Source organism: Rhipicephalus microplus, chromosome 5 (assembly GCF_043290135.1).
Source record: "Rhipicephalus microplus isolate Deutch F79 chromosome 5, USDA_Rmic, whole genome shotgun sequence".
In the NCBI taxonomy this organism is placed as follows: Eukaryota; Metazoa; Arthropoda; class Arachnida; order Ixodida; family Ixodidae; genus Rhipicephalus; species Rhipicephalus microplus.
In genome coordinates this window covers 68,777,915-68,922,093 of record NC_134704.1, presented here as the reverse complement: position 1 = coordinate 68,922,093, position 144,179 = coordinate 68,777,915, and the positions used below count along the sequence as shown (strand labels likewise).

Sequence of the window (144,179 nt, the reverse complement as noted above, 5' to 3'; positions counted from 1 at the left end):
GCTCGATCGATTATTCTAATTGTTGCAAAATACTTCAAAATTAAGCTGACCACAAGTAATAGTTAAGAATAGGTTAGGTAAAAGTCTCATAGCAGCCATCATCTCTCACTATCTGTTCTGCTAAATACGGATTAAGGCGAAAGCGTTACATGCTTCGCCAAACGCAATAATAGCTCGAGCCCGTCAGTGGCAAGTCAACAAAAGTGAGGCGAAAAAATTATAGTGTGACGGAGTCACCAAATGAGGTCATGCCATGATAGACTACGTCACTACTTTAAGGACATGGATCGTCAAAACTAGCGGGTGTTGCTATGACAGCATCATGACGCCGCATGACGTGACGTAATGTGATGATTTCATCACATGAAGTATTCGCTTCGTCAAAAGTGGGCCGATCACGGAGGTTGTCGAAAACCGGGTAAGGCACATGAAGCTGCCAATGTCTCTGATCTGGAAGCCGGTACATTACACACTTTAGGTGCAGAAAGCTTCCGGAAGGGGGTGGAGAGGATGAGTTCATGAAATGAGAAGAAAAAGAAGATGGCCTGTCTCTTAGAGTTTATATAGTTTCTTAAAGATAACTAGAGGGGATTCTGGAGCTGCCATCGTTAAGCGACCATCAGGATTATGGGTAGTGCACAGATTTGCCGAGTCGCCGTGCTTGCGGGGCTTGAACGCAACTGTGGCTTCGTTTATTGGTGTGTGTTTGTTTTGTTTCGAATAAGAGAACAAACCACCTCGCACTAAGTGACCCGATTCGAATTCATCATCATCATCATCAGCCTGATGAAGAACACTGCAGGACAAAGGCCCCTCCTATCTTTGGTTCTGTGCTTGCTGCTGCCACTTTACACCCGCAAAGTTCCTAAACCCATCTGCCCACATAGCTTTCTGTCTCCTCCTCACCTTCTCTGGGAATTCAGTCGGGTATCCTTATGACCAGCGGTTACCCTGCCTACGCAGTACGCGCCCGGCCCATGTCCCTTTCTTCTTTTTCATTTAGGCTATGATATCCTCAACCCGGGTTTGTTCCCCGACCCACTCTGCTCTCTTCTCGTCTCTTGAGGATCACCTATTATTTTCCTTTTCATCACTCGCTCGTCGTCCTCAACTTGAGCTGTACCCTCATTGTAAGCCTCCAGGTTTCTGCTCCGTAGGTAAGTACCGGCAAGATGCAGCTGTTATATTACTTCCTCTAAAGGATAGTGGCAATCTACCAATCATGATTTGAGAACGCTTGCCGAATGTACACCACCCGGTTCTCATTCTTATAGTTACTTCAGCCTCGTCGTTCGATTCTATGGTTACTACCTGTCCTTGGTAGATATACTCTTTTACAAACTCAAGTGCATTCGAAGTGGTGTTCTCATCCGAGATTGTTGTATATTACTTTCGTTTTCTGCAGATTCATTTTGAGACCCGCCTATCTGCTCTCCTTGTCTAATTCGGTAGTCATGATTTGTAATTCATTCTCTGAGTTACCCAGCCACGCAATGTCATCGGCGATGCGCAGGTTACTGAAGTACTCTTCATTATCTGTTGTACCCAACTCTTGCCATTCTAGGTGATTTGAATTGGTGAGCGTAAAAGTGAAAAGTAGTGAAGTGCAACTGCTGAATAACTGCCAATTGTCGTTTCGTGACAAAGCAACTTCAAGCCACAGGAAGCCATCCGGAGCCTCAAGTACGAAGATCACACAAATCCGTGTACTACCCATCATTCTCATGTTCGCTGAAGCACCGTGCGTTGCAGCTCCCATAGACGTATAGTCACAAGCGCCAGAGTACACTCTAGTGCATTTATAGGACATTCTATGTTCTATTCATCTTAGGCGAATACATGAGGGATGATGTCAGTTCCAAAACTCCTAGAAGTTACCTCTTTGTTTACTTACACAATCTGTTGTAGTTAAACACCCACAGAATGTGTAACTACAACTACAGATAAGGTTTTACTGCCGACAATTCATCTATGATCATTCGAGTGTACTTACTTGATCAGATTGCTAAGACAGGAATGCACATCAGCACTGACGTAGTACACATATGAGCTGAATTCTCCAATCTACTCAGATGAAGAGCGTCTTCCGTTTTCTGAAGTATTTAAGTTACAATGAACGACTGCACTTACATTCGTTTGATTTGCATTCCGTATTGCCTTATCACCTCGTGGTACTTGAAATACACGGCATATAAATGTTTGTCACTGAAACTCGGGCAGTACTCCTGGCCCAGGGACCACTACTTTTCCTCCAAAGTTAGTAGCAAGAATTATGAAATTGTATATTCTACGTCGGGCGTGCTTTGCATATGCGAGACCCCTTATTCACAGGAGCATCTTACGCTAATGGTACTTTTATGAGATAAAATACTTGAGGTAATCTAATTTTTGGCGTGCCATTACAGAAGGCAGCCGGTCAATTGCAAGAAACATTTACGAATGAATGAGCTCTGTGCACTCGGGACCAGATGACCTTAGGTTACCTATCAGAGTTTAACCTTAAGTATAAGGTATTTAGTACAGCACATGTGCAGAAGGAAATCCGGGGTCTGAAGAGGCTATAGTATTTTTGGTTTGACTAAAATATTCACCTCATGGTATTACGTTATCTTTTTTAACGTGATGACCATGTACTCTCCACTGAATTCCTGATGTCGCGTGTCGCTTTCATGCATTTTGTATGCGCGACATAAATCACGGAGTTCTGTTATAATCTCCTTTTTTGAATGCTCGTCGTTGCATATGCTTGTATTGTTCAGCTCATATTTAAGGTGTGTGCATGGGGAAGGAGGGTGGCAGGAGGGGCGAGAGAGGAGCTGCAAAGTCAGCCCCACACATTGACTTAACAAGTAGAGGGGGGACGAGCCTTCCCTCCCTTCCCCTGAAAAGTTACCTTGCGCATGCCTGTATGCTCATATTTTATTGGTGCTTTCTACTAGGTGAAACGTCCTTTATGCATTTTTTTAATGCGGCTGCGATACACCCAAGGTGCTTGTTTCTTTTATGGCCACCACGTTGTCAAGCTATGGAAAGATAGCTTCTACCGCGGGGTCCTCGAATGTCATGATTTTTATGGCAAATATTAACTGGATTGAGTGAACCCGCTGTTACACTCACAGCACTTTGAAACGGCGGCTCCATCAAACTCCTGGCTGTAGAAATGACCACGGTGGCGTTCTTTAATGCGGTCGAAGAGCCATCAGGTTTTGTATCACCAGCGGCCGGTTGCTCAGAGGTCCCGTGGGCCGTCTCAGTCAGCGCGGATGAACTCTGCCAGTCACTTCCCGTAGTATCTTCGTCTTCTGGAGTGCCATAGTCATCTCCCGTCGGAATCTCGGGCAACGCCGAGCCTAGTAATTCCTTGGGCATCAGGCCTTCGTGTGCGCACCAACAAACCAAAATCACCGTATACATGTGCAGATAGAGGCACGTAAAGTCGGCGTAAACAGTGTAGAGGTCGTTAGGTTGAAAAAAAAACATTTGATAATTGCTGTGATTTGCGATTTTATTTGATTCAACTGCACAGCACATGTTATTAGTGCGTTTTACAACAGGCGTAAAAATGTAAATTAAGAGCTTTTTGCAGTATTAGCAGGAAGATTACGTTTCTGCTTTTTCTTGTCTGGTAGTTTGTAAACTTATGACGCGGAGTGTATATGTACAATCTTCAGGCAAAAGGCCATTATTGCGACCAATGTGTGGTAAAGTGAAAGGCTTGAACAAGCGAAAAAAAAACAGGCATTAGGTACAATCCTACTAATCAGCAATGGCCACGGTTTAGTGCAAATCAGAAGTTCAAGCTTCTCATTTGTCCCAGGTAGCGAGGTATACTCGAGTGAAATCTGGCATTGCTGTTAACAAAATTTGGAAGTTTTTTCAAGGCTCAATATAAGTATACTACATGTCTTGAACAAAATACAGCTGCCCATTAATGCGGACCGGGAATGGGAGGACGGGCCCCTGGTTAAGAACACTGGGGAAGGGGTGCGATCACATGAGTTTTGTATGAATTGTTACTTCTGCTGTATTATTGCTTATGCACTAGTACCCTAGCTTGTTACTCGAGTCCTAATACATATACATTGAGAGGAAAGTTTACTGAGTATTTGTAACAAAGGCACAAGTGGCCATGGCTATCGTTTTTTTTTAAAGCAAAGAAAATTTCAAGTACTCTGTACAGACCTATTTAACAGCCTATGGCTCATGGTACAGAATTATTTGACAGCTATTAGACAGTAACATGGTATTCGTGGTAGCGGAAAGAGTACATGTCGATGCTTTGATGGACATGGGTGCGACATTTTCTGTTAATCTTGCTGATATGTTTCCACCTTTAGTGTGAACGTCTGAAGAAAATAATGACTCCTGGATATGGACCCACGCGATACAGTTGCTGCCCAAGGGAACACCATTCGCTCTTACGCGTTTTCTATTGTCTGTGTTTTTATAACTGTATCCGCAATCACGTCCAGTTTGCTCTCATGTCTCGCTGTTTTCACCAAGTAATCTTACGCGGCTATTTGTTGTGGACAACACGTCGTCCACCTCACTGTCACAGACTGTACTCCGTTTCACAAGCTGTCAGCAGAGTTGAAGAAGGTAGGGGTGCTCTCATCCAATCATGTCAGAGCGCACTTCATAAGTGTGTTCGGACGCGCATGTCACGTTTGACATTTTGAGAGCTGACTCCATCTGTGTGGAAGTAGACGTACTATAATATTTATCTTTTGACTTTCATAGAAGATGGCACTTGGTTTCTTTTTCATGTTTTGCTTATTTTCGGACGGAACGAGCAATGAAACTGGCCTGAGCACTTCTATCTATTGTTATCGTCACCATTTCCTATAATTTCTTGTCACATTCTAGTTTTTTTTGCTCATGCAACGTTCATAAGAATATTTACTTCAGTCACTCAATCAATTAGCGAACGAATGATTGAAGCAATCAATATGAAGCTTTATTTTCACTTCTGAGCGGTTACTTGCGTGATTCCCTGCCATAGCGGAGTATCAACGTCTTGAACCTTAAACTTGTTGTTTGACGCTTCTGTGAAGCGCCCTTCACGTCGCTTCATACAAGCTATATGAGGTTCATGTGGCAGTGGCAAGGAGGTAAGTACACAATGAGGTGACTAACAGCCCCAATGATGCAGTCCACACGGTATCAGTCCCCGCTTGCATGTACATTGTCAACAAGCTTCATGAGATCCGCCTTCACCATGTCACTGCTCTACGCAACACCCATTTTAGGAAGCGAGGGCTTTATGTCCTTTTCGAGGCTACTCATACACGGCACTTTTTTCTGCTTCACAGAATGATATGGCACGTTATCCGTGACTATAACACTGCCAGAGAGTTGTAGTGGAAGCAGCTGCTGGGCAATTATGGCACAGGCGTTTCGAAGATCAATCGACAAACTAGATCGACGGGCTTCGTGCAGAGACTAGTGCCGTCTATCCACACGCGACTACACGTACAACCGGCGCTGACACACGTTTAGTCAGTTAAAAAAATTGTCCCCGTATCTGCATGTTACACCGCAAATGTCGTCGAAAGACAATAGGTCCTGCGTCTGGAGAGAGTGAACAAAACGTTTATTTGATGTTCTGCGAAAGAAAATCGGTGAATGGTATTCTGGAGGCACTGCGTTAGAGTGTCTCGAGCGCTCAGCGGAGGCGAACGAGTCCATCAAGTCACGTCACATGTGAGACATGAGCGCTACCTGGCAGTTATCCTGGAAAACGGGGCACGCGCCGGGCGCGCCCGTCTCTGAGATGATAAGGTGTAAAACGCAAGGCGACGGGTAGGTGCCACCACCGTGTCGTCTTAGCAAAGTGTTGGAAACACTTGCCGTTTCGTGCAAGCGTTGCATGGCCAGCGCAGCGTTGTAAAAGCTCCGATCAATATATTACTGATGTATGCCTTTTTTAGTAAAAAATGCACATACATAATTTTGACGTGTTGTTATGGTGCCTCAGATATGCACAATAGCCCCGCCGCGGTGGTCTAGTGGCTAAGGTACTCGGCTGCTGACCCGCAGGGCGCGGGTTCGAATCCCGGCTGCGGCGGCTGCATTTCCGATGGAGGCGGAAATGTTGTAGGCCCGTGTGCTCAGATTTGGGTGCACGTTAAAGAACCCCAGGTGGTCTAAATTTCCGGAGCCCTCCACTACGGCGTCTCTCATAATCATATAGTGGTTTTGGGACGTTAAACCGCACATATCAATCAATCAAATCAGATATGCACAATAATTGATTTTTAATTGACAATAGCATAAGTATGAACGCTGAACCTTCAGCAATATTGGTGGGCGCTGCGGATGGGGTCGGCCGTTTGGAGTTTCGTTGGGTCTCTTTGGTGCCGTTTAGGGTACCGATAAGAGTGGAACCACGTTAAGAGTGGGTACCGCGGAGCTGAACCACGAGATTGAAATAACTAGAAGAATGAGAATGGGGTGGAGCACAATTGGCAAGCACTCTCAAATTTTGACAGGTAGATTGCCACTATCCCTCAAGAGGAAGGTATAAAACAGCTGTATCTTGCCGGTACTTATCTACGGAGCAGAAACCTGGAGACTTACAAAAAGGGTTCAGCTTACATTGAGGACGACGCAGCGAGCAATGGAAAGAAATTGGTAGGTGTAACCTTAACCTGGTAAGAGAGCAGAGTGGATTAGGGAACAAACGGGGGTTGAGGATATCATAGTTGAAATCACGAAGAGGAAATGGACATGGGCCGACATGTAGCGCTTAGACAGGATAACCGCTGGTAATTAAGGGTAACTAACTGGATTCCCAGAGAAGGCAAGCGGGTTAGGAGGAGACAGAAGGTTAGGAGGGCAGATGAGATTAACAAGTTTGCGGGTATAAATTGGCAGCAACAAGCACAGGACCGGGTTAACTGGCGGAACATGGGAGAGGCTTTTGTCCTGCAGTTGACGTAGTCAGGCTGATGATGATGATGATGATGATGATGATGCTAAGTGGAAAGGAATCTGAGTAATGCGCTCAATGCAACTTCTGGAGCCCTAGAAGGATTGTATTCGGGACGGCTATATGCTCTCCCCTAGTAGAGTACCTAGTACTCCAAATCGTTACCAACTTTTGCTAAACAAACAACGAATGTACAGATAGACAGACCAACATTTTTGCGTCAAAGGTCCGTCTTTCCAGAGTCACCACCGGGGCGGGACTATGAACTGTGCGCGTCGCTTCTACGAGAAGGGCGTTCCGACAGCATTTTTTGTTCTTGAAGCCAAGCATTTTCAGCATCTTCTGCAACTCAGTCATAGAGACGTAGCGTTTTGTCTTCTTTGAAACGCTGCGCCACTTTGCTGACAGTTAGAATTCGGCCTTTCTAAAAAAAAAAAACATGCACAACTCTTCGCGAGACGATGAGGTCAAAAAGGTCCAGCTTTTTCGTCTCATCACGGCCTTTCTCAACACAACGCTTCTTCGGTGGTAGGAGGACTTTGCTTGCTTCCTCCATCTGTGTTTTCCCCTTATACATCGTTCGCGCGCTAACCTGGATCAGTTTTGTGGTTCTCTTTGACAAATGCGTGCACGCTTGATTTGATTGATTGATTGATTGATTGGTTGGTTGATTGATTGATTGATATGCTGGGTTTAACGTCTCACAACCACCGCATGATTACTATAGACGCCGTAGTGAAGGGCTCCGAATATTTCAACCACCTCGGGTTGCTTAACGTGCGCCCAAGTCTGAGCACACGGGCCTACAGCATTTTCACCTTCATCGCAAATGCAGCATCCCCAACCGGGATTCGATCCCGCGACCTGCGGGTCAACAGCGTAGTACCTGAGCCGCTAGACCACCGCGGCGGGGCATGCACACTTGCAATGTCCCCGCACTCGATAAGAAGCTCTTCAAGAATGTTTAAAGCTATCGGTTTCGCCAGCTTCTGAAAACCACGCACATTCGAAGGATCGCACATTGGTTGCACAGCTTGAGAGGCATCTTGCACAGACGCAACCAACTCGGGCGACACTATGTTTCTGTAACGTGGCGCACCGTTGCCTGACAACAAGCTTCCGCGGAGATGCGTTGATGCAGGCTGTCTCTTTCATTTCAGAGATTATTGAAACACTCTGCACGCTTTAAAAACGCTAATTCTAACCATTTTTTCTGTTTTTCTGAGTTTACTTTGCTAAATAGAACAGGATTGCTAAAATATTTAGAGGACTATTTGCTGCGCCCCTACAGTCCTGATTGTACACCCCTGAGTGTACCTTTGGCAGCACAGCCAACAGCTTGTGGAACGTAGTATACGTGCTCGACGACGACACAAGCCACTTCGCCTGGTCGCTGTTGAAGAAACCGAAATTCCCACAATATCCAGGTTCCCCGCAACATCCCTGTGCAAGTTGCATGGCCGCGCAAGTTGTTTAGGAAAAGGTTCGACGTCTTACAGTATTCCGCAAGGTGAGAGCGGTAAGCTCTCCGCGGAATTGAGAATGGGAAGTTTTATTGTACACTGAACTTGTATGTAGACTCACAAACGAAATATCGAAAACAAGTAATGACAGTGTATACATCTTACAAATGAGCACCAAAATCTAATTGATCACTGGCTATCCAAGTGTTACAAGTCAAAGGAAAATAAAAATGAATCAAGTTAATCACATTTTACAGAATAACACGTATGTATGCGCACTAGAGTGGGCGCATGGCTAGTACGGAACAATTGGAAAGTTCAGCTGTCCCTCTCTTGCTCTGTAACAATGTGCATGCCATCGTCGAAGGAAAGCCTCTTCACCGTGCGTTTCCAGCTGCTGATCGAGGTAACTACACACAGTGAGCCGTATTATGTGGAGTGCGAGGAAGTGATTTTAAATGAAAAGAACAGAAAAGTGAGCCCCGTAACTGTCTCTCAGGGGGAGGACACCTCAAGAGTAGCTCACGAGGGGTGGGGGTAAAGGAGGGGTTCAAAGGATAAGATTAAAAGGCAAAGAGATAAAGAGGAAGGAGAAAGAGAGGCGCGGGGACAGGGAACGACGGAAGTAAGGAGAACATAGGAAAGATCGTTCCGGTCACAGGAGTCCGAGGACGGGGCACCACTCGGCGAGAGCTCTTGTCGGCGTCAGGAGATGGCGTAGGGCGAGCCCAGTCGGCCAGAGCTGCGCTGTCGTCGGAGATCGCGGGGCACAACCATTCGGCACGAAATCAAGCGAGCCTGGAGTGCGGGATATGCGCCTCTATGAGGCTTGTGCCACACTTCCGCTAAATAGCGTCGCCACCACAGCACTGTAAAGGCCAGTCTTGCAAACAGCCCACGTTCTGTTTCTATGCGTGCTGTGCGAAAGCCAACGAGGCGTCGTACCATGTGCCATACACCTTTCGCCACCGAGCATTGAAACATAGCATGTTGGGCCGTTGCTCTTTTGCCGCAGTTTGGACAGCGGTCATTTGGAACGACTCCCCAATGTTATAACCGGTCACGCGCAAGCAATGCTGCTCTCCATATTCTCAAGTAGTCTAACTCGCGTATCTGGATGGGTACACAATTTCAATGGCATCATTTCCACTTTTTCGTGCCGGATGCTTTTTGTTCCTCTTTGTTCAGTGTGCTACTTGTCACCATTTCGCTTATTTCTTGTGATGAAGCATGATCCAGACTGCATGAACCTATTGATTTCACTGTACGTTTTAAGCCACTGGCAGCTCTGTAAAACTTAAGCGGGATATCTGCTCGTGGTCTGATGTACGGATTTGCCGTGAAAGTCTCTTTTAGTGTACTGCTCTCGTATACATCACGAGCCTCTACCCACGGTAATTTCCGTCATCGAAGAGCTTCTGTGTTGCTTTTGCAGCCAGCGCTCTCGTGAACGTTGATATGGCTGGGAGACCCAGGCCTACACGGCTTGTGGGAAGCTGTAAAAGTTTCCTTTGAACCTTTGCTAGTTTCCCGCCGCAGAGGAAAGTTCCCGCAATGGAGGCGAGGCATCCTATTACATGGCGAGGTATAAGGGCTATGTGTGCTATGCAAAACCCAAAAGCGCATGCCTGTGTGTCTTGACGACTGTTGCTTTTGCCGTTAGTGACAGGTTAAAATTGGTGGCCACTAATATGGCTTCGGTGGATCTCCTAAACACGTCATCCCAGGTCCTTTTTGAGACATCTACTTCTTCAAAGTAAACGCCTAACACCTTAACAGCTTGAACAATATTCGACGTGTTCTTGCGTATATTTGTTTTGTTTAGACACTTTCGATTATTTAAGATTGATGATGTAGCCGCACACTGCAGACATGAATTCGCGATGCTGGTGTTAACGGAAACTTCGAACGGCCCGCCAATACATTTTCAAAGATCCTGCGATCAATGCGGCGTATAGACGACACTATTTAAGCAGAAACGAAGAACCTTTATTTCTAGTGTTGCCAGGACATACATTTGCAGACAGGAGACCCTTTAGCTTCGAGCAGCAGTGAGCTGACGCATATCTGCTAGAAATATAAATGGCACGCGTGCTGCGGTTCTATATAGCTACTCCTGCAATGGCGGATGCGTTTACTTATACACAGCTTGAAATAAGTGCCCCATTTGACGTTTTTTTAGAAAAAAAAACACAGCGATGAAACGAACTGCAGTTGTGACTCATTATAACACATAACCATACAGTAAATTGTCGTTCATAGCGAAATAATAATGAACATTGCTTGGTCGCACGTCATTTCGGTGACATTTGTCGTTTCTAGAAAAAAAAAACCCAGAACGCGACAACCACTTCGATATCGACTCACACGAAGACGTATTTGGTTTGCTCGAGATAAACCTGAAGGTACCATAAAAAGCAAAATATAGATGCTGAAACACAATTCACAAGCTAGACTGCATGGTTGTGAATATTCGCGTGAATAGAAGTTCTTTTCACTCGAATAATAAATGTGCAGGATGTTTGGCGATGCATGCCGCGCATACACGCGCTGGATGGTGGCGCAACAGTATGAATTAAAATTTTAAATGTCGCAAGGAAGCAAGTAATTATTACTTCGTTTGTAATGTGCTTGAAGCATAGCATATTGAGCTTTTGCATATAAATTTTTCGCGAGCAAGATCGACGATCTTTCGATTCGATTTGAATTTCTATTGCTGCAGTGAATATCGAATATCAGTCACGAAGCCACGGTCTCGCTGCCACTTCGTTCTGGTGCGGCTAACTTAAATCAAATAAATTACAACTCACCAGCGGATGCACCGCTTCCCCGGTGGTTTTTATCGATGCCCACACCAGCCAGGTCAGAGTGGTCAACGGGGTTTCTCTTCACCACGACAGTGGTGACTGCTGAGGCTACCAGCATCGTGGCAAGGAGCGCGATCGCGATCAGCAGCCAAGTACCGATCCAGTTCTTCCGAGGGTTGTCGTTGCTGGAGCGTAGCAAGGCGTCCGTGGAAGTGGCCACGTCACGCAGCGCACACTGTAGCTCGCCAGTTGTCGATTTCGGAAGTCCAGCGGGTTTACTTTCACGCGGTGGAATGAGTGCGGGCCTGCGATTGAGGGCGCCGCGTTCATGCGACTATCTAAAATTGGCCGCAAGGGCCTCCACTGCGATCGTTTTGACGTCACAAATAGGGTAGTAGTCGTAGAATACGACAGCTTTGCTTTCGCGACATCACTTGCATCGTTCCCATGGCTGCACCGGTTCTTAGTTGCAATTTTACGTTGCAAATTAGACAAGATAGCGTCACCGGGGGCACCGATTCGTAGTTTGCTTGCCCGTATTGTGAGGTCTTACCACTTCTTTAGGCACTGAACTTCAAAACAAAGAGACGCACGCATGGTGTTCGCAGCAAAAGCGCAGGAAATGCGCTGTTCTAGCAGACAGCACAAACCGGCGCAACCTATGAGTGACGTCATCACGCAGGTGGCGCCACGGTATGCCTCCGAGGCGGAGAGTTGCGACGAAGCATGCCCCCTGATGGAGAACCCTGCGCACGCCATAGCTTTACCCCTCAAGACACACACACATTGCCCGTGTTTATGGTTATCAGTGACAGTTCTTAAACATTTTTTTTTTGTCCGCATACTTAGCATCCGCAGATGACTGGCGCAGATGAGAATAAAATAGGAACGGTTGGTAGGTGTTGCGGCGCTTAGCTGGTGCAACAGGTCTTAACCAATCCGTAATACGCTTCGTCTCCGTCAATCGTAGTGCCGCCGCCACGGTTGCGCAGCGATGGTTGCGATTTGGCGAGATAGGCAGTTCTTAGAAGGCGCGTTGCGAATATGATTTCCCGTAGCTGTCTTGATATATAATGCGTCGCTTAATCATTGCTGCATAGATGCACCATGACCATATACTTAGATGTAGGAACTCATTAAAGCACACCAGAGGGTTAAAATTTCTGGATACCTACTCTGCAGTGTCACAATTACTGACCATATGATGGTTTTTGTATGCATGGCAGGTACAATTACTACTTTATGGTGCGAAATAATTGATGCTGCTGCGTGTTAAATACTTGCATAACTTAATGAAAGACATTTCAAGACCTTTTAAAAAGTCATGCATACAATACGTCAGGACAAAACAAACGAATACAAAGGACTCCTTTTCCTCAAAATGCAGACGAATAAGTTATCTCGCACCCTCTCACTGGCCTTCCCGATCATCAGACGTCACACCAAGGGATCTTTGGTGTTGATAAATAGTCAGTAAGGGGAATAAATGTTTACGTTTTACGTTCAAAAACCCCAATAATATTGCGAGGGATGCCATTTGACCAACTGGTGGTCTTTAACGTGCTCCTAAATCCAAGTAGATTTGGTACATTTTTGTCTGGCACATTTTTGCAACATCTAAATCCAACCACCAAAGCCGGGTCTCGATTCTGCAGATTGCGTGTCAGCAGTGAAGGCCCCCGTCCACTATACGGCGGGTGTGAAAAATAGTGAAGTAGGATAACAAGAAAGTGTCGAACATCACTGGCCCGGAGGATCTGTTAGAAGACGTGACGTCATCAATACAGTGTGGAACGTGTGTACGGACCAGGGGCGAAAATCCCTATAGCAAGACCCTTTCGTCCCTCATAGCCGTCGTAGTGTGTAAGAAGTATAACATTTCGACCTTCAAGGTGGTGCCGGTGAGAGATTTATTCTGTGCGTTGTTGAACAATAAAAGATGATGCTCAATGTGCATGCCAATGGCTGCTAAGGGGGTATAACAAACAGGAGCATTCAGCTTTTAGTTATCGCGCATGCTGCGATCCCCATTAGCAGCTATTGACTTGTACATTGAGCACTATCTGACAAGAAAGGGTTGCTACGTTATACTCGCTGGGTGTAACCTCCTTAGTTTTAGAAAGGTTTAGCGAGCGCTGAGCCGCAGTGCCACGAATACAATGAACTAGTATATACTATGAACTCGAGGTGGTTAAAGGTGTGAAGTAGATACGAAGCGCAAGCTGTAAGAAAGTAAAAGCCGAATTCGCCTGTCTCTCATTTCCCATTAGCGGCCATTAGAATCTACATTGAGCACTTTCTGACAAGAAAATGTTGCTACGTTATACACGCTGGGCGTAACCTTTTTGGTTTTAGAAAGGTTCAGCGAGCGTTGGGACACAGTGTCATGAATACAGTGAACTAGTATATACCATGAACTCGAGGTGGTTAAAGGTGGGAAGTAGACTTGAAGCGCAAGCCGTAAGAAAGTGTGCGTGTGCCACCTCTCTTTTAGTCCTTGGAATGTCCGCTGGATGGCATGCTTCTATATGGAGAATATATGATGAAAAGATGCGAGATGTTGGTACTTGGAGTGTTGAATAGATGGACGAACGGACACACAGACAGATGCATGGATGGACGCATGAACGGATGCAGGGACGGATGCACGAACAGACGGACGCATGGACGAACGGAAGCAAAAACGAAAGGACGGACGAATGCTTCGCCCCACTCTCCATCATTCACTCCGTGGATACGCTGCCATTTCTTTCTTTCCTTGCATAATGCTACTGGCTGCACAAAAGTAGCGGTAAGAGAAATATATTTTTACAAAAGAAGGCCATGAGAGGCGCTGGCCACTGCACACAAAAGAGCAAGAAAAGCGTGAGAGCATGGCAGCACGTTCAAGGCTCACGTTCAAGGCATTGTGCCAAATATGATAGGGGGCGTATGTACCAACACACATGCAAAATGTGTGTTGGTACATACGCCCCCTATTTTCTGTATTGGCGAATTTCATTTCCCCGATCACGACAACAATTAAGAATATCTGTGAATTGAATAGAATAACGTAACTCTGAAGTAACCAAGTATAACCAACATTATGACCTCCACGTACAGAATGGCATCGCTCTCCCAGAAGCTGCTATCGCTGCCGCTGTATGTACTGGTGCAGCTGGTGGTGCTAGTGCAACTGTCGGTTGTGCTGCTGAAGTAGCTGTCCGTGCTGCAGCCGATCGGCGATATGGGACTGCGTCCCGCCAACAGGAGGTCCGGGTCCGGGAAAGCGGCAGGCGATTTGGCAGTCCCCCACGTTTTTTCGACCTGTGGCATATAGAGGTAGAGCCAATGCTTACACTTTGTATTTTCTATGTACGCACGGCCCGTCTATCCATTATATCCAAGTTCAGCTTCTGTCTCACATAAGCCCCGCCTCTGTTATACGACCCTCATGGCACACCGAGTGTCGCGAACGAGTGTCTAAATCGATTACCCTCCCTATTGGAAAAATTGCCATGGTGGATACTGGAAAACATGGTGGGCGTAGTGGAAATAATAGTGGGCATGGTGGAAATAATAGTGGGCATGGTGGAAATTATGATGGCTATGGTGGGACGTAGTGGAAAATATGCTGGTTATGCCGGGACATACTGGGTGGTATGGTGTACAGATGATGGGTAAAGTGGAAATGATGGTGGAAAGCAGAGGCTAGATAGTGGGCAATAATGGGACACTCTGCCCACCATTGCGATAATGCTGGGAAGCCCTAAGCATATGGTGGGTGGTGCTTATTATGGTGGGCTACATGGTGTACCAAGCTGAGAAACTCTTCCCACCATTGCGATAATGCTGGGACGCACTAAGCAGATGATGGGTACTGCTTGTTATGGTGGGCCACATGGTGTACCAAGCTGAGAAGCTCTGCCCACCATCGCGATAATGCTGGGAAGCAGTAAGCAGATGATGGGTGGGCTTATAATGGCGGGCAAATTATATAGTGTACCAAGCTGGGATCTGTACACTACATGTTCTACCATCATGATTTCCACCAAAGGTTAGGCCTACTGACCGAGCCCGTACAATTGTGTTATCCGTGCTTCCGGGTTTCAGAATACACGATTACGACGATTAAGTATGACAATACAGCGCAGCCATATGGCATCAATTAACCTAAATGAAGCATTTTTCATTGTGTATGGTGTTCGCTCAAGAAGCAACAAACATCGATGTGACGTGATTAAAGCACTCCCAGAGAACGTAATTGTCTTCTCACCGACAGCCGCCGGTCGCACTCGCCGGCACTTCTCTAGCTTTTGTACGAGAACTCAGACGTGGCAATTCGTGTGCTTGGTGAACCATTATGATAGCGTAATGTTTCCGGTACACTGCATTCGCTTTGGCCAAGCCGTTATGTAGTTGTTGCTTTAGCGAAAGAGCTACAGCATTGCGCTGGCGCGACCGCCCTCTACATTGCGCGAAAAGCATCCTAATACTCAATCAAATAAATTAGACAGGCGTATCTATGAAATGAGCCTAGAAGCGTCATAAAGCGTGAACAGATGTCGCCCTTTAGAACGAGCGCGAAACGGATATTAAACTTGGCAGACCCCGCCGGTAAACTGTTGCTGCTCCCCGGTCCACTTGGTTTTTTTTCCCTTGAAGTTGTGAATTGTAAAAAAAATAGCACTAGTGCCAATAACATAGTGGCAATCGTTACAGGCCGCAGTTGCTTGTGTTTAATAAATGTGCAATTTTTAGTAGCAGGTGTAGATCTTGTCTATGTTGTGTACACGACAAACATAACTTAAGTTGAACCTTAAGTTTGTATGCTAACTAAATATTTAAAACGCAATCACTGTCATGTTGGTGTGGCGCAGTGGTTAGCGTCTTCGAATGGAAATCCGCAGGTTGCACGTTCCATCCTCCGTGGCGCCTTGTTTTTTTTTTTACGGGATGGGTGTTTTTTCATACCGTTTTTATAGAGTTCTTTTTTATTTTTTGTGGCAGCTCGTCACGGTGATTCTGACGTCATTTCGCGCTCAAGTCTTGCCGGCACTGCAGCACCCACCATACCCACCATGCGCCATGGTGGGTGTTTCCCACCATTCACCCACTACATTAATCCACTATAATGGTGGGTGGTGGTTTCCACCATGCCCACCATTCGTTTTTTTCCGATAGGGCTGCATGCGGATTTGTCCGCTGTCAATCAAACGACACGTATCCCCCGATCTACATTCTCTGATGTATCGCGTTATTTTTTTCAGGCGATTGTAGCCTGGATGATGATCATGAATCATCCATTGTAGAATCAACACTTTCAGCATCTTGTTATTGCCACCATTGTCGGGGCGAGATAAAAACAGCGCGGCGCACTGTTCGTGTTTCATTCCATCCCGCTTGAACATCATCTGTCTGTTTCACGAGTCTCGACATCTAAGGTTCCTAACGAAATATTATTGTCTGCCATTCCAGCTTCAGCATGAGACCACCTTGCAAAGCGTACCATGTTTATGATGGAGCATATATTACACGTTTGATTAGTTTTATGTGAATAGTAACGTTTTCGCCATTACAAGAATTGAAATAAAATTACTGCACCAGTGCAAGTCGTGAAGAGATAAGGAATCTTTGTACAGGTGCGCGACATTCCAAAAGCCACTAACAACCCATTTCCTTACCCATATATACCTTGGTCTTGCCCATGGGTCATACAAGTAGCGCCTCAATCTTTTAAAACAACAGATTTACCTCATTACTGATTGCACAACTACACTCAAAGGCTGCGAACAATATTTTTAGAACTACTGATTTTCTTTTAAGTATTTCCTTAAGATCTATCCGCTCTTCATTTATTTTAACTGACTTCAACCACTCATACCTCCTTGTGGCACGGGTGTCCCTCTCTGTTTTATTTTCATTTTTGTTTTGGTGGACAAGTCTAGCCAAGCAGTCGCTGAAGCTAACTTCTCGGAAAGTTAGCTTGTTGCGTCCCTCCTTTAAAAAAGACGGAAGAACCTATCGAAACAGTGGCTGCTAGCGACACGCCCTTTTGAAAGAGTTTTCATCCCTTTAGAGACTGCCGTCTTCATCACAACTCGGCGTGAGCCGCTTTATTCAGAACTCGCTGGTATTGCTTTTAGAAAGGTAGCTGTAAATATAGCTGTAGTAGCATTAAGAAATAATAATAAGCAAAGGTAAAGTTTCTTGAATAGATTAGTTGTGTCTTAACTATATTGCGACGCCGTACCTTAAAAACCTTTATTAGACCTGGAAGACGTGGCAAAATCAGTCACATTCGAGGCACAGAAGAAACTGAAGAGGTGTTTCCACAAACGATCAAGACCGCCATGCGATGATGGTTATGGGCCCGTAATGAGGAAAAGCCTTACAAATGCCTACAATATTTACAGTTATACAACGGTAAAGAAGAATGGCATGCCTTGGCACATGCACGCGTACATACGCGCGCGCAAGCCTGCATGCACACACGCACACACACACACAGACACGCAAGAACATATAGCCAGAAATTAGAAGTCTTCATATTACTTACTATACAATTGTTAACAGCACAAGACCCTTTTATGACATATTGCGGTCACTCGGTGTGGTAGCCGTACCGTGCGAGCGACACCTGGTATCACCTGCGGTGTCGTCTTGGGTTGGCGGTCGTCATTGGTAAGACGTTTCTCCCACGCTGGTTTCTCCGGAGTTGGCGCCACAGGCGGCAATTTAGGTGGTGCCAGCGGCTGTGCTTCTCGCCGCTGTCCCTCGAACTTGCCCGCTGCTCGCCGCTCAGCCAATGGCTCGTCGCGTCTGCCACTTGTTGATGCCTTTTCCGGTGAAGCGGAGCGCTGGCGGGACGTGACGATGTACGTGAGTTGTCCTAGGGATACATCTTGCTTGGGACCCGCAGTGGCCGCAGCTGGGACAAAGCCGGCGCTCCTAGTGTCATCTGTCGTGTACGTGGTGCCCACAGTCGTGCTGTACGAGTAAGCGCCGTCAGTATGCGTGATCGTGGTGGACGTCGTGTACTCCGAGTCCGAGTGACTCGTGTTAATGAGACCACGCTGTTCCATTCGGTACGGGTAAGAAACGGTGATGTGAGGCACGTACCCACTTCAGCAAATTTGTTGGCCCGTTGGTTGGTTACTACAAGAATGCCATAGACCCCCACCGGGCATCGGCCACAAATCGTGTGCCAGTGAAATTTGTGAAAAAGAAGAAAATGCTAAAATGATCATTCTTATGCAAGTGATCGAATTGATAGTAGTGTTTCTGTTTCACTGACTGAATGCTAATAAAAATAAGAGGGAGTACAATTCAGAGAATAAATGAACATAAGTGAAAGAAACAAATATGAAAAATCATATTAAACTCATAGTTATGATATTAGCATAGCAGTCTGTTAATTTGCATCGTTCGTTTATATACGACATTAATAATGCGACAAACAAACGGTCGCAGCATATCCACGAGGTGAATGATGACAAGTGGGCCGAAGCGGACGCACGAACGGATGGATGGATGAACGCATGGATGGACGCACAGACGAACGCTCACAGGGATGAACGGACGCACGGATGGACGCACGGAAGCATAGACGGACTGACAGACGCTTTGCCCCACTCATCATCGTTCAGTCCGTGGATATGCTGTGACACCGTTTTTATTGACATGCATTGCAATGAAACTGGCTACTACGACGACATGGAACATACCACCCACGGCGTGAGGAGCTTCGCCCCTAAAGAGCTCACATATCTCCCCGTAAAGGGAACCCTAAGTAGTATGACAAACAGCCGTGGGTCGACTCCAAGGGACACTCAAGGCAACTAATAAAGGGACACTCCAGTCAACGGTTTACGTTAGAGTGAAAGCTCAATGTATGATGACGTCTAAAAAGACAATATTATCAACAACAGTGCCCTACTTACCGAAAAATAAGGTAAATGGACAAGAATACATGCGCTGCAATAGAATGTTCTCAAAATGATCCCGATGACGTCAGACAAACTGCCTACAATTATTCACTAGTAATTGATCTAGTTGCACTAAACAAAGAACCTTCCTTGCATTAAGAAACGCGGTAAAAGGCTGCTTGTTCGTTTCTGTTTGATTCGTGGAAAAAAGAACCACCGGTCGTTACTATGGGAAATTGCTCGAGTGGTTCAAAATTCAATTTCAGCGTAGTTAAACTGGACAGGTCATGCCATCTAGCACGGTCTAGTTTAACCAATCACGTCTAGTTTTGGAATACCATGGCTAAAAATTCTAGCAGGTCCACCCACTCAAGCTTTTCCCGCGGGTCCACCCAAGCATTTCCCAAGCGCGCGGGCACCGTACAGCTTCAATAAATAGGTGAACAAGCACACGCACCCCTTGCAATGTGTGGACAGGTGTCTATCTCTGTATCAAGCAAATTTTTTCCCCTTAAACTATCATTGATAAATCGGCCTATTTGGCTTACGTATCTTCTGCCATAAGTCAGTGTAAACTGTACACGTTTTTTGCGCATGGCACGAAACTATTTTGGTGCTTTTTCTGGCACACTTCCAAATTTTTGTGGTTGGGTCGGCGAACTTACACTCGCAGCCTAAAGTTTATCGGGTGCTGAAATAATCGGCTTTATAACCCACTACTTTCTTCAGCCCGTGCGAGATCTTGTATATATACAGAATCGCTGCCACCTTCACCTTTTTCCTGGTTGTGATGGCAGTTTCACCATTCGGGGACGAGCTTTCGTAAGAACATTGCTCGAAACGGAGACGAGCACCTGCGTTGAGTATCCTGCCAAGCCCAGCTGTGCTGCTCGTTTTTGCTGGCTGGTTGCCATTGTATGAACTTTAAGAGATTTCCGACGGCAGCATTAAAAAATACCAGAATGTCCGCAGCATCAAGGAGCATAAGAATAAACATATTTTATTGAGCAAAGATGAAGTGACATAAAATTCAAATATTCGTTGGCTCAGTAGCGTCTGTTCTCCGGCTATACGGCACACCATATGAAACTATTTACCATAAGTTTATAAGGAACTGAAAAGCATCAGTGCAGCATCTGAAGAGATCAGCTAGTTACAAAGCATAAGGAAGAGGTCGAGTTCTGTAAGTAGCGACGAAGCGCTAGAACACGCAAAGATTTAACTTAGGCAGCTCCACGAATCACGTCAAATACTGATTTGGTGAAGCCGTCAGTACAAGTCAGTACGCATAAGAACTAACACGCATTTATATTACTGTGGGAGCTTTTGCTTATCAAGCAATTGTTGGTACAGATTAATGATTTCTAATTTTAGGGTATCTTCTTCTTCCATCCACTCGCTGAGTAAATCCGACACTATGTTGCACTGCACTTCCTTGTCGAATTTGTTCTGAGTGCACTGTAACTCCCCGTTACAGCAGTTGGACACTGAACACGGACTTTCAAACGGTAGATGAAAGACCTCTTCGCCGACTCTCTCCACACTACCCTTCTCGAAAATTACATAGTCAGCTGATAACAGGCCTTTGCAGGGAGAACCACAGGGGGAGCTGTTGGTTGCCTCAGTGTCACCGTGGCCGCAGTCAGTGGACGATAGCATAATCGTATCGCCAACGTTAGGCACTTGTAAGCCAGTAATGCCTCCCACAGTCTCAACGGCAGTGTCGCCTTCACGCTGTAGTCTATCGGCGCCTTCAGCGTCAAGTGGCAGTGATAGTCCCGATGCCAGTGTAACGCCGTCGTCAGCGTTGTCACTGGTTGGGGTGAAGCTTTCAAAAGCAACTGCCTTTTCAATGACGCCGGTTGCTGCGTCGTTCTCTGGGTACTCGGACACCGCATCCATCTGATCTGCCGCGCCGTCGTCAGCGTTGTCACTGGTTGGGGTGAAGCGTTCAAAAGCAACTGCCTTTTCAATGACGCCGGATCCTGTGTCGTTCTCTGGGTACTCGGACACCGCATCCATCTGATCTGCCGCGCCGTCGTCAGCGTTGTCGCTGGTTGGGGTGAAGCTTTCAAAAGCAACTGCCTTTTCAATGACGCCGGTTGCTGCGTCGTTCTCTGGGTACTCGGACACCGCATCAATCTGATCTTCCACGCCAACACTGACTACGCCATCCATAGGCTTGCTCGTGGGCACAGCATCGATAGCGCCATCGAATGCATCTTGTAAGTTTTCCAACAAAGAGTGCATTTCATTCGGACTCCTCTCAGGCATTCCATCAATGCAGCGTGCATCCGTAGCCTGCTCCTCATCGTGTTCTTTTGTGTGAGAAGCGTCCGACCATGACGTCTGCGGCTGCAGCGCATCCACGACCTCTTGCAGCTTTCCTTGTTCATGCTCAGATCGGTTGTCGCATTCGCTTCTGCCACCAGCATCGTCAATTGTGCCCGCGGCTGACAACGACGGATATTTTTGCAATAGCATGTAGTCCAGCAAGCCAGACACCTCATCCAGTGTGGCCACTTCGCAAATAACCTTTTTAAAAAAGTTCTAGATTTCCTTCGCTTGCACAGATCGATTACACGAGGACTGCAATCTACGAGCTAGCCAATTCCACAGCGACCACTGGCTACAGTCGTCACGCCGCGTGCCGCCAGCCGCCTCGTTTTCTCGTATCAGGAACGCCCATTTGGCTACGTACCGATCGTAGAGTGACCTTAGGACGACCCGATCTTTGTGGGGCCAGGACGAGAAGAAGAAGTTTTCAACACAGCCACGAAAAGCCTTGCATCGGGAGCGTCGTGGCCGGGAGCATTCCATGCTGGCCACGTTCTTGTGCTGCCTGGGACCTGCGCAACTGCCTGCAGTCCGGCGCCCTCGCGAGTGCTGGTCGCAATTGGAAAACGTGTCGGCGCTAGCGACGGATCGTCGCGCCGACGGCAACGTTGCTGTTGCGGGGCCGGTACTGAGGTGAAGTCTAGCCGGACAGTCCAGCAGTGTCGACCAGCGGCGGTGTCGTGGTGCAAGGACATTTTGATCGTGCGATATCATTTTTTTTTGTTAAATCTTGTGTAGCTAATTATTGATTTCGGGATATGGTTTGATTTAAGGTTGGGGGAATGTGGGGTGCTGACACCCCCCCTCCCCTGTAAAGTTGTCTGCGCCGCGTGGCGCACGTGTCTCGCCCCAGGTCGTTATTTCGGTGGTGACCACCACCGGGCGACAGATGGCGTTGTGTTCGCTTTGCATACCACTGTTGGTAGAGTGGTAGCGCCGGCGGTGGCCCCTGGCGGAAGGCAGGCCTTGGCGGTGGGCGAGCGTTGAGCGAGCCTCTTCTGCGGGTGGGGGCTGCCGCGAACGGTTGTCTGTAGCGTGGGTCCCCGGTGCTCGGCAACGCGGGCTTCGCGCCGGGGTCCCACGTGGAAAGTCGGGCGTTGGCGACGCCGCCTTGGGTATGTGCTAGTGTGTTGGGTGTGTTAGTGTGTCTTAATCATGTTATTGTGTGTTTAGTGTGTCACTGCGTTATGTTGTTTGTATGGCAGCGTGTTAATTGAAATTGGTGTATCATTCGGCGGACGATATCGTCGTCTAAATTAGTTAATAAATGTATGTATGTTGTGTGCTTTGTACCGACCGCGTCTGCTGTGTCCGTTCACTCCAAGAGCGTGGTGATGCGCACGTTCTCCTCGCGAAGACCCCACAAGAGGCAGCAGGAAAATTCAGATTTTGTTATGACCCGTGGTCAAATTTTGTTGCTGACAGCAAGCGTGGTGAAGATCAGTTATACAGTGAAACTTCAGTCCATAGTAGTATGCACTACCAGGCATCTCACACTTGGAAAATGAGAGAGATGAAGCTGTCTCTGCAAAACATTATTCATGCAAAATTTCTGCCGCTCGCAATTCAATGGAGGACACCAGATCCCTATATCAACGTCTCAAAGAGCAGAGCTGTGTGTGTTTCTGGAGAGAGATGAGTTTTGCACCATTTTGGACAGACCACCAAAGAGATGTGACTTGTCATGACTGAAAGTTGAGCGATGCTTTCTCAACAACAAAAGTGCAGCTAAATCACATTACACGCTTCATCAGAGCATTGTAGAAATGTCTGTGACTCGGAAGGACCTATCTTAAGAGAAATTACCTCATTTGGTTCAGTTTCAGAAATACCAGGCCACTGTGGACTAAAGGATTCAGTCCCCCGCTGCTTACCATGCTCCTAACGGTGTCAAAAACACTACTGGACATCGTAAAAAAACTACAATGCAGTTCCAGAAATTGAGCACAACGGTAGCATCGTGTAAGATCCGTCGTCTGAGCCAGCGTATACCACTTGCAAGAAGCGAGGATATAGGGTGATATGACAGTCACTCACATGGCTGAACGATCAGTGTTCTGCGACCTTTTCATTAAAGGGGCTTTCCAGCCCTTTTGCAGCATGGTCAGAAAACATGGATGATCGGTAGTCAAGGCTAGTGAGAATGTAAGCCAAACGTTGTACTGCAGCACGTCGCCTGGAATTCACAAATATATCTCAGGCAGCCAGAAATAGCTTTCTTTCCTCTTGACAAATGATGTCACAAACCGAAACATCTACATCATAAAACCAAAGTCAACAAGCACTGACTAATTCACACATTAAGCTGCATAGTTAATGCGGCCACCACCGGATGTCACGAGATCTCTCACGTGCACTTGCAGTATCATTTAAAGTAAGCGGTGTGTCCAAAGAAAAAAAAAGAAATTAACTCAGGTGCATCAAGTGCGCTTTGCCATCACCCTGAGTAACTTTCAGCACACCCAGTGATATCAAAGGCTTAAATCCTGCGACAAATTCCTGTTACTCTGCTCATGCATGCCGAATGGTAAACATACTTGTGGCAGTCAATTTATGAGCCTATAAAGTCCTTCAGTGAAACCACGTGATGATTAATAATAAAATTGTTGCAGGGCCCCTTCAGCCTTTTTGCAACTGGCTTTTCCATTAAAGGGACACTGAAGAGCAAAACGCTTTTTCACCTATTAGTAAAGTACAATTTCACAATCCTCCCAACACCACTTTTGCCACAACATAACCCTTGGTAATCGGGAAAGTGGGCAAAAAGAAACTGTTGGTGGAGACGACACCTTGAGATTATAGCACAAAACGCTTTGACATCATCAAGTTTTGAAGGCTTTTTTGGGGTCTTACGTAGCTTCTAATCGATAAAATCAAAGTAAATTGAAATATGTTGTTGCCATAGACTTAACATACGAAGTCTCAGAAAATTTCATCGAGCTGATGTCGCGGAAATACAAAAAAATGCATAGTGGAATTTCTCACGTCATGTGCGAAGATTACGGCACAAAATTTAAATTGAACTTTGATTTTTTCTGCTAATAATGAATTTATGACAGTGAAATTTATGATATTGGAGTTCTCAAAGTGCAGTTTATCAATCTGAAACAACCCACTGCTTCTCCTTCGTGTTCCTTTACATGAGCACGCTGTGACGCTTCTAAATCGTCATAGTGACCATGCCCTGTCCTATATGCTCGCAACTGTAACAAGCTAACATGCTGAAGATGGTTGCACCATCATATTGCCACGTTCCTTTCTCAAGCTTTGTTATAGCCCCGTTACACTACGTTCACTGCAAACTGCGCCTAAGATGTTCGAGAAGCTTCGAAAATGTGACGATCTTCGCCGAAGAAGTGACCTAACTCTTCCGGCATGCCGACCCCGATATGCCTGAAGACAAAGAAATTCGCTTCTTCATTTGAGGAGTAAAGCCGGAGCTTTTCGCGGGTCTGATGCGGAACCCACTGTCCACTGTCGAGGCGTTCATCTCTGAAGCGACAACGATTGAAAATCCGATGGAGATGTGCACCCGACAATTCAATCGCCGCTCTACGCCAGAGTACGCAGAAATGCAAGCAGTCTGCTTCGAAGGCATACATGAAGCTATCCGAATGATCGTTCGGTAGGAGCAGCACAAGCTGTTACCCTCAGCGCAGCCTCAGCGAGTGGACTCGATCGCCGACATTGTCCGCGAAGAAGTTCGGCAATCGCTTGAAATGCACGAAGCTCCGCAGCCTCAGCCACAAGCGATGAGCTACGCCGCTGCGACCAGACACTACGTTCCCCCTTCACGCCCACGTCAAAAGGTCGCACCGTCGCAGTTTCACCACCAGCCACCCCCGCTGCCGACGCCATACCATCCATCCACGGGTCAGCGCAACACTCTTAGGAAAACGGACGTATGGCCTGCTCCCGAACACCGACCTCTCTGCCACCACTGCAGAGAAGCTGGTTATACCTTCTTCCGCTGCCAGTACCGTCAGATGGGACTGAGTGGTTTCGCCGTAGATGCGCCACGTCCACAGAGGGGGGGGGGGGGGGGGAACCCCACTCAACCCTGAGTTACCTCCCCACATTTCTCCTTATTTTCTATCTCTCTCTCTCCCTTAGGGTAAATGGGATCTGCCGAGTTTTTTAATGTTTCGTGAAGCTGTTATATGTAACGTTTAATGAAGCCGTCCACAAAAGCCACAACCACACGGACATAAAATGACGCTAGCACAAGCACCGGTCCTCTCCTGTTGCAATCCCGCCCTTGTGTTTGCGCTATTTTCAGAGCGTGACTATGTCTGGTGCGCTGTTTCATCAAATATTGCTCACCAACTCGCCCACAGTACGTATTAAATATATTGAACGTGCCTTGCCAGACAGACACCTTCTGTATTCTTCGCTGTAACCTAAATGTATACTTCCAGTAAGCACGCTCCGCCACACTCCGCCCAACCCCAACACGAACGGTACTTCCTTCTGCGCAGTATAAATTTTATTGCGATAGCAATTATATGGACAGTCTCGGCTGGTTTTGGCCACCGCCGCCACCGTGATTCAGGTATATGTAAATGTTTGTATACATATACGTCGTATACATATACGGCGAAAGACGCGTTAGCCTGCTTTTTCTACGGAGCATACAACGCCTTTCCGACCGGAGTCGTGTGCGCACGCGCTTATGTCGTGAGTTAACATGGGGGTGGGGAGCCATGCCGCGCTATGACGGCAATGATCAGCGCGCTTCTTGTGCCGTCACAGCAAGCGGGAGCTTCTAATGGCTGCGCTCGCACCACGAAAAAACAGTGCCTGAAATGTACAGCCGTGTTCTTACCAGCGTTTCGTAGTGTAACGCGAAATCGGATGCTCGTCTTGCTTCGTAAAACATTCGAATATGTTGCTATCGCATTCATTGTTCCTACTTCTTGGCAAAACTTAGCTTTTAATAGTACGCACATCTATGTGCCCCAACATTGGTCGAGTAATGTTTGGGTCTAAGATGAATACCCATTCGCACGACGTGGACTCCCAATTTCTAACACTGAGACACCAGCTACCCGCAAAGCAGCACACGTATACTCGGGCTTCGCATTATAAAACGTATTCTATTAATAGTCTAATTGAAATAAAATTGACGCCATTCCGCAAGCGTCAACTCAGACTACGTACAAAAATACGCATGAAAACTGAGCTGTAGTATTGGGTCCTCGGTGTCTCCCGTCCGTAGATCCCGCAACCGCCATTAGGGCCGCGCGTTCGGCTTCTTGCAAGTCAACTCGCAGGCCGTCTTCGTGGAAAATCGATTTGGCCCGGTCAGGCACCGGTGCGATTGCAGCACGCGCCGCGTCAACCGGTAGCAGCGCGCGTCGCCATGCGCCGTCAAAGATGGCGCCATCACAGCGAAGAACGGGAACTTGAGCTGCGCGCTGCCGCATGGAGCACTCCGCGGTGCGGTGCAGGCAGGGTATCGCGGATTGGTGCAGTGGGCTGTGCAGCGGCGGGCCGTGGGGAATACGGCGCTGCCATTGGCAGGACATCCGCCCCAGGGGAACTTCCACTCCTGGCAGGCCCGGCCATCGAACCACCACCAGCTGGTGCGGACGTCCTTACTGTGACAGAACGTTGAAGTGAATGAAAGAAGTGCCATAGAGAAGGCTCGTTTGTTTGAGACACTCATAATGAAGAGCAGCCCAGTTACGGAAGGTATAGGGGACGTTAGTTGTACTACTTTTTTTACTTCACTGTTGTAATTGTGAGATATGTGGCAAACTTGTGGAGCTCACTCAGACTCATAAAATGTATTTCACGCTTATAAGCGCGAACCGTAGTTTGAGCGAGCCCTATAGGGTTCGCTAAGACTATGGTTCAATCTGATTGAGCGCATGAATGAGTGGACTTATAAGTGAGTTCGCCTACCCATGTGCGATATTAAGAGTGTGCAAAAAGATACCTAGCTGCCGGCGGGACCAAACCTGCAAACTTGGGCTAATGCACCCGATGCTCTACCAATTGAGCTACGGTCGCGGTGTTCCTCTTGTCCTGTTTCTGAAGGTTGGTGGCGTCAAGACGTCTTCTCGTCCGCTATAATTTCTTCACAGATGTATGGCTATATCAACAGTACACTTAAAACAGTCCAACTAACACGCCCTATACGTTCCTTGGCTTCATTATCGGCTGGTTTTCACTAAATACTGTAGTTATTAGTTTCGTATTCATAATGAAACAATGTGAAGCGTGCAGCCACGGGCACAAAAGAAAATCGTAAATGACGAATGATCTGTGTTGTCTGCTTTTTTCTTCAGCACCCCAGCCTGCATGGCTGAACACGGCACGTTTTGCGAGTTGGGACGTTAACATATTTGGCTGAACTACAGACGTGTCTTCCGATTCTTTGCACTGCAAAGATATAGATGAATGAAAAGATGTGCAGTCGATCGAGAGGCCTGCATTAATACGTCAGTAGCTTTATGGGCACTTCATAAGTGTCATCGCCGTTGTCGTTGTCGTTATGTTCTGCATATACATAAAATCCAAACCGATAAACCGCCCCACGTCTTATGGTCTATGTGCGAGCACTGCTGGAGACCACGGTTTTTGAAGAAAACAACTAGACGGCATTTATACTCTGTGGCCGTGATGTACGCGGAAATCAATGGAGAACCAGTGCACGAATATTAGATACATTCCTTCCTGTATCGATTTACTGTGAGCAATGTTTATATGTTATTGTTTACGGTATACAGCAAGCGCAGTATCCACGAATTGAAGCACGACTATTCAGGGCTAAGCGAATGCGTACTTTTGTTACCGCGGTCCTCTGGTATGGTCATATTGGGGTAATTCTGCCTCGAACGCATAGATCAAAGCAAACGTTATCTTCAGAGACCAGATTCGTCGTGACATCACGCGGTTATCTCGAAAAATTGTGCATACCACTTCTTATATTAAAATTGGGTTTCTCGATTGAATATGATGGGAGCACTAAACATCTGTTGATTGGGAGGCATTGTGAAATAAAGTACTCGAGGGAAAGTGTACAAAGTTGATCAAGTCTGAGTGGCTTGGTTCTCAGCTCTCGTTTCCATGTTTTTGCACGCCTTACGTTTGCCGTGTAAAGTAGTTTAAAAAAAGATGTTTCCCAAGGAAACAATCTCAACACTAACAGCACTGGCACAAGCGTGCGTCAAACAATTTTAATGTCAGGTGTCATCGTTGGTTCAGCCTCCCACGTCGGTATCGACACCGTATTCCTTGTTCACAGCTGCAACCTGCAAACTACAATGTTGGTGAAATATAGCCCGATTCTCGGTTTCTATATCTCTGGAGCGATTAAATTTTCAGGAATGTGCAGGGTGGTGATCGGTCGTGATCGGTGGCCTAGGGTAACCTCAGAAAGCACATAAAGGTTAGGTATACCTCCTGCACCCGAGTAGTAAGGTCTTTCCGATGCAGGCCTCCCGCGGCGGCTGTGTGAGAACGCAGTTGGTCTCGCACTCGCGCCACGAGGCGAACCGGTTGATGCCGCGGTTGCAGAGTTGCGCCGGGTGGTCGTCGCTGGTCGCCAGGCAGGTGTTGATGGAAGCGCGGTAGACGAACTCGTTACGAGGCTGCTGGCAGTAGGTGTAGAGGGCGACACCGCATTCCGGCCTCACCTGCAGTAAAGCGCACATGACCCCCTGACATCTGAAGGCACGTGCGTTACGCAGTGGCTTTCCAAGCCAGTAGGTATACTTGTCAATGACTGGTATGGTACTATAGTGGGGAAAATATTGTTTAACTACAGCAGTTGCACGCGAGAGCCAGGATATGTCAACTCGCGTTTGACGAGTGCCTCTACATTGCATGGACAAAAAAGATGATGATGCCGCATTGCGAGGTTTCACGCCACATCACAGAGTTCGAAATTTTTATTCATTGATGACATATGTGTGTCGTATTATCGAAACTTTCAGTAAACTACCAATGATATACGAAATGCGTATCTTCATTAAATTAAACATTTTCAAAGCATACTTTTAATATGGTTGATTCTAAAAAAAATAGGAATGCAAGTGCGGTATTGGGAGACTGTAAAAGCAATACCAGCGCGCAGCCAGATGCTGCATTCTAAAGGCAGTCTCAACTAATAGAGCCAAGAAAATAGGCGCAAACAAAAGCTACATAAGACAAACTTTTACTATCAACTATCAAACGATCCACACAAATATAAACGAAGCCATGTACATACGCAACATTTCAATGTTTTTGCACAAGTACCACCAAGGAAGCCATAATCACGTAGGTCAAATAGTGACCTGCAAGAAACTACATACCCGAAATCGGATGTCTCAAACAGATCTCCGCTAGTAAGCCAGTGACGAACTTAGTCCTCCAAGGACTGGAACATTGAAGAACATTGTAGCAGGGGGAAGAGGGGCTGTTTCGATCAAATTTTTGCTAAAACTGCCACTTGAAGCCAGGCCTTTTTCATATCTCATGCACCTGTCAATTCTTAAAATTTGAAGTGAAGATGCATGCGTAAAACATATTGATATGGACATTCAGAATGTCTGAAATGACACCGATTCAGAAACATAATTTTTGTTTCACAGATATATATTTAAAAATAGTGACCTTACGGCGTGTCTCACAAAAAAAACGCTTGGGGATAGTTACGTCGGCGTAAAGTACTTCCTATCAGATAAAAAAAAAAATCATGGATGAAGAGTGTCATGTGCGGGCCGTGGGCAGCCAGCCGAGGGTCGACGGCTGCGGCTTTGAGACACCTGTTTAAATAATACACGCTTATCGCAGCCTTGCAGATAGATAAGAGGCGCAATTGTAAAGAATGACTGAAATCCGGAACGAGATGTGCAACTTCGCGTATGTCTAGTGTTCTTCCAGTAAGAGGCACATCGGCATGTAACATCACTGTGAACAACCGAATACGTATGCTTATCCTCTTAGTTTTGGTGCGAAATAATATTAATGAAAAACTTTCTCTACGACCCATGTTTGCTTTTTTACCTCCAAAGAAGGGCCATGATTAAATAACTCTATCAGAGCAATTTCGTGGATAGTTTATCATAACCATCCTTGTTTCCCTTGGACGTGAATACGAGGACAAAAAATTATTTTGGATATGATAGGGGGTAAGAAAGCCACTTAAAGAACATCATGCCTGCCAGCAACCTACTTGGGGTTATTGATTGACCCTTATGAATGGGGCATGAAATCTAGCTTCCTTTAAAGATCACCCAAAGTTTGAAAGAAGGATCAAAGAAAAGGAACACGTCTGAGAAGGTGTGCTCCTTCCCGATTCGCTCCCTACATTACGTTTCGTGAGGCACGTTCAGTCACTGCAAAAGTGAACGTCGTAGAAACGCCACTGCCGATCGAAAGGCGACCTACTTGAAGTCATGAGAGGATGGCTTTCAAGTTATCAGACACTTTCACAATCTTGTAATGGCAGACACTTCATGATTTCGAACACTTTTACAATATTGGGAGAGGCAAATATTTATGCGGGAGAGGAGGGGGGTGAAGAAAGGCTCTTTTAACAAACGCGGTCCATACCTGAGCACAAAACCCCTAAAGCACTGAAACCCTTCTTTGTCTGAAAGTACGTGCTTGTGAGCGAGCGTCACTGACACACACAAGCATGCACACGCAAGTAACCAATTCATCCTACGTCGGTCGGCAATGTGCCCCGTAGAGCTAAGCGCTATCATCTCAGCACTCCATCTGCACTTACAGATCTTCTGGACGTCAACTCCATTGGATTCCTGGAAGTCCCATAACCACCGCTCACGTTGCCGTAAGCGATAGCCGACTGTTCAGCGGCCGAATCCCCGTCAGAAGTGTCGTTCGCGGAGGGCGGCCTTCTCCAGGCGTCTTGCGCGACCTCCTCGTCGGCTTTCACCACGAGCCCGTCCGGTGGTGGCGACCGTGGAATCGAAGCTTCAGGCACCATCGGTTCGGTGTGTGACAATCCTGAAGCGAGAAACGACGTCAGCGGTAATTGAGTACGTAAATTAGGGTAACATCAATCACGCAGCCATGAAGTGCTCGGTAAAAAGCACAGCTGGTGCAATGAACGATTGTACAAATTTAAAATTGTAAAAATGGCGATGGTGGCAGTAACGTCGAAAGTTGCACGTTTCTGAGCAGCGTTTAATGACTATAGTCCCATGTTTTCCCAAACCTACAGAGAAACGATATCAGCATTATGCATTGAATACGACTTGTCTGTGCAATGCCTGCGTAAAGTAAGAATGAAATGTTCACTAGTAAAATGCGAACGTGACATCGTTGTAGTTATCGCATACCAAGCTGAAGGATATTTATGACGTTGGCTGCCACGGCAACCACATATTGGCTTTCGCGATATTGAGGTATTTTTTTTTTGTTAAGCCGTTGCTTTTGCAAACGGGAAGAGCGACCACCGTGCAAAGCTCAGTGACGAGTAAATATGTGGCTGTGAAACATTTGTATAATACTAATAACAAACTGAAACATTGCTTCAGAAAACGATGATTCATGATATTGAGAGAAACTGCAGTGAATGGCTCCGGAAAATTCGACCATCCAGTGTCACTTTACCGTTTACGAACGTCCCACAGTACACGGGCACATTTCCCATCCACCAAGATGCGACTGTCGTGGTGGGGATCGAATCGGCGGCTTTCGTAGAGCACCGCTCTACGTCGTTGTCAAAGTATTTTTAGTGGAGGTGATTACTTGAAAAACTTCGTTTGACGAAAAGCAGTGCCAAGACGGTGATTCGTTCGAAAGGTGTGCCAGTTGTCCCTGGCACGAGGCTACAGTGAAATCTGTACGGATCTCTCAGAAGTAATGCTTCCATTTTAAGGAAACGTATACGTCCCAATCTATTATTTCTCCTTAACTGTAACGTTTTCTCTAAGAGTTACACAAGGTTGCATCACAGTGATTTCTCTTTATCAACCTGTTCGACCATCGACTGCTTCTGCAGAACCAACTTGATGCAAATCTGAGTCGTTTGGACGGGGACAAACGCAAAACTCCAGCCGGCCACAATTTAACACTTCACATGGTGCACTTGTGCCCAGAAACGGAAATAACCCTCATAGCGCAACGATAGCTACGACAGCAGTAGTCGGACCTCGCAAGTCTGATCGTGGTTGAAGGACATACGCCATATTCCGTGCCCAACACCAAAGTTATCACAGGTTCTGCACTAAACAAGCTCAATTTTAACCTTGAGTGCGCAATCTTATCAGAACTATAGGTTCCCTTACCTTCCGGCTTTGCCTGTGCCGAGTGGAAACACGTGTAACAGTGTGTGGGTGAAGCTGGGTCACATGGAATCAAGGAAACAAGGGCGCTGCAATATTCAGGGGCTTTTGCTGTCTTTAGCAAGATTTGAAAACACTGGCTAAAACACTGGGTTGAAAACACTGTATGACGATGTAACCGAATGCATATTGCTTACTATATTCTGGTGTAAGTCTCTAATTTTTGTATTCTACTTAATTACATAATTAGACATGATTAATTACCTCGCTTTTGAAGCCACGAAAAAAAGCTAGCCAAAACTTCTGTCGATATTAAGTGTTCGTCATTGTTTAAACGTTCAATTAGGCAGTTTCATATACGTTGATCGCGCTTTTTTGCTTATTACAGATGCCTGTGACATGCCCACTTAGATGCCTATGCGTGTCATGATTTCAGTGCCTATGTTCAGCGTACAACAATACACTCCCCTCACGACGGCTCGTGACAGCGATAAGCAGAAGCATCAGTTATCGCTCGCGTTGCCACTACCAGAACTTGCGTCACAGCACCGCCACCACAATCGTCACCGCCCTGCAGAAGTCTGAAGACCCGGTCAATAGGTTACCAGTAAATGAGCGAGGGATTGTGGGATGCACCGTCTTCCGGTTCGAGAAGAGTAGACGACTTTAAACCGCTTCGCCGCAAGCCTCAGATTGTTCGGCATTCGCGCACGTGGTCGCCCGTTTATCTAAGTCCTGGTTAACCATGGTCGGTTGTTCAGCCGTTGGCTGCTCCAACTCGAGCGTGGAAGGCAAACGCAAGTATCATTTCCCATGTAATGAAGACACAAAAACGATATGGGCCGCAGCTGTGAAGAGAGCCTTTGAGTTTGGAACTTTGAAGTCAGAGTGGGCGAAAACCATTTTATCACGGATACGTGTATATCTCACATTGAAAAAAAGTTTACGCATGAATTTGCTGCGAATATAATATTGCGAAATAAATTGTCGCACTGGAGCGCCTAGCAAAGATATTGTGGGAACGAGCGGGCGAAATCTACCTGCCATACGAGATTAGCGCCGGCCAGTGCACCCACATATATGACAAAAAACGCGAAAGCTTCACGCAAGAGTAAGTTTACACGAAGTGCTGGATTAGTTCATTTGAGTTTATCTCAGTCAAACTGTGCGCCAGGATGGCACCCAAAGGATGAGGCGCGTTAAACAAGCGCAGGGTTTCGATTATTCGGCGCCGTCTATGTCTTACTGTATTGTTTATGTGCCACCGTGCCGTGCGGCTTGACCGAGATCAGCGTTCGAGTAAGCATCTGGCTTCGACTAAGAAATGCATCTTATAGCGCACTGAAAGCTAGAAAAAAAATATCTCTACACGCTCAATAAGTGTTGCGCGTCATGCCGATTGACTGACAATGTCAGCCGAAACAGCGATCCCGAAATGAACTCTTAGCACACTGCTCCAGCCATCCCTCATCCCCTGAGATCTTAAAAATGAAGACTTATTATCTGCAGTAAGGTATCATACAATAAAAACTGCTTTGTGTATCGACTGATCTGCTAGCCAAACTGACAGTACCCCCGAGCAGCCTAAAAGCATTGCAGATCATTTTAGTGCGATAAAAAAGTTTTCTGACCGTTAAAGAGTTTCATAGCTTGTCATCATCACAGTCAATGTTTGCAAAAAAAAAAAAACAAGTTCTAAAGCACTGACATTGCACGGCGAGGTGCTTTTTTCAACGGAGCAGTACAAAAATGCGCACGTGCCGCTGCTGACCCGTGTGGTGCGTCGAACTGGAAGCCGTCGTATCCCACAGTTCAATGCGATTGCCCATTTTACCGGTCACCTATTACTGTAGTCTTTTTCGCACGGAACGTTTGGAAGTGCTGCCATACGGCACGCAAGTAGGCATATCATGTGCCCCCCCCCCCTTTTTTTTTCATATTTATGAGCATCTATAGTAGGTCCATCTAGAACACTAATAATAGATCCAAAGTTAGTTGTGCAATCGGATGTTATGCAAAGATATCTTAAACTTTCTCATAGAACAGGCACAGGTTAGTTGCTTCAAAAGTTAGGTAATCCAACATGCCACAATTCAGAACACAAACGATACCATGACGCACTCCATACAATAGCAAGCAACATGTATTTGGTCGCCTCGTCTTAAAGTGCGTCAGCATATTTTTCAACCCTGGTAGGTGTGGCCCCGTGTGTAGCCTCGACTTACCGGCAATGCGGTCGGGTAGGTGTCGCTGCTCGGCGGTTACTGTGATCGAGTGCCAGTTCATAATGGCGATGGTGGTGGCTACCGCGGAGGACACAAGCAGCGCGGACAGCAGCGCTGCGCCGACCATCAAAGGCAGCCGGCCTCCCATCCAGTCGCCCCAGTTCTCGTCGTCGCTGCGCGGCACTGCGTCTGTCGTGGTGGCCACGTCCCGTCGAGTGCACTCGGCCGCACGAGCCTTCGGCTTCGGGACTGCGATGGCCTTGCTGGTGTTGGCCGCCGCACGAGGAGGCCTTTGGTCAGGTATGCAAATCTCATGGGACATATGCGTTTCAGAACATCAATTAGTAGTAACAAGCAAGAAAGCCTTAGAAAGTATAGGGGACGGTATATTAATTGATGTATGTTTGATGAAGGTAAATCGGTAAAAAATGTGGCGGTAAAATAGTTTCGCACTTGCAGTCACGCATGGCTCTACTAGTGACGTTCCCTATCACTCCCACGTTTAAAATGCGCGTGCATACATAATTAAGTGGACGGAAGAATTACAGGTGCCACAGCTTAACTGGTAAGAGCATCGGGTGCATCATCCGAAAATTGCGTGTTTGGTCTCTGCCAGCGACCGGCTAATTTTCCATTCAATTCATCTTCGGCAGAGATATAACACCCCCTATACTTTCTGCGGCTTTCTAGTCTGTTAGTTCTCAAAATGTTGCGCTAGGCAAAAACAAAAAAACAAAAACACTGAGCCCTTGAAAACGCCCCTTTCGTTGACTTGTGTGCGTTTCGGATACAGATGGAAGTGTACAACCAACCATTATTTTAAACCTGAACGCACGAGCGTTGACCACCCATTAGATAAGTGGCGTTTAATACGTAGTATCATACTCGATTTCATGCTATATTATGACTCGCGTGTGGGTGCTTTAAAGCCACACAGCCTCTCACATAATTTATGTCACAACTGATTGTCGTAGCTAACCAGACCTCAGCTTGGCAGCGTGGTTAGGGCTGTCGTGTTCTTGATATCAATCAATGCAATGTCATGACCTTTGTTTGCCAAGATATTGTCGTACTTTATTTGTAGTGTGCATATTAACAGCAAGCTTCACGTGGCATAAACGCGATTAACCTTCAAAACGTACTGTCTCGGTCTTGGGGCATACCAGACTGAATCTTGATTACTAGATGTACATTAAACCACTAGTTTATGAGTACTTGCAGTAAGTGCCCTCAACGACTTCAGAATAGACAGTTACATCAGCGTGTTTCATGTTGACCTAGAAATTTCTTTTCTTCGAGTATCTTGTACCATTTCGAGAAATCCATCCTTCACTCTCCCTCCATCTCCTCTACGAACAGAGCTTTCACTCGATATTACCTACGACTTCAAACACACACAAACCCATAAGCATCGCACTCTAAAAAGGAAAGCTGAGAATATCTTGTGAAGTCCCTATTCGTGCTACCTATGTGCTGAATCGCCCAACTAAAATTATTTTTTCCTGTTAAGTACAAACGGCCAAAGTCAGTTGGCTGAGCGACCGACGCGTAAATAAGCAAAAACCAAACGTACAGTACAGGAGTGCCGTCAATGTTCCACCAGCTGCTGGCAGTCGAGCTACAACTGGTGCTGGTTGTAGTGGCAGAACTGTAGGCTTCGCTGGTCGAGTAACAGGTCTGCATAAACGGAGAGTGCCCACAGGAAAACCACGGCCCGGACGGGACGGGGATAAACGGGTACGCCGGCGACGACACGCCAGTCCACTGCGTTGTGTTTGCGGTACGCTGCACGCGAGTAAAATGGGATGCTTTACGTCTCCGTTACTATTCGTGAATCTCAGTAAAATATGGATCAGTCAAGTTCTATATATCTGGACTTCAGGCTGTGTCAACGTGCTGCTGCTATGGACAGCGCAACGTCGGCGTATGTACGAAAGGACACAAGACGAGTGCCGACTCCAAAAAATTGGAATCCAACGCCCTTTTACTCTGACATGTGCTACCCTTAATTGATGCAACTCTTTCAACCATCCCCCGTACCATATCTCTATATCACAACTATTTCGCCAAGACCTTCACACATGTGAGATTCATTCTCGTCTTCCCTATCATTCACTATTCAAGGGTGGCACTCTCGATGGTTACGTGGGTAAAGAAACTCTGAGACGTTGAAAGAGCGCTGCAAGAAACAGCATGGGAGTAGAATCGGTGCCTTGTTCTTGCAAAATAACGTTAACCATTTCGGTTCTCCCACTATGAACTGGCCTTTTAATATCACACATTACTGTCACAGGAAACTCTGACTCTGTATAATAGCTTGGATATTCTATTAGTGGTATCGGGTATAACACACAGTGCGCGTCTTAGTGTGTAGATTAGTCAAAAGATGTTGATGTCATGGCACAAGTCATGCATGTATCCAATCACGTGCGCACGCATATCCGCTGTGTGGTGTTAATAAACAGCTGCTTGGCGGGCTCAGTCGTCATTGCACTTCCGCGGGCTTCGGACTCAAGTCCTATATACTCCTCGTGTCGCGGGCGTGTGTCAGGCCATCGTGTGCTTCCCATTGGACACCACCTGACGACACAACAGATGCTTTACGGATTAATCGCGGACTCTAAATTACACGATGGGTATACTTGAACGCCACAAAAACTGTCGTCATTAACAAAGGCGTGCGTACGACAGGGGTGGGGCGCAGAGTGGGTGGCCGCCCCCCTAACTCAACTAAGGGGGAACGCATGAAGTCAGACCCACACACTGACAAATACGAAAGGGGGCGCGAAGTAAGCCATAACAGGAAGGAAGGCGCTGCAGCGAACCTCCCCCCCCCCCCCCTGCAAAAAACCCTGCGCACGCCCACGGTTATTAGGCCTAACTGCAGTTATCGTTAAGACTAACTACATGTGCCCTTGCTTACGCTTCTTCCCACGTTCGCGATTACGGTAGCCATCCGCGGAGATGTCGGAGCCCTGTGACCGCGCAGGAGTCGACGCTGCTCGGCATCCGGTCGGGCAGATGAGCCTGCGTTTTGGCCCGGAGGCGCTGCATGACGACGTGGCGCCGCCAGCTGCGCCTCGGACATCCACTTACGGCGCTTTGACGCCGCGGGTCGCCGGTAGCTTGCTTCACGAGACAATGCCTTATCCTGGCCGGAAGCCGTCGGACCGGACTCGACGGAGTACGTGAGCTGCCCTTGAGAGACGCGTGGTGCGGCTACATTGGCAGCTGGGACAAGCCTAGTGGTCGGGTTGTAGTATGCCGTGAAGGTAGTTTCGCTGGCCGCGCTGTTGAAGACGCCGCCCTGGCGCGTCGTAATGTACGTGGGGTTCATGGGCACCCGGTGTTGCATGGTCGTAAGCTCGGGCGATTCTCGCAGCGCTCGTTTGGCGTCAAGCGCGAGCTCAGAACGAATGCACGAGCGCACGTGGTCCCTATGACAGCGAAGATGATGACAGTCACAATTCATTGATTAAAGTAATTCAACAACCTGAAGAGAATAGGCAGAGAAACATCGTGAAATCTAGCTTGAAGGCAATTCAAACGAGCCTGAAGATACCTGTGAGAGTTTTCACATGCGTGCGCCGTGCCAAATTTCGGGAACATTAAAATCAGACTTACGGTATTCACAGCTATAGCAGTGGCGGAATACCCAGACCTCTCCTTTAGTAAGTGTTGCTTGCTACTGGCTGACCGCCATGGTTGGATGTATGAATAGAAAAAAATATGATCTCTAGAAAAGCTCACTAGCACGCTGTGGGCCCCTCCGGCTGATAAATTATTCGCTTCATTATCTATACCTGAGTTTTCCTATTTATGTATCCTTGCTGTTCTGATGTTTTCTATATTTCATTTTTTTTCATCTTTCCATATACGGGAGCCCCGCCGCGGTGGTCTAGTGGCTAAGGTACTCGGCTGCTGACCCGCAGGTCGCGGGTTCGATTCCCGGCTGTGGCGGCTGCATTTCCGATGGAGGCGGAAATGTTGTAGGCCCGTGTGCTCAGATTTGGGCGCACGTTAAAGAACCCCAGGCGGTCAAAATTTCCGGAGCCCTCCACTACGGCGTCTCTCATAATCATATGGTGGTTTTGGGACGTTAAACCCCACAAATCAATCAATCTTTCCATATACGGGAGGCATACGTTTAACATCCTCCTCTACTCCACCATGTCTGGCGTCGCTATTGGCATAAATTTTTTTCAGTGTAATTCTAGAAAAGGTTTTTTTAATCAAGTGCGAGAGAACTAGAGGTACTCAAGACTGAATTAGGTGATATCGTAAAATAACACAGCAAAAAAAAAAAAATGATGGACAAAACAGACAAACGTATTCGTCTGTCGCTTTTTGCGCCGTTATTTTGTGGTCATGAATAACCAACCAGTCCGATTCAGCGCCATTGCTGATAATGGTAGATGTGTGCGAGCTTCATAATTTAGAAAGAATTAACTGTACACCTGTCCGAATAGGGGTATACGATATATAGCTAAACGAAAACTAGCGAACCGAAAACGCAATACCCTCGGAAGCGAGTTTCTCATTTCTTTGAACTATTGTGCTTTCTAAAAACCTTGGTATTTTTATACCATCTTTCTGAAGCCAACAATCGAGAGCATATTGTATATAGTCCAATAACGTTTTACGTCAATCAATCAATCGCATCTATATTAGACGTACTACCTGCAAATATGTAAGGACTCGTGAAGAAAATGTCTGTTCTACGGTCGATTCTGTTCTCGCAGTAACCGCTCAGTACGTTGAGGGAGAATTTTTCAGCAACAAATGTGGAAGAATTTTCTGTGATTTTAATGTAATTGCCGGATTTTACGTGCCAGAACTGCGATGCCCTTATTAACCTACTCAGGCGTAGTATCCACCCCAGATACATGGCGTAGTTAGGAATTAATTTGCGCCACCTTGGATTCTTTTACGGGGCCTCAATCTGCATATAAGTACAAGCTTCTCTTTCGTTTCACCTCATAATTAATAAGGAAATCGTGCCCTATGATCGAACCCGCACCCTAGAGCTTAGCAACGCACCGACTTCCCTGCCGAGTTATCATGGCACCTTCTGGAAGCTTCCACATGGCAGGAACGGCAACCGTTAATTCGGCCTAATATACCCGCGCAAATTCAGAAAAGCAATCGACTGAGATCGTCAAGGAAATCTAACGCGCGCCTTAGTCTGTGGATAATTATGTTTTGCAAGAAATCTGGATCCCGACTGCATTACTCTATTCAATAACCAAAGGTACAGAAGGCCCTATTTTCGTGTCTGCAAAATTAGACAACTGCACATGGCTTTTTCAATGCGAAAACATTTCTTAGTCGGGCTAGGTCAGGCATCCGTCGGGATCCACCCACTGCCCTCTCCCATAGCAACAGCTGCGGGCGCGTGCGCTTATCCTCACCCCTAGCAACCGGAGCATGTGGTGTGAGAGAGTGTAGGAGAGGTTAGGTGCAATGCTTTGCCGCTGCTTCTCTCGTCCTTCACTGCCCTGCCGTGGTGGTCTTGTGGCTAAGGTACTGGGCTACTGACTCGCAGGTCGCTGGATCGAATCCCGGCTGCGGCGGCTGCATTTCCGATGCAGGCGGAAATGTTGTAGGCCCGCGTGCTCAGATTTTGGCGCAAGTTAAAGAACCCCAGGTAGTAGAACTTTCCGGAGCCCTCCACTACGGCGTGTCTCATAATCATATGGTGGTTTCGGGACGTTAAACCCCACTTATTAATCAATCTCGCCCTTTACTCTCTCTCCTCCCTGCGCCCCACATTTCCATACGCTAACGCCTTACTCTAGACCTTTGGCTCGCTGGGCGCTTCTCAAGAACATCCGGAAATGTGTGCTCGAGACACCGCTTTGAAGCGCCAACGCCGAGCCGTGAACGCTGTTTGTTTTGTTCACCTCATAGTATTTTTTTACAGTGCGCCCAAGCTACTAGAGCTGGAAAGGCATACCGCGTTTCTCGCGACAGGAAAACGCCACGTGCGGCGAGCGGTCGGTGTAAGAAAAAAAACATTATTATTCGAACCCTGGGCTCTCATATGTGAAACGCCGTTACAGGCGCTACGCAATGGATTCGCATTTCCTCGAGATTCCCTTCGGGAGGTGGGGGCATTTTAGATGCGGAGCATCTTATACTCGCGCCTTGTAGTGCGCCGTCCGCACCGCTTCTCGAACATTCGACAGCTGACGCGCGCGCATGCGCCGTCGCGCCGTCGCCCACTCTTCCACCATCTGTGAGTCCATTCCTCCTCTACACACCGCCCGCGCTTCACTCCTCCACCATCTGTGCACCCTTCCTCCTCTACACACCGCGTTCGACATCTACAATTCTCCTGATTCTCCAGTGGACGCGCATGTGGCGTCGCGCTTCGAGAACATTCAACAGCTGACAGTGCATGCGCCGCCGTGCTGTATATATACTCAAGGTCGGCGCTCGCTCGCTCAGTTGCCACTCGTCGGTTGGTTTGTACGGCGCGTCGTCGTCCAAGGTCGCGGTGAAATGAATTCCAACGAATCCACAAACACAATGATCGACGTCCCTTCGACCAGCGCCGCCCTTTCGCATACGTGTGTACGTGTTCACTCATTTAACACCCCCTCCTACAACCACGTTAACCAATTTAGCCATCGACCCAAGTAAGTCGCAATTTAACACCCCATTTCACAACCACGTTAACCAATTTAGCCATCGACCCAAGTAAGTCGCACTTTAACACCCCGTTAACCAATTATATGGTCCGCATCCTCCTCAGTGTTCCCCCGAGGGAAGCTGCGGGCAATTTTTTTTTCTTGTTCTTTTTCTGAAGGTCTATAAATATCACTTTGGACCTACTTTATTTCAAGTACATAAAAACTGAATGTGTAGATTGGAAGTAAAAATTGAAGTGCGCGCGATGATAAAACAAAGTCGATGTTTACTGTTTAGCCGTTAAAATTTAATTAGTAGTCCCCGTCCGTTTCGGAGGAGTTCTGCTCGCTTAATAATAAAAAAAGAGGGGGGGGATGACATCAGTTTGAGCCGTTGATGATTGTAACTGTTGGAAACGCAAGTATGTAATGTGTTTACTGATTGTCCTGTCCGGACGGCTTTCTGCTCTCCCATAGTAGAGTACCAAACACTCTAAACCGCTACACAATTTTTCTAAGCACAATATTTCATCACCTTGCACTTCCATAGTAGAGTACATCGTAATCTAAATTGTCGAACATTTGTTCTCATCAAACTATATGGTGGAAACGTGGCGTAATTGATAATATGACTATTATATGATTCTTAAAGAGAAAAGAAGAGAAAAGTGAGTCCCGTGACTGTGTAAAATGCCTTTCCCGTCAATGTGAGGTGACCCTCACAAGCTTCCGCTGTAGAGTTCCTCTGTTAAATTTTTATCTCAACAAATTAGGATTTTCATTAACTAACCTATGTGTACTTTGCAATGAACCGGAAACAACACATCATTTTCTTCTCACCTGCCGCCGCTTCGCCTCACTGCGCCGAATAATTGCCAGTCAATACATCCACCCTATTATCGTTTGGAGCCAGTCAGTTGGGTGTGGGCCGCAGTGCTATTCTGTAAGCGCTACATAAATTCATTCAGGCAACCGGAAGGATACGCTGCTAGTGGTACTGCCAGATATATCCAATTCTTTCTCCCCCTTCCTCATTCTGGTTAATTTGTTTTATATATTCTGGTTTATCGCATTCTGCAATTTTTCACGTTTATTTAAAGGAACATTATTGTTGTTCCTATCTAATTTCTCTTTATTTTTAGCAAGCGTTGTAAAAAATGATTTATTATGAGGTACAGTGTGGCCAATCCCCCATGTGGGTATGAGCGAAGATCTCCTAGGAGACAAGACAAGACAAGTGCGACACCTCAACAGTAGCTCACAAGGGTAGGGGTTGAGGAGGGATTAAAAGGATAGGATTAAAAGGTAAATAGATAGAGGAAGGAGAGAGCGAGGCACAGGCACAGCGAACGACAGAAAACGACGGAAGTAAGGAGAACATAGGAAAGATGGACATGGTCGCAGGAGTCCGAGGACGGGCCACCACTCAGCGAGAGCTCTTGTCGGCGGCAGGAGATGGCGTAGGGTGAGCCATTCGGCCAGAGCTGCGATGTCGTCGGAGATCGCGGGGGCACAACCGGTTATCACAGAATCCAGAGAGTGAGTCTAGTGTGTCTGGAATGTGTTGTCGCAAACCGATAGGCCGTATATTCGACACCCATTGACGGTACATTATTATAAACACATACGAAGTGCTATTTATTGTTCACCACTTTTTATAAACGCGGTTTCGCGGGGAACGTGATTTTTAAACTTGCGGACAGCTGTCGCGAACCGCTGTTCTATAGTACCGTATACATGTTACTGTCGATCGTGAATCTTTTTCAAGGCGAGAACATGACGTAGCTTTTTTGGCGCTCCCATCCGCCGCACTTGGGCCTGACTTTGCGGGAACGTAAGGGCGTGCAGCCGTTATGTAATGTCTCGCAATCCACCGTCCAAAAGCACACGTGGCCTACTCCGAGCAGGCGATCACCTAACATTAAAGGCTGGTGCACACTGGCAACTAGCAGTGGTCGCGCGACCATTTGCGACTGGTCGCAAACAGTCGCGAACGGTCGCAAACGCTCGCAAAGCGACTGCTTTGGCTAGTCGCTTCCTGACCTATTTTTCAGTCGCGCGACTGCAGTCGCAAAGCTGCTAGAACCAATCAGCGATGCTCAATTTTTGTTCTGTTTTTTCATTGCGCTGGCTTCCTGCCGCCAGATGCAAACGAATGCATTCCTCTGCGTCTGTGGCACCATGGGCACCACGGAATACTTGGCTTGGAGATGGCGGGGTGCAGCAGCTCGAGCAAAGTGTCGAATTGACGTGGCGGTATTCGCAACAAGGTAAACACCGTCAAAGTAAAGAAAAAATAAATTGTGTACTGTTTTTTCGCCGTATTCAGAACCGTTTTATTGTCTTGAACTTGATTTGTCACCGCCTTCAATGCAGCGAGTTTGGAACGCGTTTGTGCTTCATGCCTTGGCAACGACTTAAGACACCGCGTTCGAGAGGCGTTTTGTGCTGCATTGTTGGCTGTGGCAAGTCAAGTTAAATTCAGGGACCGTTTCTCAATACGTACGACTCTCGAAAATACTCCTCGTCGTCTCAGCGCAGCTCAGGAGGCAGGCGGCTTGCATGGCCGGCCAACTCCCGCGATCGAAAGGACGGTCACACCCACTACCGGCTCTTTTTATTTGAAGGCATCTGTGATGCCAGCGCTGACACCATGGTACAGCGCATCAGCACCATGACAATGTCTTGTTCTTCGCTTGAATCGAACTTGACGCTGTTGGGAACGCTGTGCGAAAACGGACGAAAACAATAAATACGGCGCGCCCGGTTTGAACCGCTCACTGGCGGTGATCAGCTGATCGGCGCCGGTCTCTAGAGTTCTCGCTGATAACGAGATCCGGACGTGACTCTCTGCTTTTGCGACTTCCGGTCGCTCACATGCAGCTCCTCTCGGTGTGAACATCAGTCGCTTTTCGGTCGCCAGTCGCAAATGGTCGCGCGACCGCTGCTAGTCACCGGTGTGCACCAGCCTTAAGGCGTCATCGTGACGTAAGGTGATGATGTCATCAATTGACTCGCAGGTCGCGGGGTCGAATCTCGGCTGCAGCGGCAACATTTTCGATGAAGGCGAAACTGTTGTAGGTCCGTGTGCTCAGATTTGGGTGCACGTTACAGAACCTCAGGTGGTCGAAATTTCCAGAGCCTTCCACTACGGCGTCTCTCATTACCATATCGTGGGTTTGGGACGTTATACTCCAAATATTTTATCATCAATATTCCTAGAGGCTCTGCGTGCACCACCTGAGGTGAATAAAGCTACAGTGGAGGCCCGAGTGCCACCAGGAAAGCTACTAAATGGGCACCACAGGTGGCCGCTATACGCATTCTTAGAACAGTCATGTCTGGCAGCGGCACCGTATTTGACGGTTGTGGCATCAGACAATATTTATTTTTGTAATCTGGTTATTGAATTATCTCGGGAATCAAATACTTTCTCCAATTCAAAGCTACATATAGGGCAAGCTATGATATCTTGTCAAACACATTTACACGGTTTCTGTAGTATCTTGCAGTTTTGATTTCAGTGTTTAGGTTGGCAACGCTGTGTCCTTGTGCATGTATATATGTGTGGGACGTCTAATAAAACGGCAGTATAAATGCAACCGCTACCCGGAGTGTGTCGGTCACATTACTCCTTCACTACAGTTTCTACTGAAGACGAAATTCTAAAGAGACAGCGGAGGTGCTGGACCCTTAGGTAGCCCTCGTCGTTGCTGTTTTGCTAAAATTGTCCCTTGCTCTCTTTCTTCAAACCGTTTCTCTCTTTTTGTCTCTTGTCTCTCATTTTCTGTGAAAGTCTTTTCTTATTTTTTACTTTTATTTTTTTCCCTCTATGTTTGTCTTCCTCCGTCGTTCCAGCTTTCTTTCTCTATCTCACCATTTCTCCCTTTTTTTTCTCTATCTTTTTGTATTTCTGACCTCCTACATATCCTCACTTTTATATACCTATGTTTTTTATTCTCCTTGTTAATCTCCTCCTTCTTTCTGTCAGTTGTTCTATTGCCTTCCTGCTATGCTATGCTTCACTATCGCCACTGTTCTTTTTCCTTCTCCCTCGTCTTTATATCTGCCATCCTCACCCTCACTTATCTTTCCCAACCACTTGCAATACAGTAAAAAAAAAAAAAAGTTATGCTGTTTATTGTTGATTCGCCTGGAGAGTGGTGTGGTTAATACGCTCGCCTTGGGATAGCGACTACGTGGGTTTGAATCTCACCGCGTGAAGAAATTTTTTTCTCCTAGGATTTTTCCTATTTCTACATGGTCTCGTATAGTTTCACTAGATGGAACTCTGTCGCTATTGTCTATGGGATCTCGAATGCCCGGTTCGTCGGCCAGCATGGGAATGATGGGTAGTTCACGAATTTGTCTAATATTTGTTCTTCTGGCTTCATTTGGCTTCGTAAGTCTGAATGCGGTTTACCGCAATACCAAGGTCAACAAAGGTTTCGCAGTTACACTTCCTCTACTTGATCCTTGTAGGCTCACCAATTCTGATTGGCTCACGAATTTGACAATGTTCCGTTCTTTTATTCGAAATAAAACCAAACACAAAAAAATCAAAACCACACGTGCGTTAGACGCCTGCAAGCACGAAGACGACGAGACGCACAGCGTTCTACATTTTCCCTATTGAACACCTCGCAATAACTTCAATGGTGCACCTCATGTGCGAAATGCAGTATAGTATAACAAGTGCAATGAAAGTCGGTAAGTGAACAACGCACGAAGTGTGTTGGCAGCTCCGTTAATTCGACAGGTCTCGTTATTGGTTCATCAGAGAAATCGTAAGCACGGAAAATTTCGTTCTATTATTTGTGCGAATTGACGCAGAACAGAAGGTTTGACTACGGTCCAGTCGTCGTCGACATCGATCCACGCTGCTGCCTGTGCGGCAACGTTGCCTCGTTGAACCACATCCTCTGGGGCTGCCCGGAGGATCCCCCGCCCGCCGACCTCCTTTGCTCACCCCCCACCGAGGGACAATGGGAGGCCCTTCTCTCCAGCAACGACATAGACATCCAGACACGGGTCCTGAAACGAGCGGAAGAAGTCATCGAGAAACACAGCCTGGCAGCCTTCGTGGCTTAGCCTCCCTTACCCCTCACCCCTTCGACTAATAAAGTTGTTACTCACTCACTCGACGGCGCCACCTTGCAGACAAGTTCACACGTTGCCCGAGTCGAGAACCGGTTCGCACCAGCCAGGCACCTGCGTGCCTCGAACAACCGCCGCGTCAGCCTGAAGCACCGCCTGACTCCTCGCGACCCCGACGAGGGCGCCTCTGCCGCGAAGAAAGGGAACTTCAGCTCAGCGCTGGCACAGGGTGTGGAGCGTGGTGGAGCGCACGGCGAGTTAGTGCAGTGGGCGTTGCACTTCTCTGCTGTGGCGAACACTGTGCTACCGTTGGCAGGACATTCACCGTTGGGGAAGCTCCACGGCAGGCACGCGGAACCATCGAACCACCACCAGCTGGAGCGGAAGTCCTGCCTGCTCCGGAAACACAAATGATGTGCGCAGTTATTCATTATTTAAAAGGTAGCTCTTAGCTGCTTTACAATCCGACTTGCACAAGAAGCATGCAGCAAGGAATTCGAGAATGTGGCTATTTTTTTATGATACGTGGCTGGTCTGCAGCCGATAGCGTGTATTGAAAAGGAACGTGCGACGACATTCTGGGCCAAGACACGTTGTTCGGATGAGTTAGCGCTTGATGAAAGACTGAACCGAACCCCCTAACCACTCCCCCCACCCAAAAAATACATATAATATGGAGCATGTGCAAAGCACCATCCCGTATAAGCCAGCACATAATTTTCTATTCTCCTGAGAAGTAATACATGTACAAAAAACACAACATAAATCGAACAGCTATAGGTAAGGAAAAGCATGGGGGACGTCAACTGTCGTCTTTAACCGTAGTTTACTGATTGTGATGCAAATCGAAATGAACTAAGTTAAACGATTCTACCATTAACACTCGTGACATTTGGTCCAGTTTAATTCACTTAAATTTATACTGCAATTGTTACATCTCCTCATTTCCGACACGCACTAAATAATTATAAAGTTCTGTATAAAAATACAGGACAAGCTTGGGAGAACTCCCAAGTGCCAATATTTTTTTCGCTAGGAGTAAAACGTCATCGCACTCAGGGCCTCAGTTACGTAGAGCACATTCCCAAAAATCGCATCAGCATTTGCGGCTTTGCACTCTTAAGCCACATACCATATAGCACAGCCTAAGTTGTGAAGCCATACGAAAACCCTAACCACAACAGGTAATACGCGTGAAACGAGCCAATAATATGGTGATGTGCAAAGACTCCATCTGAATCGCTAATACCCCATCGTACCCAAGCACAATTTGTTTGCTCTCGGAGGTGCGTGGTTCTCATTATTCACTTTATTTTATCTGAAGTCGCTAGCCAGAATTGAACGCTTGTGTTGAACGATTGCCGTTAAAAATTGTGTTCAGAAAAGTGGTTAACAATTTTGAGTACTTGGTACTCTAGTATGAGACACCATAAAGGTGCCCCGTGTGCCTCACGCTTGATGATGCTTTGTTGATGAAAATTATTACGTGAACGAGCTCATGCAACTGCTGAAGGACGTGTGTGGTTACGGCGAGAGTTCCTTTTGGTTTAGACAATTTCATTTTAATGTCACAATGCGGGTAATCATGTCACATAATTCTAGAAAAACTTCACTGTCACGGCGTTCGCGGTACAGTTTCCGGCTTTAATAAGAAGCTACTAATCAAATCGGATACAATTTGTATCAATAAACCGAGAGCTACTATCAGCCACGAACGTTAGGAGTGGTGTACCTCGAGGTAGCATTTTGGGGAATCTATTATTTAATATTTTTATCAATGATATCGTACGTGTTCACAGCTCTGTAGAATATCTAATCTATGCAGACGATACAAGTTTATTTTTTCTGGAGAAACTGCTGATGGTCTCATTGTTTCAGCTAATAAAGTACTAAATAAGATATATACCTGGTCTGTGGCGAATTCTCTATATATCAACTGCTCTAAAAGTAAGGCTTTACTGTTCCGTGCAAAATCAAAATCATTTGAAACTTCTTACAAACTAATACCTAATAACGTCGAACTTAATCTTTCTCGAACGGTTAAAACTTTCGACGTCCATTTTCACGAACACATGACATGGAATCACCATACCGAGCACATTAGTCACAAACTTTGTGAAGTTTTAGGTGTGATGCGTCGAGGCCAGAATATACTACCTGCGAAGCTGAAAATGCTCATTATACAATGCTCTTTTTTCCTCTCATTTACATTATTGTCATCTTGTATGGTCTACAGGCTCTAAAGCATCATCAAAGAACCTGTCCGTATTACGAAAAAAATGCTTTGCGATGTATTGAAGATGCATTCTACAACACACACACACTGCTCCAATATTTTCAAAATTACAGAATATTAGAAATTGATAGTTACTATGAATACCAGCTTCTGTCAACTTTTAAATAAAAATATGCCAAGAAAGTACCCTTTTACGCACATTGGCCGCTTTGCAACCTAATCTTGCCAATCGAGTGACTCGGTATACGGAAACTTGGCATGTACCGCGTCCTCGCACTATCAATTTAAAACACTGAATTACCGTCTACCAAGTGTAATGAATAAATTGGAAATCAACTATTGATGATCTACGTATATTGTCTAAAATTTATATGTCAAATTGGATGTGCTGATTGTGTTTTTCATGCATGCTGGGTGATTGCTGTTATGGTTACTTTGTTTCATATATTGCTTTGTTAATAATAATCATGTATGCACTTCAGAACTGCTTTTTTATTATTTTCTGTCATGGGCCACATGCGCATTTCTTTCTGTACTGTCGCTTTTAGCTGTCTGTAATATTTTTGTAGTTTCTTAACCTTATTTCTGGTTGAAGGGGCTAGTCAAGCTGTCACATGCAGCTTTTTTTTTCCTTCACACCAAACCACGTATACAATGTGTTTTGCCACGTGGTTAAATAATTAAAGTCGACTTAACTCTACAGGAAGCTGTTTCTAAATTTTTGCTAGTTGACTGTGATTTTAGCTTTTGTATGTTATATTAACGTATTTTTGTTGAGCTTCAGGTGCACTCAAGCTGCAGTATTGTAGCTACGGGAAAAATATAGATGATGATTATTATTATTATTATTATTATTATTATTATTATTATTATTATTATTATTATTATTACTTCCAGTGAAGGTGGGCACCCGCAAAAGGCCTGCTAAATATACTTGTTCAGTGGAACTTTATTGTGTTTGTCTTTCTCACGACCTTCGTTTTCTGTGAAACGTGAGGCTGAGCTCTTTTTTCGATGCACGCGTTTTGTGACTGAGAAAATGACATGCCTCGGATAGCCCACCACCTCAAAAGATGTCAACTGCTTTTGAATGCTTTCATCCACTAAGTGAACGCATGACATGCAGAGAGTGTTTGACAAGAAAAAAAGCACATTGTTCCCTTCTATATGCTCTTGGCTCATGTATTCTATTCAAGAGCAAAATGCAGTCACTAATATAAATACCCAATGTTGTGCTGTATGGGAAATTCCGTGGCAAAACTGAACGGCTGGAAACACCGATTAAATTCTCTAAACGACAGGATTGGTACAGTCCAAACATACTATACAAGGGCAGACCACAGGTGCAAAAACTGATCTATCTGAAAACTAAGAAGTCATCTTTATACCTAAGAATCTTTACAATCCCGTAAGCCCCCAGCCGCTTGGAAAGAACTTGATCACGTGTCAGCGTGCATTCTGTTCTGCTGTGTTGGAACGATGTTTTTGGAAGAGACGACACAAGTTCATTTACCTTCTTTTGCTCCTTTTGGAGCTTTAGATGAGCGTTAATATGTGCTCAGGGTCTGCGATAAAAGCTCAATTCAAAGTAAGCACTCGCCCTGTCCACTTCTCGTCTCGTGTTCGTTAATGCGATAAGGTTTACTCTGACTCATGCCGCGATCTGCGCCTGAGGAAGATTGCGAGAGTCGGCTTATGAGTGAGATTGCCGACCTATTCCACTGATTCCGACAGCCCGTTCTTGAGAAAGGCGATGATGTGTGGTGAAATGCGAATGTTGCCTGAGGAAGATAAGCACACCTTTTCACTAAAGTGTAATGTCATTTATGGATTCTGGTTAGCATAGTTATAATGTATGCAGAAACGGGAAGAAGGATGGCTGAACCACAAACATGATACCATAATGTTTCTGCGAGAACACAGTAATCGGCGACAAATAAATAGTACAGTTTATTAGAGTGAGCAAGAGCATGCAATCAGGGTTATTGTGCTATGTAAAACTACATAAAATATAATTGAGTAGGTGTTGAAACAACGAAGATGGGAGCGTGAAAGCAAAATATCGTCATTCAAATGATTGGAGCATGAACTTAAAAACAGATCCCTACGAAATTCACAGAAAGCTGCCTATTTGATTGATAGAGAATTCGTCCAAGTATTCGAACATGAAACCGACTATACTGGCGGGATGGTCACGCAAACATCAGAGCTAACCGGATATCTGGGAGATAGCCGAGTTATTCCACAACTCGGAACAGACACACCGGAAAGCAAGCGTGGCATCGTGCGGTTAACGCGTTCGGCCCACTTTCAAACTCTGTCCCAGACAATATACGCTTTTTCAACGTGGAGGCTGTCTCTTTTCCTTAGCTCCGAGACACAAACTTGCAAATGGCGATACATTGATTTCACGAACTTGTTTTCTATCTTGAGGCCAGCCGCAGCGCAGTATTGCGAAGACGTTAGCCGGTGATGAACCAAAACCTGATGGTCCCTCATGATGGGCTCAAGTCGTCCAGGCCCACAAAAACGTTGAAGTAACTTTTTTTTTGTCTCCAGAGCCTCAGCATTACAATCTAAGATCTGTGTCAGGACGCTGCCGCTAGGCGCTTGGCGTTCGTTCAAGGCAACGTCTCAAAGGCGCTGTTCACAGAAACAATGGAAGTTGTTTGTATTGCACCCAGCGTGTAATATAGGAAGACGCGCGAGTGACGGCATTTGAGGGCCCCTAACTCTTTCGTTACCGCCTCTATTCAAATCAATCACCGGTCATAGACGCAACGGTTCGTCCATTTTGGCATGTTAAATTTGTTTCTCGTGGACCCAGCACTTTTTAGTAGTTAGTCCAGCCATTCAACTTGAGAATCAATTTGAATTTGCCCATTTCGGCAACATAGTGATTTTCGAAAGACGCATGCAAGAACCAGTGTGCGTGTGTTGATGAAAAAATGCGCTAGGCTGGCGAACTTGACAAAAATGTGTACCCCTCGTGATTATGCTACAGTAGCATCGAAGGTCTCTAACCAAAAGAACCTTTGCAAGCCAAATATCGAATTACAGAGTCAACTTTGCAATTGGACATGGTTGAGCAGTAATAGTATCCGGAAATGAGTGCTCTGCAGCTTTTCAATAAAGAGTTGTTGCTGAGAGTCAGGGAAAACTTTTCTACAAAAAATATTTCCGAAGGTCCGTCGCACGTTTGAAGTATCGACTTGGCCTTCTCAGCCAGTTTCCAGTTGCTTTTATTTTGCTTGTGTTGTTATGTTAGACACAGAGTCGCAACTAGTGTCACTCGTCGCTCCTATGGCGTCATCGTCACGCGCGCATAGGCAGGCATCAGCGCCGCAAAACACACGCACCGCTCGAAACTGCCTTTCAACCACACCTGAACCAAGTGAGGATGAGCTTAGACTCCATGGATGACAGAACCCAAGTTTCAAGTCTTAGGGGAACGATGTTTTGTGTCAGTCTGAGACATCCACAGCCGTTAATGGGTTTGTTTTCTTTACGGCCTCAAGTTGTCCCCTCCACCGCAAGTGCGCAGCCACTGAACTTTGTCCACAATCTTATAGATACTCAGGTTATGTCCGAGGTCCACACTTTGCTGGGGCACGGTGTACTGCCGCTGGATGCAGAGCATCTCCTAACGACAAGGAGGCCATCAGGCCACATCTTGGCCCTGGCTGAAGAGCAGTGTGAAACATTTTAGAACTTCACGCTATATCATTCTTTTTTTATTATGATGTACAAAATGCTACGAAGTAAGCTTGAATGCATATAGAGGAACGCCAACGTATGCTGAGTGAGGCGGCTCATGGAAAGAGGTTACGCTAGACGAAATACCGAAGTTCATTGGACCTTTGGTGTACAGGAATAATATTCACATCACTGGTATCCATCTATATATGAACACCTGGAGGCTTTTATCACAAAAAAACAATAATTTACAGAAAAAAGTGTATAAGTTCGCTTGTGATTGATTGATTGATATGTGGGGTTTAACGTCCCAAAACCACCATTTGAATATGAGAGACGCCGTAGTGGAGGGCTTCGGAAATTTTGACCACCTGGGGTTCTTTAACGTGCACCCAAATCTGAGTACACGGGCCTCTAACATTTCCGCCTCCATCGGAAATGCAGCCGCCGCAGCCGGGAATCGAACCCGCGACCTGCAGGTCAGCAAAGTTCGCTTGTGTCTGCAGAAAAACCAAGCAATGCTTCACAGCATGGCAGAAGCAAGCAAGCAGCATCTTGGCTCCGATTTTCTTTGTCTTGTCAATAGAATTCAACATTTAATATTGTTTACAGTGTTCCTGGATCATTTATCTTCAAAGTGTAAATTTTTAATTTCCTTTATTTTGAATATTTTTGCCTTTATACTTTTTACATTGCACTGTTTACAAGCTGGCAACCAAAAATACACACTTTTTACATTTTTATTCAATTTATATATTTTCGGTGCTCTACAAGTTATGTTTTTTTTGTTTTTGAAAATAGCATTAAATTTAGGAAAATTTGGTATGCTGCACTGCTTCCTCTAATTTTCAAACTGGCAAAAACATTATTTCAGAGACATATGAAAATCGCGTGGTAACGAAAGAGCTAAACAGCCTCTAAAAATACAAGAAGAAAATTACTGCAGATTCATCAATTGAATGCGGATGATGGTGCGAAGCCTATAGGTCTTAAGGATATCTAATTTCTCCTTTGAAGTTGCCGACTAGTATAAAGGACATACAGACGGACGGACAGACAGATGCACCGAAAGATTACGGTCTGTGTGTTCCATGACCACCCTATGTACGCTTGAGGTGAACAGCTCCTAAAAAAATGAGCCCGTTGTTATCTCCTGTCGTTTGTTGTCTTTTCGGCGCCCTTCGTGACGCCAAAAGGATGATTCGATCACTTGGTGCAATTAAGGTAGAAACTGCTGCTCGGTCCATATACGTGGAATACTCTTTTGCATTCTCTCCTACCCTGCTTTATCTTGAAGATGCTCGCCCGTTCTTATTTGTCTCGCATGGCTATCGTTCACGACCAGCTGATTTCACCAAGGTTTCACCTCGTCTTGTCCGTTTTGGAGCACGCAAACTGCAGATAACCTTGTGTAGTCGATGAGCGCGAAATCCCGATAGGCTTGGTGCTTAGCGCTGACATTTTCAACGTGCTTTATGAAGAAATAAGTGGACGGGAGGTGACATTGACAGTAAAAAGTGCAGTGAAGACGAGGAAGAAATCACCGTATTGTCTTGGACCTCGAAGTGATTTAGGGGCTCTTTAAGGATATAAACGAGCAGTGCGCTTCAGTAAGACGTGTTGCTGGAGCAGTGGATTCTTGCCTATACACAGTGCAGAACTGCGGAGTTCAGGGGAAAACGGTGAATAACACGAAACAATCACTGTTCAGGCTGATGTCCTGAACTGCACTCTCTCATATTGTCCTAGTAGTACCACCGCACCTTCTGCATTCTGTGAATAGGATGCTGTCGAGGCAAGGCCCGTGCGGCTGCTTCATCTGCACGCAGCTCGCCTCGCACTCGCGTCGTGAGGCGAACCGGTTGGGGCCACGATTGCAGAGTTGCGTGGGCCGGTCTCCCGCCGCGCTGTTCACACAAGCGTTCAGGGACGCTTGGTAGAAGAACTCGTGCTTTGGTTCCAGACAGTACTTGTAGAAGACAGCGCCACACTCGGGTTTACTCGTCTGCGGTGTAGAAAGGGACAGAAGGAGACGTACTCGTCATGCTCCATCATGCCGAGGCGTATAATCGAACGTTTAAAGCCACTGGTGCGCATCTTATCCAAAGTCACACAGCCCGCTAGTCATCCTGAAGTGAGCATGATGATTTGCGGGAAAATTTCAGCATCCCCAATTTTTTATTCGGCTGAATAATGCTTTTTTATGCTTCTAATCCTCACGTTCTTCAAGGAATGAAACATGTAGGTTACCTTCTTTACAGTCACGTGTCACCCCGGGAGTGAGCCAGCTGCCTTATTTGTCGTTATTCTTGCTATCAAGTTTCTTTATGTTGTTTGTTCGGTGCTATAGTTTGCCTCAGCGGTCATGACTTGTAACAATGCCAAGATTATAGTTTTTAACTGGGATAGTTTTTAACTGTGATAGTTTTTAACTGTGATAGATTTTAACGTGATAGTCTTTAACTGCACAACAATGCCACTTTGTCGTTCACACTACCCCGCCATGGTGGTATAGTGGCTAAGGTACTCGGCTGCAGACCCGCAGGTTGCGGGTTCGAATCCCGGCTGCGGTGGCTGCATTTCAGATGGAGGCGGAAATGTTGTATGCCCGTGTGGTCAGATTTGCGTCCACGGTATATAACACCAGGTAGTCGAAATTTCCGGAGCCCTTCATACGGCGTCTCTCATAATCATATGGTGGTTTTGGGACCTTAAACCCCACATATCAATCAATCATTGTCGTTCACACTATTGGCGATGCCACTGCCGTCGCGACGCGACAGCCCATTTGTCGCTCAAAAGTTACATGCATGCGGTTAGACTCTTAGAGCTCGTCATCACCTGCGACTGGTACCGGTCGCTTGACCAAGTTTGTCGCAAATGCCCTCTGTGGTTTAAGAGTGACTACCTGTGTTAAGGCGCTTGCTCCTCAATCTTTATTCGCGTGCAGTCGATAGCCTCTGGCACAAGGTACGACAAACGGATTCTGAACTCTTTTTTTTGTAGCGTTAGCTACACTGGCCTCGCTGAGCCAATTTCGCATGGCACTGGTCTGCGCATGCGCAATGACGATCAGTGGTGTCACGCACTGGAGCCGGCACCTCCCTCGCATTCGGCCGCGGCCGCACGTGACTAGCCGCTGCTGGTGTGCGCTTTACAGAGGAGTGCCGTCATAGCCATGGTAGACATATGGGCGCCGACGCGCGCGCCTTCCCTGTGCAGTCGCCATCTGACACTGCGCTGGAGCCGCTTGATAGCGCCTCTGACTGGCGTTCGCCACTGTGGTATAGCCATGGAGAAGGAGAGTGCAAATGCTGCTCAACGGTGCCGTAGAACGGAGAAGCTTAACTCATCGGACCCCGAAGTAGTTGCCCGGCAAAATAAATATATATGTGCCACATAATACGTATACCGTGTGTGTCATTGAAACAGCTGTAAGCATGATATCTGGAAAGCTAAGAATAATCAGCTGAACCTTTGCTAACGCTGCGTGTACCCTAGCATAGCTGAGCTAAGCCGCTGCCATATTTTGGAGTGCAGAAAGACTTGACGTAAATTCAGTGCGGCGTCGGGAAATGTCGCACGCAGGTGTGAACATCAACGCCTTGTGTCGTATTTCAGTCGCCAGTCGGTGGTCGCAAGTAGTCACGCGACCGATGCAAGTCGTAGGTGTGAACGAGCCTTTACTCGATAGAGGTGGCAGATAACTGTGATCAAGGTTGCTCTGTCATTCTATCTGGTAGCTAGCCCATTTCAGTAGGGCTAAAAGAACAGTGGTTCATGCGATGAATCCTCCTGCTTACACGAAAACTTAGCTACGAGGTTTTCTGTGACGTGCTTGGACAGCTTTCGTTGACATATTTGACCTTGTTATGTCGGGAAGGCACGCGTCCTTAACAACTTCAGTTATCATTCCCAAGAGAACTTAACATTAAAGCAACAAGTGTGTTAACTTGTGTTGCTGATCGCGGCGTTTATATACGCTAGCATCGATCATTGCGGGCATATTCGTAAAAACATTTTACATACGTACCGGATCGGCTGCCAACGCTACATTCTGGATACCTATGAAGGCTGTCAATTGTCAGTACGCAGTAAAGTAAAAAGTGAGTAACACTCGCGGTGCCCTGAACCCTCGCAAAAGTGTAATAAATGTTTTTAATACAATCATCTCAATAGGGAGCCTGCCTGCTGCATGTGCTTCCTATGAGTGTAGTTGATGTCGATAGGCTCACTATGTGAAGGGTCAGAACCTATCGCGCACTTAGCTTCCCCCTAGTGTTGCTGCACTACGTCCAACACAGCGCCCACTTGTAACTTTTACTCACTGTGGCACGCTTCTTCTCGTTGTTTTCTGGGCGTGGAGAATGTCAACTGGTATAGCAATCAAACATGTACCCCCCCCCTTCTCCCCCCTAGTGCTAACATGCCCCGAAGGAGCTTACTTGTCGTCGGTTGGTCGATCGATTGATCTAGTTGTTGCGAAATACTTCAAAATTAAGCTGACCACAAGTAATAGTTAAGAATAGGTTAGGTAAAAGTCTAATAGCAGCCATCATCTCTCACTATCTGTTCTGCTAAATACTGATTAAGGAGAAAGCGTTAGATGCTTCGCCAAACGCAATAATAGCTCGATCCCGTCAGTGGCAAGTCAACACAAGTGAGGTGAAAAAATTATAGTGTGATGGAGTCACCGAATGAGGTCATGCCATGATAGAACACGCCACTACTTTAAGGAAATGGATCGTCAAAACTAGCGGGTGTTGCTATGACAGCACATGACGTCGCATGACGTGACGTAACGTGATGATTTCGTCACATGAAGTCTTCGCTTCGTCAAAAGTGGGCCGATCACGGAGGTTGTGGAAAACCGGGTAAGGCACATGAAGATGCCAATGCCTCTGATCTTGAAGCCGGTACATTACAAACGTTAGGTGCAGAAAGCTTCCGGAAGCTTTCAAGGAAGGGGGCGGAGAGGATCAGTTCATGAATCGAGGAGAAAAAGAAGATGGCCTGTGTCTTAGAATTTATATAGTTTCTTAAAGATCACTAGAGGGGACTCTGGAGCTGCGATCGTTAAGCAACCATCAGGATTATGGGTAGTGCACAGATTTGCCTAGTCGCCGAGCTTGGGGGCCTCGAACGCAACTGTGGCTTCGTTTATTTGTGTGTTCTTTGTTTTGTTTCGAATAAGAGAACAAACCACCTAGCACTAAGTGACCCGATTCGAATTCATCATCATCACCATCAGCCTGATTAAGCACACTGCAGGACAAAGGCCCCTCCTATGTTTGGTCCTGTGCTTGCTGCAGCCACTCTACACCGGCAAACTTCATCAACCCATCTGCCCACATAGCTTTCTGTCTCTTCCTCACCTTCTCTGGGAATTCAGTCGGGTATCCTTATGACCAGCGATTACCCTGCCTACGCAATACGTGCCCGGCACATGTCCCTTTCTTCTTTTTCATTTAAACTATGATCTCCTGAACCCGGGTTTGTTCCCAACCCACTCTGCTCTCTTCTCGTCTCTTGAGGATCACCTATTATTTTCCTTTTCATAACTCGCTCGTCGTCCTCAACTTGAGCTGAACCCTCTTTGTAAGCCTCCAGGTTTCTGCTCCATAGGTAAGTACCGGCAAGATGCAGCAGTTATATGCCTTCCTCTAGAGGGATAGTGGCAATCTACCAATCATGATTTGAGAACGCTTGCCGAATGTACACCACCCGGTTCTTATTCTTATAGTTACTTCAGCCTCGTCGTTCGACTCCGCGGTTACTACCTGTCCTTAGTAGACATACACTTTTACATATTCGAATGCATTCGAAGTGCTGTTCTCATCCGATATTGTTGTATATTACTTTCATTTTCTGCAGATTCATTTTGAGACCCGCCTGTCTGCTCTCCTTGTCTAATTCGGTAGTCATGATTCGTTCCCTGAGTTACCCAGCCACGCAATGTGATCGGCGATGCGCAGGTTACTAAAGTACTCTTCATTATCTGTTGTACCCAACTGTTCCCATTCTAGGTGATTTGAGTTGGTGAGCGTAAAAGTGAAAAGTAGGGAAGTGCAACTGCTGAATAATTGCCAATTGTCGTTTCGTGACAAAGCAACTTCAAGCCACATTAAGCCAACCGGAGCCTAAAGTACGAAGATTACACAAATCCGTGTACTGCCCATCATTCCCCTGTTCTCTGTAGCACCGTGCGTGTCAGCTCCCATAGACGTATAGTCACAAGCGCCAGAGTACACTCTAATGCATTTATAGGACACTCTATGTTCTATTCATCTTAGGCGAATACATGAGGGATGCTGTCAGTTCCAGAACTCCTAGAGGTTACCTCTTTGTTTAGTTACACAATCTGTTGTAGTTACACACCCACAGACTGTGTAACTACAACTCCAGATAAGGTTTTACTCCCGACAATTCATCTATGATCATTCGAATGTACTTACTTGATCATATTGCTAAGACAGGAATGCATACCAGCACTGACATGGTACACAGATGAGCTGAATTCTCCAATCTACTCAGATGAAGAGCGTCTTCCGTTTTCTGAAGTACGTAAGTTACAATGAACGACTGCACTTACATTCGTTTGATTTGCATTCCGTATTGCCTTATGACCTGGTGGTACTTGAAATATACGACATATGAATGTTTGTCACTGAAACTCGGGCAGTACTCCTGGCCTAGGGACCACTTCTTTTCCTCCAAAGTTAGTAGCAAGAATTATGAAATTGTTTATTCTACGTCGGGCGTGCTTTGCATGTGCGAGACCCCTTACTCACAGGAGCATCTTACGCCCATGGTACTTTTATGAGAGAAAATACTTGAGGTAATCTAGTTTTTGGCGTGCCATTACAGAAAGCAGCCGGTCAATTGCAAGAAACATTTACGAATGAATGACCTCTGTGCACTTGGGACCAGATGACCTTAGGTTACCTATCAGAGTTTAACCTTAAGTATTAGGTATTTAGTAAAGCACATGTGCAGAAGTAAATCCGGGGTCTGAAGAGGCTATACTATTTTTGGTTTGACTAAAATATTCACCTCATGGTATTACGTTATCTTTTTTTAACGTGATGACCATGTACTCTCCACTGAATTCCTGAGGTCACGTGTCGCTTTCATGCATTTTGTATGCGCGACATAAATCACGGAATTCTGCTATAATCTCCTTTCTTGAATGCTCGTCGTTGCATATGCTTGTATTGTTCAGTTCATATTCAAGGCGTGTGCGTGGGGAGGGAGGGTGGCAGGAGGGGCGAGAGAGGAGCTGCAAAGTCAGCCCCACACATTGACATAACAAGGAGAGGGGGTGACGAGCCTTCGCTCCCCTCCCCTGAAAAGTGCCCTTGCGCACGCCTATGTATGCTCGCATTTTATTGGCGCTTTCTACTAGGTGAAACGTTCTTTATGCATTTTTCTAATGCGGCTGCGATACACCCAAGGAGCTTGTTTCTGGTGCGGCCACCACGTTGTCAAGCTATGGAAGGATAGCTTTTACCACGGGCTTCTCGACTGCCATGTTTATTTTGATGGCGAAAATTAACTGGATAATAAATTCACCATTACACTCACAGCACTCCTAAATGGCGGCTGCATCGAACTCCTGGTGGGTAAGATGGCCGCGGCGGCATTCTTTCGCGTGGTCGTAGAGCCATCAGGTTTTGTATCACCAGCGGCCGGTTGCTCAGAGGTCCCGTGGGCCGTTTCAGTCAGCGCGGATGAGCTCTGCCAGTCACTTCCCGTAGTATCTTCGTCTTCTGGAGTGTCAGAGTCGTCTCCCGTCGGAATCTCGGGCAACGCCGAGCCTAGCAATTCCTTGGGCGCCAGGCCTTCGTATGCGCACCAACAAACAAAAATCACCGTATACATGTGCAGATAGAGGCACGTAAAGTCGGCGTAAACAGTTTAAAGGTTGCTAGGTTGAAAAAAAAAAGGTTTGATCATTGCTGTGATTTGCGATTTTATTGGTTCAACTGCACAGCACATGTTATTAGCGCGTTTTTCAACAGGCGTAAAAATGGAAATTAAGAGCTTTTTGCAGTATTAGCAGGAAGATTACGTTTCTGCTTTTTCTTGTCTGGTAGTCTGTAAACTTGTGACGCGGAGTGTATATGTACAATCTTCGGGCAAAAGGCCATTATTGCGACCAATGTGGGGTAAAGTGAAAGGCTTGAACAAGCGAAAAAAAAACAGGCATTAGGTACAATCCTACTAATCAGCAATGGCCACGGTTTAGTGCAAATCAGAAGTTCAAGCTTCTCATTTGTCCCAGGTAGCGAGGTATACTCGAGTGAAATCTGGCATTGCTGTTAACTAAATTTGGAAGTTTTTTCAAGGCTCAATATAAGTATACTACATGTCTTGAACAAAATACAGCTGCCCATTAATGCGGACCGGGAATGGGAGGACGGGCCCCTGGTTAAGAACACTGGGGAAGGGGTGCGATCACATGAGTTTTGTATGAATTGTTACTTCTGCTGTATTATTGCTTATGCACTAGTACCCTAGCTTGTTACTCGAGTCCTAATACATATACATTGACAGGAAAGTTTACTGAGTATTTGTAACAAAGGCACAAGTGGCCATGGCTATCGTTTTTTTTAAAGCAAAGAAAATTTCAAGTACTCTGTACAGACCTATTTAACAGCCTATGGCTCATGATACAGAATTATTTGACAGCTATAAGACAGTAACATGGTATTCGTGGTAGCGGAAAGAGTACATGTCGATGCTTTGATGGACACGGGTGCGACATTTTCTGTTATACTCGCTGATATGTTTCCACCTTTGGTGTGAACGTCTGAAGAAAATAATGACTCCTGGATATGAACCCACGCGATACAGTTGCTGCCCAAGGGAACACCATTCGCACTTACGCGTTTTCTATTGTCTGTGTTTTTATAACTGTATCCGCAATCACGTCCAGTTTGCTGTCCTGTCTCGCTGTTCTCACCAACTAATCTCTGGCGGCTATTTGTCGTGTACAACACGTCGTCCACCTCACTGTCACAGACTGTACTCCGTTTCACAAACTGTCGTCAGCGTTGAAGAAGGTACGGGTGCTCTCATTCAATCATGGCAGAGCGCACTTCATAAGTGTGTTCCGACGCGCATGTCACGTTTGTTATTTTGAGAGTTGGCTCCATCTGTGTGGAAGTAGACGTACTATACTATTTATCTTTTCACTTTCATAGAAGATGGCACTTGGTTCCTTTTTCATGTTTTGGTTATTTTCAGACGGAACAAGCAATGAAACTGGCCTGAGCATTTCTATCTATTGTTATCGTCACCATTTCCTATAATTTCTTATCACATTTAAGTTTTTTTTTTGCTTATGCGATGTTCATATGAATATTTACTTCAGTCACTCAATCAATTAGCGAACGAATAATTGAATCAATCAATATGAAGCTTTATTTCCACTTCTGAGCGGTTACTTGCGCGATTCCCTGCCATAGCGGAGTATCAACGTCTTGAACCTTAAACGTCTTGTTGGACGCTTCTGTGAAGCGCCCTTCACGTCGCTTCATACAAGCTACATGAGGTTCGTGTGGCAGTGGCAAGGAGGTAGGTGCACAATGAGGTGACTAACAGCCACAGCGATGCAGTCCACACGGTATCAGTCCCCGCTTGCATGTACATTGTCAACAAGCTTCATGAGATCCGCCTTCACTATGTCACTGCTCTACGCAACACCCGTTTTAGGAAGCGAGGCCTGTATGTCCTTTTCGAGGCTACTCATACACGGCACTTTTTCCTGCTTCACAGAATGATATGGCACGTTATCCGTGACTATAACACTTCCAGGAAGGTGTAGTGGAAGCAGCGTCTAGGCAATTATGGCACAGGTGTTTCGAAGATCAATCGAAAAACCAGATCGACGGGTTTCATGCAGAGACTAGTGCCGTCTATCCACACGCGACTACATGTACAACTTGCGCTGACACACGTTTAGTCAGTTGAAAAAATTGTCCCCGTATCTGCATGTTACACCGCAAATGTCGTCGAAAGACAATAGTCTTGCGTCTGGAGAGAGTGAACAACATGTTTATTTGATGTTCTGCGAAAGAAAATCGGTGAATGGTATTCTGGAGGCACTGCGTTAGAGTGTCTCGAGCGTTCAGCGGAGGCGAACGATTTCATCAAGTCACGTCACATGTGAGACATGAGCGCTACCTGGCAGTTATCCTGGAAAACGGGGCGCGCGCCGGGCGCGCCTGTTTCTGAGATGATAAGGTGTAGAACGCAAGGCGATGGGTAGGTGCCACCACCGTGTCGTCTTAGCAAAGCGTTGGAAACACTTGCCGTTTCGTGCAAGCGTTGCATGGCCAGCGCAGCGTTGTAAAGGCTTCGATCATTACATTACTTATGTATGCCTTTTCTAGTAAAAAAATGCACATACATAATTTTTGACGTGTTGTTATGGTGCCTCAGATATGCACAATAAGTGATGTTTAATTGACAATAGCACAAGTATGAACGCTGAACCTTCAGCAATATTGGTGGGCGCGGCGGATGGGGTCGGCCGTTTGGAGTTTCACTTGGTCTCTTTGGTGCCGTTTAGGGTACCGATAAGGGTGGAACCACGTTAACAGTGGGTACCGCGGAGCCGAACCACTAGATTGAAAGAACTAGAAGAATAAGAATGGGGTGGAGCACATTTGGCAAGCACTCTCAAATTATGACAGGTAGATTGCCACTATCCCTCAAAAGGGAGGTATATAACAGCTGTATCTTGCCGGTACTTATCTACGGAGCAGAAACCTGGAGACTTACAAAGAGGGTTCAGCTTAGATTGAGGATGACGCAGCGAGAAAAGGAAAGAAAAATGGTAGGTGTAACCTTAAGAGACAAGAAGAGAGCAGAGTGGATTAGGGAACAAACGGGGGTTAAGGATATCATAGTTGAAATCAAGAAGAGGAAATGGACATGGGCCGGGAATGTAGCGCGTAGACAGGATAAGCGCTGGTCATTAAGGGTAACTAACTGGATTCCCAGCGAAGGCAAGCGGGTTAGAAGGAGACAGAAGGTTAGGTGGGCAGATGAGATTAAGAAGTTTGCGGGTATAAATTGGCAGCAACAAGCACAGGACCGCGTTAACTGGCGGAACATGGGAGAGGCCTTTGTCCTGCAGTGGATGTAGTCAGGCTGATGATGATAATTATGATGGTGATAAATGGAAAGGAATCTGAGTAATGCACTCAATGCAACTTCTGGAGCCCTAGGGGGGATTGTATTCGGGACGGCTATATGCTCTCCTCTAGTAGAGTACCTAGTACTCCAAATCGTTACCAACTTTTTCTAAACAAACAACGAATGTACAGATAGACAGACCAACATTTTCACGTCAAAGGTCCTCAAGAAAGACTATTGTCTTTCAAGAGTCACATCCGGGGCGGGACTATGAACTGTGCGCGTGGCTTGTACGAGAAGGGCGTTCTGAGAGCATTTTTCGTACTTGAAGCCAAGCATTTTCAGCATCTTCTGCAACTCAGTCATAAGATGTAGCGTTTTGCCTTCTTTGAAACGCTGCGTCACTTTGGCGACAGTTAGAATTCCGCCTTTCTCAGAAAAAAAACATGCACCACTCTTCGCAAGACGATGAGGTCAAAAAGGTCCAGCTTTTTCGTCTCATCATGGCCTTTCTCACAACAACGCTTCTTCGGTGGTAGGAGGACTTTGCTTGCTTCCTCAATCTCTCTTTTCCCCTTATACATCGTTCGCGCGCTAACCTGGATCAGTTTTGTGGTCCTCTTTGACAAATGCGTGCATGCTTGCTTTGATTGATTGATTGATTGATTGATTGATTGATTGATTGATTGATATGCGGGGTTTAATGTCTTACAACCACCACATGATTACTGGAGACGCCGTAGTGAAGGGCTCCGAAAATTTCAACCACCTGGGGTTGCTTAACGTGCGTCCAAGTCTGAGCACACAGGCCTACATCATTTTCACCTTCATCGCAAATGCAGCAGCCCCAACCGGGATTCGATCCCGCGACTTGCGGGTCAACAGCGTAGTACCTTAGCCGCTAGACCTCCGCGGTGGGGCATGCACACTTGCAATGTTCCTGCACTCGATGAGAAGCTCTTCAAGAATGTTTAAAGCTATCGGTTTCGTCAACTTCGGAAAACCGCACGCATTCGAAGGATCGCTCATTGGTTGCACAGCTTGAGAGGCATCTTGCGCAGACTCAACCAACTCGGGCGACACTGTCTCTGTAACGTGTAACAACAAGCCTCCGCGGAGATGCGTTGATGCAGGCTGTCTCTTTTATTTCAGTAATGATAGAAACACTCTGCGCTCTTTAAAAACGCTAATCCCAACCATTTTTTCTATTTCTGTGGGTTTACTTTGCTAAATAGAACAGGATTGCTAAACTATTTCGAGGACTATTTGCTGTGCCCTTAGAGCCTTGATTGTACACCCCTGATTGTACCTTTGGCTGCACAGCCAACACCTAATGAAACGCAGTATACGTGCTCGACGACGACCCAAGCCACTTCGCCTGGTCGCTGTTGAGGAAACCGAAATTCCCAAAATATCCAGGTTCCCCGCAACAGCCCTGTGCAAGTTGCACGGCCGCGCAAGTTGTTTAGGAAAAGCTTCGACGTCTTACAATATTCAGCATTTTCTTTTAGTTATTTCTTTAGGATCTATCTCCTCTTCATTTATTTTACTTGACTTCAGCCACTCATACCTCCTTGTGGCACGGGTGTCCCTCTCTGTTTTATTTTCATTTTCATTTTTGTTTTGGTGGACAAGTCTAGCCATGCAGTCGCTGAAGCTAACTTCTCGGAAAGTTAGCTTGTTGCGTCCCTGCTTTCAAAAAGATGGAAGAACCTATCGAAACAGTGGCTGCTAGCGACACCCCCTTTTGAAAGAGTTTTCATCCCTTTAGAGACTGCCGTCTTCATCCCAACTCGGCGTGAGCCGCTTTATTCAGAACTCACTGGTATTGCCTTTAGAAAGGTAGCTGTAAATATTGCTGTAGTAGCATTAAGAAATAATAATATGCAAAGGTAAAGTTTCTAGAATAGATTAGTTGTGTCTTAAATATATATATATATATAGTCTGTGTGTGTGTGCATGCACACACGCACACACACACACAGACACACAAGAACTTATAGCTAGAAATTCGAAGCCTTCATATTACTTACCATACAAATGTTAACAGCACAAGACCCTTTTATGACATATTGCGGTCACTCAGTTTGGTAGCCGTACCATGTGAGCAACACCTGGTACCACCTGTGGTGTCGTCTTGGGTTGGCAGTCGTCATTGGTAAGACGTTTCTCCCACGTTGGTTTCTCCGGAGTTGGCGCCACGGGCGGCAATTTAGGTGGTTCCAGCGGCTGTGCTTCTCGCCGCTGTCCCTCGAACTTGCCCGCTGCTCGCCGCTCAGCCAATGGCTCGTCGCGTCTGCCACCCATTGACGCCTTTTCCGGTGAAACGGACGGCTGGCTGGACGTGACGGTGTACGCGAGTTGTCCCAGGGATAAATCTTGCTTGGGACCCGCAGTGGCCGCAGCAGAGACGAAGCCGGCGCTCCTAGTGTCGTCTGTCGTGTACGTGGTGCCCGTAGTCGTGCTGTACGAGTAAGCGCCGTCGGTGTGCGTGATTGTGGTGGGCGTCGTGTACTCCGAGTCCGAGTAACTCGTGTTAATAAGACCACGCTGTTCCATTCGGTACGGGTAAGCAACGGTGATGTGAGACACGTACCCACTTCAGTAAATTGGTTGGTCCGTTGGTTGGTTACTACAAGAATGCCATAGACCGCCACCGGGCATCGGCCACAAATCGTGTGCCAGTGAAATTTGTGAAGAAGAAAATGCTGAAATGATAATTCTTATGCAAGTGATCGAATTAATGGTAGTGTTTCTGTTTTACTTACTGAATGCTAATAAATATAAGAGGGAGTACAATTCAGTGAATAAATGAACATAAGTGAAAGAAACAAATATGAAAAGTCATATTAAACTCGTAGTTACGATATTAGCATAGCAGTCTGTTAATTAGCATCGTTCGTTTATATTCGACAATAATAAGCGACAAACAAACGGTCGCAGCATATTCACGAGGTGAATGAGGACAAGTGGGCCGAAGCGGACGCATGAATGGTCGGATGGATGAACGCATGGATGGACGCACAGACGAACGCACACACGAATGAACGGACGCACGGACGGACGCACGGAAGCATGGACGGACTGACAGACACTTTGCCCCACTCATCATCGTTCCCTCCGTGGATATGCTGTGACACCGTTTTTATTGACATGCATTGCAATGAAACTGGCTACTACGACGACATGGAACATACCACCCACGGCGTGAGGAGCTTCGCCCCTAAAAAGCTCACATATCTCCCCGTAAAGGGAACCCTAAGTAGTATGACAAACAGCCATGGGTCGACTCCAAGGGACACTAAAGGCAACTAATAAAGGGACACTCAAGTCAAACAACAGTTTACGTTAGAGTGAAAGCTCAATGTATGACAACGTCTAAAAAGACAATATTATCAACAACGGTGCCCTACTTACCGAAAAATAAGGTAAATGCACAAGAATACATGCGCCGCAATGGAATGTTCTCAAAATGATCTCGATGACGTCAGACAAACCGCCTACAATTATTCACTAGTAACTGATCTAGTTGCACTAAATAAAGAACCTTCCTTGCATCAAGAAACACGGTAAAATGCTGCTTGTTCGTTTCTGTTTGATTCGTGGAAAAAAGAACCACCGGTCGTTACTAAGGGAAATGGCTCGAGTGGTTCAAAAATTCAAATTTCGCGTAGTTAAACTGAACAGGTCGTGCATCTAGCACGGTCTAGTTGAACCAATCACGTCTGGTTTTTGAAGACCATGGCTAAAAATTCTGGCCGGTCCACCCACTCAAGCTTTTCCCGCGGGTCCTCCCAAGCATTTCCTGCGGGTCCACCCAAGCGTTTCCCAAGCGCGCGGACTCCGTACAGCTTCAATAAATAGGTTAACAAGCACACGCACCCCTTGCGATGTGTGGACAGGTGTCTATCTCTGTATCAAGCAAATTTTTTTCCTTAAGCTATCATTGATAAATCGGCCTATTTGGCTTGCGTATCTTCTGCCATAAGTCAGTGTGAACTGTACACTGCGTTTTTTGCGCATGGCACGAAACTATTTTGGTGCTTTTTCTGGCACACTTGCAAATTTTTTGTGGTTGGGTCGGCGAACTTACTCTGGCCGCCTTAAGTTCAAGGGGTGCTGAAATAATCGCTTTATAACCCGCTACTTTCTTCAGCCCGTGCGAGATCTTGTGTATATACAGGATCACTGCCACCTTCACCTTTTTCCTGGTTGTGATGGCAGTTTCACCATTCGGGGGGCGTGCTTTCGTGAGAACATTGCTCGAAACGGAGACGAGCACCTGCGTTGAGTATCCTGCTAAGCCCAGCTGTGCTGCTCGTTCTTGCTGGCTGGTTGTCATTGTGTGAAATTTAAGAGATTTCCGACGGCAGCATTAAAAAATACCAGAATGTCCGCATCATCAAGGAGCATAAGAATAAACATATTTTATTGAGCAAAAATGAAGTGACATAAACTTCAGATATTCGTTGGCCCAGTAGCGTCTGCTCTCCGGCTATCCGGCACACCATAGAAAATATTTACCATAACTTTATAAGCAATTGAAAAGCATCAGTGCAGCATCTGAAGAAATCAGCCAGTTACAAAGCATAAGGAAGAGTTCGAGTTCTGTAAGTAGCGATGAAGCGCTAGAACACGCACAGATTTAACTTAGACACCTCCACGTCACATACTGATTTGGTGAAGTTGCCGTCAGTACAAGTCCGTACGCATAAGAACTAACACGCATTGATATTACTGTGGGAGATTTTGCTTATCAGGCAATTGCTTGTACAGATTAATGATTTCTAATTTAAGGGTATCTTCTTCTTCCGTCCACTCGCTGAGTAAATCTGACACCACGTCGCACTGCACTTCCTTGTCGAATTTGTTCTGAGTGCACTGTAACTCCCCGTTACAGCAGTTGGACACTGAACACGGACTTTCACACGGTAGATGAGAGACCTCTTCACCGACGCTCTGCACACTACCCTTCTCACCAATTACATATTCAGCTGATAACAGGCGTTTGCTGGGAAAACCACAGGGGGAGCTGTTGGTCGCCTCAGTGTCACCGTAGCCGCAGTCAGTGGACGATAGCATAATCGTATCGCCAACGTCAGGCACTTGTAAGCCAGTAATGCCTCCCACAGTCTCAACGGCAGCGTCGCCTTCACGCTGTAGTCTTTCGGCGCCTTCAGCGTCAAGTGGCAGTGATAGTCCCGATGCCAGTGTAACGCCGTCGTCAGTGCTGTCACTGGTCGTGCGGAAAATTTCAAAATCTACTGCCTCCTCAGTGACGCCGGCTCCTGTGTCGTTCTCTGGGTACTCGGACGCCGCATCCATCTGATCTTCTGCGCTGTCGTCAGCGTTGTCACTGGTTAGGGTGAAGCTTTCAAAAGCAACTGCCTTTTCAATGACGCCGGTTGCTGCGTCTTTCTCTGAATACTCGGACACCGCATCAATCTGATCTTCCACGTCAACACTGACTACGCCATCCGTAGGCTTGCTCGTGGGCACAGCATCGATAGCGCCATCGAATGCATCTTGTAAGTTTTCCGACAAAGAGTGCATTTCATTCGGACTCCTCTGAGGCGTTTCATCAATGCAGCGTGTGTTCGTAGCCTGCTCTTCATCGTGTTCTTTTGAGGGAGAGGCGTTCGACCATGACGTCTGTGGCTGCAGCGCATCCTCGACTTTTTCCAGCTCTCCTCGTTCATGCTCAGAACGGTTGTCACATTCGCTTCTGCCACCAGCATCGTCAATTGTGTCCGCGGCTGACAACGACGGATATTTTCGCAATAGCATGTAGTCCAGCAAGCCAGACACATCATACGGTGTAGCCACTTCGCAAATAACCTTTTTAAAAAAGTTCTCGATTTCCTTCTCTTGCACAGATCGATTACACGAGGACTGCAATCCACGAGCTAGCCAATTCCACAGCGACCACTGGCTGCAGTCGTCACGCCGCCTGCCGCCAGCCGCCTCGTTTTCTCGTATCAGGAACGCCCATTTGGCTACGTACCGATCGTAGAGCGACCTTAGGACGACCCGATCTTTGTGGGGCCAGGACGAGAAGAAGAAGTTTTCAACACAGCCACGAAAAGCCTTGCGTCGGGAGCGTCGTGGCCGGGAGTGTTCCATGCTGGCCACGTTCTTGTGCTGCACCTGCAGTTGTAAGAGCGGCTGTGAAAATGGAGAAGATCGTGAGTATCAGCCGAAGATTTTGATGATGATAATAATATCCAACTACCGTTGACCACGGAGGAAAGGAAAAAAGTCACAGTTTCGCCAAAAGAGCGAAGCAGTGAGTGCGATAGCAACATATTCGAATGTTATACCTAGTAAGGTTAGCATTTTAAGAGCAATATTAATCGTAGTAAACATGCGCTTGATATGTAACCAAGTTTTCTGCGGCGCGGCCACAGTAGATGACGGTTGTATAGTGGCTTTGGTTTTGGTTTCAATACATATGTTAGGGGGTGCTGTCCTGCTGTGTATATTGTGGCACCTTGTGAATAAACGAGGCTTTTGTGAGTGTCAGCTGGGTCTCGGCTCCTGCTCTCTCCTTCGCGGCCCGCGCTCCGGGCGCCGGGCCCCTTTGATGCTCTGTGCATAGCGTCCGACGTACGACATGACGTTTTGGCGACGAGTTCTGCGGATCCATGGACACCAAGAAATAGTGTGAGCATCCTGCCTGCCGACTACTTCTGCTGTACCGCTAACCTGTACTTTACCCCTGCATTTGGGTATTTCGGCTACTGAACAAGTTGGCTACAAGTTAGCGTGCTGTTTCGGACGCTACCTTACTACGCCTGCTGCGGCTGCTGCTCATCTCCCGTCGCTCTGTCTCGCCAGCAACATGAACGCCACCATTCCACCCCCTGTTTTTCTTCAGTGTGTGGCGTTCCTCCAATGCCTTGCATGAAATGGCGCCGCGTCTTGCAAGTTTACATCGACGCGACGGCCCCGGTAGCAACGCGGTGTTATGCCAGCGAGTCCTCGTCAAACGTCCGTGCCTCTGAAAAAGGCAATCTGGGTCAAGGCCAGCCCGCAGTCTGCCTGGCGCGATCACCTCGACGGCGTGAACACGCGCGGCGCCCCTCTGGCCCATGTGCAGTGAGTCAGCTGCGCACGTGACAGCGAGCCGGCGGCCGCGTGTCTGGTGGTCTGACGCATGGCGCGGCGGCCCCCATTGGCGGAATCTGCCCTGACGACCAGCGGCGCTTCTGATTGGACATTTTGGTTGGACCCGGTGTAAATAAAAGAAGCCCTGCGGCGCGTCGCGATCGGAGGTCCTAGGAGAGGAGTCCCCGTGTCGGAGAGCCGACATGTATGTGAGTCAGCGGTCTTAGGCGAAAGGCTGACCTATGTGTTAGAGAGGAGAGCTCGGCTCTTCGAGTCTCTGTCGGCCCCAGTGCCGAAATTGTAACGCCTCTGTATATATGCTGTACATAAACCTTGTTTAACTCACCGTCGTCTCGTCCGCTCGTCTTATCAGCTCTGCGCAGAAGCAGTCGCGAGCTGATAAACATACGCTACCAAACGGCTGGTGACCTTCCCGGCGGAGTTGGAAGCAGTGGCGCCATCGGGACCGTGTTGGCGTCGCCGTCTTTCGCAACAGTAGTGGCTTCGGCGGGATCGGTCCGTCGTTCGCAACAGTGGTTGGCAGCTGCGGGATCGGCCGGCGTCAGCGACATCGATGCGGTGAGTGCCTGATGTTTTCCCCTCAGTTCACCAGACTACTCTAGCTCAGGTTGTAGTAGTTTAGAGAAGGGCTGTGTGAAGCATTGGAGTGAGCTTTGATCGTTTCAAGCAAAGTCGAAGTGCTTTGAAACCAAAGTTAATGCGGAGGGGGTAAACACGGGAGAGTGAAAAATTGCTTGCGCGTCTTGCTAGTTGACTTATAGTGGGTACGGCAAGTAAATTGTTAACAGGGGCAAACAGCAAGAGGCTAGTGTGAACGATGGAGAACCTTAAAGTGAAGGAACTCATCGAAATTTGTGAGGAACTCGGCATTACTTTGGGCCGTGCGAAACGAAAGCAAGCAATCCTTGCGATCATGAAGGAAGAGGGAGTGTCGGCTGAGGAAGTCGATGAGGCCTGGGTGGATATTAAAGCACGCCGTGAGGAGGCTGAAAGGCGAGAAGTAGAAGCTCGCGAACGTGAGGAGGCTGAAAGGCGCGAAGCTCGCGAACGTGAAGAAGCTGAAAGGCGCGAACGTCGCGAGGAGGCCGAGAGACAGGAGCGTCTCGAGTTGAAACGACTAGAATTGGCAATCCTACAGTGTTCGCAGGCGCCTAGCGTAGCTTCTCCAACAGTTCAGGTCAGCGGTTTTAGAATTCGGGACCAACTGCCACCGTTCGTAGTAGGCGAGGACATGGCGAAGTATCTCGTCAAGTTTGAACACGTCTGTGAGCGAAACGCTTTGGAGCGGTCTCTTTGGGCGCAGAAACTGTTAGCTCTTCTTCCCGGCGAAGTGTCCGACGCATTAACTTGCTTGTCTAGGGAAGCGTTTGAGAGCTATGACGAGGTTAAGGAAGTGCTCTTGAGACGTTACAAGTTGTCACCCGAGGCTTTCAGGCAAAGGTTCCGGTATGCTGAAAAGGGGAATGAGTCACACGTTGACTTCGCGTTTCGACTTAAAGCCGATTTAATTGAATGGCTCAAGGGCGAAGGTGTTTATGACGACCGCGATAAAGTGGTGGAATGCGTTGCATTGGAGCAATTCTACCGCTGCATCGAGGATAATGTCAGGCTTTGGCTGCAGGACAGACTTGGTGAAGTACAGCTAAACAAGGCAGCAGAGTTAGCTGAGGAGTATTATACTCGCCGAAAGTTGCATAGCAGGGCAGTGCGCGTTGAAAAGGATGAAAGGAAAGAGGGCTTTTCAAGGAAACCTGATCAACGGAAACCCGTTCCGCACCGTAATTTCAAAAAGGACCCGTCTCTTACGAAGGACAGTGTACGGGAAGGGCAAACAGAAGCGGAGAAATCGAGTGAGGTTTCTACCACACAGGCATTTGAAACGGAAAACAAACGGAAGCCGCTAATCTGCTACAACTGCAAAAAGGAAGGACACATCGCGAGAAACTGCCAGGAAAAGTTTGCTTTCGCAACGATCCGAGAATCAGAAAAAAACATTCGGTTGTTGGAGCCGTATCTCCAAGAAATTAGGGTGAATGAGAAAACGTGCCGAGCACTTAGAGACTCAGCGGCAACCATGGACGTTGTCCATCCTTCATTGGTGTCTCCGGATGACTTCACAGGAGAATGCGCGTGGATCAGGCAAGTCGCCGAGGTGCAGAGTGTTCGCTTACCAATCGCCACGGTTGTCATTGAAGGCCCGTTCGGTAAGCTTCGCACCGAAGCAGCTGTGTCTGCCGCGCTAAATGATCGTTTTCCATATCTTTTCTCCAACAACTCAGAGCAGCTTCTCAAAGAGCAGGGCAAATCGTTCTTCCCCAACTTAGCGTGCATGGCCCTCACGCGATCGCAAGCGCGAATGCTTTCGCAGGAGCTTGATCTGGTTCAATGCGGTGAACGCTCAAGTGACCTTGTCGGCGGGTCGACGGAACCTCAGAGAGGAAATTTTCCGCGTGAGTCATGTGAGCAGTCACGCGAGCGGCCCGTCGCGGAAGCGGCCGGCGCGGTATGCGTTGGGGGAGACGACATGGCGCCATTGAATCAGAGCGAGAGGGCTGCAACGCTCTCGCCTGTAGCGGAAAGTTGGAGCGAGCTGCCGAGAGTTGATCGAGAGACGCTCATTCGAGAGCAGCGTGAGGATTTCTCGATTGAAGCGCTAGTGGAAAGCCAAATTGAAGCGCGAGTGGAAAGCCAGAAAAACGCGGCAAAAGTGCTGTCGAAAGAGCACTACGAGGAATCTGTGAAGAAGCGTGCTTTTGAAGTAGGGAGTCAGGTAATGCTGCTGCAGCCGTTCAAAAGGAACAAGCTTGAGGTTGATTGGGAAGGGCCCACCACAGTATTATCGAAGCCTTGCGATTCAAATTATGAAGTGAAATTAGGAAGGCGGCCGGACAAAATTTACAACTTGATGAAACCATACGTTCAACATCAAGCGGTCGTAAATCTGTTGTTGAATGCTTCAGAGGAAGAGGAAGCAGAAATTTTGAGTTCTAGTGAGGTAATTGAAGGGGGATCGAAAGTAATCCGGGAGCAGATAAACCTAGAGCCTAGCTTAAGTGAAGGAGGACCTGAGAAAGAGGATCTGAGAAAGATTGGTTCCGAGTTTGAAGACGTGTTTTCGGACCGTCCCGGAAACATGAGGGTGATCGAACACGATATCGAGCTAAGCGGTGAGGAGTCAATCCGTAGCAAGCCGTATCGTTGTTCCCCTGTGCAACGTCGAAAGTGTGAGCCGCTCTTGGTGCCGCATAGGTATCGTCGCCTAAAAGTGGCCGGTTACTGAAGTGGAGCATGTTGCTCCACAGCGCAACTTTGACGTTCGCTAAAGAAAAAAAGAAAAGGTAAACGCTAATGCAGGTGCATTGAGCAGTGCGTTCCAGCTAGTAACTTCTCAACCTTTCGGTTTCTCGCTGGCGATTCGGGGCAAAATTTTGACCTCATCACGACCTGGGCTGAGCGCTCTCGTTCAGAGTGATCTCAAGGGGCCAACTTTGTGGTATTCTAATTCGTTACGTTGTTGTACGTGGGAAAAAAAATTTTGAGTTGTCATTTTAAGAGTCTTGTGTCCCACATGTGCCTCTTGATGTAGAGGGAACAAAATTCCGATAAACACGTAGATAGGTATACGTTGTACTATACTCTGTCTGGTGTTCTGTCGGGTGACCGAGGGCACTTGCTTGTGTCGTGTGTTGTCTGTTGTCGAACTGTTCTTAGCAAGTTGCAGAACCATCGACAAGTGCTGAAACCGAAGATGGTCAGAAGAGACGAGCGAAGTTGGCCAGCAAGTTGTGGCGACAAGCCAGTGGAGCTGGGATCCGTCGTCAAAAATGGGATGTGTTCCCGGAACAGTTTGGAGCTGTATTCTCCCCATGGCCCTGGAGACGAACCTGGAGGGACCTGGCGAACGAGCGCACCTGACATCCGAGCCCCGTGGAAGCAGCTCGTCTTTCCGGTGCATTGTCTGGCGGCGGGGGTGCTGTTATGCCAGCGAGTCCTCGTCAAACGTCCGTGCCTCTGAAAAAGGCAATCTGGGTCAAGGCCAGCCCGCAGTCTGCCTGGCGCGATCACCTCGACGGCGTGAACACGCGCGGCGCCCCTCTGGCCCATGTGCAGTGAGTCAGCTGCGCACGTGACAGCGAGCCGGCGGCCGCGTGTCTGGTGGTCTGACGCATGGCGCGGCGGCCCCCATTGGCGGAATCTGCCCTGACGACCAGCGGCGCTTCTGATTGGACATTTTGGTTGGACCCGGTGTAAATAAAAGAAGCCCTGCGGCGCGTCGCGATCGGAGGTCCTAGGAGAGGAGTCCCCGTGTCGGAGAGCCGACATGTGTGTGAGTCAGCGGTCTTAGGCGAAAGGCTGACCTATGTGTTAGAGAGGAGAGCTCGGCTCTTCGAGTCTCTGTCGGCCCCAGTGCCGAAATTGTAACGCCTCTGTATATATGCTGTACATAAACCTTGTTTAACTCACCGTCGTCTCGTCCGCTCGTCTTATCAGCTCTGCGCAGAAGCAGTCGCGAGCTGATAAACATACGCTACCAAACGGCTGGTGACCTTCCCGGCGGAGTTGGAAGCAGTGGCGCCATCGGGACCGTGTTGGCGTCGCCGTCTTTCGCAACAGTGGTGGCTTCGGCGGGATCGGTCCGTCGTTCGCAACAGCGGAGAGGAAAAAACTCCCAAGCATTTCGCCGAGGGTGAACATGGTTAAGTGCGAATACACGGGGTGATGCTATAAGGAGTATTTATTAATTCGCACTATTGTATTTATTAATCACACTATGGTGCCTTTATGGTGTAATGGTTCCCGGGAATCGCAATTTCATCACACGGGGGAGTTTACGTTAACTCACTGGCAAATGCCAACGGATTTTAACTTTACTCCCCCTAACGACCCGCTCTCGACGGGAGACTGAGAGAGAAGGCGGGCGCGCGAGAGAGAGGGGTGCGCGCGCCGCTGCAGCGAGCGAGGAAAGCGGAGGAGCGAGCGAAGGGGGAAGGGGTATAAGGCGCGTTACTGACACCGATATTAGCGTCGCGTCCGTGGCTTATTCGGTAGAGCGTCGCGCTGCGGCCCGCCAAGTCCTCTTTCTTTTAAAGATAGAGAGGAGGCTGCGGACGCCGCCGACGGCGGTGGATGGTTTGGGGTCGCTTATAGAGTGTATTCACACTTAAAAGGCATTGTTGCTCAATGTGCTTAGTCTGGAAGGACTGGACGTATATTACAAGGCTGCTAACGATCAGACGCAGCTCGACGGTGTACCGCCTACCGGAGATGGTGCGGCTCGCGACGCGTATCATCAGGCCCTGGCCGTCCTCGATGCATGCTTCGTGCCGCCTGAAAACGCTGTCTGCGTCCGTGTCCAGTTCCAAAGCAAAGTGCAGGAACCGGAAGAAACTGCTATTCATACAGTTCATACAGGAGCTGATTCGTTTGGCTGGCACCTGCAGTTTCGGCGCAGCAGCTACGATGAAGATCCAAGATCAGATAGTTCAAGGGCTGCGAGACCCCAACTTGGTGCAATCTTTCATCAGGATGGAAGACGCGTTTACAGTACAGAAGGCGTTGGAGCACGCCAAGAAAGAGGAACGCCAAGAAAGAGCACGCCAAGAAAGAGTACCACGCAGCAACTGACTACGCAAGTCAATACAGTTAAGCGACGTAAGCATGGATGCGACGGCGTTGGTCCTCATCAACCGTCTGCCATGCAAGATCCGGCTCTACAGGGGTATGCTTCTTCGCCTACTTCATCGCCACTCCAGCTGAGTGCCTGCTTCCGCTGTGGCTCCCCTCACCACTGGGCGAATTTTCCGGGCTGTCCTGCGCGACGCCAGACTTGCAAAAGCGGCGGCAAGCAAGGGCACTTCAGCAGGATGTGCCGTTCGTCAGGTGATTCGGCGTCTGCTGCGGATGGTGAAGAAGGCCTAGGGCGTACTGTGACGAACGCGATCACTGTCCTCAGCTTGCAGGGAGCCGTCAACGGCATTCAGGTAATGCGCATTCCCGTACTTATCAATGGCGTTTCACAGACATGCGACCTCTGTTAGCGTATAGATAAATGTTTTTTTTTTTTGCTGTTACAAATCACTTGATGTTTTTCATGCCACTCTTGCCTGGACCAAAATGCTGCTCTGCAGTATGTTTAAATGATTGAACAAAACAAATAAAAATATTCAGCTAGATCATACTTCTTCACCTCGCACACACCTTCGGCAATCATCTGAAATGCACAACTGTAGTCTGATTTCGCTGCGAACAATTACGTGGGATAACACAGCTTCTCGATCGCGCTTTTTGTGACTGTTAGAATTTGTTTACGATAACGTTTCTTGAAAAAAAAACAGATGAATCAATATAGATGACATGAATTGGCGCTCGTTTCCATAAGGGTAATTATTTAGTTATTTGTTTTAGGGAGGGGGAATTAACACATTAAATTATGAAAGAGATGCGGTCTATTGAAAGAAATAAAGAAACAAAGAGGCGCAACAAGAAACAAAAGCTATAGCACAGTGATAGCGAGTGAGCTACTTTTTGCGAAACCATGGCCGCAATAGTTTTTGTCATGCCTGCATTAGCATGTCTTTCATTCTCCAATAAGAAACTGTAATGTATTTTATACCAGTGCCACATGAGTACTTCTGACCGGGATCAGTCAGTCCGGATAAAATTTTTGGTCGCTATCATGCACAGATTATGATGACTTCCTGGTGCAGAGTTTCTCCTCTCACAGGCTACCCGATCACTAGTTTCTCTGATAAAAACGTGAAAACACAGTTCCGATTAATCATTTTTATGCTTCTGTTATTATGGTAGATGAGTCACTGTTGGCGACACTTAATCGTATTGACATTGCTCAAAGGCCTTCTTCCGTTTGAAGACCACTGCGCAAAGCTACTTACACGACGAGAAGCTGAACACATGGCCAAGCGATCCATCATCCACGTAGTCGTTGCATTATGTGACGCTGCAAGCACCTGTGTCATGTACTGGCGCACAAGCTCGAAAAAAAATCCAAACACAGACGCACATGCCACAAGCGGAACTACATTAGATGCAAATGTACAGCATGTTATCATACGGCAGACAAACATCTGCATCGTAGAACTCCCCATAAAAACGTTTATTCAACTAGCATGCCCAACTTATACGACCTTTGGAAGAAGCTAATCCTTAATTAAACGGTTGCCTAAGTGTTATAATTTTATTATCACCATTTAAAAGATATTTCAGCACTACTGTGGCGCGGAAACATCCGCAAATAAACCGCCTCCATTCAATTCTCCGGAATTCCCGCTGGAGTGTCGAGTAAAAATGGCGCCGTGCGGTGTGCGGCGTGCGTACGGGAAGCGGGCGAGGATAATCGAGGTGGAAACGCGCATGTGGAGAAGAGTGTCGTTACTTTTCCAAGATCAAGGGGCTTTATTATATATTAAAGTTACTGCATATGCTACCCTAAAGGTAGCATATAGAGTAACTCTAGTATATATTAACCTTGCTTGTGTACATAACGAGAGTTTCCACCAGGGTCTCATGAGTGCCACTTTCTCCTCCTTACCGGCCCGCGCTTCGGGCGCCGGGCCTCGCGTTCCCCGTGCGTCGCGTCTGACGCATGATAAAACACTATCCGTTTCGCAAGCGGCATGTCAGGCTTTTCTAACAGTTCGCGGCATTCCAAAAAATTGGCAGCATATCCACGGAGTGAATGATTGAGAGTGGGGCGAAGCATTCGTCCGTCCATGCGTTCTTGCTTTCGTCCGCGCGTGCGCCTGTTCGGGCGTCCGTCCCTACGTTCGTCCATGAATCCGCCCCTGCGTCCGTTCATGCGTCCATCCATGCATATATATGTCTGTGTGTCCGTTCGTTCATCTATTCAGCACTCCAAGTACCCCCATCTCGCATCTTTTCATCATATATTCTTCATATAGAAGCACCGCCATCCAGCGAACATTCCAAGGACTAAATGAGAGGTGGCACACGCACACTTTCTTACGGCTTGCGCTTCAAGTCCAATTCCCACCTTTAACCACCTCGATTTCATAGTATATACTAGTTCACTGTATTCATGGCACTGCGGCTCAACGCTCGCTAAACCTTTCTAAAACTAAGGAGTTTACACCCAGCGAGTATAACGTAGCAACATTTTCTTGTCAGATAGTGCTCAATGTACATGCCAATGGCTGCTAATGGGGATCGCAGCGTGCGCGTTAACTAAAAGCCGAATGCTCCTGTTCCTCATTACCCCTTAACAGCCATTGGCATGTACATTGAGCACTATCTTTTATTGTTCAACAACGCACAGAAGGAATCTCTCACCGGCACCACATTGGAAGTCAAAATGTTATAGTTGTTACACACTACAACGGTTACGAGGGACGAACGAGTGCCGCAATAAGAAGCTTCGCCCCTAAAAGGTCTCACTCTATTCTCTTGCGCACATAGAAGTTGCTTCACGCGACAGCAACATCATACGCCTGTTCTGGACTCCTGGCCATGCCTTATTGTCGGGTAATGAGCGCGCTCATGCGGCTACTCGAGAACTCACCCTCCGAGTGGCCCCACGTAGTGAGGCGCTCAACACAGAGCCAGGTTCCCCATTTCTCACATATCACGAAGTCACGCAACAATACATACGTCAACGACAGCAATACCAACTCCCACCGGACTCCTTCACACGCGAGGAGACTGTCACACTTCGCCAACTGCAGACGTGAACATTTCCGAACCTCCACTTCATGAATAAAATATACCCGACTCGTTATACTGATGCCTGTCCAGGCTTTGGCGCTATCCGCACAACTTTTCAGGTTACTGTAGAGTGCTCCGCCGCTTCCATTCCTCTGCTCCCTCCTATTCTTCGGTCCACCCCTACCGCAGAGCAGTGGGAATCAAGGCACCCTTCTCGACGGTACCCTCGAGGTCTGCCGGGCCCTCAAGGCTACTAAAAGCACACTTGCAGGGTACTCGTCACTAGGCCATAAATGCAAAAAATATTGCAGGAATTTTTGTGAAAATTTTCATGCAGTGGCTGACGACGATGAACTATGTCTGAAGTGGATGGGCCACAGTTAATTGGTGAACAAGAACAAGATTTCGTAATGGCTTGGAGCACTGGATGAGCCACTCCATACGCAGTTCGCATTGGGTGACGCCTGGTTGTTCTTCTGCCGTTCTAAACCAATTTATTACTCATATAGTTATACTAACGCGATTCCTTTACTGACGTGAAGCCTGTCTAAGGAAAGTTTGCAATGAAGTCTCAGGCACTGTATGACGTGGAAAAGAAAGTTATAAAAAAAGAAAAACCCGGCCTGGCTCTGCGGAAGAATACAGAGCTGGCATGCAGGGGATCTGGGTTCGAATCCCGCTGTGTACATGGCCTTTTTATTTGCTAAATTTTTTTTCGTAGTTCAACCAATAGCGGTACGAACACCGACGGTGGACAAGTACGACGCACGCGACCCTTGTGATCTCATAGCAGCTTTCCCTGTAAAAAAGAAAAAAAAGAAAAAAGAAACAATCCTTAGCAATGCTTGGCGCATACCACACCGCAATGCTTGGGAAGTTTCGTGATTCCATGAGACATAATTTTTGTTAAGATTACGCGTAAGTTGCGAATAGTCACGCTTGTTCGAGAGTTTACGCGAGCATCAGCGATAATGCTGAAAGGCTGTAAGGTTCGATGATGACGTTCCGCCGATGACCAGATTAATCGACGGCCGACAACTGCACACGCCGCTACCATTTTACAGAGTGAATCGCTTGCAGACTTTTATCTGATTTTCCATGCACAACTTTGCCCGAATAAAAAAAAATGCTTTGAAAGGCGGTGGTTGGTCGCTAGGGGCCACGGAGTGCGGACGCGCGTCGCATGGGCTCCGCAGATTTTTATGGTTTTCGGCGTTTTTTTGCCTGACATTCTGTTAACAGTCTTTTTAAGTGACTGCGAAAGTATTGTGGAGTCTTCCTAAACAAAATTTAAGCAGGTGAGCCCCAATTTCGGCTACTCTGAGAAGATTTTCCGTGCAGCCACGCTGGCCCGACAAGCCAGTTGACGGGCATGGTAGGCATGACGCGTCCGCGTCGCAAACAAGTGATATCCATCTACTGTGCTGGCGTTTGCAATGGACGTCGTGCAAGTCGATGGAGAGGAGATATCACCGACGGAGTTCAGTAAAGAACACGGATGGCGCAAGAGAAAGCGTAATACCAAGAAAGCGGCTGGAGGCGCCGACCCAGTGACAAACCAGCAAGCAGTGCCAGCGTTTTTTCAAGAGGCGTTTATAAGGAAAGCAACGCAGCAAGTGAAGAAAATTACCAAGGCGAGCCGAATGCCCAACCCGCCGACGGATGATTATAAGATCATCGTACGACCCCACAACGGCTTCAACTTATCGCACTACCAGAAGGAGCACGTCCATTGCTGCATACGCAATGCGGCAGGGGTGGGACGCGAAGCAGCTAAGGAGGACAGCGTTTGTCTGAATGATCGCCAAAAGTTGATTGTGGTAAGCACGCCGTCAGAACATCGTGCAAGGCGGTACGGCGGCATTTGCAAGCTGCGCATCGGTGACCGCGAGTTTGAAGCGAATGACTACAGACTGGCACCGCAGAACACATTCAAGAGCCTCATGAAGGACATATCACTAGCCGAAAAGCCAGCGGATGTGGTGAGAAGTCTCGTGAACCAAAGTAATCCGAACGTCCTGCATGCTAAGCGCACGAGTAACACGACCAACGTGATCATCCTGTTCCACGGTTACTACGTGCCCCGTATGTAAATTACAGAGGAATGGTGCTAAGGTGCACTCTCTACAAAAAAACATTTTGACCTGTGCTTCGAGTGCGGTCGTCTGGGACATAGGACTGACGTGTGCCCCGACCCGAACGACAAGAAGTGCCGTGAATGCGGATGCAGCAACCCACCCGACGATCATCGGTGCGAGCCCGTGTGCCTCCTGTGCGGAAAGGATCACCTCACCGGAGACCGCACGTGCAAATCGAAGTACAAGACACCCTACCTCGTCAAGCGACTACAATGGGAACGCAGAACACGCAAGGAGGCTGAGGCGACCTATAGCAGCAGCAGCAGCAGCATCGTCAAGGACGGAGGGGAGGGCTCCCGACGACGCCACGCGTCAAGACGACGCAGCGGCCACAGGCGATCGGCCTCGAGGGTGAGCCGCGCGCGGAGCCGCACTCGCTCCGGTACTCGTTCTCGGGCGCATTCCCGCGGCGTCTCCCGACCCCGTTTAGTGAGTACTGGCAGCAAGTAGACGACACAAGCCACCTACGCCACTGCAGCCAAAAGCGGAACAGTATTCGACCCCCATAACGCCAGATGGGTGGACGTCGCCTCCGGTCGCGTGTCTAGCACACCGCAAACGCGAGTCGAGACTACCAATAATAGAAAGCCCGATGTAGACAGACGCGAAAATTCTGCTGTCAATACCAACAACAAACCAAGAAACTCAATACAGAAATGACTACACTACTGCAGGAGAATTGCCGAGTTAAGAAACAAAATTGCAACGTTAAAGGGGAGGCGCCAACAGTTTCTTTACTTTCTTCTCTTCCTAAACCCGTCACCGCCAACGCAGCTTCTAATACCGGCCAGAGCGCGAAAGAAGCCGTTACCAGAAGAAGCCGGCCAGAGTGCGCACTTCAGGCCGTTACCTGACGACGAGGTGCAGGATCAATTGGATGGTATATAATAACACGTACAGTCACCATGGATCCGCACGAAACCACACAAACACAACGCTCAAGACAGCGTAACACACGGAACACCCTCACTGTCTGGCAGTGGAACTGCAGGGGGCTCAGGAGGAAACGAGCACATCTCCAACAGTTTCTGCGAATCCGGGCACAACCGGACGTAATACTTTTGCAGAAAACCAACGACCTGGTCAAGCTGGCGGGGTACAAAGCTATAGATGAGTCTGTGATCGCGGGAGCATCACCGGTCGCTGCGACGCTAGTGAGACGCAACCTCACTGTGGCGAAACGCGAGTTTACAAACGTCAGCATACTTCATGTACTAACAGAGCTCATTTCACCGAAAATGCGTGGCTCTGACGTGTTTATACTGAACGTATATAGCAGGCCCAAAGCCAAACATCGTTTTAGCACGCTACCGCGAGAGGCGCATTAAGCAGCTGGTGACGGGTCCTGGCTCATCACGGGGTACTTCAACGCACCCCACGCTGCGTGGGGGTACAGATACGAAACGCCAAAAGGTGAGCGCCTTTGGGACGATGTGCAGAGAGAGGGGTTCGAGCTTGTAACAGACCCTTCCGCGCCTACGCGCGGGGGCAACAGCGTATGTGCGGATACTTTATTAGTCCTATATATAGCGTTTATTAACAACGTCTCTAGCACGCAATGGAACAATACGCAGGAGGACCTGGGTACTGATCACTCAGTGATCCAAATCCAGGTCGACGCTGGACGTCACCACAACCTTCATCGGTACGCCGCCAAGTGCAAGCATCATCGGCTAGTGACTTGGGACGCTTTTCGCAAAGTCCGGAAAGAGTAGAAACGTGGCAGCGCGTCTATCGAGGGCTCGACCGCGACGCTTAGGGGTGATATATAAACGGCAACGTGGGAGGTTCCGCCGGAAGCAGAGCAGAGTAATAGATAATAAACTCCTACACATGTGGGAAACCAAACCCAGCCTGCAAGACAGGTGGAAGTGTCAACGCCAAAATAGAACACTATGCAGACGCATTGCACAGCTAAGCAGGGATGTAGAAGAGCATGACTTACAAGCATGCAGAGCGCAATGGGAGGAGACATTTACCGGGATGGAGAGCACCTAGACTTTGATTGATTTGTAGGATTTAACGTCCCAAAACCAACATGTGATTTGAGAGACGCCGTCATGAAAGGCTCCAGAAATTTCGACCACCTGTGGTTCTTTAACGTGCATCCAGATCTGAGCACACGGGCCTACAACATTTACGCCTCCATCAGAAATGCAGCCGCCGCAGCCGGGATTCAATCCCGCGACCTGCGGGTCAGCAGCCGAGTACCTCTGCCACTAGACCACCGCGGCGGGGCAACCACCTGGGCTTGGCCAAGACGTGGCATCTCCTGCGACATCTCTTGGATTCGAAGGAGACCAAAACAGCGCACGCACATAAGCTAAACAAGTTACTGCACGAGTATAAAGGCACGTCCACGGACTTTCTTATGACGTGCGCAGCCGTTACTTTAATTCCTCAAGCCCCATCGCACACCCGGCGTACGGACGGGATAGCGATAATAACGCGGAGCTAGACGAAAACATCAGTGCGGCAAAGGTGAGGGCGGTACTGCACAAGCTCAACATGAAATAGGCAGCAGGCCCGGACGGGATAACAAACAAAACACTGCGTAACTTGGACGATGAGTCGGTAGAACAATTGACAGCTTACATGAACGAGTGCTGGAGCGCAGGCGCTATACCGAGTTCGTGGAAAACGGCGCGCATAATTAAGATCCCGAAAACCAGGCAAACGGGTAGAGTTTGACTATCTTCGACCAACATCTCTCACTTCCTGCTTTGGTAAGCTCATGCATTACGTGGTTCTCGCTCGTATTACCAAACTACCTCGAGGAGCGAGACATGATACCGCACACGATGTTGGGGTTCCGTCGTAAACTTTCCATGCAGGACGTTATGGTTCAATTCAAACATGATATCGTAGACAATACCACGCGATCTACAAAAGCGGTACTCGGGCTTGACCTCAAGAAGGCGTTCGGCAACGTTAAACACGCTGCAATACTTAAAAGCATACAAGCGTTGGGACTGGGCGAGAGAACTTACCACTACGTACGGTATATAATTACAGGTCGCCGGGCCCGCTTAGCGATCGGTGGACTAGAACCGCAAGATATAGACATGGGTTGCACGGGCACGCCACAGGGCTCCGTAATTTCACCCATGCTTTTTAACGTCGTGCTTGTCGGGCTATATACCTCGAAAATTAGCTTTGATAGAAGGCCTCCACCACGGCTTGTACGCCGATTATATCACCCTCTGAGTTGCCGAGGTGAATGACAGAGACAACGAGCAAACGTTGCAGGAGGTGGTCGACGTGATACAGGACTACCTTCACGACACGGGCCTCAAATGTTCCGCGGCTAAATTGGTAAAAGTTTGAACATGTCGACTCCTGGCTCCGTCAACGTCAAGGCGACGTGACATCAGTCAATAATCCGAAGCGCTTAAAAGCTTGCAGATTCGCCACAGGTAATAGCTTACAGTGGGTTTGAGGCTTACGTGACCTTGATACACTAAAATAAAATTAATACAGTAGCCGGAGATACTGTCCACGCGCGTTTATTTTCAATTTTGTTTCATTCGGTTTTCGCCTACAAAGCCTGCCAGAAATACTCAGTGCTTACTTCGACTTATTATTCGTAAAGGTTCGCGATAATTGTAGATCATTGTGTTAAGATTACACGCGAGACGCGAACACTCGAGCTTATTCCAGAGGTTGCGCGACGACCAGTGATAAGGCTGGAATATTCGACGGCACATGCGTAAATGCGGACGCACTTTGCCGCTTGTATAAGTTGATCGACGGCAGGCGCGCTCTGTTCGTCGAAATCAATGCCAGTGCGTTGCTGTAATCTGCCTTTCCGTTTCCCGGTGACAAGTCCGGCCAAATACGTAGTCTGCTCCCTTCGTGAACGCCACGACCACGTCACAATACAATGCCAGTAAAGTGACATCTACTTTGTCATATTTCTAGCTTAAACAAAAAAAAATAGTTTGAGCCCGAAGTTAGGAGCAACTATAGTTAGCTACGCTAAGACTTCGGTGTCCCCCATACTTCGCTTCGGGCTGGATTCTCCTGCAACAAATTACTCAGGTCACCACGGTGTCCCATTGGTTAGAGTGCTCGGCAGTTGGCCCTAAGGACACGGGTTCGATCCCTGTCGCGGCGGTCGCACCCCTATGGGGGCGAAATGCTCGAGGCTCGTGCACAGACCTGTGTGAGGGAACGTGGTTGAAACTTTTGTCGCGAATTTCATCGCTGGCATGCCTCGCAGTCACGTTTCAGTGCATGGGATGCAATTTATTTGAGGATCGTGCGACCAATTTTACTGTTTATTGAACTGTAGCAAAACAAACAAACAAAATGCCGCCTCTGAACTCGAGTGAACCCCTATTTCGGTCACACATTCAAAAAATACAAAGATAGGTTCGTATAATTTACAGCACAGATAACTTCAGTAACAAATGATTATGCACAATAATGGAGTAATGAGATGAACGGCTGTGACGCTTTTATATCAACGGCGCTTGCCGAATTTCATCAGAGGGACAGCAATTAAAAAATATTTAAACCAACTGTGTATATGTAACTTACCAGTACTGGACAATGCTATGCACTCTTAGCCATAATTCAAAAGATACTTCGACATGGAATGTAAGAAATCAAAACATTTACGTAAGAAAAACCAGGTGTAGGAATACACAAATGTACAATAAATGCTTGACAATCATGACTGTCCCAAAATATATAACTTCTTCACGGTCATAATTATACTTTAGTGCTTCACAATAAAAACCAACCGATCCTGTCGGTTACTGGAGTTCTTGCATTTATTATTGTTAATTGCAACGATGACACAGACTAACTTAACGAGACTAGAAGTACTCTCACGGCAATACTCCACAATAACAGACAACGCACTGAAACATGAAACTGACTGATAACCGCGAAACATGTGGTAGTGACTCGATGGGTACTTAACAAGCTTTAATGCAAATTAGTATCATGACTTCGCGCCGAACATGTTTGAAGCATGGATGCAAAAATTTAAAGAAAAAAATTTCCAGCCACGAGTTTCGAACCGGGCTTTCGACCTTTCTCACTATTACGATTACGCAACACTCGTAATCCTTGCATCATCGGCAACTGTGACGCGTGTCGATTAGAGGCGCCCGTCCAACTTCTTCATGAGCACATCGTTACGATAGAGCAACACTTCCATGTGCAAAAGATGTTCCTTGTGCATCATCTCGGCTATTCTAGACGAGTATATGTCACACTGCACCGCCTTGTCCTCGAACGTGGGCTTATGTATACATTGCACTTCCTTGTCGAAAGAGATGGCAGTCTCGGGGGTGTGGACTTCGACGTCCGGCAGCGGCATGGTGTAGTCATGGCAAACATCTCTGCCGGTGAAGCAGCTTTGTCTAAAGCCTCCAAGTTCACCATCACCGACGCCAGACGATAGAAGGTCGCCATCGACGTGATTCGCCTCACCCGGAATGCGCGTCGGTGGCGAATCAGGCGGGATAACAACTACGGTGCCGCTCACATTATCGCTCACCAACGTTGGACGATCGCGATCAAGCGCCCGTCCAGAACCACCCCCAGCGGCGCAAGGATGAGGCGGGCAGCTGGAGATTTCTCGCCCGTGCGCTCCCGTCTCGTCGTACTCTTCGAGTTCAGCAGCTCCGCCGTCGGTATCTTGCCCGAAGGCCTGTTGGCGGGCGTCGTCCATCTTGTAGACTTCAGACATTACAGACTCTGGCACGCAGGCGGCTTCAAAATTGGACCCAGCCGAGAGTTCAACAATGCTAGCGTTCCCAGAGTCCGGAGCTTGAACAAAGGTGACGTCTTAACCGGACCCAGCCACGGCTTAACCCATCTTAGCGCTCCCAGAGTACGGCGCCAGTTTCACTGATTATGGCTGGTCTTCGAGAGACCTCGCGCGCTTCGGAGCTTGCTTCGGAGCCCGCATCGGAGCCCGCATCGGAGCCCGCTTTGGAGCCCGCTTTGGAGCCCGCTTTGGAGCCCGCCTTGGAGCCCGCCTTGGAGCGCGCCTTGGAGCCCGCTTTGGAGCCCGCCTTGGAGCCCGCCTTGGAGCCCGCCTTGGAGCCCGCTTTGGAGCCCGCTTTGGAGCCCGCTTTGGAGCCCGCTTTGGAGCCCGCTTTGGAGTCCGCTTTCAAGTCCGCTTCGGAGTCCGCTTCGAGCGCCTGGACGCGACATGGCCCGACCTCGAATTTCCCACCGTGAAGTCTGGGTCCTTGTCGTCGTCAGACGTCACCTCATCGTCGTCACTCTCTTCATAGGTGTCTTTGCTCTCCTCTTCTACCCTGGTCGTCAATTTAACGATCTTCAATGAGTCGCTGCTCATCTCCCGGGCCAAGGTAGCCGGTGACGACGTAAAATTATACTCAGTAAAGTAAAAAGTTGGGCGAGTTGGTGCTGGTTCATGATGATAAGGGGCGCGAAAAAAAAACGATACACAACAGAGAAGAAGTACACGGGACGACGCGCCCCTTTTTTTTTCGCGCCCCTTATCATCATGGACGTAAAATTAGGCCCAGCCGAGATCCTACCATTCCCAGAATCAGGAGCTTGAACGAAGGTAACGTCTAAACTGGGACCAGCCACGGTTTCCCCCATCTTAGCACTCCCAGAGTACGGCGCCAGTTTCATTAATACTGGCTGGTCTTCGGGGGACCTCGCACGCTTCACTGCCCGCTTCAGAGCCCGCTTCGAGCTTCTGGACGCTACACGGGCCGTCCTCGAACAGCCCACCGTGAAATCTGGGTCCTTGTCGTCGTCGGTCATAACCTCATCATCGTCCCTCTCTTCGTAGGTGTCTTCGCTTTTCACTTCTATCGTGGCCGTCAATTTTACGAACTTGAATGCGCTGCTGCCCATCTCCCGGGCTAAGATAGCCGGCGACGCGTCGCCGAAAATCAGCGCGTCTAGCCTTTCGGTCACCTCGTCCTGATCCGTGCCATCAGCGATCACGTCCCAGAAGAACGCCTCCATTTCCTTGGGAGCCACTTGCTTCTTTATCGAGGAGCGCACCTGACGGGCCATGTTTGCCCACAAGCGCCAGTGACTGCAATGCCAGTGGTCGGCATTAGGAGTAGACTCCATGATTCGCACCATAAGGTGAACCTTTGTGCAGGGGAACATTTTGTACAGGGCGCGCAAGAACGCATGATCTTCTTAAGACCAGGAAGAAAAGTAGTAGTTACCACCTCTGGGCAAGGACGCAGCTCGAGTCTTGGTCTGTTTCGCCCGCATCTTGCGATATCACTCGATTAGGGCAGCCGCAACAACGTTCGATCCTTTGCGTTAAAGAGACAAAGACCGTCGCTGCAAGCAAGCACGTGCTATGCAGTTCTCAATGCACGAGGCCACGGATTTTTCTTCCTCCATGCACGTGATAAAGGCCTCGTTAGAGTGGTTGCTAGACTAGAAACGCTCACTTAGCGCTATCTAGTTGAAGGAGGCTGAAACTCTCCCCAAGCTTTTTGTCGTCCGCGCATGCTAAGTCCGACAGCGCTCAATGCATCCAGGCTACAAAATTTTATAGCCAATCTCAGTGCCGTTAGAGCGTTAGGGAGCATGCTAGATATTTTGGCAGCATTCTCTTTCCCGTAATGTTCTGATCGCCAGTTTTTGACGCTATCATCGACACAACCGGAGGCGGTGTTTGCATTGAGCGCTCTTTTTGGCGGGCCATTGAAAACGCCGCTCTGCACCTTATTGTACAGGCCAGCAGAGGCCGTCTGCAAGCTGCAGGAGGCTGCTGGTAGATGTTATCTTTGACTTGTACGGTTAGGTTATGTTACGCTACAGTTTAAACATGACTGCCTGTTTGTGAAGCACAATTGGTAGTGTCCGCGGACTGCCGCTCGTGGCCGGCTTCATCACCTCAGAACTGGCCAGACTCTCACAGCTGGTCACCCGTTGCAGTGACCTGCCATTCTCATGCAATTCTGCTGGTCGTGGGACAACAGAAGCACGCCAGTTTTGGTGAGGCGAAAACAGCGCAGACAACAAGAAGGGGACGCTGGGAAACCCTGCGCACACGCTTACGGTTGGAGGCGGTCACAGCAGGTGCACCATGACTGACAGCGTGCATCAGCCGCCAACGTGAAAGAAAGAAAAGGCCGCCTTTGTGAAGTTCAGTACCGTTACTGCCGCGAGTGTGAAGTCAAGGTATTTGCCCCCTTTTCGACAAACTGATACATCGAACCCTGTACACCTGAAATGTGGAGTGGTGCCCTGCAGCTTCTTCCAATGCTTAATTACGGGAAAGGAGAAGTGAGAAGAAAAGCCTTGTGGTTAACACAGGCCATGAAAGAACGCTGGCCAAAACTAAGGGTGACACAGCCTACACGTGGTCACTAGTGCCATGTCGCGAAAGGGAAAGAGAAAAGACTGCAGTCAGGAAAGAATTGTAGCCAAATATATTTTTTGATGAGCATAAAAGTGGACATAGACCTCCCCACCCCAACACTGCCCCTGGCTGCACAAATGAGATAGAACTATGGATACTTATGAACCAGGTAAACAAACTGACTCTAACAATATGAAGGGAATGACAAGGCTACCTAAAGTTAAAAACCAAGATCTGCTGAAGGAAAAAAATGGATTGGGCAAAATAATGAAAAGAAAGAGTTAAAATCTTGCACAATCTGTTCATTCCAGTAATACAGTATTTACAGTCACAAAAGAGAGGACCCAACGGTGGGGAAACATGTAGAAACCACAAAGAACTACACAATATATATATATATATATATATATATATATATATATATATATATATATATATATATATATATATATATATATAATTGTGTGTGTGCGTGCGCGTTCCAGAAAAGTAATATGCAGGAAAAGCCTTGTGTACATATAAATATCAAATATCAGTTACAGTTCAACCACTTTATGAGAGAGAGGTACCGACTGGCAGTTCAAGTCTCTATACAAGGGCTCTTTTAAGCAGGGTGCCACGTTTTAACTGATGAACGTCGATTTCGTGCCCCGCCGCGGTGGTCTAGTCGCTAAGGTACTCGGCTAATTACCCACAAGTCGCGGGATCGAATCCCAGCTGCGGCGGCTGCATTTTCGGTGGAGTCGGATATTTTGTAGGCCCTTGTGCTCAGATTTGGGTGCACGTTAAAGTACCACAGGTGGTCGAAATTTCCGGAGCCCTCCACTACGGCGTCTCTCATGATCATATGGTGATTTTTAGACGTTGAACCCAACATATCAATCAACGTCAATTTTGTATAGGCAGGCTATGACTAAGATTAGCATCAAATAACGCAGCAGCCTAACTTTGAAGTGCCTAATATTAATTTTAATTTTACTTGATATGCTACACGGACCATTAAACACATATTCTCATTTCCCTTTCGCCAGTGCAGGGTAGCAAACCGGAAATTTTCTTCTGGTTAACCTCCCTGCCTGTCACTCAACCTTATTATCTCTACACACATATACATAGTGGTATTTTGTCTAGCGCAACTTTCCTACATTACTGCCTAGGTTTCCTGAATGTTAGCATGATGGCTTGTTAAGGTGCCAGTAACGGTGCAGCCAATTGCTTCTCTCACATTTGGCCGGTATATTGGTCACTGTTAGAACACAGCATTGTGGGTAGTGTCTGCCTTGCTTGTTGTAATGGAACATAGCATTACGGAAAGGCCTGCAGACACATGTGCTATGCTTCATTCGGGGCAGTGCTAACGGAGAACCCACCACATGCTTTCGGTGCTCTCGGCCCCAGCGGTGCCCACAGACACAGTTGCTTTCCTACATATAGCAATTTTTAAGTGTTTCTCTCATTCTGTGTTTACTGACGTCCACAGTGAACATCCAGAGTGCAAGGTTGCCATCTCACTGTTCCCACAATGAATGACACAGAAGTTTTCAACCAATGGAGCTGAATTAACGTTAGAAAATAATGTATGTCACTCGCGAAATCGTTCACTATCACTGAAGAACAAGTTGTCCTTTAAAACCAAATGTCTTCTACATACAGTATCTCTCACACACACACGAAAAAAACATCTCCGAAGGGAATCGCGAGGAAATGCAAATGCATTGCGTAGCGTCCATAGCGGTGTTTCGCACGTGAGAACCTAGCGTTAGAAGAATAATGTCTTTTTTTTTTAACTGTGCAGCCAATAGCGCCGTTCGCCACACGTAGCGTTTTTCTGTCACGGGAAACGCGGTATGCGTTTCCAGTTCTAGTAGCTAGCGTGCACGGTTAAAACATAGCCTCCTCTATAACTTTGTGCCCGAGCGGTCGGTCCCTCAGCGCCGTCCCCCGAGCTATTATGGGATGCGAGCGCTCCTGGCGGAGCGCCGAGGCGCAAAACGAGAGAATGGATGGCAGCTATGGAGAAAAAACCGGCTTTGAGTAACTACCGAAAGGGCAAAAATGAAATAAGGAGGGAGGCATTTTACGATAATTCAAGGGGAAGCGCTTTACTGTTTGAAGCGAGATCGGGTTGCCTTAGAACGCGTAGTTATAAAGCAAGATTCAGTAAAGAAGAAGAACAATGCACATGCTGCGGGAAAGATAAGGAAACGGCGGAGCATGTTCTGATTGAATGTGGAGATATCCACCCAGGTGTACTCCTGTATCCGTCAACTGAGCTCGTAATGGTTCTAAATTCTCTAAAGAATTACGCGGAAGTTTTCCTCGCAAGAGCGAGAAAGATGAATCAGCCACTGAAGGCTGCCGTTGACAACGCCGCGCAAATACTACAGAAACGTGACAAACTCAAGTGCTCGACCCCGGGACATCATAAAAAACTTTTGGAGGTTGTGCTCGTGAAGTTTCTCCGCCCACTTTTTCTGAACTTCGCGACGAGTGTGACTGACAAACACGACTTGGCAAAAGATTTTCATGTCAAACCATTGTCTCGAAAAGTGCTCAAGCTTTGAGCGCGAAATCAAATAACAAAGCTCACATTGCATTCTGCATACAGTGCTTGTGTTAAAAATTTGGTGTGTGCGCACTTCTTAACGTATACGCATAATCCAATGCAATGTAGACGGTTTCTAGACCGTCATAAACGCAAGCGTGCATAGGCCGCGTCGTCTGCTGTTATTATGGGATCGGTGCGGCATCTGGCGGCGAGCGCCAAAACTATAAGGGACGGATGGCGCGTATGTATTTAGCGCTAATGCGCGGGCACAAAAAAATATAGGAGGCTATGGTTAAAAAGTACTATGAAGTGAAGAAAACAAACAGCGTTCTCGGCTCGGCGTTGACGTTTCATAGCGGCGTCTCGAGCACACATTTCCAGATGTTCTCGAGAGACACCCAGCCAGCAAATGGTCGAGAGTGAGTGAGTGAAACAACTTTATTGACGATCCGGCATAAAGGGGGAAGGGGTAGGGGGATTAAAGCGAGACACTAGCGTGCTCGGACGTCCCGGAGCAGCAACCTACTCGCGTAAAACCCGTGGGGGCGCCGCTTTCGGCCGCTGGCGTTCCAGGATGCTAAGCACGTGCTGGACCACGTCTCTTTGATTGCCTGGCTCTCGGCTGATAATTTTGCTGCTTATGGCAGTTGGCATTACTTCTTTGTTACCCGGCGGTGGTGCACAGTCCCAAAGGAGGTGTCTCTGGGTGGCTCGCGCCTTCTTGCAGTGTTGGCATACATCAGTGGTGTAAACCTCCGGGCAAACGTGCTTTGCCCAGACGGGGGTCCATATTGCTTGTACTTGCAGCTGCCGTAGTGTGGCTGCTTCTCTGCGTTGTAGGTCTCGGTGAGGCGGTGGGTAGAGGCGTCTGCTCGTTCTGTACCATTGCAGAACGTCGGCGTAGGTTGTGTTGAAATACTCTCCGTCTTCGGCATCGGGTCGTTGCGGCTCTGAGGAATGCGTTGACAGAGACCCGCGGCTAGTTAGCGCGTGTGCCTCCGTATCTGCCTCCTCGTTGCGGTTCGGGCCCACGTCCAGCTCCCCGGCGTGCGCAGGGAACCACTTGACGGTAATGTTGGTTTCCGGTCTTGCTATAGTTGAACATACTCTTGCAGTGGTTCCATGGACGTTGTTTGTAGCAAAGTTGGCTATTGCCGTCTTCGAGTCGCTGAGGACCGTGCGGCAATCCGGGATCGCTATTGCCAGTGTGATTGCAAACTCTTCGGCTTGCGTGGGCGACTTGCACCGTATGCTTCCCGACGTTGTGAGTACTCCAGTGTCTGCTGCGATGACTGCTGCTGCGTACGTGTTTGGCCGGTGGGGATACTTCGCCACGTCCACGTAGTACGCGCGCGGATCGTTGGCGTGACCTTTTGTGAGGGCCTTGGCTCTCGCCGTTCTTCTTTCTTGGTGCTCTTGTGGATGCATGTGCTTCGGTAAGGGTGGAACCTTCAGTCTTTGGAGAACGTATAGGGGTAGCTGCTTTGCTACCTCCGGAGTCGTCACTGGCGCGTTGATTCCGATGTGCTGTAGTATCGTTCTTCCCGTCCTGGTCTGGGACAGGCGGTGATACTGCGCCGTTCGCTGGGCTTCGGCGATTTCTTCCAGCGTGTTGTGAACGCCCAACGCGAGCATGCGTTTTGTGTTGGTGTGGGGGTATAAGCCCAGGGCCGTCTTGTACGCCTTTCTGATCATCGCGTCAATCTTGATCTTCTCTGCCACTTTCCAATTGTGGAACGACGCTACGTAAGAGATGTGGCTGACTGCAAACGACTGGGTGAGTCGTAGTAGACTGTCTTCTCGCATGCCCTGGTACCGCGTGGCCACCTTCTTGAGTAGGCGGGTGGCCAGCGAGAGCTTTGCGTGGAGCTTCTGTACCGTCACGTTGTTGCGGTTCAAGTCCTGGAGGTGCAGCCCCAAAACTCTGAGTGTCTGCACGTGCGGTATCGGCGTTCCGTCTTGGGTTACAACGTTGATGTTCTGCGTTGTCGGGCGTCGCGCACTTCGCGGTGAGATCACTAGCAGTTCCGACTTGGTTGGTGAACATTTGAGTCCGGTGGGTCGTAGGTATTCTTCTACGGCGGCGACGGCTTCTTGGAGGGCTGCCTTGATCTGGCTGTCGCTTCCTCCCGTTGACCACAGCGTGATGTCGTCCGCGTAGATCGTGTACTTGATGTTTCTAACGCGTTCCAATCTTTTTGCAACGCCTATCATGACAAGGTTGAACAACAGAGGGGAGATCACCGAGCCCTGTGGTGTCTCCGTGCTCCCCAGCTGCTTGAGCGGTAGTTGTAGTTCTCCTGCCACAAGCCGCGTGGTGCGGTTGGTCAGGAAATCTTTGATGTAAGCGAACGTCCTCTCCCCCATGTTGAAGTGGGACACCTGCCGAAGGACGGCCGAGTGGTGTACGTTGTCGAATGCTCCCTGGAGATCCAGTCCGAGCACCGCTCTGTTATCCAACGTGGGAAAGTGTCTGTCCACGATTTCGTTCTTGAGCAACAGCATGGCGTCCTGGGTACACAGTTTGGCCCGGAACCCCAGCATTGTATGTGGATATATGTTGGATTCTTCCAAATAACGTTGCCATCTGTTGACTAGGACGTGTTCAAGCACCTTGCCCACGCACGACGTTAGAGAGATGGGTCTCAGGTTGTCTATGCTGGGTGGTTTGCCCGGTTTGGGGATCAGGACCATTTTCGCGGTCTTCCATTGTTGCGGTAGCTTGCCCGTCCGCCAGCACTGGTTGTAGTACTTGGTTAGGGCTTCGATTGCCGTGTCGTTCAAGTTCCTCAATGCTTTGTTGGTGACGTGGTCCGGTCCGGATGCTGATTTACAGTTGATTGTTTGTAGAACCGCTCGCACTTCCCATTCTTCGATGTCGGCATCTAGTTTCTCGTTGGTTGCCCCTTCGTAGCTGGGGAGTGGGTGCGTTGGCGTTAGGGGGGAGATACTTAATTGGCGTCCAGGCGTCGTTGCACCTCAGCCTCTCCCATTTCTTTGACGGCTTTGTGAATTGTCTTGTTCAGCATGTAATGCTGAGCTCCCTTGGTTGTCTGATCGTTGAGCAAGTGGCGTAGCAGGCGCCACGTCTTGCCTTTGTGTAGTTGACCGTCCGCTTCTTGACACACCGCGTGCCACTGCTGTCTGCAGAGGACTGCGCTGTGATGCTCGATGTCTCTGTTGAGTTGTGCTATACGTTTGCGTAGCTTTCTGTTGTGGCGTTGACGTTTCCAGCGCCGTATCAGCGAGTTGCGGGCTTCCATGAGGTGCGCTAGTCTGCTGTCCAGCATCGTAGCCTCCGGCTCCGCTTCTACCGTCTGAGTGGCGTCTTTGGTCGTGGCGTTCAACATGTTGGTTCATGCTTCTATGTTTTCAATGGTTTCCGTAACGTTGTCTTCTAATTTCTTTCTGTACTCGTGCCAGTCGATGATTTGCTGTTGCTGTGCTCTTTGCGTGTTCTCTGCGATGGGTATTGTAATTTCGAGTATGCAGTGGTCACTTCCCAACGTCTCCCCGGTGTTCCGCCACGTGACTCCACGCAGTGCTGAGGCCGTGCTTATGAAAGCGAGGTCCGGGTTTGTGTCTCGCTGCGACGACGTTCCGTTTCTCGTAGGTGCGTTGGGGTCGTTTAGCAATTGGTAACCTGCGTCCATTGTTTCGTCGTAGAGACTGTGGCCCTTCGCCGTCGTGTATGGATACCCCCATGCCGTATGTTGAGCGTTGAAGTCTCCACACAGTAGGGTTACGTTGGAGCCCGCGAGCTGTTGCGCTTTGTGCACAAGGGTGCGGAATTTTTGCTGGAAGTGCTTCGGATTGCTGTACACGTTGATTATAAAAGTGCTTTCACGGCGCTTGCGCTTCCCGGTGACGATTTCAACCGTGCTGTGCTCGATGGCGCCGTTGGGTAGCAGCTCGTGATCTATTGAAGTTAGATTCTTCTTTACCAAGGTGCAGACCCCCTGCCCTGCGCCTTTCCCAACTGTTCGTGCGCTGGGGGGCTTCGCAAAGGATCTGTACCCCGGTAACGTCGCTGGGGTTTCACTGTGCGTCTCTTGTAGTATTATAACGTCGGGTCTCTTGGTGCTTTATTTTATGTACTGTTGTAACGATGCTTTTCTCCCCTGTATGCCGTTGGGATTCCATTGCCATATGAGGAGATGATGCTGTTGTGTCTGTGCTCTGTGGTTAGCGGTGCCTGTTGCCGTTGTCCCGTCCATTATTGCGGTTGGGTGAAGGCCTGTTGGGGGATTAGTCCTGACGCCGTCAGCGCGTGTATTAGTGCATCCAACTTAGTCTGTATTCCTTGTATGGTAGACTGCATGCCATGTACGGGTGTCACCAATGTGTCGAGGCGTGCGTTGGTAGCATCGAGGCGATCGTTAGTAGCTTTGATGACTTGGCTCAGGGTTTCGTAGTTGGCTTTCATGGTCTGTTCTAGTCGATGTTGACGTTCTTCTAGGCTGTCCAGCCTAGCGTTGACTCTTCGTTCACGTGCGTATTCGAGCGCTCGCTTCTTGGGTGCGGGTTCTGCGCTGTTAGCTTCCGTAGTAACTGGGACTTGTACCTCCATGGCTGAGTTTGTGTTGTTTTCCTTTGGCGTTGGGGGTCTTGGTTGACTCTGCGGTGGCGACAGTGGCGGTGGCGGAGTCACCTGTTGTTGCTGCTGCTGCTGCTGTGCGTTGATGAGTTGGTTCAACTTAGCGTTCATCTCTTGCATTTGAGCTCTCTGTTCAGCGATGCATCGCTTGAGCTGCTCATTTTCATTGCGTAGTGACTGGATGGTGTTGTCCTTTGCTTCAGCTACGTGGTTGAGCGGATTGCGGTTCGCCGCTTGCGGGTTGATTGCTTGGGCCCCATTTATCACATTGCCCGGTCACTGCTGGTTGCGGTTGTAATTCATGTTTTCGCTGCGCTTGCCATCGGTGCTTCTGCCGCGGCTCGCCGATTGTCTCCTGCTTTTGTCCCGCTTCCTCGAGCGGCTGCGTCCTCTCTTTGATAGATGCGCTTCGTTCTGTTGTTGCGGTGGCAGCTGCGGGAAGTCTTGCGACGAAAACGCTGACGCCGCGTTTCTGCGCTCCCATCTGCGCTGAGTAACTACGAAGGGCACCTTGTACTTGTTCGTACAGCCCTCCGTGCCCGTGGCGTGGGCTCCGTTACACAGTTTGCATTGTGGCTTGCACCGCGCCGCGTGGTCTGCCGTCGGGTTAGGCGCGCCACACGCAAAGCAGATCTTGGTTTCCGGCGTGGGGCATACATCGGCTCGATGGCCGATTTTGCCGCATGTCTTGCATACGTTGCGGTGTTGTCTGTATAATCCACACTTTACTATAATGGAGCCATACTTTATGTAGTTGGGAACCTTTGTTCCTGCGAACAAAATGACGATCGAGGTAGTGTTTCCAATCCTGTGTGCTTCGAGGGCCTGCGGGTTTGCTTGGTTAACAATATTCTCGTGCAGATCTTCGGCAGTGTTCTCTAAAGCGATGCCACGGATTACTCCTTTCACTGTGCCGTGAGGCGCGGTGCAGTAGGCATGCGTTTCGTAGCTACGGCCCCCAATGTACAGAGAGCGTACGCTTGCGTAGTAACGTGCTCGTTCTTCATCGGGCGTGCTGATCACGATGATGTTCTGCGTGGGATTAATACAGATCGTATCTGCTTTCGCTGTGGTCTTGGGAACATTGGCTGCCGTTACGACTGCGGACATTACGATGTCAGCTTCCAGTTTTGCTAGGAATAGCCCTCCTCTCGGTCGTATTACAATCTTCTGCTCTTCCCGCGGCAAATTCAGCGGCATGCGGGACGCTTTAGTAATTCTCGCTACCATGCGTTTTGCTTCAGCTTCACTAAATTGCGGAGTTGCTTGTTGCTTTGGGTAACTTCATTAAGCTGGGGCTTATTAAGTCGTTGGCTTACTTGTTTTCCGGAGATTTTCCATCCCGCGATGTCGCTTGGGTGTAAGTCGTTGCCGCGCACCGCGACTGCGGTGCGGCCGGTGCTGCGTAGCACCTCTTGGTCGTTGATCGTGTCAGTGGTCGTAGTGTCGTTGCCGCCAGCACAAAAGTCCATGTCTTCCGTAGCAAGGGCCACGAAACGGTTGTGGGAAACGGCGTTGAGCTGCGATGAGGCCGAGGCCATCTTCGGCGATGAGGAGTCGAGCGTTGAGCCGGGCTGGGCGGCCGACGCAGTTGCGCGTCCCCGCCGTACTCGCGCTAAGCCTAAGGCGCGGTCCGCTAGGCCCAGCGTCGCACAAGTGAAGAAAACGTCAAAAATTGACGAAAAGTCCGGTTGGCCGGACCAAAAATAGCATCAATCGAGTCCAGGGATGTTCACGAACACTGTAGTGATGATATACAATCGATTGGAAGCAGTTAAGGCGGCACAATTAGCGAAAACTGCGGAGCTCATTCGGAGCACGTCTGCTCAGCTCGGCGACCGGAGCGCCCCCCCAAATGGTCGAGAGTGAAGCGCGAGCGGATGAAAGAGTGGATCGCAGGAAAGAGAGAGAGTGAACGGAGAGAGGAGCGGCGAAGTACAGCACCTACCCTCTCCTACATTCTCTCGCACTACATGCTCTGGTTACTAGGGGCAAGGATAAGCACATGCGCCTGCAGCTGTTGCTATGGGAGAGAGCGGTAAACGGTTCCCGACAAACGCCTGACATAGCCCTACTAAAAAATGCGTTCGCATTAAAAAAATATGTCAAACTAGTAGAAGGGTTAAAGTGGCCCATCATGTAGGTGAAAAACATTTGTTATAATGCCCAATTATCAATTATATCAGTTAATATTACAAATGGGGTTCAATAGCTGCAGCCTTCAGGTGAAGCAACACTGTTAAAAGAAATAAAAGCTAGACAATAATCTTTCAACAGATTCGGAAGACAGTGGAATGACCACCAGAATAGATCTGTATTTATATTCCACTGCACAAAGGAGTCTATGCAGAAGAATGTTCACACCGTAGCCTTGATGTCATGTATGAGTAAAGCACTCTATCAAGCAATACAGGAAGTGTTAAAACCATAAAGGAAGGGAGAGATTGTGACAGAGCAAGCAGGATTCAGAAAAACATGGCACAAGAGACAGCAGTGGGAACATGAAATAATTAATTAAAGAGCTTTGTGTTCTGCTTCCTCAACTGTGGCAAAGCTTTGCATCCAGACGGGTGCCCTGAGGGGCCGCTTGGTACATGATACCGCAGTGAACAGAGCGATAACCTGATAAAAAGAGAGGAAAAGACAACGCATGCTGTTGTGTTGTCTTCTGCTGTTTTAGTTTCATTTTCACACTGTTCACTGAAACTTTACGCTCACTCAGCCACTTCAAATAGGACGTATCAAGGACATGTTAGTCAAAATCAAAAAGAGAGGGACATGGGCAGGGCATGTAGCGAGTGGTCAACATAACTGCTGGTCACTAAGGGTAAGCAACAGGATTCCAAGAGAAGGCAGATGCGTAAAGAGAAGACAGAAAGTTAGGTGGGCAGATGAGGTTAAGAAGTTTACGGGTACAACGTAGCAGCAGCAAGCACCAAACCGGGTTGATCAGGGAAGCATGAGAGAGACCTTTGCCCTGCAGTGGGCATAGTCAGGCTGATGACGATGATGACGAACCACTTCATAATGTGTACACTCTGAAGGTTTCACAAGTCTACTAAGAGAAACATCCTGTAGGCTAAAAGAGATAACAGCAATACTGTATTTTCTCCAGACATTGATAAGACTCCAACAGGTGTGGAACAAGTGAATAAGCTAATCAAATATTTCGTACTTAAAACCTTTCTTTTTCTTTAGGATCAAGCATAGGAAAAGTTGGGGGCTATAATCTCTACGAAACAAATGGAGCCAAAAATAGTATTAGAAGAGAGATTAGTGGCCGATCTTTTGAATAACTGGCGATGACTTAGAATACTGAATATATGAAAAAGTGCTAAGAGAACCAACTTACCAGTCGTAAGAGATGTTAATTCAGAATGTTCCTCTGTAACAAAAGTCTAAAGACTAAATCTTTCACACTTTGGACATGTTATGGAGACTTCAAGTTAACGCTACTGAAAATGGAAAGAAACATAAAATGTGTTCGCCCGCTTATGAAACTGCTTAGAAGGCGTCCCTCAATCCAAAGGGAAACTTCTCATTAAAATTTTAAAAACTTGTATTGAATATATGTTTAAATAGAATTTATATACTGACAGTTTTGCCAACACTCAGAAGTTATTCAATGGTACTTGACAACAATAATCATAGGATTAACAATCCTTGTAGCTTTGCTGATATTAATGTTTAAAACAGTGATATGTAATAACTTTACCTAAAGTGAAATCTTCATGGAGGCATTTTTCAAAGGTACTTACCATGATAGGAGATTGAACTCAGAATATCATTCTCATCAACACAATGTTGTAGCGGCTATGTTGCCATGGTCAGTTACCATGGTTTGAACCCTATGGGAACTGACTCATTGTTGGGTGTATAACAAACTCTTCACATGGTGCTTTTTTCATTATTTATTGAATGTGGCGCATCACACAAGTACAAAAAGATACATCAAGCACGCTTGACAAGCGAAAATGACAAGTGATGCCAGTATATGCAAAACTGCTGAAAACAAAGTACACAAAATTGTATTCAACTGAATTTTCGCTGTGCTTGCAGCCCTCCGAAAACATTTTACTGATTTCTTTTGTGGCTCTTGACTATAACAAGAGACAACTGATGGCACAAACAAAAGCTTATAAAACATGCTTGAGAGCATATGCTTGCTATATACATGGGCCACGAAAACTTTACTCCCAGGACTTAAAGCATTGACACCATTATCAAAATGACTAGTACATCAGTTTATTGCACCTACCAGAGCTTAAATGTAACATTTTCAATATTGCAGGTGAACAAACAGCAAGATTACCAGGCATGAAAGTAGCATGTTTGTGGACAAGAAAATGCGCCAAAAGTTCAGAATTCTAAAATGCAGGCACGTTCAGAACCAAATCCTGTTTTGCCAATTTAGAGCACACATGAGAGCCAGAATGTGTGCCTCGGTTTTAAAAACCTAAAGAGAAACTAAAGCACATAATTTTGAATGCTGTCAGACCTTTAGAAGAATTTGAAGGCAGTTCCTTCACCGTCATTGTGTGAAACTGTGCATCATTACAGAAAAACATCTGTGTGTCTGCGTAGCTAGACTTATGACATCGATTACCAATGGAAGGTTTGATTCTGACAGGTTTTAATTTTGTATGACACTCGCTGTAATCGCCATAAAAACGTGTGAGCCAACCTTTTTACGAAAAATAGGTTCTACCAAGATGTTTATCGCTTCTTGAATGGGGTATATTTCTTTTATGGCTGCAAATTATGCGATGTGTTAGTGCTTACCTGAGCATCTATGAGCAGCTCGTTCAGCTTGGTGATTAGGTTGTTTTATACAGTTGTTTGTACTCTCTACCCTTGTCAAAGCATAAATAAAATCACACAGTAAATAGCGAGAAAGACAATTGAAGTACTAAGCTAAAAGCCAGCACTAAAACGACTTTGAAGCTTACAAGCTTACTCACTCAAGGTCGAGCTAGCATACTATAGTGTGGACACCAGAAAGCAACCTGAAAAGCCTCACTCAAACTTGAAAGGCAATTTTGATGAAGTTTTGTATGCAAAAATGATTAAACGATCTTAGCACATGTGCACACACACCACAGCAACACAGACACGTGACATAGCTGAAAAGTCAACAGGCATTACGACTATCGCTGTAAAGTATAACGCCCCAGACACACAACAAACACTCGAGTGTAGCCTGATTGGCGCATTTGCTATGGCTAACCTGAAGGGGCAAACCTTATGTGAATGTTGCATAAGATGAAATTCGCAAACGTGCAATCTTTGATGTGCGGAGTCATACATGAACAGTAAAAGGGCTAGCGTGGTTGCGATGAAGGTTAACAGAGGGCATACGTCTCTTTGCTCCTACCGCGAGCGTGGCTTTTTTGTTTTCGTTTCTGTATATGCTCCTTGCCAAGCAAATTTTGCGCCAAGAGGTGAGGAAAATGGCCACAAGGCATCACAATGTGGTTATTCGAGTAGTTGAAGTTCACCAATTCAGCACTTATTACACTGAGCAGCACATACCGTGAAATATTGCGTTCGATTTAAAAAACAAGTGAACCTGCTTTTTTGAAAACCGAGCCCATGGGACAAAGCAGTACTTCTCATAGTCTGAGCAGGCTTTTGGTTTTTAAAGAATAAATCTTGCCTGCTTTCAAACATTTTGCGTCAATTAGGAGTAAAACACACTTTTCCAGGGTTAAACTTAGTTCAACTATGGCTCGCGCTTAGTTGTGAGTACATGTGCAGCTTTTTTTTGTTGCATTTTTCTGTGTTAGTTCAGTGGCACATAATGTATGTAAATACAAAAGGATAACTAAAAATAAGTATTAACTATGGCTTGACTGGCTGCCATTCTAGAAACTGCTTATGGGCAATAAAAGGTGCATTCAACAAGATCCATAAATTGAGCCCCTGTTCATGATGTGTGAGGTAATTCGGTCTTCCCCTCTATTTAAAGACAAGTCGCAACGTGCACTAGGGGTGATTCTAAAAAACTTACTGCTGATAAAGTCCACACAATTAAAACTCATTGCATTAAAATGAATACTATTTATTGATAATGATAAAACATCATCGTGAAAATAAAACAAGAAATATGGACTCGATTTAAAATAAAACTTTCAGTTAAGAATAAATGCAATGCGCATCCACTCGTGCACTGTATGGCTCGCAGCTAGTAGAAACATTTGTATCACGAGATCAATTTTCTGGGCGGAAGCAAAGGAGCATCTGCGCACGAACTTTCTGGGAGCTTTCAAGTCCAAGAATAACAGCACATACTGCATTAACATTTCCTTTGTACCTCTATCTACAAGCAACATTATCACTTGTTATTTGTCTGCCGTTTTATTTGCCGTAAACATGCGTGCATAACAATTTTTACCTACATTTTATTCTGCGATTCAAGCCTCGCTAAGTCGACAAAGAGAGGAATGCGAAAACTACAAAGTGAAGCTGATCAAGTAAATGTGCCCGTGTAGGCATTGCTGCAAACTTATACCAGAGCAATAATCCTGGAACTTCACTCGCGAGCCTAGTTTCACGTGTTCATTTTTTTTGTTTCTGTTTGGGGGGCAATACAGTTGAACCTCAATTAAACGAAGCCACCAGGACCCACAAATTAGTTAGTTAAATCGAGAACAGAGTTTTGCGGTCCTCCCAAAAATGATATTGTGTTTCTGACTCAGAAAAGCTACATCTGTGTATTTGACATTAGCTCTCGCCTGCGTTCTTAAAAAGCAGGCAAGTGAGAGTGAATGCGTGCAATCATTATCTGCGCCTCACCCGCCAACCACTTTCACGATCTGGTGGAACTACCTCAAAGCCCAGAAAAAAATGCGAAGTCTGTCATTTCGTGTTGTTTCGGCTTGTATCATAGCAAAAACCAAAACAAGGATGCCTCCACTGTGTCAGTTGTATCGCTCCTACTCGGTAGCACGTTGCCACCAAGAATTTTGGAAGCTAAACATTTTGAAAAAAAAATTTCTATTGCCTCTTTATTTCAATATTTCATTAAATCGTGTTTGGCACAGAAGTTGGTTTCTTCATTCTGAGTTTCTGAAAGCAATTCTGATAGTTTACGGACTACCTGAAGAAAAGAACGAAAATAGCGAAAGCCTTGAAGCAGCCGTTAATTGCAAAGTCATATCAAATATCCTCGAGCTCGATCCACTAGCAATCGAACGTATTCATCGCTTGGGTAAACCGGCACAAAATAAGATTAGGCCTATCATTTTCAAGCTTCTTGACTTCAGGAACAAAGCACAGATACTGAAAAGGGGAGCTAAGCTTAAGAACACAGGAATTTCTATTGGCGAAGACTTCTCACGGAAAATAAGGGATGTCAGAAAGAAGCTCTGGGACAGTGCAAAACAGAACCGATTGAATAAGGAAAAAGTGTCATTGGCTTTTTATAAACTCTACATTAATAAGCAATGTTATATGTGGGATGATGTTAAGAATGAAAGAGTACTGATCAAAAAAAAAAAAACGACCCAGATCTAAGCCGCCCCATGACGAGGCAGCGCGCCCAGTCGCTGTCGACGCCAGACTCTTGAACGATGCCCCTTTTCATGTACCTAACGAGTATGATGACAGGAACGATCAACCCCTATTCAGCAGTAGAAACAAAAACCTATGCCTTGTTCATGTAAATGCGCAAATTATAGTAATAAAACTGACCTCCTTGAAATCACTTTACTCCAGCATGATCCGAACGTTACAGTAATTACTGAAACATGGCTACGCAACGAAATAAGTGATGATACAATATTCCCACCAAACTACAAAGTCTTTCGCAAAGACCGCGCCTCTAGGGGTGGCGGTGTGGCGGTTCTAATCAAACAACAGATCGAAGCCATATTGCTGGACGATATTGCTGACTTGGAGTGCTTGTGCATTAAATTATCTTGTTGGGGTCAGCATTTTATTTTATACGCGCTTTACCGCCCTCCAGACACGCCCCCTGAATACTTAAGCAAACTTGAGCGACATATGTCCCAATATCACAAACATAAAATTATTCTTGTAGGTGACTTCAATCTACCAACTATTAATTGGGAATTAATGCACGCTGGTCACGAGAATGTTGATCATGCTAACATTATGTTCAGTATTATGTTCACTCATGATTTGGCCCAGCTGGTTCACGACCCAACGCGTGTCCAAGGGTCTCGCAGTTCAGTTTTAGATCTGATATTTTTCAATCGTGCGTTCAGCGAATATACCGTGTCTGTCGAATCCTGATTATCTGATCACTATCTTATGGGCCTTTCCGTCGCAATGTTGAAACGTGGTGATAAGAAACGCTGTCAAGTACGGTCTTTCAAAGACTACTCCCGCGCAGATGACGCGTCCATAGTTGATTATCTAGAGACCGGTCTTGTTGACTTTGACAATGATGACGTATGCGCTCTCTGGGCCCAGTTTAAAAAAATGTGTGAACACTGTTTAGCTAAATTCGTCCCAAGCCGAAAAAAGAAAACTCACTAACAGACCCCCTGGATAACGCGTAGTATTATTAACTTGAAACGTAAAATTAAACGTCGAAAAAAGAAGCGTGCGGATTTGACTAAAATCGGACCATTACAGGCTAGCCTCACACAAGCTGTGCGTTCTTCTAAGGATTATTATTTCCAAACAACTCTCCCAAACTTCATAAAAAATGACCCTGAAAAGTTTTGGTACCACTTGACGGATAAAAAAAAGACTGTATCCGAAATGTTAGTAAATGAATCTATTGTTACGGACAAAGAGACTATAGCTGAGCATTTCAATATATACTTCCATAGCGTGTTTACTAGCCCAAGTGTATATTCATCTGATGTTCCATCGTTTCACACGACAGAGGCTCACTTTGTTTCGTACCCGGGTGTACTTTCCATGCTCTTAAAACTGAAAACGAAGAAATCAAGCGGTCCTGATAATATTCCAAATACCTTTCTTTGCCGATATGCTGAAGTGATAGCGAAATATCTTGTGATTATATTCCGTGTACCTTTGATATCTTCAAAGCTCCCTAGTGACTAGAAGGCAGCCCGAGTTGCACCGGTATTTAAAAAAGGTAACCGCTTGCTTTTTGAAAATTATCGCCCAATATCCTTAACATCAGCATGCTGTAAATGAATTGAGCATATAATCGCGCATCATATCACCGAATATCTTGAAAAAAATGCTGTCTTAACTGATTCTCAACATGGTTTCAGAAAAAGGTTTTCAACTGTGACTCAACTGCTCACTATATCTCATTCCTTTGCATCTACTCTAGATAAGAACGGTCAAACTGATGCGATATTCTTGGATTTTAGTAAAGCGTTTGATAGGGTTCCTCATGACAGACTAATACTAAAATTGAACAATATTGGTCTTCCTCGCATCTTAGTTTTCTGGGTTATTGATTATTTAAAAAACCGAATTCAGTACGTAGAAATTGGGGATCAGCGATCGGGTTGTCTTCCTGTCGCCTCTGGAGTACCGCAGGGGAGTGTCTTGGGACCCCTACTGTTCCTGCTGTATATAAATGACATTGTAAGTGTGGTATGTTCATCTGTGCAAATCCGTCTGTTTGCGGACGATTGTGTCTTATATAATGAAATTACTTGCCCGGAAAATCAACATGACCTTAATCACAGTTTGTTTATTGTTTTTCAATGATGCAATCGCTGGGGGATGGCTTTGAACTTAGATAAAACTGTATGCATGCGTATAACCGGTAAGAAAAATCCACTTCAGTATACTTATACATTAAATGAGTCACCTCTACAGCAAGTTTCTGAGTTCAAATATTTAGGAGTAACACTCACAAGTAATTTATCTTGGAATCAACATATCGACAATATCTCCGCTTCCGCCTTCCGTAAACTGTCTTTCTTACGACACAAATTAAAAAACGCTCCTCCTGATGTAAACTCCTGGCCTACCAATCAATAATCCGACCAAAGTTACAATATGCATGCATAATATGGGACTCGTTCACACAGAAAAACGTCAGCAAACTAGAAAGAATCCAAAGGAAAGCTGTAAGGTATATATACTGTAAGTTTCGTCACACCGATTCACCTTCTGAGTTAATTAGAGCTAATAGCATTGAACTCCTTGAGTCACGACGGAAGACATTTAGGCTTAATTTTCTTTCCCAACTTCTTCAAAGACAAACAGCACTAGACCCTACACAGTACCTGACACCCATATCGACAAGGCATACGAGACACCATCACCCCGGAACCCTAACACCTTATTTTGCACGGACAGATGTATTTAAATTTTCTTTTTTTCCACGAACAGTGGAAGAATGGAACCTTCTAAAAAACTCTGTATAAAGATTCACTTTGGTTGATTTACTGTGTGTAAACTGTGTGTTGGGTTTGTAAACCTGTATTTCTATGTTGAATTCTTTCCTTTTTCCTTTTCTATGTGACTTGAGTGCCTAACATATACTTACTACTTGTACCGTGCCCAGCTGCTTTGACCTGTGAAGGTCTGCAGTATGCATTAAATAAATAAAAATAAATAAATAAATTAGCCCATGGGCAACCGGTGGGGAACCCGAATGCATTCATAAAATCTAGAAATTTGTAAAATATGGTTTCGTAAAACTAAGTTTCAACTGTACAACAGCTGTGATGAGGCTAACACATTTTTGTGTCTTTAGTTCGTGTTCATCCTATTTTGCTTCACTGACCACTGTGTTGGCGCCGTCACAGACGCGTTTTGTTTGCTTCTCAAATGAGGTTCATGCTACCACGCAGACATACTCTTCACTTCTAAATCAAGGACCAACTAGGAATCCAGTCATGCAGACAGCCAGCGTAGGGTGTATTGTGTAAACCAGCAAGTGCGATGCATGCAATCAGTCTTTGTTTGTTTGCGAGGGGATGGGGGGGGGCAAATGTCGTGCAATTTGGCAATTCTTGATTGAATAAAAACATGGTGCAGAGCGGCACTTCATGAACTAAAAAAACTGACATAGGCATGATCTGAACATCAGCGCAACACCTCAAGCATGCGCCATTGTCATTTGATCAAAAGACCTGCCTGCCAACTTCTGTACATCATGTGCTAATAAGTGAAACAGTGGTATTCGCGGCAAGAGAATGGACTTGTAGCGTATTAAAAATGAGGCCACTGCTGTTTTAATGCAGCCTTATACCACAATTGCCACGCTTCTCACAATGTGCTGAGGACTGTTGCATAATATTCTGAAAATTCTCTCCACGAAAAAAAATGCTTCGCTCATAAGTATAACTGGAAAAGAAAGCCGACAGACAGCTTCGACATAGCGTATACTTTTGAGTCACCGCAACTTAATGGCCACACGCTCATTCATAATAAATACTGGAAAGATAATAATAATGTTATTCATGAAGCATCGGGCAAAGTATTCAGAGTAAAGTACTTCGCAACTCTTCAAAGCTTGCATGAGTAAACGCAAGATAAATACGCTCAGTATAAGAAAATTTGGTCAGCAATAGGCCTTGCAAATACACACACATTCAGCGTAAACAGTAGGGTACAGAAAAAATAACTTCTACATGAACCAAATACGCAATGACTACCGAAGTGCAGAAATGTAAAAGCTGTAGTGGACCAGAAGGCAAGAGAATGTATCAAAAGAAATAAGTTACACAATGAATGGAATACACTATGCACGCAAAATGTAATGGCGGAAAGGAATAACTGAAAAAACTAGGTTATACAATGAATGCAATACACATAATGCTTAGGTGCCTGCTATGAAAATAATTCATTGAATATGAACACATTATGGAAACGAAAAAAGGACTAGTTGAAAAAAAGAGTCGCAAAATTCCTGCCATTTACACGGCTGAACCACTGCTTCAAAGTGACTATGGTGTTCCCTTTTCGGCAATAAACTATCATAACTCAAGCATATCTAAAATAACTAAGAATACTCAGGGCAAACTCTCATATGTTTGAGCACAATGACTATCAACGTGTGCAATTATGAACAACTGTTTGCTGCGCTTTTTTTAGCTAGGCTTACAACACTCGGAAGAATAGGAACAGGTATTCTTGTTTTGTTTAAAGGTAGGGAAAAGCTCGCTGCAACAGTGACAGTATATATGGGAACAAGACAGACATCGTAAGTGCAACTTCATCATCTTCAGTACCGTTACCATTACTCGAAGTAGCAGTGCTTTGCATATCCAAAATAGTGAAAACCACCACGTGCTCTTCACACGCGTAGAATGACCCTCATTAACTATAAAGGATGAGGAGCGTGGGGAATTTCAATTTGCCAAGATAGAACAAAAATCTCGAACCTCAAGTCTATGACTTCATCACGACACAAATTTTATGTCACTAACAACTTCACAGCACATAAAAAAATGCTAGTGCAGCATGTTTTTCCTAGCTGCTTCCATGCTCAGCAGCTTTAGCGTTTGCAGGAGTGACATAGCCCGCTGTGCCAAGGTGTTCATGACTAAATTTACCACACATGGCTTCAAGATTTTATCCGTGACATAGGCACCAACTCAATAGTGATACCAGAACTGACCCACAAAAACAAGCACGGCAGTATATTGTTGCAATACTCTAATATTCATGGAAAATTTGCTTTGTAGTTCACACGGTATAGACTTGAATTTGTTACAAGTGACAAGTTGCAAGTGTCATGTCAGTATACAATTCTAAAAGGAGTTTGTACATTTAATGTTACTGACCACAACAGGACTACTAAGATTGCGTGTATTTTTCAAGGCCGAAAGGTGAAAGCGACATTTGCTTCCTACAAATCTGGCACCGAGCTTCACAATTACAACATCGCAGCAATTCAAAATCTTGCAGAAGTGAAATTATTTCTACTGTGCATCACTCAAGAAAACCGATAACATTTACTGTTTTCGAAGCCGGGGGAAAGAGTGTGTGGAACTGTCATACGAATGCGTGCGTAAACCTGCATCGCCACGTCAACAAGGAATATCCAGATGGCACTTCCAGCAACTCAAGCTTCATTAATTGAATTTTAAATCTTCCTAAAAACCTGTAGAAACTAGGCACACATGAGTACGAGGGCAAACGATGGTGTAGAGACATGAGAAAGAATTCACAGCAATGTTTTTATTGCTTCTAAATATTGTAATAAGCGAGACAGACACTACACCTGTTCGTTGGGCAAGATGTTCTATTCTGCCTCTTCTTCCTTGCTTGCCTAGCATGCGCATCTGTGCCAGAGTGCCAGTTCCGGTCTTCGTCGTCACACTCGGCCATGACTGCAAGCATTGTCGATGGGCCACACGACAATGTTCCTGTGGGTGAGGCTAGCTGCAGCAGTTGACATTGCTTCAGGTGGGCGGGGTTGGCTGCATCGTCGTGGTCGGCCCCGACCACGCTGGAAGTTTGTCGAAATAGGCTCCGGCGGCCAACACTGGCTATGTCGCCCGAGTCATTTGCCATGTCGTGGTGGGGACTGGGTCCTGGTTGGTTCCTTTGTTGAAGATGACTCCGCGGGACGACATTGTCTGTCACGTGGCAGTCTACAGCCTCGGCCACGGTGCGACTTTTCAAAGAAAGTAGTTCGACTCCGGTTTTCCTTCGGTGGACCGAGCAGGCATTCTCGTGGTAGAAGTTTCCTGCGGTGGTGTGGTTTTCTTGGAAATGGTTCTGGCGGGACTGCCCCGACTGGATTGACATGGTTGCAGGTGGATCACAGAACGCTTTCCTTTGTCCCGTCACATTTTAGAAAACAAGGCAGAAAATGGTGGATCCGGCAATGAAACGAGTAGCATTTTATGCAGTCGTCTGCGCAATTTTCTATGGATCGAGAGATGTTTTTCGGTGCGATTAGACATCTGCACGAACTTAGGGTGAAGTCCTCGTGCTGACGTGTGGCGTGGCTTCTGCGCCGTGACTTGCGTAGTCCGTGACTTGCGCAGCGTTGTCGCTGTGGGGCTCCCGGACGCTGTACAGTCAGCGATTCTTGAAGCCACGCTGCGTACTGACGGGAGATCCTTGACGGAAGCCGTTCCGAAAATCGGAGACTATACCAATTCAGGCAGTGTATGCGTCGCACGCATATGCTCTTCCGTCTGGTCAGATGAGATGTTATTAGACTCAGCGGAAAGACCTGTCTCATTAGATGGTAGAGTGTCCAGTAGGATGGGGGCCGGTGCCTCTAAGTCGACCGGACGACCTGCGTTGGGGCCTTTTGCGGCGCGTTGCGCAAAGCTTGTCATCAGGGACCCACCGGACACAGCTGCACCGTCGGGCCGGTGCTCCTCAGGAGCTCCAAATGCGACAGCAGAAATGCCTGTGCAAGGCAGAGTTACACGATCGTGATTGTTCCCTACACCTTGGTCACCGAGAGATGGCAGGATGGTAGGGCGTCGAATCGCATGCTCTAGGTCGGGCTTTTCCCGAGTTCCGTCTTGAGAGAAGGTCGAGTTACATGGGCAGGTGACACAGGGAATCGGACCGAAAGCAACTATGAGCTTGGCGCTCCACTCCGCCCATGACTGCTGCTTCCAACCTTCATACCGGTGCCACGCTGCTGCACCTTCCCGAAGACGGTCTATGGCCACATACCATTTCTGATTCTCTGTCCACGCCGCGTGCATTGCCAGCGCGTTGACGGTTGCCACCCAGCTGTCGGCGTCGTTCCGGACCCCGTCGAATTCCGACAGTTCGTCGGTGGACGGCGATGGTGGGGCGGCACGTGAGAATGCGGATATCACTGAGATAACGCCGTCGAGCTGGTCTGAGAGCTGCAGGAGGGTGCCCCAAAGTTGCCTGCGTTGCTCCGATGGGCTTGCCTCAAGGTCGTGCGAGGCAGCTACATTCAACACGGCGTTAGTGGCACGCAATTCTGCCAACATTGTAGGAGCTCGCTCGGAGATTGACGCTGTCAGTTTGTTAGTCTTGACGCGGAGTAGCGCGATGGTACGCCGCAGGTTCGCGGCGCTGTTGTGTGTGAAGTCCGAAGCGTTGGTGATCGCGGTCTTCGAATGAGTAGCGGTTGCAGCACTCACGCTGGTGAGGTTGATGAGCAGAGAAGCCTGGACGGCGTTCCTTGGCAGCTCGTATGTTGAAAGAGTGCGGCAACGGGAATGTAGGCCATGGTAAGCGTGAGCGGCATTCCCAAAGGGCAGGAGCCGGTGCAGATCCCTGCCGCGAAACGGTGGCAGGGTGTCAATAAGGTCATGCCCTACAACCCCAGGGGAGGCCTGGACGCCGTCCACTGGTGGTTTGAAGGGTAGCTGAAGTGGCGGGTGGGACCCCATTGCCAAGGAAGCGTGAACGGCGTTCCTCGATGGAGAAGCCCGCTCTGCCGACGAACCACGAAGACACGTACTGGTGGCTTCCCGCAGAGGGTTCACTTGTCGGCTTGCGCTGACGGCAGAATCTATAGCCAAGGACGCGTGGATGGCGTTTTTGTGAAATGGTACCTGTAACGTGTACTGCATTCACCGAGGAGGCCTTGACGCCATCCCCGAACAGTGGTGGCAGTGGCGGCAGGTGAACAGCTGCCGAGGAGGCCTTGACTCCGTCCTCAAGCGGCGCTTATTGCGGCTGTCCTGGATGATGAAGCCGGGACGTAAGACTTCTGCTTCGTCGACTGCGCCATTGTAATAAGCGAGACAGACACAACACCCGTTCGTCGGGCAAGATGTTCTATTCGGCCTCTTCTTCCTCGCTTGCCTAGCATGCGCATCTGTGCCAAAGTGCCAGTTTCGGTCTTCGTCGTCACAATATATTGAACTTTGTTATTACTGCATGTTTTCAAGAATACTTTAAAAAAACACCCTTTAACTGCAACTTTCAAATGAGCCGTTAAGCTAAATACAAAACTTGGCGTATTATAGGAATGTAGTGGGAGGCATTAATTCTGTCGCAGAAATGTGTCGCCATCTCGAAGAATGTCGCAGAAGTAACTTTCACACAGTCAAAACTAAACAAAGCTAAAACATTCGTTGCTTCACAGAATGCAAAAAGAGCAGCATTTATATGCGGGCACCACTAGAATTTTTTTTCTCTTGTAAGTTTGTCAGGTGAGCAAGGCCTCCAAAAATGAATTCACTACAATTCTTCCACTCTCATTACAGGCGACAAGACAAACAAGTTACTCAGCACGATATGCCCAAAGTTTCACAGAATACGGCAGGTCACGTGATAAAACAAGAAAAGCAGAGGAAAAAAGGCAAGTGGTGGGTCTTTTGGGGGCAGTCCCTGGAAATCGACAAATCGGGAGAAGCCGTGTCGACATCATGTCGCGAACAGGCGAGATTCCCGTGTTCAGTTCATCGTTACGTAGGAATATCCCTTCTCACATGTGCTCAATTAGCGCAACACCTTCAAGAAATTATCAAATGTAGCACACACGTCTGAATGTTGAATTTTTTAAGCTTACGCTATAACTCCCGTGCGATGACATTCAGACTGGTGCGTTCACACACACATACACACAGTGGTAAGCTTTCATGGTGCCACACTCTGGCGGCAGCCACTTGCATAAGTCTGATTAACAGACACGAGGCACACCGGATCATCTTGCACTGGTGGAATGCTGTTTCATGTTTAGTATTATCTGCACTTTCTTTGTGTGGCAGCGCTAGCTACTAACGAAAAAAGCGAAAGGCCGCACACCCCCAGTGCCATCGAAACTGCATTGCAGCACACACGCGCTCATTTTCATGCACTTCGCAGTGTTTTTATGTACTATTTTAACAAAACGCAATGGTTTCTGAGAGCTTCAAAGATCAATTTATGCTTACATCGAATGTGATTGCTGCTGAGTGATAAAGATTATATCTGGAGCTTCGATATGATGCAGTCAATGTCTGCAACATCCTAACCTGAATTCGCTTTCATAACTCTTTCAAATAGTTTTAAGTCAGTATACTTCTGCAAATATTATTATTTCGCAGCACAAGCCCTGTGGTCCACTACGCTGCTGCCACTTTGCGAGTGTCTATGATGGATATGTAGTGAATGCGTAAAACACAGAAGCTGGATTTTCCAGGCCAGTGCTCAGATCTGGAGGCAAAATTCAAGTGATTCAGTTTAGCATTTACATACTCTCATTTACGTAGCACATACAGTGCAAATACAGTATGGGACGAAGAAAGAAATAGCGAAGAATATTTTTTGCTATAACTAGTTTCTGGACTGCTGGGAGCACATGTCTTCAGAGTTTAGTTGCTCCACACCAAGGTCGTTTTACATGGTCAAAATTGTGTACAACAAGGAACGACCGTGCACTAATGCTTGTAAACGTCACGTACAACAAACATGTCGGCTCAAGATCGATGCATGTTACATGGTTTGAGGGCACACAAAGTGTCTTTTACAGGAAACTGAAAATCGCAATCCTCAAGTTAAATAAGCACACACCCAAAACACGAGTGGGATCAATAGCCTGTTCAAAGCTAGTTACTCAGTGAGATTCATCAGTGTTCAGCGTAGCGAGAAAAAAATAATAAGGTACCTTTAGGTCGCATCACCGACACCTTAGCATGGATAACGTAAATAGTGCAGCAGAAAATAAAGTTTGTAAGGTCATTTGAAAACAGCGAAAAGGAAGCAACTCATGCTTCCGGGAAAAGAATGTGAGTAAACGGGATACGACATATTTCGCTACAAAAATATGCACAAATTACGGTAGGGTCACCTATATGTGTTCAGAAACATTAAGCCTGAATAACTGTCATTGATACAGCAAAGATATTCCTTCTTTACAACTGTGCACGAGTGTTAGACTTGCTTATTGCTGCTAGTGTTGCCACCAATTTTCACATACAGTTAAACCCCAACTTACCGAAGTGACGACCACATTCGAAATACTTTCTAGTTCGTAAGATCGAGAGAGATTTTCTTGTGCTCAGAAATCTGCAACTGTAACGTGGTGGCACCCATGAGCTACCGTGGCATTGTACTTTCTGCTTATGCATGCCCGATTGTGGGGCGTCCCATGTTCAAATAATGCAAGCCAGGCAGAGAGTAATGTGAAGCCATGGTAATCAGCTGGCATCGGAAAACGTCCACCTCACTTTTATGAATTTATTTCTGAAAATTCATTGAATCGTATTTCGGACCACGTTAGTTTTCCTCACTTGAGTTGATGACATTCAATTTATAGATACTTTGCCTGCGAATGCAAAGGCATTCGTTAGGTCGGATCTTAATAAAATCGAGTTTCATTACATGGAGTTTCGACTGGATTACTTGGCTATTTCTTGTAGGACAACTTAAAAAAATGCACCTAAGTCTCGGAAGATGTTTATGTGCATAATGCACAGCACCATGATAGGAAATGAACATTATAATGAATTGGAAAGCCCTTGTTTCCAGAATATTGAAGTTGAGCATCTCTAGACATGGCCAGTACATTCTGCCAGCACAATACGTGGTGGCTCAGTTGGCCATAAAATTTCACAATTGTAAAGAACCAACTAATTCGACTTGAGAATTAAGAGAGCAGCAAATTCAAAATCTAGTTAACACATAGAACTAGCCACAATGTCACAAACAGTGACAATGATGTAAATGCAAATAGATACGTTTTTCAAAGATCTAAAGCAATTCAGAACTCAGAAAATCACATAAAAGAGCTTCTTCAGCAGGGTCACGAATGTTGGCCATTTGCATTTCAGCCTTATTGTCTGTTTATTAGTAAACCTAACTAGCACAATGTACTCAAGAGTGAAATTAGTAGGTTTCGGGGATTTTTATCACATGAATACATTGAAATTTATGGTAACACACTGACACACTGAGGCTTCACTGGAGAATATGCAGACTCACAGCTGCTCTTTCTTTCATCGCCTAGTATTTGAGAACTTACCACAATATTAACACGCACGAAAGTTTCATTTTGAAAGGAATGTCTAAAGATTTCAAAATAATTGAATATATCGGATTGATCTTTCAGCTTGGCATCAAATCAGAATGCAGTTGCCTGCTACATATTTTTTTGACAAAATATAGAAGTACACACTCCAACCTCTCCCAACATAAATGAGCTTAAGCTAATGGCAATGAATTTGCCATTCACATATTGTTCAGACATGACTCAGCAATGCTGAACAAGCTCCTGCACCAGGTCTAGATAGGTAAGTTAAGACAGGTCTAGACAGGTAACTGCTGCTAATCTAGCAGACTTCAGATCATCATCATCATTTTCATTTCAGTCCTGACATGGTCCTCACATGGGACCTGCAGGGATGCCACCGGGACCTTTGCCGCCTCATAGAACACTGTCTTGCATTTGAAAGGTGTGAGACATCTCCAACACAGCTTTGCAGCCTTTGAGGCATGAGTTGTTCGGATTCGCACGCAACAGCAATCATATTTAGTACTCCTCCTGACGTGGGTCATGGCCAGCCTAACAGTAGTGAGAAGTATAACCTAAATCATAAAAGCCGGTTTCTCAGAACAAATACACATGAAAGGTTCTTTGACATGAGTTCTGATGTCTCTAAACATGTGACTAGACCCATTGATGGGCTATGGAGATCAGTTATATGGTCACGCTCATGCCACCACACAATGTGCATCAATTCAAGGGACAAGCAATCGAGGCTGCTCGCTCTCAAGGGCCTATAAAAATTTACGCACAGAAAGAAACATGCACCGTCGACACAAAAGTTTAGAAACTATACTACCTAAGAGAAAACTTTGAATTTCCCAGCAGTTTGTGATTGCATTATGTCAAACTGCGCATACACATCAGCATGTTCTAGAATACGCCAGAAATTGAAATTCAAGGCTGTTTGCAGAGGCAGCAGGAAAATTCAGATTTTGTTATGACCCGTGGTCAAATTTTGTTGCTGACAGCAAGCGTTGTGAAGATCGGTTATACAGTGAAACTTCAGTCCATGGTAGTACGCACTACCAGACATCTCACACTTGGAACTTGGGAGAGATGAAGCTGTCTGCAAAACATTATTCATGCAAAAGTTCTGCCGCTCCCAATTCAATGGAGGACACCAGATCTCTATATAAACGTCTCAAAGAGCAGAGCTGTGTGTTTTTATGGAGAAAGATGAGTTTTGCACCATTTTGGACAGACCACAAAAGAGATATGACTTGTCATGACTGAAAGTTGAGCGATGTTTGCTCAACAACAAAAGTGCAGCTAAATCACATTGCACGCTTCATCAGAGCATTGTAGAAATGTCTGTGACTCGGAAGGACCTGTCTTAAGAGAAATTACCTCATTTGCTTCATTTTCAGAAAATACCAGGCCACTAAGTACGCCTGCGGACTAAAGGATTCAGTCCCCCGCTGCCTACCATGCTCCTAACGGTGTCAAAAACACCACTGGACATCGTAAAATAACTACAATGCAGTGCCAGAAATTGAACGCAAAGGTAGCATCGTGAAAGACCCGTTGTCTGAGCCAGCGTATACCACTTGCAAGAAGCGAGGATATAGGGTGATATGACAGTCACTCACATGGCTGAATGATCAGTGTTCAGCGACCTTTTCTTTAAAAGGGCCTTCCAGCCCTTTTGCAGCATGGTCAGAAAACATGGATGATCGGTAGTCAAGGCTAGTGAGAATGTATTCACAATTATATCTCAGGCAGCCAGAAATAGCTTTCTTTCCTCTTGACAAATGATCTCACAAACCCAAACATCTACATCATAAAACCAAAGTACACAAGCACTGACTAATTCACACATTAAGCTGCATAATTAATGCGGCCGCAACCAGATGTCACGACATCTGTCACGTGCACTTGCAGTCACATTTAAAGTAAGCGATGTGTTCAAAGAAAAAAAAAGAAATTAACTCAGGTTCATCATGTGGACTTTGTCATCGCCCTGAGTAACTTTCAGCACACTCACTGATATCAAAGGCGTAAATCGTGCGACAAATTCCTGTTACTCTGCTCATGCATGCCAAATGGTAAACATATTTGTGGCAGTCGATTGATGAGCCTATAAAGTCCTTCAGTGAAACCATGCGATGATTACCTATAAAATTGTTGCAGGGCCTCTTGAGCCTTTTTGCAACTGGCTTTTCCATTAAAGGGACACTGAAGAGCAAAACGCTTTTTTACCTATCAGTAAAGTACAAATTCACAATCCCCCCAACACCACTTCTGCCACGACATAACCCTTGGTAATCGGGAAAGTAGGCAAAAAGAATCTGTTGGTGGAGACGACACCTTAAGATCAATGCACGAAACGCTTTGACATCATGAAGTATTGAAGGCTTCTTTTGGGTCTTACGTAGCTTCTAATATCGATAAAATCAAAGTACATTGAAATATGTGGTTGCCATAGACTTAACATACGAAGTCTCAGAAAATTTCATCGAGCTCATGTGGCGAAAATACAAAAAAAATGCATTGTGGTATTTCTTACGTCATGTGCGAAGATTACAGCACAAAATTTAAATTAAACTTTGATTTTTTCTGCTATTAATGAATTTATGACAGTGAAACTTATGATGTTAGAGTTCTCAGAGTGCAGTTTATCAATCTAAAACAACTCACTGCTTCTCCTTCGTATTCCTTTACGTGAGCACGCTGTGACGCTTCTGAATCGTCATAGTGACCATGCCCTGTCCTATGCTCGCAACTGTAAGAAGCTAACATGCTGAAGATGGTTGCACCATCATATCGCCACGTTCCTTTCTCAAGCTTTGTTATTGCCCCGTTACACTATGTTCACTGCAAACTGCGCCTAAGATGTTCGAGAAGCTTCGAAAATGTGACGCTCTTCGCGGAAGAAGTGACCTAACTCTTCCGGCATGCCGACCCCGATATGCCTGAAGACAAAGAAGTTCGCTTCCTCATTTGAGGAGTAAAGCAGGAGCTTTTCGCAGGTCTGATACAGAACCCACTGTGTACTGTCGAGGCGTTCATCTCCGAAGCGACAACGATTGAAAAGCCGATGGAGATGTGCACCCGACAATTCAATCGCCGCTCTACGATAGAGTACGCAGAAATGCAAGCAGTCTGCTCCGAAGGCATACATGAAGCTATCCGAATGATCGTTCGGTAGGAGCAGCACAAGCTGTTACCCTCAGCGCAGCCTCAGCGAGTGGACTCGATCGCCGACATTGTCCGCGAAGATGTTCGGCAATCGCTTGAAATGTACGAAGCTCCGCAGCCTCAGCCACAAGCGATGAGCTACGCCGCTGCGACCAGACACTACGTTCCCCCTTCACGCCCACGTCGATAGGTCGCACCGTCGCAGTTTCACCACCAGCCACCCCCGCTGCCGACGCCATACCATCCATCCAAGGGTCAGCGCAACACTCTTGGGAAAACGGACGCATGGCCTGCTACCGACCACCGACCTCTCTGCCACCACTGCAGAAAAGCTGGCTATACCTTCTTCCGCTGCCAGTACCGTCAGATGGAACTGAGTGGTTTCGCCGTAGATGCGCCACGTCCACAGAGGGTGGGGGGGGGGGGGGAAGATTCCGCTTAACCCTGATTTACCTCCCCACATTTCTCGTTATTTTCTATCTCTTTCTCTCTCCATGAGGGTAAATGGGATCTGCCGATTTTTTTAATGTTTCATGAAGCTGTTATATGTAACATTTAATGAAGCCGTCCACAAAATCCACAACCACACGGACATAAAATGACGCCAGCACAAGCGCCGGTCCTCTCCTGTTGCAATCCCGCCCTTGTGTTTGCGCTATTTTCAGTTTGTGACTATGTCTGGTGTGCTGTTTCATCAAATATGGCTCACCAACTCGCCCACAGTACGTATTAAATATATTGAACGTGCCTTGCGAAACAGACACCTTCTGTATTCTTCGCTGTAACCTAAATGTATACTTCCAGTAAGCACGCTCCACCACACTCCGCCCAACCCCAACACAAACGGTACTTCCTTCTGCGCAGTATAAATTTTATTGCGATAGCAATTATATGAACAGTCTCGGCTGGTTTTGGCCACCGCCGCCACCATGATTCAGGTATATGAAAATGTTTGTATACGTCTTTTTCGCGCTGCTAAAAACTTTGAGTCAATATCAAAATGGAACCGATATTTCGCATGCCTTCGTGAATACACTCACTTGTTGAAGCGCTCCAAGAAGAATTTTTTTCATGATGACTTGCTTAACATTGCCCGAACTAATCCAAAGAAGTTTTGGAAACTTCTCAACCCTAAAAATAACACGCACAATATATCCTTAACCAACTCCGATGGTTCTCACGTTCCTCTCCCACAGCGGGTGGACGTTATGAATACTTACTTCACTTCAGTCTTCACTTCACAACCACTTCATTGCATTCCAGTCATGCCGAGATCTAATTTTTCACAAATGCCGCCCATTGACATTACCTCCGAAGGCATCAGCAATCTGATAAAGAAATTAAAAATATCCAGCTCCCCCGGACCTGACAATATTCCTGCCAATGTTCTAAAGGCTACTAATAGCATTTCTAGCAAATTTTTGGAGATAATTTTTAAACAGTTCATTTCTGAAGGTTTCATCCCAGATGATTGGAAACTTAGGAAGGTTGTACCAGTTTTCAAGTCTGGCAAGCGATCTGACCCATCTAACTATCGCCCCATTTCACTAACGTGCATCGCTTGCAAACTTATGGAACACATAATATATTCACATGTTGCTCGTCACCTCGATGATCACTCTTTCTTTTTTCATAAGCAGCATGGTTTTCGTTCAGGGCTCTCATGCGAAACTCAACTTTTTGAATTTACGACTGATCTTCATCTCAACCTTGATTCGTCATTCCAGAATAATGTTATTTTTGTCGACTTTTCAAAAGTCTTCGATCTCGTCCCTCACCATCGACTAGTCAACAAACTTTCTTCACTTTCCCTCGATCCCCTGACCTTATCATGGATTAAGTGCTTCCTAACCCACCGGTCGCAATTCACTGTTATCGGTGGTGCCCATTTTTATACTACTCCAGTAATCTCTGGCGTCCCTCAGGGCTCGGTTCTCGGCCCGCTCCTCTTTTTAATCTACGTAAATGACCTTCCTTCCGGCATTTCATCAACGTTTCGGCTTTTTGCTGACGATTGCGTCATCTACCGTCGTATATCAACTCCCGAAGATCAGCTAATACTACAGCAAGATTTACACATTATTGATAACTGGTGCGCCCAGTGGATGATGAGGCCGAATACTTCCAAATGTAAGTTCATGTCTGTCTCACGAAAACACACTAACGTCATCCACCCGTACTTATTAAACTCAACAGTGTTATCCCAAGTGGATTCTTACCGATACCTGGGCGTTGTAAGTACAAGCAGTCTAACCTGGACCGAGCATATTACCAAACTAGCTGCCGATGCCTCAAAAACTCTTGGCTATCTTAGGAGATCATTTTCATTTTCACCTGCAAGCCTTCGCAAATTGGCCTTTGAAACTTTTGTTCGTACTAAAATGGAATACGCATTTGCAATTTGGAGCCCTCATCAGATATACCTTATTAACATTCTCGAATCCGTCCAAAATCGTGCCACCAGATTCATCTCCGCTAATTACGACAAACGAGCAAGCATCAGTCAAATCAAATCATCCCTCGGTCTCCCTGTTTTGTCAGCTCGACGCAAAATTTCACGTCTCTGTCTCTTTCACAAACTTTACTACAGCTTTCCTCACCTACATGGCTCACTTTTACTTCCGCCTGTCCGAACATCTCGTCGCCTATTTAATTCCTTGAGTATCCAACGTCTGTTTGGTTCTACTAACGCTTTTAATAAATCATTTCTTCCCACGGCTATCGATGAGTGGAACGCTTTGACGGATGCTATTGTCAGCGAAAAAAGTTGCTTTTAAATTTAGAGATTTATTACTAGCTACCCTTGACTCTTAATCGCTGTTTGTCTTTCTTTGTTGTTTGTTCTTTGCCGCCTGTATATTTTGGACCGTGAATTGACTGTTGAATATTTCGTTTGACATGCTCTGTTTTCTTTTTGTTTTTTGTTGCTACCTGTATGTTTTAGTAATTCAAAAAGTATAACCATGAACTGCATTTTCATTGAAATTTGTACTTGGATTGTTCCCCCCACCCCCCTTATGTAATGCCCCGAGAGAGGTCCTTAAGGGTAAAATAAATGATGATGATATACGTCGTATACATATACGGTGAAAGACGCGTTTGCCTGCTTTTTCTGCGGAGCGTACAACGCCTTTCCGACCGGAGTCGTGTGCGCACGCGCTTATTTCGTGAGTTAACACGGGGGTGGGGAGCAATGCCGCGCTATGACGGCAATGATCAGCGCGCTTCTTGTGCCGTTACAGCAAGCGGGAGCTTCTAATGGCTGCGCTCGCAACACGAAAAAACAGTGCCTGAACTGTACAGCTGTGTTCTTACCAGCGTTTCTTAGTGTAACGCGAAATCGGATGCTAGTCTTGCTTCGTAAAACATTCGAATATGTTGCTATCGCATTCATTGTTCCTACTTCTTGGCAAAACTTAGCTTTTAATAGTACGTACATCTATGTGCCCCAACTTCGGTCGAGTAATGTTTGGGTCTAAGATGAATACCCATTCGCACAACGTGGACACCCAATTTCTAACACTGAGACACCAGCTACCCACAAAGCAGCACACGTATACTCGGGCTTCGTATTATAAAACGTATTCTATTATTAGTCTAATTGAAATAAAATTGACGCCATTCCGCAAGCGTCAACTCCAACTACTAGAAGACGTACAAAAATACGCATGAAAACAGCGCTGTAGTATTGGGTCCTCGGTGTCTCCTGTCCGTAGATCCCGCAACCGCCATTAGGGCCGCGCGTTCGGCTTCTTGCAAGTCAACTCGCAGGCCGTCTTCGTATGAAACCGATTTGGCCCGGTCAGGCACCGGTGCGATTGCAGCACGCGCCGCGTCAACCGGTAGCAGCGCGCATCGCCATGCGCCGTCGAAGACTGCGTCATCACAGCGAAGAACGGGAACTTGAGCTGCGCGCTGCCGCATGGAGCACTCCGCGGTGCGGTGCAGGCAGGGTATCGTGGATTGGTGCAGTGGGCTGTGCAGCGGCGGGCCGTGGGGAATACGGCGCTGCCATTGGCAGGACATCCGCCCCAAGGAAACTTCCACTCCTGGCAGGCCCGGCCATCGAACCACCACCAGCTGGTGCGGACGTCCTTGCTGTGACAGAACGTTGAAGCGAATGAAAGAAGGGCCATATCGAGGTCTCGTTTCTTTGAGACACTCATAATGAAGAGAAGCACAGTTACGGAAGGTATATGGGACGTTAGTTGTACTGTTCTTTTTTTTTTAAGTTCATTGTTGTAATTGTGAGATAGGTCACAAACTTGTGGAGCTCACTCAGGCTCACTTATGAAATGTTATTCGCGCTTATAAGCACGAACCATAGTCTCAGCGAGCCCTCGCTCAGATTAGGGTTCGATCTGCATGAGTGCATGAATCAGTCGACTTATAAGTGAGTTCGCCTACCCATGGACGATATTTAGAGCGGGCGAAAAGATACCTAGCCGCCGGCAGGACAAAACCTGCAAACTTAGGCTAATGCACCCGATGCTCTACCAATTGAGCTACGGTCGCGGCGTTCCTCTCGTTCTGTTTCTGAAGGTTGGAGGTTCGATCACTGTCGGCGTCAAGGCGTCTTCTCGTCCGCTATAATTTCTTCACAGATGTATGGCTATATCAGCAATACACTTAAAACAGTCCAATTAACACCCCTATACGTTCCCTGGCTTCATTATCTGCTGGTTTTCACTAAATTCTGTAGTTATTAGTTTCGAATTCATAATGAAAGAATGTGAAGCGTGCAGCCACGGGCACAAAAGAGAATCGTAAATCACGAACGACTTGTGTTGTCTGCTTTTTTCTTCAGCGCCCAAGCCTGCATGGCTGAACACGGCACGTTTTGCGAGTTGGGACGTTAACATATTTGGCTGAACTATAGACCTGTCTTCCAATTCTTTGCACTGCAAAGATATAGATGAATGAAAAGATGTGCAGTCGATCGAGAGGCCTGCAATAATACGTCAGTAGCCATATGGTCACTTCAAAAGTGTCATCGCCGTTGTCGTTGTCGTTATGTTCTGCATATGCATAAAATCCAAACCGATCAAACCGCCCCACGTTCTATGGTCTATGTGCGAGCGCTGCTGGAGACCAAGGCTTTTGAAGAAAACAACTACACGAGATTTATACTCTGTGGCCGTGGTGTACGCGGAAATCGATAGAGAACCAGCGCACGAATATTAGATACATTCCTTCTTGTATCGATTTAGTGTGAGCAATGTTTATATGTTATTGTTTACGGTATACAGCAAGCGCAGTATCCACGAATTGAAGCACGACAATTCAGGGCTAAGCAAGGCGTACTTTTGTTACCGCGGTCCTCTACTATGGTCATATTGGGGTAATTCTGCCTCAAACGCATAGATCAAAGCAAACGTTATCTTCAGAGACCGGATTCGTCGTGACATGACGTGGTTATCTCGAAAAATTGTGCATACCACTTTTTATACTAAAATTGGGTTTCGCGATTGAATATGATGGAAGCACTAAACATCTGTTGATTGGGAGGCGCTGTGAAAGAAATTACTCGAAGGAAAGTGTACAAACTTGATCACGTATGAGTGGCTTGGTTCTCAGCTCTCGTTTCCATGTTTTGCACGCCTTACCTTTGCCGTGTAAAGTAGTTTGAAAGAAGATGTTTCCCAAGGAAACAATCTCAACACTAACATCACTGGTGCAAGCGTGCCTCAAACATTCTTATTGTCAAGTGTCATTGTTGGTTCAGCCTCACACGTCAGTATCGACACCGCATTCATTGTTCACAGCTGCAACCTGCAACCTACAATGTTGGTGGAATATAGGCCGATTCTTGGTTTCTGTCTATCTCTGCGGCGATTACAGTTTCAAGAATGTACAGGGTGGTGATCGTTGGCCTAGGATAACCTCAGCAAGCACACAATGCTTAGGTACCTCGTGCACCCGAGTAGTAATGTCTTCCCAGTGCAGGCTTTCCGCGGCGGCTGTGTGAGCACGCAGTTGGTCTCGCACTCGCGCCACGAGGCGAACCGGTTGATGCCGCGGTTGCAGAGTTGCGCCGGGTGGTCGTCACTGGTCGCCAGGCAGGCGTTGATGGAAGCGCGGTAGACGAACTCGTTACGAGGATGCTGGCAGTAGGTGTAGAGGGCGACACCGCATTCAGGCCTCACCTGTAGTAAAGCGCGCATGACCCGCCGACATCTGAAGGCACGTGCATTACGCAGTGGCTTTCCAAGCCAGTAGGTATATTTGTCAATGACTGGTATGGCGCTATAGTGGGGAAAATATTGTTTAACTACAGCAGTTGCACGCGAGAGCCAAGATATATCAACTCGCGTTTGACGAGCGCCTCTACATTGCATGGACAAAAAAGGTGACTAAGCCGCATTACGACGTTTCATGCCACATCACAGAGTTCGAAATTTTTATTAATTGATGACACATGTGTGTCGTGTCATCGAAACTTTCAGTAAACCACCAATGATATACGAAATGCGTATCTCCAATAAACATTTTCAAAGCAAACCTTTAAGTATGGTTGATTCTAGGGAAGTATGAATGCATGTGCGGTATTGGGAGACTGTAAAAGCAATACCAGCGCGCAGCCAGATGCTGCATTCTTAAGGCAGTCTCAACTAGCGCCAAGAAAATAGACACAAACAAAAGCTACATGAAGACAAACTTAAACTATCAACTATCTATTAAAAGATCCACACAAATATAAACGGAGTCTCGCCAAACGCAGCATCAAAATGTTTTTGCACAAGCACCACCAAGGAAGCAGTAATCATGTAGGTCAAATAGTGGCCTGCAATAAACTACATACTCTAAAGTGGGGGTCTCAAACAGATCTCCGCTAGCAGGCCATAGTGACAAACTTAGTCCTGCAAGGGCTGGGACAGTGAAAAATATTGTTTGTGTCTCTTCGTCCCGTGAGTTTGTGCGCTGGTACTGCCCATAAGAATATTGTAGCAGGGGGTAGAGGGGCTGTTTCGATCAAATTTTTGCAAAGGCTGCCACTTGAAACCAGGCCTTTTTCATATCTCATGTACCAGTGGTTTCTTAAAATTTGAAGCGAACATGCATGCGAAGAACATTTTGATATGGACTTCCAGAATGTTTGAAATGCCGATTATGAAACAAGGTTTTAGTTTCCCAGATACATATTGCTAAAATAGTGACTTTACGGCGTGCCTCACAAAAAAATCGTTGGGGTTAGTTATGTCAGCATAATGTACTTCTTATCAGAGAAATAAAAAAATCATCGATGAAGAGAGTCGTGTGCGCGCCGCGGGCAGCCAGCTGAGGGTCATCAGGCCGCGGGTTTGATACACCTGTCTAAAAAATACACGCTTATCGCAGCCTCACGGATAGAAAGGAGGCGTAGTTGTAAAGAATGTTTCAAATCCGGAATGACATCTGCAACTTCGCGTCTGTCTCGTGTTCTTCCAGTCAGAGGCCACATCGGCATGTAAAATCACTGTGAGCAACTGAATACGTATATTTATGCTCTTTGTTTCGGTGCATTAATGAAAACTTTCTCATTAATGAAAAACATTAATGAAAAACTTTCTCTACGACCCACGTACGTTTTTTTGAGATCCAAAGAAGGGCTGATTACATAACTCCATCAGAGCAATTTCGCGCATAGTTTATCATAGCCATCCTTGTTTGTCTTGGACGCACATACGAGCACAAAAAACTGTTTTGGATATGATAAGGGGTAAGAAAACCACTTAAAGAACATCATGGCTGCCAGCAACCTTTTTGAGGTAATGGGATAACCCTCATGAATGGGGTAAGAAACCTAGCCTCCTTTAAAGATCACACAAAGGTTGAAAGTAGGATAAAAAAACACGGCTGAGAAGCTGTACTCCTTCCCAATTCGCTCCCTACATTACGTTTAGTGAGGCAGGTTCAGTCACTGCAAAAGTGAACGACGTGAAAACGCTGCTGCCGATCTAAAGGTGACCTAGTTCAAGTCAAGAGAGCGCGGCTTTCAAGTTATCAGACGCTTTCACAATCTTTGGAATGGCAGACACTTCACAATTTCGAATACTTTCGCAATATTGACAGAGGCAGACACCCATGAATGGGGGTGAAGAGTGGATTCTTTAACAAACGCGGTCCATACCTAAGCACAAAAACCCTAACGCACTGAAACACTTCCACATCAGAAAGTACGTGCTTGTGAGCGAGCGTCACTGACACACACAAGCATGCACACGCAAGTAACCTATTAATCCTACGTCGGTCGGCAATGTGCCGCGTAGAGCAAAGCACTTTCATCTAGGCACTCCATCTGCACTTACAGATCTTCGGGACGTCAACTCCATCGGATTCCTGGAAGTCCCGTAACCGCCGCTCACGTTGCCATAAGCGATAGCCGACTGTTCAGCGGCCGAATCCCCGCCAGACGAGTCGCTCGCGGAGGGCGGCCTTCTCCAGGCGTCTTCCTTGGCCTCCTCGTCGGCTTTCTCCACGAGCCCGTCCCGTGGTGGCGACCGTGGAATCGACGCTTCAGGCACCATCGGATCGGTGTGTGCCAATCCTGAAGCGAGAAACGACGTCAGCATTAACTGAGTACGTAAATTAGGGTAACATCAATCACGCAGCCATCAAGTGCTCGGTAAAAGGCACAGCAGGTGCAATTAACGATTCTACAAATTGGCGATGGTGGCAGTAACGTCTAAAGTTGAACAATTTTATGCAGCGTTTACTGACTTGTCGCATGTGTACCCAAACCTACAGAGAAACAATAGCGGCATTATGCATTGAATCCGACTTGTCTGTGCAATGCCTGCATAAAGCAAGAATGAAATGTTCACTAGTAAAGCGCGAACGTGACATCGTTGTTGTTATCACATACCAATCTGAAGGATATTTATGACGTTGGCTGTCACGGCAACCACATATTGGCTTTCGTGATACTGAAGTAGTTTTTTGTTAAGCCGTTGCTTTGCAAGCGGGAAGAGCGACCTCCATACAACGCTCAGTGACAAGTAAATATGTGGCTGTGAAACATTTGTATAATACTAATAACAAACGGAAACATTACTTCAGAAGACGATGATCCAAGTTATTGAGAAACCCTGCAGTGAATGGCTCCGGAATGTTCGACCATCCAGTGTTACTTTACCGTTTACGAACGTCCCACAGTACACGGGCACATTTCACATCCACCAAGATGCGACTGTCGTGGTCGGATTCGAATCGGCGGCTTTCGTAGAGCACCGCTCTACGTCCTGAAGACGATTACGTCGTGAAGACGTCGGTGAAGACGATTACTTGAAAAACTTCGTTCGACGAAAAGCAGCGCCGTGACGGTGATTCGTTCGAAAGGTGTGCGAGTTGTCCCTGGCACGAAGCTACAGTGAAATCTGTACGGATCTCTCAGAAGTAATGCTTCCATATTAAGGAAACGTATACGTCCCAATCTATTATTTCTCCTTAACTGTAACGTCTTCTCTAAGAGTTACACAAAATTGCCTCACAGTGATTTCTCTTTATCAACCTGTTCGCACATCGACTGCTTCTGCAGAACCAACTTGATGCATATCTAAGTTGTTTGGACAGGGACAAACGCAAACCTCTAGCCAGCAACAATTTAATACTTCACATGGTGCACTTGTGCCCAGAAACAGAAATAACCCTCATAGCGCAACAATAGCTACGACCGCAGTAGTCGGACCTCGCAAGTGTGATCGTGGTTGAAGCACATGCGCCATATTCCATGTCCAACACCAACGTTATCACAGGTGCTGCACTAAACAAGCTCAATTTTAACCTTGAGTGCGCAATCATATCAGAACTATATGTTCCCATACCTTCAGGCTTTGCCTGTGCCGAGTGGAAACACGTGTCGCAGTGTGTGGGTGAAGCTGGGTCACGTGGAATCAAAGAAACAAGGGCGCTGCAATATGCAGGTGCTTTTGCTGTCTTTAGCCAGATTTGAAAACACTGGCTAAAACACTGGGTTAAAAACACTGTATGACGATGTAACCGAATGCATATTGCTTTCTATCATCTGGTGTAGGTCTCCAATTTTTGTATTTTACTTAATGACATAATTAGACATGAATAATTACCTCGCTTTCGAAGCCACGAAAAAAGCTAGCCAAAACCTCTGTCGATAATAAGTGTTCGTCATTGCTTAAAACATTCGATTAGGCAGTTTCATATACGTTGATAGCGCTTTTTTTTTGCTTATTTATTTATTTATTTTATTTATGAATACTGCAACCCTAACATAGGGTTTTAGCAGGGTGGATACACATTTGCTAAATTAACATATCGGCAAACAAGTAAATATAAAACAGGTGAGGTATGTACACAAAAAGACAATGGTTTGCAATGAACAGTCATAAGGGCATATAATGAAATCAGCGCTATATTCAAGTTGGTCACGAGTGGGGAATTGCTACAGTGATAGAAATAAAAAGCAGGATCACATATCAGACACTCACTGCTGGAGCTGCGCAGCAAAAAGATTCAAGGAAGACTGGGAAACAACTTCATTACTAAGGTTATTCCATTCGATGATTGTCCTCGGAAAAAATGAATATTTGAACGTGTTATTACGGGTGGAGAATGGGGTTATTGTAAGGGAATGCCTCTGTCTTGTGGCATATCCCGTGGAGAAATTAAGTATGTGTGATAAGTCTAACTTATAATAACCTTTAACTAACTGAAAGAAAAATTTCAATCTTAATACTTTATTCCTTTGAGTAGGTGTTGAAAGATTGGCTTTTGATAATAAACGTGTTATTGAAGTGCGGCCGAAACTGTTATAAATAAATCTAACAGCTCTCTTTTGAATTTTTTCCATTTCGCTAATGTTTTTTCTGGTGTGAGGGTACCAGATTATGGAAGCATAATCTAAAGAAGGTTGAACAATTGCATTAAAAGCAATAAGGCGAACGGCGGGGGTTGAAAGCTTGAGAGCTCGTCTAAGATAAAATAGCTTGTAGTTGCACGAGCTTATTACAGTATTAATATGTCTTGTCCAGTTTAGGTCATTCGAAATCCAAAGACCAAGGTACTTGTAGTGTTGTACCTCCTGCAAAAAAACATTATTGGCTGAATATGCAAAATGAAGAGGGGTACGTTTGTGGGAAATTTTCATGAAAACAGTCTTTTTAAAATTAACTGACATCTGCCATTTATCACACCAACGAATGACCTTTTGAAATGCGTCGTTTAAATGAATTTGGTCGGTATGGTTTTCAACTTCCGAGTATAGAATGCAGTCATCCGCATATAACTTGACTTTTACAGGTATATCATGTGATATGTCATTTATAAACAACAAAAAGAAGAGCGGCCCAAGCACGGAGCCTTGGGGCACTCCCGAGTCAACCGGTACTGTACGAGAACAATGTTCATTGAAAGAGACGTATTGTTTTCGATTCAAAAGATAACCAGAAATCCAGTTTAGAAGCTGGGTATTCTTAAGAATTAAATCAAGTTTGAAGAGTAATTTATTGTGTGAGACCGTATCGAAAGCTTTAGCAAAATCCATAAAAATTGCATCTACCTGTTTTCCGGAATTTATAGATAGCGCAAAATCATGTACTGTTGTTACCAGCTGAGTACAAGTAGAAAATCCTTTCCTGAATCCGTGTTGTGAATCTGACAAAATATTGTGCTTATCTAGGAAGTCTGAAATGTGCTTATGTATTATATGCTCAATGAGTTTACAGGAAGTTGAAATTAATGAGATCGGCCGATAGTTAGTAACAGAATGGGGATCTCCACTCTTATGTAAGAGCTTGACTTTAGCAGTTACCCAGTCATCCGGAACTTGACCATCTTTCAGAGATTTAGAAAAGAGAATTGTTAGGTACTTTGAAACCCATTGAGCGTAGCGCTTTAAGAACTCATTCGGTATTCCATCCGGACCTGAAGATTTCTTAACATCCAGTTTTAAAAGCAGATTAAGAACTCCCTCTTCACTTATGATGATATCCGGAAGGGATGGGCTTGCCACATCAAATGTTTCCAGGACACCGTTATCCCTCGTAAAAACAGATTTAAAATGATCATTGAAAGCGTTAGAAATAACAAATGAATCACTAGTTTCAACACCATCAATTACAAAAACATCAGTAGTCACAGTATTAGGCGAAATTAAACTCCAGAACCTCTCGGGAGACGAAGACATGAGACTCGGAAGTTGTTGGCCATAATAGCGTTCCTTATCAGACACAACATTTGCTTTCACTTGAGAAGCAAGTTCAGAAATTTTTTGCTGGAGGATACCTACGTCTTTAGAGCACCGTCTTTGATTTTTTAAACGTTTGAGCCGTCTTCGCAACTGCAACGTTTCCCGAGAAATCCAGGGGTTCTTTCCTTTCGATTTTTTTACAATACGAGGAACAAATCTATCAATACACTCATTTATAAGGTCTTTGAAACGCTTCCACAGATAATGAATATCAGCAGTGCAACTCGAAAAAGAATCAAATTCAAATGCTAGTAAATCCAATATTGAGGTGTCATCAGCACGTGAAAAGTTTGGGAACGAGACCACCTTGCAATTTTTCTTTAAAACAACATTAGTAAGCGTAAGTATCACAGCCTGATGATCAGATATTCCAGGGAGAACAGAACAGCTAGCTTGGGCAGAGATTGAGCCACTAATGAAAAAAAGGTCTAGAATTGAACAAGAACTCGCGTGTATTCGAGTGCATTTGTCAACGATTTGCATCAAGTCAAAAGAAAACGCTATATCGATCATTCTTTCACCAATTTTATAGTTAGGTTGTTGCAAAGAGAAAGATGACCAACTAACATGAGGCAAATTAAAATCTCCAGCTAGAATAATCCGATCCTCAGGTTTCACATGGGCGGCGAGGTAGTTGTGTAGTTCATCCAGAACATCCATGGAGGAATTGGGTGGGCGATAAATAGCCCCAATAACGTACCTGGTCTTTCCGTAATATGCTTTGCAAAATATGCCCTCGACGTTACGTATGTCATGCATTTTTGTAATTTGCAATGACTGTCTAAACAGGATCGCCACTCCACCACCTCTACTCCCACGATCTTTACGGTACACACGGTAGCCCCGCGGAACAAATTCACTATCAAGTATGTTATCGTGCAACCATGTTTCGGTTAGGATAGCAATATGGGGACTATAGGCCAGGAGGGTTCCTTCTAATTCTGTGGTTTTGCTAATAACACTTCTACAGTTTAAATTTAGTATTTTCAGCGACGGTACACTGCACATATCCCGTCATTTTTCATTCTTCTTTAGCTTAACACGTGCATTTTTCGATTCATCCCAACTGAACAAGTTCCCATCCACACTCAGTCGATTGTAGAGTAGCTTAACTTTAGCACCGTTTTCTCTCTCTTTTTCGGAACTTTTCCACAGATTTCTGCGTGCCTCACGAACCCTGTATGAAAAATCTTCAGAAAAGGACAATACAGAGCCCTTTAACTTGTGCCTAACCTTCAAAACAGACATCTTCTCACGATAATCAATAAACTTTAGAATAACTGGTCTGTCTTTGTTTTCAACTATGCGTCCAAGCCTGTGGCATCTTTCAACAGTAATTGCCTTTATACCTAATGTATTTTCGAGGATTTCCTCGACATTATCTTGGAGCATCTGAGGTGTTTCCCTAGGGGATTCCTTTAGTCCATAAATGGTTAGGTTATTTCTACGGCTCCGATTTTCAAAATCATCAACTTTACCTTCAAGGAATGCTAATTTTTGCTGCATTTGAGTCATAGTATCCTCAAGTTCTTTCACTTGTTGAGGCAATGCAGAAAATTTATTCATGTGACGCTCAATGGCATCCACTCGTTCTGTTAGCGTGCCAAATTTTTCAACTAAATCTTTCTGGTTGGCCTGTACGTTCTCAATAGCTGCTTTCATTGTTTTTTGGCCAGCGAGAAGCTGAGATAGCATTTCCTTTTCCGTAAGGGGACCAGGATTAGCTTCAACGTCACCGCAAACCAACAGATCAACAGGTATAGGTGTGACGCAAGCAAAAAGAAGTTTAAGACACAGTGGGCAAGGCAGCAGCAGCAGGAATCGGTTATCACTTCAATAACAGGGGGCAGGAAAGTACCTACTAACCTGTATTGCAAGGCAAAGCGGATTACTGAGCATGTTGCCTTCTCTGCTGCTGACAAGCCCACTGCCATGGTATGAGACTGCCCGTGGATTTAAAGGCTCCGAAGCGATCACGGGAACCGACGTCACTCGGCGTTGATTCCACGTGGACGCTAAGATGAGAAGGGGCGTTGTTTCCTCGATGCAGCAGCGATCGTCCACAGGTGATGATAACCAGGCTTCGCCAGGCCAGCCAGACGAGGTGACGTCATCATCCCGAGCCAGCCCCGGAAAGACGGTGCATACCGCAGGGCTTTCACCAAGAAGAATCGCCAAGACCTGTATTGCAAGGCAAAGCGGATTACTGAGCATGTTGCCTTCTCTGCTGCTGACAAGCCCACTGCCATGGTATGAGACTGCCCGTGGATTTAAAGGCTCCGAAGCGATCACGGGAACCGACGTCACTCGGCGTTGATTCCACGTGGACGCTAAGATGAGAAGGGGCGTTGTTTCCTCGATGCAGCAGCGATCGTCCACAGGTGATGATAACCAGGCTTCGCCAGGCCAGCCAGACGAGGTGACGTCATCATCCCGAGCCAGCCCCGGAAAGACGGTGCATACCGCAGGGCTTTCACCAAGAAGAATCGCCAAGACCTGTATTGCAAGGCAAAGCGGATTACTGAGCATGTTGCCTTCTCTGCTGCTGACAAGCCCACTGCCATGGTATGAGACTGCCCGTGGATTTAAAGGCTCCGAAGCGATCACGGGAACCGACGTCACTCGGCGTTGATTCCACGTGGACGCTAAGATGAGAAGGGGCGTTGTTTCCTCGATGCAGCAGCGATCGTCCACAGGTGATGATAACCAGGCTTCGCCAGGCCAGCCAGACGAGGTGACGTCATCATCCCGAGCCAGCCCCGGAAAGACGGTGCATACCGCAGGGCTTTCACCAAGAAGAATCGCCAAGACCTGTATTGCAAGGCAAAGCGGATTACTGAGCATGTTGCCTTCTCTGCTGCTGACAAGCCCACTTATTATGACAAGCCAGCTTATTACAGATTCCTGTGACATGTCCACCTAGATGCCTATGCGTGCCATGATTGCAGTGCCAATGTTCAGCGTGCAACAATACGCTCCCCTCACGATGGGTCGTGACAGCGATCGGTAATCGCTCGCGTTGCCGCTACCAGAACTTGCGTCACCGCCCTGCAGAAGTGTGAACACCCGGTCAATAGGTGAACAGTAAAAGAGCCAGGGATTGTGGGATGCACCGTCTGCTACCGGCTTCCGGTTCGAGAAGAGTAGACAACGGCAAACCGCTTCGCCGCAAGCCTCAGATTGTTCGGGATTCGCGCACGTGGTTGCCCATTTATCTTCATTCTTATTAACCATGGTCGGTTGTTCAGCCGTTGGATGCTCCAACTCGAGCGTGCAAGGCAAACGCAGGTATCATTTCCCATGTAATGAAGACAGAAAAACGATATGGGCCGCAGCTGTGAAGAGAGCCACATTGACAGGTAGTCTTTGAGTACAGAACTTTGAAGGCAGAGTGGGCGAAAACCATTTTATCGCGGATACGTGTATATCCCTCTTTGAAAAAAATTTACGCATGAATTTGCTGCGAATATAATATTGCGAAATAAATTGTCGCACTGGAGTGCCTAACAAAGATATTGTGGGAACGAGCGGGCGAAATCTACCTGCCATACGAGATTAGCGCCGGCCAGTGCACCCACATATATGACAAAAAACGCGAAAGCTTCACGCAAGAGTAAGATTAAACGAAGTGCTGAACGAGTTCATTTGAAATTATCTTGGTGAAACTGTGCTCATATTTGGGTGCATGTTAAAGAACCCCAGCTGGTCGAAATTTCCGGAGCCCTCCACTACGGCGTCTCTCGTAACCATATGGTAATTTTGGGACGCTAAACCCCGCATATCATTATCAAACTGTGCGCCAGGGCGGCACCCAAAGGAAGAAGTGCGTTAAATAAGCGCAGGGTTTCGATTATTCGGCGCCGTCTATGTCTTACTGTATTGTTTATGTGCCGCCGTGCCATGCTACTTGACCAAGATTAGCTTTCAAATAAGCATCTGGCTTCGACTAAGAAATGCATCTTATAGCGCACTGAAAGCTTGAAAAAAAAAATATCTCAACGTGCTCAATAAGTGTTGCGCTTCATGCCAATCGACTGACGATGTCAGCAGAAACAGCGATCCCGAAATGAACTCTTAGCACACTGCTACATACATCCCTTATCCCCTGAGATCTTTAAAATGATGACTTTTTGTCTGCACTGAGGTATCATACAATAAAAAGTGCTATGTGTATCGACTGATCTGCTAGCAAAACTTACAGTACCCCAGAGCAGTCTAAAAGCATTGCAGATAATTTTAGTGCAATAAAAAATTTTCCTGGCAGTGAAAGACTTTCGTAGCTTGTCATCGTTACAGTTATGGTTGGCAAAAAAAAAAACAAGTTCTAAAGCACTGACATTGCACGGCAAGTGTTTTTTTCTACGAAGCAGTACAAAAATGCGCACGTTCCGCTGCTCTCCCGTGTGGTGCGTCAAACTGGAAGCCGTCGTATCCCACAGTTCCCTGCGATTGCCCATTTTACCTGTCACCTATTACAGTAGTCTTTTTCGCACGGAACGTTTGGGAGCGCTGCCATACGGCACGCAAGTAGGCATGTCATGTGCCCCCCCCCCCCGCCCCTTTTTCATATTTGTGAGCATCTGTAGTAAGCCCAACTACAACACTAATATTAGATCGAAAGTTAGTTGTGCAATAGGATGTTTCGCAAAGAGATCTTAAACTTTCTCATAGAACAGGCACAGGTTCATTGCTTCAAAAGTTAGGTTCTTCAACATGCCACAATTCAGAAGACAAACGATACCTTGACGCACTCCATACAATAGCAAGCAACATGTATTCGATCGCCTCGTCATAAAGTGCGTCAGCATATTTTTCAACCCTGGTAGGTGTGGCCCCGTGTGTAGCCTCGACTTACCGGCAAAGCGGTCGGGTAGGTGTCGCTGCGCGGCGGTTACTGTGATCGAGTGCCAGTTCATAATGGCGATGGTGGTGGCTACCGCGGAGGACACAAGCAACGCGGACAGCAGCGCTGCGCCGACCACCAAAGGCAGCCGGCCTCCCATCCAGTCGCCCCAGTTCTCGTCGCTGCGCGGCACTGCGTCTGTCGTGGTGGCCACGTCCCGTCGAGTGCACTCGGCCGCACAAGCCTTCCGCTTCGGGACTGCGATGGCCTTGCTGCTGGTGGTTGCCGCCGCACGAGGAGCCCTGTGGTCAGGTATGCAAGTCTCATGGGACATATGCGTTTCGGACATCAATTAGAAGTAACAAGCAAGAAAGCCTTAGAAAGTATAGGGGATGTTTTTTTAATTTATGTATGTTTGGAAGAAGCTAAATCGGTAAAAAATGTGGCTGGAAAATAGTTTCGCACTCGCAGTCATGCATGGCTATACTAGTGACGCTCACTATCACTCCCACGTTTAAAATGCACGTGTATACATAATTAGGTGGACGGAAGAATCACAGGTGCCACAGCTCAACTGGCAAGATCATCGGGTGCATCATCCGAAAATTGCGTGTTTGGTCTCTGCTACCTACAGGTTAATTTTTCATTCAATTCATCTTCGGCAGAGATATAACACCCCCTATACTTTCTTCGGTTTTCTTGTCTGTTAGTTCTCAAAAAATGTTGTGCTCAGAAAAAAAAACGACAAAGCTCTTGAAAACGCCCCTTTCGTTGACTTTTGTGCGTTTCGGATACAGATTGATTTTTAAAAACCTGAACGCGCGAGCGTCGACCACCCATTCAATAAATGACGTCTAATGCGTAGTATCATACACGATTTCACGCTTTATGACTCACGTGTGGGTGCTTTAAAGCCACACAGCCTCTAACATAAGCTTATGTCACAATTGATCGTCGTAGCTAACCAGGTCTTAGCTTGGCAGCGTGGTTAGGGCTGTCATATCCTTGATATCAATCAATACAATGTCATGACCTTTGTTTGCTCAGATATTGTCGTACTTTATTTGTAATGTGCATAATAACGGCAAACTTTACGTGGCATACACGCGAATAACCTTCACAACGTACCGTCTGGGTCGTGGGGCATACCAGCCTGAATTTTGATTACTAGATGTGCGTTAAACCACTAGTTTATAAATACTTGCAGTAAGCGCCCTCAATGACTTCAGTATAGACAATTAGATCAGCTTGTTCCAAGCTGACCTGGAGATTTCTTTTCTTCGAGTACCTTGTACCATTTCAAGAAATCCACCCTTCACTCTCTCTTCATGTCCTCTACGAACAGAACTTTCACTCGACATTACCTACGACTCCAAACGCACAAACCCATAAGCATCAGACTCTAAAAAGGAAAGCTGAGAATAGCTTGTGAAGTCATTATTCGTGCTACCAATGGGCTGAATCCCCGAACTACAATTATTCTTTCCTGTTGAGTACAAACGGCCAAAGCCAGTCGGCCGAGTTACCGACGCGTAATTAAGCAAAAACCAAACGTACAGTACTGGAGCGCCGTCAATGTTGCACCAGCTGCTGGCAGTCGAGCTACTACTGGTGCTGGTTGTAGTGACAGAACTGTCGGCTGCACTGGTCAAGTCACAGGTCTGCGTAAACGGAGAGTGCCCACAGGAAAACCACGGCCCGGACGGGATGGGGATAAAAGGGTGCGCCGGCGACGACACCCCAGTCCACTGCGTTGTCTCTGTGGTACGCTGCACGCGAGAAAAATGGGATGCCTTACGTCTCTGTTACTGTTCGTGTATCTCAGTAAAGTATCGATCTGTCAAGTTTTATATATCTGGAATTCAGGCCGTGTTATTGTGCTGCTGCTACGGACAGTGCAACGTCGGTGTATACACGAAAGGACACAAGACGAGTGCCGACTCCAAAAAACTTGAATCCGACGCTCTTTTACTCCGATATGTGCTACCCTTAACTGATGCAACACTTTCCACCATCCACCGTCCCATATCTGTATATCAAAACTATTTCGCCAAGACCTTAACACATGTGAGATTCATTCCCGTCTTCCCTATCATTCATCATTCAAGGGTGGCACTCTCGGTGGTTACGTGGGTAAAGAAACTCTGAGACCGTTGAAAGGGCGCTGCAAGAAACAGCATGGGAATAGAATCGGTGTCTTGTTCTTGCAAAGTAGCGTTAACCATTTGGGTATTCCCAATATGAATCGCCCTTCTAATATCACACATTACTGTCATAGGAAACTCTGACTTCGTATAATAGTTCGGATATTCTATTAGTGGTATCGGGTATAACACACAGTGCACGTCTTAATGTGTAGATTAGTCAAAAGATGTCGATGTCATGGCACAAGTCATGCATGTATCCAATCACGTGCGCACGCATGTCCGCTATGTGTGGTGTTAATAAAGAGCCGCTTGGCGGGCTCAGTCGTCGTTGCACTTTCGCGGGCTTCGTACTCAAGTCCATACTGCTCGTGTCGCGGGCGTGTCACGCGTCAGGCCATCGAGTGCTTCCCATTGGACACCACCCGACGACACAACAGATGCTTTACGAGTTAATCGCGGACTCTAAATTACACGATGGGTATACTTGAACGCCAAAGGAACTGTCGTTATTAACAAAGGCGTGCGTACGACAGGGGGGCAGAGTGGCCGGCCGCCCCCCTAAGTCAACTAAGGTGGAGGGCATGAAGTCAGACCCGCACACTGACAAATACGAAAGGGGGCGCGAAGTAAGCCATAACAGGAAGGAAGGTGCTGCAACGACCCCCCGCCCCCTCCCTCTCTGCAAAAAACCCTGCGCACGACCACAGTTATTAGGCCGAACTGCAGCTATTGTTAAGACTAACTACATATGCCCTTGCTTACGCTTTTTCCCGCGTTCGCGATTACGGCGGCCATCCGCGGAGACGTCCGAGCCCTGTGACCGCGCAGGAGTCGGCGCTGCTCGGCATCCGGTCGGGCAGACAAGCCTGTGGTCTGCCCCTGAGGCGCTGCATGAGGACGTGCCGCCGCCTGCTGCGCCTCGGACATGGGGCTTTGACGCCGCGGGTCGCCGGTAGCTTGTCTGACGAGACAAAGCCTTATCCTGGCCGGAAGCCGTCGGAACGGACTCGACGGAGTACGTGAGCTGCCCCAGAGAGACGCGTGGTGCGGCTACGTCGTTAGCTGGGACAAGCCTAGCAGTCGGGTTTTAGTTGGCCGTGAAGGTAGTTTCGCTGGCCGCGCTGTTGAAGACGCCGCCCTGGCGCGTCGTAATGTACGTGGGGTTCATGGGCACCTGGTGTAACATGGTCGTAAGCTCGGACGATTCTGGCAGCGCTCGTTTGGCGTCAAGTGCGAGCTCAGAACGAATGAACGAGCGCGCATGGTCTCTGTGACAGCGATGATGATGACAGTCACAATTAAATAATTAAAGTAATTCAAAAACGTGAAGAGAATAGGCTGAGAAAAATCATGAAATCTAGCTTGAACGCAAATCAAACGAGCCTAAAGATACCCATGGGAGTTTTTACATGCGTGCGCCGTGTCGAATTTCCGACACATTGAAATCAGACTTACGTTATTCACAGCTATAGCAGTGGCCGAATACCCACACATCTACTTTAGTAAGTGTTGCGTGCTACTGGCTGACCGCCATGGTTAGATGTATGAATAGAAAAAAATATGATCTCTAGAAAAGCGCACTAGCACGGTGTGGGCCCCTCCGGCTCATAAATTATTTGCTTCATTATCTATACCTGAATTTTCCTACTTATGTATCCTTGCTGTTCTGATGTTTTCTATATTTCATTTTTTCATCTTTCCATATACGGGAGGCATACGTTTAACATCCTCCTCTACTCCACCATGTCTGGCTTCGCTATTGGCCTAAATTTTCTATCAGTGGAAATTCTAGAAAAAGTTTTTTTTAATCAAGGGCGAGAGAACTAGAGATACTGAAGACTCAATAAGGTGATATCGTAAAATAACAGAGCAAAAAAAATGATCGACGAAACAGACAAACGCATTCGTCTGTCGCTTTTTGCGCCGTTATTTTGTGGTCATTGATAACCAACCAGTCCGATTCAGTCCATTGGTGATAACGGTAGATGTGTGCGAGCTTCATAATTTAGAAAGAATTAACTGTACACCTGTCCGAAGAGGGGTATACGATATATAGCTAAACGAAAACTAGCGAACCAAAAACGCAACGCCCTCGGAAGCGAGTTTCTCATTTCTTTGAACTATTGTGCTTTCTAACCTCGGAATTTTTATACCGTCTTTCTGAAGCCAACGATAGAGAGCATATTGTATATAGTCCAATAACGTTTTCCGTCAATCAATGAATAATCGCATATATAATAGACGTACTACCTGCAAGTATGTAAGGACTCGTGAAGAAAATGTCTGTTAAACAGTCGATTCTGTTCTCGCAGTAACCGCTCAGTACGTTGAGGGAGAATTTTTCAGCAATACATGTGGAAGCAATTTCCGGGATTTTATTGTAATTACCGGATTTTACGTGCCAGAACTGCGATGCCCTTATTAACCTATACTCAGGCGTAGTATACACCCCAGATACATGGCGTAGTTAGGAATTAATTTGTGCCGCCCGGGATTCTTTCACAGGGCCTCAATCTGCATATAAGTACATGACTGCTCTTTGGTTTCACCTCATAATAAATAAGCAAATCGTGCCCTATGATCAAACCCGCACCCTAGAGCTTAGCAATGCACCGACTTCCCTGCCGAGTTATCATGGCACCTGCTGGAAGCTTCCATATGGCAGGAACAGCAATCGTTAATTCGGCCTAATATACCCGCGCAAATTCAGAAAAGCAATCGACTGAGATCGTCAAGAAAATCTAACGTGCGCCTTAGTCTGCAGATAATTATGTTTTGCAAGAAATCTGGATCCCGACTGCATAACTCTATTCAAACACCAAAGGTACAGAAGGCCCTATTTTCGTGTCTGCAAAATTAGATGACTACGCGTGGCCTTTTCAATGCGAAAGCATTTCTTAGTCGGGCTATGTCAGGCATCCGTCGGGATCCACCCACTGCCCTCTCCCATAGCAACAGCTGCGGGCGCGTGTGCTTATCCTCGCCCCTAACAACCGGAGCACGTGGTGCGAGAGAGTGTAGGAGAGGTTAGGGGCAGTGCTTCGCCGCTGCTTCTCTCGTCCTTCCCTCTCTCTCCTCCCTGCGCCCCACTTTACCGTACGCTCACGCCTCACTCTAGACCTTTTGCTGGCTGGGCGCCTCTCAAGAACATCCGGAAATGTGTGCTCGTGACACCGCTGTGAAGCGCCAATGCCGAGCCATGAACGCTGTTTGTTTTGTTCACCTCATAGTTTGTTTGTTTTTATTTACCGTGCGCGCAAGCTACTAGAGCTGGAAACGCATACCGCGTTTCTCGCGACAGGAAAACGCCACGTGCGGCGAGTGGTCGGTGTAAGAAAAAAAAACATTATTTTTCTAACACTGGGCTCTCATATGCGAAACGCCGTTAATGGCGCTACGCAATGGATTCGCATTTCCTCGCGATTCTCTTCGGGAGGTGGAGGTATTTTTTTCTTGTTACTTTTTCTGAAGGTCTATAAATATCACTTTGCACCTCAAAATAAGCTACTTTATTTCAAGTAGATAAAAACTGAATGTGTAGATTGGAAGGAAAAATTGAAGTACGCGCAATGATAAAACAAAGTCGATGTTCACTGTTTAGCCGCTAAAATTTAACTAGTAGTCCCCGTCCGTTTCGGAGGAGTTCTGCTCGCTTAATGATAAAAAAAGAGGGGGGGGAATGACATCAGGTTAAGTCGTTGATGATTGCAACTGTTGGAAACGCAAGTATGTAATATGTTTACTGATTGTGCTGTCCGGACGGCTTTCTGCTCTCCAATAGTAGAGTACCAAACACTCTAAACCGCTACACAATTTTTCTAAGCACAATATTTCATCACCTTGCACTTCCATAGTACAGTACATCGTAATCTAAATCGTCGAACATTTGTTCTAATCAAACTATACGGTGGGAACGTGGCGTAGTAGATAATGTGCCTAATATGTGATTCTCAAAGAGAAAAGAAGAGCAAAGTGAGCCCCATAACTGTCTGCATCAGAGTGTGACACCTCAACAGTAGCTCACAAGGGGTGGGATTGAGGAGGGATTAAAAGGATGAGGTAAATAGATAGAGGAAGGAGAGAGCGAGGCGCAGGCACAGCGAACGACAGAAAACGACAGAAGTAAGGAGAACATAGGAAAGACGGACACGGTCGCAGGAGTCTGAGGACGGGGCACCACTCAGCGAGAGCTCTTGTCGGCGGCTGGAGATAACGTAGGCGAGCCAGTCGGCCAGAGCTGCGCTGTCGTTGGAGATCGCGGGGGCACAACCGGTCGGCACAGAATCCAGAGATTGAGTGTAGTGTGCCTGGAATGTGTTCTCGCGAACCGAGAGGCCGTATATTCGACACCCATTGACGGTACATTATTATAAACACATACGAAGTGCTATGCATTGTTCACCACTTTTTATAAACACGGTTTCGCGGGGAACGTGATTTTTAAACTTGCGGACAGCTGTCGGCAACCGCTGTTCTATAGTAGCGTATACATGGTACTGTCGATCGTGGACCTTTTTCAAGGCGAGAACATGACGTAGCCTTTTTGGCGCTCCCATCCGCAGCACTCGGGCCTGACTTTGCGAGAACATAAGGGCGTGCAACCGTTATGTAATGTCTCGCAAGCCACCGTCAAAAAGCACACGTGGCCTACTCCGAGCAGGCGATCACCTAACATCAAGGCGTCATCGTGACGTAAGGTGATGATGTCATCAATTGACATCGTCAATTCAGGAGGGTCACCCCACCGCCATAGTCTAGCAGCTAAGGCACTCGGCTGCTGACTCGCAGGTCGCGGGGTCGGATCTCGGCTGCAGCGGCAGCATTTTCGATGAAGGCGAAATGCTGTAGGTCCGTGTGCTCAGATTTGGGTGCACGTTACAGAACCCCAGGTGGTCGAAATTTCCAGAGCCTTCCACTACGGCGTCTCTCATAACCATATCGTGGGTTTGGGGCGTTATACTCCAAATATTTTATTATCATTATTCCTAGAGGCCCTGCGTGCACCACCAGAGGTGAATAAAGCTACAGTGGAGGGCGGAGTGCCATCAGGAAAGCTGCTGAATGGACACCACAGGTGGCCGCTATACGCATTCTTCGAACAGTCAGGCCAGGCAGCGGCACCATATTTGACGGTTGTGGCATTAGACAATATTTATTTTTGTAATCTGGTTATTGAATTGTCTCGGAAATCAAATACTTTCTCCATTTCAAAGCTACATATAGGCAAAGCTAAGATATCTTGTCAAATACATATACACGGTTTCTGTAGTATCTTGCAGTTTTGATTCCAGTGTTTAGGTTGGCAACACTTTGTCCTTGTGCATGTATATATTTGTGGAACGTCTAATAAAACGGCAGTATTTATGCAACCGCTACCCGGAGTGTGTCAATCACATTACTCCCTCACTACAGTTTCTACTGAAGACCAAATGCTAAAGAGACAGCGGAGGTGATAGGCCCTTATGTAGCACTCGTCGTTGCTACTTTGCTAAAATGGTCACTTGCTGTCTTACTTCAAACCGTTTCTCTCTTTTTGTCTCGTCTCTCTCATTTTCTGTGAATGTCTTTTCTCATATTTTGCTTTTATTTCTTTCCCTCTATCTTTCTCTTTCTCCGTCATTCCAGCTTTATTTCTGTATCTTACCATTTCTCTCTTTTTTCTCTATCTCTTTGTATTACTTACCTCCTACATGTCTTCATTTTTCTATACCTATTTCTTTGATTCTCCCTCTTAATCTCCTTCTTCTTTCTGTCTGTTGTTCTATTGCCTTCTTGCTATGCTTCGCTTCACTCTCGCCGCTGTTCCTTTTCCTTCTCTCTCGTCTTCATATCTGTCATCCTCACCCTCCCTTATCTTACACAACCACTTG

General features: G+C 46.6%; 5 protein-coding genes and 1 pseudogene across 6 annotated transcripts in view; 2 read left to right on the top strand and 4 right to left on the bottom strand.

Moving 5' to 3' along the window:
- Positions 1–28,685: 28,685 nt before the first annotated feature.
- LOC142817286 (uncharacterized) lies at positions 28,686–31,389 on the bottom strand. The gene is made up of 2 exons (XM_075894342.1): positions 31,170–31,389; positions 28,686–29,088 (listed from the first exon to the last, which is right to left on the bottom strand). Exons 1-2 carry the CDS (start codon positions 31,386–31,388, stop codon positions 28,843–28,845), a joined length of 465 nt encoding a protein of 154 aa, XP_075750457.1. The 5' UTR covers position 31,389; the 3' UTR covers positions 28,686–28,842.
- A 3,243-nt stretch (positions 31,390–34,632) lies between these two features.
- LOC142817823 (uncharacterized) lies at positions 34,633–113,800 on the top strand. The gene is made up of 2 exons (XM_075895641.1): positions 34,633–35,216; positions 113,218–113,800. Exons 1-2 carry the CDS (start codon positions 34,922–34,924, stop codon positions 113,283–113,285), a joined length of 363 nt encoding a protein of 120 aa, XP_075751756.1. The 5' UTR covers positions 34,633–34,921; the 3' UTR covers positions 113,286–113,800.
- On the bottom strand, positions 92,972–96,569 carry LOC142817822 (uncharacterized; annotated as a pseudogene).
- LOC142817172 (uncharacterized) lies at positions 97,421–98,685 on the bottom strand. The gene is made up of 2 exons (XM_075894233.1): positions 98,464–98,685; positions 97,421–98,416 (listed from the first exon to the last, which is right to left on the bottom strand). Exons 1-2 carry the CDS (start codon positions 98,683–98,685, stop codon positions 97,421–97,423), a joined length of 1,218 nt encoding a protein of 405 aa, XP_075750348.1.
- Positions 113,801–122,683: 8,883 nt separating the features above from the next.
- On the bottom strand, positions 122,684–133,317 carry LOC142817820 (uncharacterized). 2 transcript variants are annotated; one of them, XM_075895639.1, is made up of 4 exons: positions 133,186–133,317; positions 127,406–127,644; positions 125,028–125,263; positions 122,684–123,215 (listed from the first exon to the last, which is right to left on the bottom strand). In XM_075895639.1, exons 2-4 carry the CDS (start codon positions 127,622–127,624, stop codon positions 122,849–122,851), a joined length of 822 nt encoding a protein of 273 aa, XP_075751754.1. In that variant the 5' UTR covers positions 127,625–127,644; positions 133,186–133,317; the 3' UTR covers positions 122,684–122,848. The 2 variants fall into 2 exon arrangements, with proteins under 2 accessions (XP_075751754.1, XP_075751753.1); XM_075895638.1 differs by lacking the exon at positions 133,186–133,317 and having other exon boundaries at positions 127,406–128,229.
- LOC142817821 (uncharacterized) overlaps positions 127,509–144,179 on the top strand; it is a 19,046-nt gene continuing 2,375 nt past the window's right edge. Inside the window, exons 1-2 of the mRNA XM_075895640.1 lie at positions 127,509–127,676; positions 136,146–136,474. Of these exons, the coding sequence (XP_075751755.1) occupies positions 136,237–136,474 (238 nt within the window). The 5' untranslated portion in view covers positions 127,509–127,676; positions 136,146–136,236. The remainder of the gene's footprint in view (positions 127,677–136,145; positions 136,475–144,179) is intronic.

Coding starts and splice junctions, on each gene's coding strand:
- LOC142817820 (XM_075895638.1), bottom strand. CDS start 127,669: ATGCTGACGTCGTTTCTCGCTTCAGGATTGGCACACACCGATCCGATG. Junction 125,264..127,405: donor AGTTGACGTCCCGAAGATCT/GTAAGTGCAGAT, acceptor GCTTTACTACAG/GTGAGGCCTGAATGCGGTGT. Junction 123,216..125,027: donor TTACTACTCGGGTGCACGAG/GTACCTAAGCAT, acceptor GTTCTGTCACAG/CAAGGACGTCCGCACCAGCT.
- LOC142817172 (XM_075894233.1), bottom strand. CDS start 98,685: ATGGCCTCGGCCTCATCGCAGCTCAACGCCGTTTCCCACAACCGTTTC. Junction 98,417..98,463: donor GGAAAATCTCCGGAAAACAA/GTAAGCCAACGA, acceptor AGTTACCCAAAG/CAACAAGCAACTCCGCAATT.
- LOC142817823 (XM_075895641.1), top strand. CDS start 34,922: ATGCGGTCGGGTAGGTGTCGCTGCTCGGCGGTTACTGTGATCGAGTGC. Junction 35,217..113,217: donor ACGAGGAGGCCTTTGGTCAG/GTATGCAAATCT, acceptor CTCTCATTACAG/GCGACAAGACAAACAAGTTA.
- LOC142817286 (XM_075894342.1), bottom strand. CDS start 31,388: ATGGTGCCTGAAGCTTCGATTCCACGGTCGCCACCACCGGACGGGCTC. Junction 29,089..31,169: donor AGTTGACGTCCAGAAGATCT/GTAAGTGCAGAT, acceptor GCTTTACTGCAG/GTGAGGCCGGAATGCGGTGT.